This window comes from Simochromis diagramma, unplaced genomic scaffold, assembly GCF_900408965.1.
Source record: "Simochromis diagramma unplaced genomic scaffold, fSimDia1.1 OVJJ01000123.1, whole genome shotgun sequence".
Classification (NCBI taxonomy): domain Eukaryota; kingdom Metazoa; phylum Chordata; class Actinopteri; order Cichliformes; family Cichlidae; genus Simochromis; species Simochromis diagramma.
This window is the reverse complement of record NW_024386778.1, coordinates 2617193-2761371: the sequence shown is the minus strand read 5'-3', so window position 1 is coordinate 2761371 and position 144179 is coordinate 2617193. Positions and strand designations below refer to the sequence as shown.

At 41.9% G+C, this 144179-nt stretch overlaps 3 protein-coding genes and 1 long non-coding RNA gene across 5 annotated transcripts; 1 reads left to right on the top strand and 3 right to left on the bottom strand.

Moving 5' to 3' along the window:
- Positions 1-30115: 30115 nt before the first annotated feature.
- On the top strand, positions 30116-50762 carry wscd1b (WSC domain containing 1b). The gene is made up of 9 exons (XM_040011822.1): positions 30116-30414; positions 31435-32083; positions 37971-38085; positions 39177-39361; positions 44094-44215; positions 45027-45204; positions 45620-45784; positions 45891-46091; positions 47833-50762. Exons 2-9 carry the CDS (start codon positions 31690-31692, stop codon positions 48183-48185), a joined length of 1713 nt encoding a protein of 570 aa, XP_039867756.1. The 5' UTR covers positions 30116-30414; positions 31435-31689; the 3' UTR covers positions 48186-50762.
- A 25192-nt stretch (positions 50763-75954) lies between these two features.
- On the bottom strand, positions 75955-120413 carry LOC120721455. 2 transcript variants are annotated; one of them, XR_005693168.1, is made up of 3 exons: positions 119833-120413; positions 89642-89714; positions 75955-77063 (listed from the first exon to the last, which is right to left on the bottom strand). It is a non-coding gene; the product is annotated as an uncharacterized LOC120721455 (long non-coding RNA). The 2 variants fall into 2 exon arrangements; XR_005693170.1 differs by lacking the exon at positions 119833-120413 and adding an exon at positions 90302-100842.
- A 10308-nt stretch (positions 120414-130721) lies between these two features.
- LOC120721449 (uncharacterized protein K02A2.6) lies at positions 130722-131644 on the bottom strand. The gene has a single exon (XM_040011799.1). The coding sequence runs from the start codon at positions 131613-131615 to the stop codon at positions 130752-130754; it is 864 nt and encodes a 287-aa protein (XP_039867733.1). The 5' UTR covers positions 131616-131644; the 3' UTR covers positions 130722-130751.
- LOC120721441 (uncharacterized protein K02A2.6-like) lies at positions 131639-135243 on the bottom strand. The gene has a single exon (XM_040011785.1). It carries the CDS (start codon positions 134732-134734, stop codon positions 131654-131656), a length of 3081 nt encoding a protein of 1026 aa, XP_039867719.1. The 5' UTR covers positions 134735-135243; the 3' UTR covers positions 131639-131653.
- Positions 135244-144179: the final 8936 nt, after the last annotated feature.

The window sequence follows — 144179 nt, the reverse complement described above, 5'->3', positions numbered from 1 at the left end:
CACAACTGCACTACAGACCATGTTTCCATCGATTGTATTCCATAACACAGATTTCTTTCAGGGTATTGACTGTTTTAAGACCTTCACCTTGAACCATCCTCCACTGCTATCATATTGTTAGGTGCTGAGATGCTCATACCAGTTATATTTTAACTCCTTTATTTGAATCATGTAGTTGTGTAATTTATATTTTCTCCCAAACATCCATAGCAGTTAAAATAGTAAATGATATCTTTGTGAAGTAATCCATTGTTATTGAATGCATTTGTGTTTTCTTTCTTTGTGTATGAGTAGAGTAAGTAAAGCTGTCTGCTGTAATGTCTGATGGAAGGGCATCAATTGTTGACACGAAGCTTCATGACTGATATTTCATTGGAGCCATCTGGTCATTATTGTGAGTACAAGCATGTTTGACATGAGGAGACACGTGTGAGCAGCAGAGAAGAAAATGGGTCACCACTGGGAAGAAGATTTTGTTGCAGCATACACGCACAAGGACGGGGGAAAGAGCCATGGGGCATCGTCTTGTATGTAAATGCTTCTGCACTTTTAATGACTGGTTTATATACTTTGGATACTGGATTTCCCAGTAGGAATACAAGATAAGATACGGGATAATTACATTCAGACAGCTTAGTCAAACAGCTTTGCCATGGCCAGAAGTGGTTGCATAGACAATATACAGGGAGTGCAGAATTATTAGGCAAATGAGTATTTTGTCCACATCATCCTCTTCATGCATGTTGTCTTACTCCAAGCTGTATAGGCTCGAAAGCCAATTAAGCATATTAGGTGATGTGCATCTCTGTAATGAGAAGGGGTGTGGTCTAATGACATCAACACCCTATATCAGGTGTGCATAATTATTAGGCAACGTCCTTTCCTTTGGCAAAATGGGTCAAAAGAAGGACTTGACAGGCACAGAAAAGTCAAAAATAGTGAGATATCTTGCAGAGGGATGCAGCAGTCTCAAAATTGCAAAGCTTCTGAAGCGTGATCATCGAACAATCAAGCGTTTCATTCAAAATAGTCAACAGGGTCGCAAGAAGCGTGTGGAAAAACCAAGGCGCAAAATAACTGCCCATGAACTGAGAAAAGTCAAGCGTGCAGCTGCCAAGATGCCACTTGCCACCAGTTTGGCCATATTTCAGAGCTGCAACATCACTGGAGTGCCCAAAAGCACAAGGTGTGCAATACTCAGAGACATGGCCAAGGTAAGAAAGGCTGAAAGACGACCACCACTGAACAAGACACACAAGCTGAAACGTCAAGACTGGGCCAAGAAATATCTCAAGACTGATTTTTCTAAGGTTTTATGGACTGATGAAATGAGAATGAGTCTTGATGGGCCAGATGGATGGGCCCGTGGCTGGATTGGTAAAGGGCAGAGAGCTCCAGTCCGACTCAGAGGCCAGCAAGGTGGAGGTGGAGTACTGGTTTGGGCTGGTATCATCAAAGATGAGCTTGTGGGGCCTTTTCGGGTCGAGGATGGAGTCAAGCTCAACTCCCAGTCCTACTGCCAGTTTCTGGAAGACACCTTCTTCAAGCAGTGGTACAGGAAGAAGTCTGCATCCTTCAAGAAAAACATGATTTTCATGCAGGACAATGCTCCATCACACGCGTCCAAGTACTCCACAGCGTGGCTGGCAAGAAAGGGTATAAAAGAAGAAAAACTAATGACATGGCCACCTTGTTCACCTGATCTGAACCCCATTGAGAACCTGTGGTCCATCATCAAATGTGAGATTTACAAGGAGGGAAAACAGTAAACCTCTCTGAACAGTGTCTGGGAGGCTGTGGTTGCTGCTGCACGCAATGTTGATGGTGAACAGATCAAAACACTGACAGAATCCATGGATGGCAGGCTTTTGAGTGTCCTTGCAAAGAAAGGTGGCTATATTGGTCGCTGATTTGTTTTTCTTTTGTTTTTGAATGTCAGAAATGTATATTTGTGAATGTGGAGATGTTATATTGGTTTCACTGGTAAAAATAAATAATTGAAATGGGTATATATTTGTTTTTTGTTAAGTTGCCTAATAATTATGCACAGTAATAGTCACCTGCACACACAGATATCCCCCTAAAATAGCTAAAACTAAAAACAAACTAAAAACTACTTCCAAAAACATTCAGCTTTGATATTAATGAGTTTTTTGGGTTCATTGAGAACATGGTTGTTGTTCAATAATAACATTATTCCTCAAAAATACAACTTGCCTAATAATTCTGCACTCCCTGTATATGTGAACACTGCAACTACATATATGGTAACTGAGTATGTTTAGTGTTCATGATTCAACAACAAAAAAAAAGAGATTTCAGACATTTTTTGAAGATGTTCCACCTCTCATCATAGAGGCTTCTTTGGCTCTAAAACCAAAAGGTGGAGGTAGAGTGCAGGTATTTAAACCCTAGTGGAGGTTGAGGAGGAGGTGATCACTGACACACTATTAAATCATGCTTGTAATCATGGCAGTTGTGAGTCTTGAGAAGGAATCTCAAGACTGTATTGTATGTGGCAGACAGTTGGTGTCATATGCCACCACCTCTGTTCACAGTGGCCTATTTTATTCGTCTTTCACACCATCTGTCTTCTCAGTCCAAAATGTGAACACTGGCATACTTCAGGTACAGATGTACATTTGAGTCTTGTCCTGTCAAGGTGGCTCTTCTATGTTGTGCCATGCATTTATGGGGAGGCTGTTTGGTTTCTCCACTGTAGAGGTCCAACACAGTTTATGTTTTACAGGTCTGCACTGCACAGCATAAACTATGATCCTAGCTTGTCTTTGATAGAGCATGAGCAAAAGTGGAATTAATGGAATGGTTCCAAGGCAAAAACTGTTGACCACAAAGAACACAAATGATTGTCTTAAATGATTTTCCAAAATGTCCCTGAGACTTTTGGGAAAACATTTTGTGGAGTGATGGACTTTCTGGAAGGTTTGCATCCTGTGACATCCTATGTGGTGTAAAACTAACGTAGCATTTCAAGTTCAACAGTCAAACATGGTGGTGGTAGTGTGAACGTCTGGGGCTGCTTTTCTGCTTTATATTTCAGGACCTGGATGGATTACTATGATTGATGGAACCGTGGAGAATGTCTTACCATAAGTTCATTCCCTGATGCTCAAGTGCATTTCTATTATGCAGCAGTGCAATGATGCAAGTCCACCTCTAAATGGCTTAAAAACAAATAAAATGAAGATTTTGTAGGGGTCTAGAAAAAGTCTGGATTTAATCCAAGTAAGATGCTTTGATATCAGCTTAAACAAAGTCCTTCATGCTCACTGGTAGCTACAGTTATAGCTGTTTTGTATATATCCCTCTTTATTGAATATATTTCTCCTGTTTGCTATTTATTCCTGTTGTCTACTATTTATATTTTACTCTGGCACAGTTGGTGTGGAGCACCCACAACTTCGTTGTACATGTACAATAACAACGGCTATTCTATTCTATTCTATTCTATTCTATTCTATTCTATTCAATAAACCTCCTCTTTCCTCTTTCTTCGTTATCATACCATACCAGCTTTATAAAGCACTTTAACAGAAAACCAGGGTTCACACAGTGCTGTACATATACAAATAGCATAAGCAAAATAAAATAAAATAAAATAAAATTGAATTAATTCAAAAATGCAACAAAGAAAAATGGGTCAAAATTCGACAATAGCGATGTGAAAAACTTGTTATCGGAAATCTTAATTGTAGTTCTTGCTGCCAAAGGTCGGACAATCAGTTATTAGGTTAAGGGTCACAATTAGGTTTTGACACAGAGCCAGGTGGGTCTGGGTAGGTTTTTTCCCTTAATAAATGAAAACATTTGAAGTATCTGTATTTACTCTGCTGTCTTTGTCTAATATAAAAATTTGTTTCATGATGTGAAACATTTAAGTGTGACAAATATGCAGGACAAAAACCCAAAAACTATAAATAAGGAAAAACATTTTTACTGCACTCTAAATACTACAGGGGTTAAAATATTCCATTCAGGTGTGATCGGCACACTTTCAGGTCCTGGAAGACTCAGATGCACTTTATGTTTCATGCAATATTTACATATTGAGAGAAAGATTTTGAGAGTAATGGTGTCTTAGAATATCACCTTTAATATTTATATTGACGGAGTGTCATGATGCTCTTGGTTCAACGCACGCATGTCCATAAGAGATGCATGAGAGGGATCATATTTTGCTGTTGCTTTGCTCTCTGGGGGTTTCCATTCGTGCCACGATTCCTTGCAGATGATAGAAAAATGCGAGGCATGTAGAGACATGCTGATTGTGTTTGCCATTTCTAAAGCTTTAACAGCACGGCTCTTCCAGTACCTTAATCCAGTTTATCCCTCTGACGCACAAACAGTGAGCTTGCTCATAGTCAATCTCTTGATTGTTCTGTGACCTTGAACAAACAAATAATAAGAGTGCTTGGTTAGCATGAACCATTCTTTGGCAGAGCCATGTCAAAGAGATGGAGACCTGAGAGGGAAAAATAACTGCCTCATTAAAAGTAAAACCTGTAGATTAAATCAGAGAGGATGTAGAAATTAGCAGGAGCCAGAGTATCTGCGCTATCCAAAAGCAGCATGAATAGAGAAAACAAAAACAGCAGCAAATACATTTTTTCATAAGTGGCCATTTTTAACTACTTGGGAAGTCACATGGTTAATCAGTGGGCCCAACATGGGGGTAAATAATGAAGATCATCAAAAAGGGTGACATCATTCTCAGAAAAAAGTGATTCAGAAAACCCTTTAATGAAAGGAAAAAAAATAAATGGACGATATTACCCAAAATAGGGTTACCAGGGCCCCACCCTGGAGCCAGGCACATGGGACCCGGCCAGGCTTGCCCTCCTGTAGGCTCACACCTGCAGGTGATGCCACAGAAGTCAGGAACAATGTGTGTCTGACGCAGGGCTGGACTGGGACAAAAACTTAGCCCGGGCATTTTGACTAGAGACCGGCCCCCCATAAAGCCTTTGAATGAAAACAGACGCTGTTGTGACAGTGATGTACAGTCTTGCTGGTATATGTATGATTTCTATACATTTTACGTCAGATAAAAACTTTGGTTCTAATCTTCAGATAATTATTTAATAAAAGCGAGACATTTTAAATGAGAATAAGAACGTATATCTTTGTGCCCCCCTTTTCCCTGTTAATGCCCTACCTGGCCCCCTGGCAAAACTTTGCTAGATCCGCCCCTGCACAGTTACCAGCTGTAAGCCTAAAAAAGGATCCTGGTGTTATTTGTCTCTCAGAAACAGTTCATAACTTCCCTTTAACTCATTCATGTCACCTAAAAGGTAAACCTGTTTGTCCATCACCTGTTCAGCTCTGATGATTCAGTAAGGACATCTCCTGGGACCAGCAGCTTAACAGCTGTGGCTCCAGCAAACATTCCCATATGGAAAAGATATATATAAATCTTATAAAGTTTGTATCTGTCTTGTGTGAAACTTGTATTAAAAGCATACAAGAGTGAAAACACATATGAGATCCCTTGAAAAATTATATAATGAAACTTGTATGTTTTGGATACTTACTAAAACAATATATGAAAGTAATGAGAAAGTGGCCACTTTCATGAGTAAATCATATAAGTTTTTACTATTTCTTTTCCATATGGGTCAGCTGATACTTGAAATTAATATTAAATAAATTCTAACAACAGCTGATCAAGCTTAAACGTGCTGCTGTTGTTTAACACAACATCCGCTGGTTTCCTCTTTCTGGCGCAAAGTGAGCGATAAACAAACAAGAGAGAAAAGCTGATCAGTTGATCATTGATCAGTTTCATGATCATGTTCATTGAAGTAGAAACAGGAGAGAGAGGGGAAAGAATGAGCGAAGAAGAGGCAGCTGACAGCGTAAAGACAGAATAACTCCAGCTTTGTGTCTTTTTCCATTGTAGCTGAAGTACGGGACAAACTGTGTTCCTTTTCACCTCAATACGAAACGCGTAATATTTTCCCTGAATGCGGGACGATTCCGTCTTTTTACGGGACGGTTGGCAACTCTACTAACGAACCTTATGAATAAAATAAAGTTCAACATCAGTAACATCATAGCACGCACCCAGCTGTATAGAAACTCTGTCATGCTAGCTAGAGTTATTGTAACTGACTGTAAAAAGTCAGCACAACGAAAATAAACTCCACCTAAACTTGGTTTATATCTGACCCAGATAGATTGCAGGTCATAACTTCTTACCTGAAGTTCAGTTCACCTGACACTCGGACCGGCGGCCACCTCGGGTCTCTCCTCCTCCTGCCTCCCCTTTCTCTCATCCACCTGCTGGCCTCCACCACTTGCTAATGTTACTGAATCTGTGGAAGTATTTTTACACACCGGCCAGCATCTGACCAATCCACCACCTTTCATTGTTTATACCGTTACCAGAAAAAAAAAAAATCATTGGCCCATAAAAATGAAAAATCACCATCGGCCCACCGGGCAAATGCCTGGTATGCCCGATGGCCAGTCCAGCTATGGTCTGACGGAAATCAGGGGTGGAGGCCCTAGTGGTCCGATCATTAGCTGTTGAGAAGGGCTACTGTGACATGGAACATCACCACTCTGGTAGAGAAAGAGTCTAAGCTGGTGCATGAAAGTTAGATACAGTCAGACTCGGCTTAACGCACAGTGTGAGCTCTGGAACCACAGAGGGGCTGGATTCTGTTCAGTCAGGAGTTGCCGTCAGTGAGAGGAGGCGGATATTTGTGAGTATCCATGTATCCCCTCAGCTTATTGCCTGTATGTGGGGTTTTTACTGATGATGAGGGTGTTGTGAAGCAATAATGTTACCAACAGTGAGACCTGGTGGGGTATAAATGGGAGGAATAGTCTGTCTGATCTGAACCCAAGCGGTATTCTGTTATTGGACTTTTGTGCAAATCAAGTGAGCACCATGTTCAAACATAAGCGTGTAGGTCATCAGGAGATCCTAGATTGATTTTAGAATTGCATCATCAGATCAGTGGCCCTATGTTCTAAACATGTGGTGGTTAGCTGGATCAGATGGTAGGAGAGGATGCTTACAGGTCTGGTGCTGCTGACTTCAGCTAAGGATATAGACACATCTTTTGTAGAGAAAGCAGGATCCGGGGACACAGGAGACAACTCGTCCATCACTGGGGGCGAGGTTGCTGAGGTAGTTCCTTGTTGACGTGGCATCTGGGGTGGAGAATATTTGCCTTGAGTTCTGTAAAGTCCATGATGTTGCAGGTCATCTTGGTTGACATGTCATATGGAGATCTGGGGAGGTGCCTCTAGATTGGCAGACTTGGTGGCATTGCTTACTAAAAGGAATTTTATCAATGTGGAAAGGAGATCCCACTGTGGGACCATTTGAAAACGCATGGCTGGTGGAATTGTGAGTGCTAACTTGATTGGGTGGTGAAGGCCAGAGGGGGAATCCTATTGTGTTCTATGAAGTACGTAAGTATTACAATGTCAGAGTAAATGGCATAGCTGTGGATTCAAACAGATCACAGACAGCTGCTACTGATTATGACTGAGACCAGGCCCTGCAGGTCTGGCGCTCTCCACTAGTAATACAGAGTGAGAACCGCAGTAAGCCTGGGCAGGTTGCAAGTCAACTTTTCTTACAGCAAATGATAAAATAGTGATTTCATCATACATAGTGCTGTGATGCATTTTCAATCATGCAGAAAGGGTTAATAAAACAGAAGATATTATGAAGGAGTGGTGAAGTATGAAGAAAAGCTAGATAGTAATGCTTATATAGTTGTTAAATCGTGAGAAAATCAAATTCCTTTGTCATTGTCTTGTTATCATTCATAGGAAAGAAGAGTTCTTGGCACCACGAACAGTGGATAGATGGGGAACCATCTGCATGAAGAATCTGCCAATACTGGTTTATCTTCATAGAGACACATTCTGCCCACAAATAAGAATGCCAATGCAAGTTGTAGCAGAGAGGCTCAAAAGAGATGCTGGCATGGTTATGAGTGTGAGAATAAAAAGTAGTGCAAACTGTTTCAATCCTTTGCTTTATTTCTTTGTGTACTGGTGTAACACAATTTTTGTCCCTTGTGTTTTTTTTAACATAAACTTGCTTCTTTCAACCCCTGAATTAAAAAATAAATGAAATAATATTCTTTGTGGTGACATTTGAATGACCAAATGTAACCACTAGATTCTGTGATTTATTCTTTTCTTATTCAACTTTAACTCACAGAATATATTTGATAGGTGAAACATTGGTGAGGGAGATTTAAAGGCACAGCATGCCACTGTTTAGTCGCTCTTGTGAATTCAAGCTTTAGCACCCCATCTCTTGGCAGAAACCACTGTGAGGCCCTTATGAGGGAGTCGGGGCAGATGGCAACATTTCTTCCTGCCCAGCTATAACCAAGCTTGTAGAGGATAGTGCTTGCAAAACATTAAGCCAGTGAATTCAGCTGTTTCTGCATTCACCACGTGTACCTAAAATATCACAGGAAAGAAGACAGGCAGATGTTTTGGTTTTTGAAATCATGATAAGACTGCAAACTGTGTGTTTTGCTTCCTTACACTGTATATAAAACATATGGGTGTTCACTGATATAAGGCAGAGCTACACTTATAGATACAAGTTAACTTAGCTTAGCATGAGGACTGAAAACAGAGGGAAACATGTAACACTTCACAAAAGAAACTGGATCATATCAATTTTTCTCCAGTCTGTAATTATGCAGAGTATGTTTCAGCTATATTTGACAGAAAGATGCACTATTCTGATTTTGTATTAAAGACGTCAGGCTGTATTTTAATGTGCATCAGTCTTAAGTGCATCTTCTAAAAAAAAGCAATTATATGAAAAAGAGACTAGAGATAAGATTTTCCTTGTTTTCAGTGCTATATAGACCTTGGCAGGTCAATTTCTTTCAAAAGAAAAAAACAAGGTTAGGGATGGGAACAGGTAAGAATTGTGCAATTCCAATTCGTTTACCAACATCACAATTTGATTTCTTATCAATTCTCGTTGGGTTCCAATTGGCTCCGCTTTGAGAGTTACCATCACAAGCAGCATATCAAAGACTTTACATTCATGCAAAGTAATTGCATGCTGGGGGTCAAAGGTTTGTGCATTTTGTTGTGATCAGTGTTGGGGTCATTACTCAAAAATAAGTCACTATTATACATATTACACGCTTTTCTTTAAAGTAATGCAGTATGTTACTTAATTACTCCAAGGAGAAAGTAATTAATTATATTAGTAATTACATTACTTTTGTAATACTCTGTGAAACAGATGAACCCTATGGTCAGTAACACTGAACTAAACACAGTTAATTCATGATTTAACAAAGGGTGCAAATACATTTTCACCAGGTGGGGCCAGGTAAGTTTAGATAGCACTTTGACCTTAATAATTAACCTCCTAGGACCTGGCGTCCACATATGTGGACGTCACATTTTGGGTTATTTAGACTAAAATATTCAATTTTGCTCTACATGGGCCTGATATCCACTTACGAGGACATTATACTGCTACTGTTCTATCAAAATTTTAAACGAATATCCTCATATATGGCTCTTATTTTTCTAAAAAAATCAAAAAAATCTGGTAATTCTTTGTTTTTACATTCATCAGGCCCCAATATGCACAAATATCAAAGAGAACTGAAAAATGCATGTTGTGGAAGAGTTCGTTAAAAATAAATACATAAATAAATGGATAAATGAACAACATAAAAAAATAAATAAGTTCAGTAATACCCATGTGTCAAAAGCTTCGGCATTAGACTCGAAACGCTCAGTTTAAGGCCCCTTCTTTTTGCTCTTGGATATAGCTGGATATTGCTAATATTGACATCTCAGGCTTGCAGCTTTGCTTGTGAGCGCAGAAGCCTCACCAACCTGCTGTTCACATCTTCGGTTTGTGATTCAGCCAATCAGATAAAAGCTGGCTTAAAAGGAAAAGAGCTGAAACAGCTTCTTTTAAATAAAGGATGAATTGAGGGGCCACACCAAACCACCCACTATAAAGTAAATAAGAATTACTTTGACCTATGAAATATCTAGTCCAAGAATAAAAACATGTCAATAGAAAGGACCAGACTAGGTTTTATTTTAAAGACTAGGAGGGATAATATACCCCTTATGTCATACCAGTGATTTATGGTCCACTGTCCAACTTTTTATGACTTAGGAAGTAATAAATGTTTACGACATATTATAATTTTTATGAAAATCATCAAATTATGATATGTCATAACTTGGTAATAATCAATAATCACATACCCAAAAAATATGACCATGAAAATGTGTGTGTGTGTGTGTGTGTGTGTGTGTGTCTGTGTGTGTGTGTGTGTGTGTGTGTGTGTGCGCGCGTGTGCAAAATCATACATAACAGTCAGGTTTACGTATAAATGACGCTTTCCAGACTGATCATTACACTGTAACCAGTATTGTTCTGTACGAGCGCACGAGTAAGTGTTCTGTGTACCTGTACCCTATGCCCCCAGATGCATATCTAATGTTCACATTTATTTTCCCACAATTTTCCTAAAAATACCGTACTAGCATAATAGTTAGAATTCAGAAGTCAGTCATCTACAACACATGCTTCATTAACTCGAATTCTGGTGAAATTTATTATTTAATATATAACAATGATGTAAATTTAAATTTTTTTGGTTAAAAAATATTTTTAGCCCTCCAACTGTGGTACAGAGAGTTTGTGTATCAGTTATTATATGCACATTCCTCACTTTGCTACTGGCTTTGTTTTGATTCAGCATTACAGTTCTCTTGCTGGCTATACTTAATATACTGGCAAGTCAGTGGCTGATCATTCGTCAGTAGGTCAGGCAGCTGAACATGAAACTGAGACAGTCAGGACTTGAATATACTGTTTCTTTTAGTATACTTCAAAGTATTTATTCCATTAAGCTTAGATGCTTCCCGCAGTGGAAATGGCCTCACCAGCGTCCGTGAGGAATAACAAAGCTGCTTTGTATAACAAAATTTGCAGTGTAATATGAAAATCCAACTTTTCATTAATGTTTACTAGTCCTCGCAAGCTTGCTTCAAGCCCCATGTTAATGAGCTCTGGAAACAAATCTATACTGTTCAATTTATATTCATGCTGTCTGAAAGATCTGGCTGCAGTGGAAACTAGATGTATAATGTTAAAGCTTGAGCTCAACCCACACATTGATATTCACGTTGGCTGACTGTTGAGGTATAGAGAATTAGAAGAAAGAAACGTAAGGGAGAAAAAAAAACAAGTCTCACGTGAATCATTTTAAAGCAAAGACAGCGAGCTCTGATGCAGATACACGAGGAAGATGAGGGGGAAAGGTGGATGTGCAACGCTTCAGTGGGATAGAGCTTTCAGTTCAGACTTGGAGATAGGGAGCAACTATGTAGTCCTGTCAGGGGTGGAGAGGTCATTGCGCTACTGGGAACACAGGGAAAAGAGAGCCGAGGTGCTGAATTCACTATGAGGAACCGTGGAGACAGTGAGTGGGGGCTGAAATGGAAGAATTTAGTGTGGATTAAAATGAGACAGGCTGCAGCCTTCTGTATGAGTTGTAGAGGCTGGAGAAAGGTCGGCCGGGAGCTCAGCCAGGAGGGAATTGTCGTCACGCAGACGAGCAGTGGTTGCACAGTGTGTGAGTTCACACCAAGATTATTGCTATTCTGAGCAGAAGAGAGTGTGGAGCTGTCAGTGAAACGGCGGTCTTGTATGGGGATTTTAAAAAATTGTCTTGGATTGATGTGTTTGGCAGATATCCAGCTGTAGATGTTCACCAAGCAGAGGTGCAAACCTTAAGATGCGAGTTGATAGAAGAAAAGAAGAATGTTCTTATAATGCTGTCAGCTATAAACATAACATATTTCGTTTTGCCATGTTTTCTCTGTCATGTACTGTTACAGTCTTAGATCCATCCATCCATCCATCTTCTGCTTCCAGGGCCGGGTCCCAGGGGTAGCAGCCTAAGCAGAGAAGCCCAGACTTCCCTCTCCCCGGCCAGCTTCTCCAGATTGTCCGGGGGAACACCGAGGTGTTGCCAGTGCAGCTGAGAGATATAATCTCTCCAGCGTGTGCTGGATCTGCCCCAGGACTCCTACCGGTGGGACACTATGAACACCTCACCCAGGAGGCATCCTTGTCAGAAGACTGAGAGATATAATCTCTCCAGACTTCAACTGTCCAAATTCTGTACATCAAAATTATGAACAGAGAATTGACAAAGGGCAGCCCTGGCATGCTGGTTATGCAGACCAAGCTCTTGCAAATGTTGTATAGGTGTCGAATGGCTCGTAGCAACGGGCCAGGCGCTCCATACTCCTGAAGCACCTCCCACAGGACACTCTGAGGAACATGGTCGAATGCCTTCTCTAAGTCCACAAAACACATGTAGTCTGGTTGGGAAACTTCCGTGCACCCTCACATATCCTTGAGAGGGTGAAGAGCTGGTCCAGTGTTCTATGACCGGGACAAAAACCACTTTGTTCCATAACATATACCACAGACTTCTGCTGTAGCCATTGTTACTGTTGATGCTTCTGCTGTCAGTACTCATAAGCACTCAAAAAAATTGAAAATGCCATGTAAATAAGACAGCATTTAAATGTTTTGCTGGTTATTTTTAATGGCAATTTATGTAGTATCCAAACATTTTGGAAACAGGACTGTATTTCTGTTTGAGACATCTACACCAACAAGTGCATTAGCTGTGCTCAAAAGCACATGCTGTTGCAGGATTTCTCGAATCCTGACAATTAAAAGAAAGGGTGGCCTTAAGAAGCCCAAGGGTACTATTGCCTCGTTTAGACTGAACTGAGTAAGATTTGTAAGGAAGGAGTCATAGAATTGAAAAGTACAGAGCTGAAGGTGTGCTTACTAATTCCGTTTGCAATTTTATGTCACAGTGGAGTCAAGGAGAAGATGAATGCGAGTGGATTCTACAGCCCTGGGATAATGTGTGAAAACATAGACCCTGGTGAGGGCAGATTAGGAAAGTCAATCGAAAAAGATTCTTTGGAGAGCAAACATGAAAAGGGACACTTGAGGTTAATATGGTTCAAAGCAAAAACAGCCTGAGCTGAGGTCACTTCTGCAAGACATACTTCTCTTACATAGACAGCTCCAACTTGCGGATAACATTTTCTTCAGACCTGTGAACCTGATGAGGTGGAGGTCTACTGCTGAAAGCAACAGTAGGGGAGACTGGGTGGAATAGTAAGAGGGGGCAACTGTAACACACTGTATTTGTCTGTGACCTTTGCACTTTCAGTTTTTTATTGAACATTTCTGTTTTGAGCTTTGTACCTTTTTTTTTTCTTTAGAGATATTTATGGGTTGGTTTCTTCATATTTATATCCTGAGGTTTTACTTTAGTTGTAGTTATCTGGGTTATTTTCATTGTTGTATGGCTGTATTGTGTTCCTTGTTTCCTGTGTTACTGGTGTCAAGTCTGTTTCTGTGTCCCATGTTTGGTTACTTCCTGTTTTATTTTGCTAGTCTCTAGTCTTGTGTGCTTTGTTTACATTTGCTTCTCCTCTGTCTCATGAGTTTGATTTGGTTCACCCTTGTCTTGTTTTACTCAGCTGTGTTCTCGCTCCCTAATTGCCCCATGTGTGTATTTAAGCCCTCAGTTTGCCTTGGATTTTGTTGTGTCATACTCAGTGTTGGGTAAGTTACTTTAAATTAGTAACTTAGTTACATTACTAGTTACTTCTATCAAAAGGAACTCAGTTACTTCAAGTAACACGTTACTTTCAAAGTAACTAGTTACTAGGGAAAGTTATTTTGGTTTTACTCAGAATTCTCTTGTTAATGTGTTGCTTCTGTAACTGGATACCCAGCAAGATTGCCAGTCTTCTAGCTTGCTTACTTGCCACAAGTGCACTGTGCCACCTACCAATAGAAAGGAAAAAATAAAATACATATTTCCAAGAGAGAAATCCCACGCCTGCACCGTCATTGACCACCAACATGATTCTAGCCTACATCACAGTGTCACGTGCGCTTTTTACATCCAACACGAAAACTGCAGTCGTGGTGCTTTCGATTGTACTCAGAACTCGGAAATTCTGTCTTTCAAATAGGAAGATGTAGGTAACTCCAGACTGCAGATGAGCTGCATACAGGGCTGGACTGGGATAAAAATCAGCCCGGGCGTTTTGACTAGAGACCGGCCGACCATTATTGGAAAAAACAAAGCCTTTGAATGAAAACAAACGCTGTTGTGACAGTGATGTACACTGTTTTGATGGTATATATGCATCAATCTATCAATCGTTTGTTGTAAGATTCAGATAATTATTTTTTAAAAGCTAGATATTTTAAATGAGAATAGGAAAGAAAAGCACATCTTTGTGCCCCCCTTTCCCTGTTAATGCCCTACCTGCCCCCCTGGCAACACTTTGCTAGACCCGCCCCTGCATAGTTACCAGCTGTCAGCTACCTAAAAAAGGATCCTGGTGTTATTTGTCTCTCAGAAACAGTTCATAACTTCCCTTCAACTCATTCATGTCACCTAAAAGGTAAACCTGTTTCTCCATCACCTGTTCAGCTCTGATGATTCAGTAAGGACATCTCCTGGTTTCATCTTCATGTTTCTCTCTCACCACATATCCAAACTCATATCATGACCAGCAGCTTTTACGGCTGTGGCTCCAGCAAACATCAGCTGATACTAGAAAGTAATATTAAATAAATTCTAACAACAGCTGATCAAGCTTAAACGTGCTGCTGTTGTTTAACGTGACATCCGCTGGTTTCCTCTTTCTGGCGCAAAGTGAGCGATAAACAAACAAGAGAGAAAAGCCGATTAGCTGATCACTGATCAGTTTCATGACTGAAGTAGAAACAGGAGAGGGAGGGTGAGAGAATGAGAGAAGAAGAGGCAGCTGTGCAGCGTAAAGACAGAATAACTCCAGCTTTGTGTCTTTTTTCATTGTAGCTGAATTACGGGACAAACTGTGTTCCTTTTCACCTCAATACGAAACGTGTAATATTTTCTCTGAATACGAGACGATTCCATTTTTTAGGGGACGGTTGGCAACTCTACTAACGAACCTTATGAATAAAATAAAGTTCAACATCAGTAACATCATAGCACCCACCCAGCTGTATAGAAACTCCGTCATGCTAGCTAGTGCGCAGTTCATAACTTCTTACCTGAAGTTCAGTTCACCTGACACTCGGACCGGCGGCCTCCTCGGGTCTCTCCTCCTCCTGCCTCCCCTTTCCCTCATCCACCTGCTGGCCTCCACCACTTGCTAATGTTACTATCAATCTGTGGATAGCCATTTACCATATATATATATATATATATATATATATATATATATATATATATATTAGGGGTGCAACGATATTCGTATCGATATTGAACCGTTCGATACAGTGCTTTCGGTTCGGTACGCATATGTATCGAACAATACAACATTTGTAATTTATTTTATCAACTTTCCTTCTGACGATGCTGTCTGTGTTGAGCGCTCAGTGAATCTGCGTTCGACTACTCCGCCTAGGCTGCACTGTCGAGCGCAGATCCACTGAGCGCTCAACACAGACAGCATAGTCAGAAGGAAGAGCGCAGGGCAAGCTAGCAAGACAGAAGTTAAGCTCTCCTTGCAACATGGACCTCATTCAGAATTATTTTGGTTTTCATGTGACGTATGACCCTGAAGGTAAGCGAGTCATGGACTAAAGTAAAACAGTATGTTGGATGTGCCATGCAATGCTCAATTACATGGGTGGGAACTAGTGTGTTAGCGCAGTTAGCTCGTTAACGTGTTGGCCGTCTAGCCCCATGCACGGGGCGATCGGCGGTAGCTCGTTAACGGAGATTTGCCGTGTTGTGGCGTTAAGGTCATTTCAACGAGATTAACCTGAAAGCACTAGTGGGAACACAACGAATATGACTGCACATTTACGCCGACATCATCCTAGTGCAAAGACAAAAACAACAAGCATGCTACTAACTTTAGCCGAGTCATTTAGACAGCTGTTAGCACATGATTCTCCTTATGCTGCTGAGAATATAGCCCAGAAGAAGCGGATAGTATAGCTTTTATTTTGGAAAGAGACATTTCTCTGTAATAAACTCTCTTTTCCAAAGATGAGTGATTCCTCAATCAGATACAGGGCTTGCAATATCGCTAGCCCGACGTCCTGGAGCTAGCGATTTTTTCAGTCGGGCTACCAAAATCTATCTCTTCCCTGCCCGTCGGGCTATTGTAGGAAGGAAAAATATATGTCAATGCTTTTGCATTCTTTCAGAAATGTAGCTGGGTAATTATGTCATTGGCATTGGTGAGCCACTGTCAATATGTGACATATTGAAATCGCGTTTGAATTTGCGCTTGTTTTTTGCTTTCACTTTGCAATCGTGCGAACTGTGTATAGAGAGCGACAGTACTGATTGGTGAGTGATGATAATTTGTGCACCAATTCCTCTGACATCGTCTTATTAATCGTTAGCTTACTATGCAAACATGACAAGTGAAATCTCCCGCAGCAAGCTTAAACATGTGAGAGGTTGATCGCGCAGAGAATCGCTGAGCTTATGTGAGTGCGTGTGTAAAAGCAGCAGGATTTATATTTCAGTTCTGCTGAGCCAAATAAGACAGGTCAGGGTGAAGAAGTGACAGCCAAAGAAAAGCTTTGAACGGAAAAGTTATGACAAATCAGACTATAAGGCAAAAAGAAAGTGCAGCTTTATGGTTTCATGGACAAAATAATTTCTGTGGCTGCAATATGACGAGCTAAATAACCAGGGCTGCACATAAGTGGTCCGCAGGTGCGCATTCGCTGTCAAAATAAAAAACACGCACAAGGGTTAGGGTTAAATTTAAAAACTGTACTTTTGAGTTAAAATATATATTTATAATTTTAATAAATGACAAATTAAAAAGGCATGAACATTTTTTTTGTATCGAAAAAATATCGAACCGTGACACCAAAGTATCGAACCGAACCGAACCGTGAATTTTGTGTATCGTTGCACCCCTAATATATATATATATATATATATATACAGTGGGGCAAAAAAGTATTTAGTCAGCCACCGATTGTGCAAGTTCCCCCACTTAAAATGATGACAGAGGTCAGTAATTTGCACCAGAGGTACACTTCAACTGTGAGAGACAGAATGTGAAAAAAAAATCCATGAATTCACATGGTAGGATTTGTAAAGAATTTATTCGTAAATTAGGGTGGAAAATAAGTATTTGGTCACCTCAAACAAGGAAAATCTCTGGCTCTCACAGACCTGTAACGTCTTCTGTAAGAAGCTTTTCTGTCCCCCACTCGTTACCTGTATGAATGGCACCTGTTTGAACTCATCATCTGTATAAAAGACACCTGTCCACAGCCTCAACCAGTCAGACTCCAAACTCCGCCATGGCCAAGACCAAAGAGCTTTCGAAGGACACCAGGAAAAGTATTGTAGACCTGCACCAGACTGGGAAGAGTGAATCTACAATAGGCAAGCAGCTTGGTGTGAAAAAATCAACTGTGGGAGCAATCATCAGAAAATGGAAGACATACAAGACCACTGATAATCTCCCTCGATCTGGGGCCCCACCAAGATCTCATCCCGTGGGGTCAAAATGATCATGAGAACGGTGAGCAAAGATCCCAGAACCACACGGGGGGACCTGGTGAATGACCTGCAGAGAGCTGGGACCAAAGTAACAAAGGTCACCATCAGTAACACACTACAACGGCAGGGAATCAAATCCCGCAGTGCCAGACGTGTTCCGCTGCTGAAGCCAGTGCATGTCCAGGCCCGTCTGAAGTTTGCCAGAGAGCACATGGATGATACAGCAGAGGATTGGGAGAATGTCATGTGGTCAGATGAAACCAAAGTAGAACTTTTTGATATAAACTCAACTCGTCGTGTTTGGAGGAAGAAGAATACTGAGTTGTATCCCAAGAACACCATACCTACTGTGAAGCATGGGGGTGGAAACATCATCCTATGGGGCTGTTTTTCTGCCAAGGGGACAGGACGACTGATCCGTGTTAAGGACAGAATGAATGGGGCCATGTATCGTGAGATTTTGAGCCAAAACCTCCTTCCATCAGTGAGGACTTTGAAGATGAAACGAGGCTGGGTCTTCCAACATGACAATGATCCAAAACACACCGCCCGGGCAACAAAGGAGTGGCTCCGTAAGAAGCATTTGAAAGTCCTGGAGTGGCCTAGCCAGTCTCCAGACCTCAACCCCATAGAAAATCTGTGGCGGGAGTTGAAAGTCCGTGTTGCTCGGCGACAGCCCCAAAACATCACTGCTCTCGAGAAGATCTGCATGGAGGAATGGGCCAAAATACCAGCTACTGTGTGTGCAAACCTGGTAAAGACCTATAGTAAACGTTTGACCTCTGTTATTGCCAACAAAGGTTATGTTACAAAGTATTGAGTTGTATTTTTGTTATTGACCAAATACTTATTTTCCACCCTGATTTACGAATAAATTCTTTACAAATCCTACCATGTGGATTCATGGATTTTTTTTTCACATTCTGTCTCTCACAGTTGAAGTGTACCTCTGGTGCAAATTACTGACCTCTGTCATCATTTTAGGTGGGGGAACTTGCACAATCGGTGGCTGACTAAATACTTTTTTGCCCCACTGTATATATACATATATACACACACATATATATATATACATAAAAAAAAATTCCCCACTCGCCCCTGTGGGCGGTCAATTCTTCAAGCTCGCAGTATCTTAGCTGTTCCTAGGACTTCGCTCTTCTGGACAGAGATCTCCGCTGTTGTTCCCAAGATCTGCTGGAGCCACTCGCCTAGCTTGGGAGTCACCGCACCTAGTGCTCCGATTACCACGGGGACCACCGTTACCTTCACCCTCCACATTCTCTCGAGCTCTTCTCTGAGCCCTTGGTATTTCTCCAGCTTCTCGTGTTCCTTCTTCCTGATGTTGTTGTCATTCGGAACCGCTACATCGATCACTACGGCCGTCTTCTCATGTTTGTTCACCACCACTATGTCCGGTTGGTTAGCCACCACCATTTTGTCCGTCTGTATCTGGAAGTCCCACAGGATCTTAGCTCGGTCATTCTCCACCACCCTTGGGGGCATCTCCCATTTTGACCCCGGGACTTCCAGGTTATACTCGGCACAGATGTTCCTGTACACTATGCCGGCCACTTGGTTGTGGCGTTCCATGTATGCCTTGCCTGCTAGCATCTTACACCCTGCTGTTATGTGCTGGATTGTCTCTGGAGCATCTTTACACAGCCTGCACCTGGGGTCTTGCGTGGTGTGATAGACCCCAGCCTCTATGGATCTTGTGCTCAGAGCTTGTTCTTGTGCTGCCATGATTAGTGCTTCTGTGCTGTCATTCAGTCCAGCTTTGTCCAGCCACTAGTAGGATTTCTGGGTATCAGCCACCTCCTCTATCTGCCGGTGGTACATACCGTGCAGGGGCCTGTCCTTCCATGATGGTTCCTCGCCTTCCTCCTCTTTCTTGGGTTTCTGCTGCCTGAGGTATTCACTGAGCACTCGGTCAGTTGGGGCCATCTTCCCAATGTATTCTTGGATGTTCCTTGTCTCATCCTGGACTGTGGTGCTGACACTCACCAGTCCCCGGCTACCCTTCCTTCTGCTTAGCGTACAGCCTCAGGGTGCTGGACTTGGGGTGAAACCCTCCATGCATGGTCAGGAGCTTTCTTGTCTTGATGTCAGTGGCTTCTATCTCCTCCTTTGGCCAGCCTATTACCCCAGCAGGGTACCTGATCACGGGCAGGGCGTACGTGTTGATGGCCCGGATCTTGTTCTTACCGTTCAGCTGACTCCTCAGGACTTGCCTGACCCTCTGCAGGTACTTGGTGGTTGCAGCTTTCCTAGTGGCCTCTTCATGGTTCCCATTCGCCTGCGGGATCCCCAGGTACTTGTAACTGTCCTCTATGTCTGCAATGTTGCCTTCTGGTAGTTTGATCCCCTCCGTTCTGACTACCTTCCCTCTCTTTGTTACCATCCGACTACACTTCTCCAGCCCAAACGACATCCCGATGTCATTGCTGTATATCCTGGTGGTGTGGATCAGTGAATCGGTGTCTCGTTCACTCTTGGCATACAGCTTGATGTCATCCATGTACAGGAGGTGTCTGACAACTACTCCGTTCCGTAGCCAGTATCCGTAGCTAGTCTTGTCAATTATCTCACTGAGGGGGTTAAGGCCTATGCAGAACAGCAGTGGGGACAGAGCATCTCCTTGGTAGATCCCGCACTTGATGGTGACTTGTGCTATGGGCTTGAGGTTGGCCTCCAGTGTTGTCCACCACATCCCCATTGAGTTCATCTTAGCCGCTATGATGCCTGACAGGAGCTCCCATGTGGTGCTGAGGCAGGTTATTGGTCGGTAGTTGGAGGGGACCGGTTCCTTCTGGGGGCCCTTGAGGATCAGGACTGTCCGGCCTTCGGTTAGCCATTCCGGGTGTCTCTCGTCAACTAGCAGCTGGTTCATTTGTGCTGCCAGGCGCTCGTAGAGTGCAGTCAGCCTCTTCAGCCAGTAGGCGTGAACGATGTCAGGGCCTGGTGCTGTCCAACTCTTCATACTGGAGACCCTTTCTTGGATATCTGCTACTGTGATGGTTACTGGACCCTGTTCGGGGAGGTCGCTATCATCTGCCCTCAGATCCACTAGCCACTGAGCATTGCCGTTATGGGTTGCGTCCTTCTCCCATATTCTCTTCCAGTATTGTTCTGCCTCCAGCCTTGGTGGTGCTGTTCTCATATTGTTCCCCTGCCACTGAGAGTACACCTTGGCTGGTTCCGTGGAGAACAGCTGGTTTATTCTCCTGCCTTCTATCTCTCTGGTGTACCTCCTCAAGCGGCTGGCCAAGGCTGTGAGTCGTTGCTTGGCAGTTTCCAAGGCCTCAGGTATGGACAGCTTCCTGTACTTCTTAGGCACCTTCATCATGACCCCTTGTGGATTGACTTGTCTCATTGAATCCATCAGTCGAAATCCTGATTAACAAACAGATCATGTCTTAGTACTACCAACTACAAAAAGACTGTATTGTAAACACTGTAATGCTTATGGGACAGATCTTCATTGCTTCAGGTAAGTATCCAGGTGCTGTACAGATTTACTGAGGAGAGAGAATCGTGTACAAACTGGTTCAAACAGGAACATAACTGCATAACAGTGATGAGAACATGCTAGTCATTTTTGATGGAAACATTAAAATATCACATCATGGCCACACTGACACATGCTTTCCGGACCAGAAACTGGTGTTTGAATATTCAAACAATATCAGCTTACTTTGAATGTGTATGCCTCTGGATCATAGATGTCCCATCATCACTCTGCAGCCGGCATTTGGGTGACGACGCTGAATGTCCAGCACTTTTGCATCCAAGTCCTCATCTCCAATAGAAGAATACCTATCAGATTTTCTGCACATAATTTTTTTTTTTTTAGTATAACAGCAAATCTCAACAAAGTTTTCCAATTAATACTGAAAGAACCAAGGACGTGAATGTATTCTCGTTTTAGCTTTACTGAAGACACCAGAGAAAGTATGATATTTAAAATGCTGCTGTAATAGACAAAACTATCTCAATAAACTCGCTATTTAACATCAACTTTGTTATGTGTTATCAAAGAACAATCAGCTGCAAACAGCAATGAAACATTCAACTATGTACTATTTAAAGCACTAATGACCCTGCTGTCTACCAAGATGTGATAAGTAAGTAGACTGTGGAAAGCTGGTGGGTCTACTCTCTATGTAAAAGGTTCCTACAGGCTCCACTGCCCCCAGTCTTCGATAGGGATGGGTATCGAAAACCGGTTCTTGTTGAGAACCGGTTCCCACTGTTTCAATTCCTTGGAATTGTTTGCCACTTTTAAAAACGATTCCCTTATCGATTCCAGTCGCCCCGAATGACGTCATCACGTTGAGTAGCGTCTTTTACCCAGTAGGAAACACGGCGCCTGAGCAGCACAAACGCTCAAAAGTTTGGTTACACTTTATGAGAAAGGATGACAACAGGGCAACGTGCAATACTTGCAAAGTAGAGATTTCATCAAAGGGAGGAAACACTACGAACATGCAAAAGCATTTGCTCAAAAAACACGCGATTGCTTTCAACGAATGTCGTGTTTTTGATCCGCTCCGGACTAGCGAAGCTCAACCCAGCAGCAGCGGTAGCGTTTCCACGTCCTCTCCCGTTAATACTGCAGGTAACTAATCAATTAGCATTGCACATTATGTTAGCGCGATTTACCTTATTACAAAACCTGCTATTACTGTGCGTTGCATTTAGATAACCATGATGAGAGAGACAGAGTCTGGCTCAGATGCTGGCAGTTCTCGCTGCAGTCTACCGGTAGCGTCTCCTTTCAGGCCAGGATAGACGAATGTCACCGAGCAGTGTCTAAGTTTGTGGTAAAAGGCTTGCACCCATTTGCCACAGCAGATGCCCCCGATTTCACTTTGGTAAGTGAATGTGTTTAATTGTAGGCAGGGACATTACTGGATATTCTTGTGTAATTGCTACAGAATAATTTATGTTAAACTTTGTTATTGCTACAGGAGAATATTTATTTTATTATTTTACATATACATTTTTTTTCCTGGGGACCCTGTGACACCCCATTGAAGAGCCGTAGGCTGTGGATCTCTTAAGATCTGTAAGGCCATGTTACTCCTAAATTTCTATCTTGTTCAAAGAGAAGATATAAAACACAGTTCTAAGCTAATCGACTTTAGTGTTCTCCTTTTTAAAAAAAAAGAATCGATAAGAGAATCGATAAGGAATCGAATCGTTAAACAGAATCGAAAATGGAATCAGAATCGTTAAAATCTTATCAATACCCATCCCTAGTCTTCGAGTTAACACACTAACAGCTAACACTGCGTCGGCTAAACGTGTCTCAACGCCGAGATGGCGCCGATAGCTTTAGCCGTAGCTGCCCCACTTATTTAGACAGTCACAATAGAAAAAGCAAGCGATAATATTTCAATGTCAAACGTCATAATTAAGGTCAACATCTAAATAATGCTATGTACAGACTCACACAGGTGTTAAATTACAGCGTAAACTTACCTTAGACCTTCCTCCGTCATTCTCCTCCTAATTGTGCTCAGAGACACAGAAAACATATCGGCAATTACCCCGATGGTTTTCCCGGACAGCACTAAAGTCCTGAGTGCTGCAGCCGGGATTTCAAGACGTGGATGACCAACATTTGAAGACAGTTCTTCTTCAGCGTATTCCAAACGAACACGGCGCTGAATTGATCTTAAACTTTCAACAATGTTGTCATCGATGCTAAGATCTTGAAGAGCAATTATCGTCCCAAGCATTTCAGAAATATCATCTAAACGACTCAAAACAGTATCTACAGGTAAATGATCCCTCTCTATCTGACCTGCTAAAATGAGCAGAATTGATTGAAGTTCACACCAGTCCGCCATCCTCCGTGACTTTTGACCTAGCACGTTTTTGCAAGCTGTGGCAGCCGTCCACGGAGCAGGTATCCAGGAAAACTAGTCGATGGTAAACGATAAGCCAATAGGCGCAAAGGTCCAGCCCACTCACACTGATTGACAGACAAAGTCATTCTGCTGAAGAGTCGCATTATGAAATAAATAGGCCACTGGGAAAAACGGGATTTTGAAATAAAGACTGACTTTGAAAAAAGTTTCACAATATCATTGTCACATTACATATATTACATATATCACAGTTATTTATTTCATCATGTCCTATTTATTTATTTAATTTTGAACACTTTGGAGTTCCATATTAATAAGCTTATCTTTTACTAGAGATGCTAGATCAGCTATCAACAGGAACTAATGTGTCCAGATTATGGTCAACTGATCAGCCACTGATTTTTCTAAGCAACTTCAGAAAACTAACCAATCATGATGATTTAGACCATGGCAACAGCCCTCCAGCATGATGAACGGAAGAGGTGTCTTTGGATCAGTTTATACTCCTCCACACTTTTCTCACCATAACTCACATTTGTCCAACATCTATTTTTTTTTTTTGCAAACTGGAATCAGATCATCCAGAGTCTAACTACAGCTCTGGAATCAAAGGTGACACAAAGATAAGAAGCAACCCTAGGATTTTTTTTTCATTTCTCTAATTAGTCTTTCCTCATATCCTCCTCTTTCCTGCCTGATGACCTGGAAATCAATTTCTGTGCAATATCTTAAATGATTTCCTAAAATGGACCGGAGAGAGGTGTGAGGAGGCTCGCTGGAGGACAGAAAACACACAGCTGTTTTATTCCTGTATTTATTAGTTGTTTTGATTATTTACTGCAAAACCAACTGCATAATTAGACATTTCATTCAATGTAAATGTGAATATATAGTCACAAACACTGTTATGCTCACCTCATATCTAGGATCATAAAATACAGCATTAGGCTGTAACAGAAGAGGTGATAGTTTTAACAAATGTCATATGTCATTGACATGGTTTCAAAATGACAGCTTGGGAACAAGGATGCCTCATTTTGTAAAATTGTAAAATACCTGCTGCCTTGTCTACTATCTCCTCATGTCTCTTCCTCGCTTTAACCACTCGCATATGTGGGAGGATGGACTAATACATAAGGAGAGGCACTGAGGATGCATGAGCTGAGAAATCAGAAGGTAGGCTACAGCTCTCTTGTGCTGTTGCTAATGAAGCAATTCAACACACCTAAATAATCACCACACAAATTTCCCAAACATTATGGTGCCATGAGAGAAGGGGAGACTATAAGATGCTGTAATTTTCTCCCTGCTATACAAAAACATCAACAAATTGCTTTTCGTAAAATTTTACTAGTGCATTTTAACAAGACGTATTGTCTGTTTACCAAATGAAAGCTGTGAAGCACAAAGGTAAATAAACGACATAGAAAATCAAATTGTTTCTCCAAAACAATCTAGAGGGCACTGTTGATAAGTGTTAGACCTCCAGATTATGTATGAACTCATTTTACATCATCTCACACTGAGTTGAACCTTAATGGAAAAGAAGCAGATGGGCAGTGATTGTCTGAAGGGCTGAGGGAAGTCAAGAGTGGATGTGTTTCCCCCAACTAAGGTTTGAGATTTCAAAACCTTATAGCGGATGAGGAAAGATTGAGATCAGCACTGAAACATTCTGAATCACCGGGGTCAGAGGAGGATACAAGGATGGAGGAGAAAAGAACCCCCAGATGTAACGCATACATAATCCTTTGCTGTGTAAGAGCGGGGCAGAGTGCATAAAGGAGGAGATGGAGGCAAGTTTCCACAGAAATGCTGTTTAGTTTTTTTAGGGTTTTTTTTTTTTTTTTGCTGAAAATTTCCGCTGAGCCAAGCTTTTTTGCCTCTTTGTGACAGCAGCTGGGAGGCTTTTACAATTAATTTTGCAAGGTTTTCAGACAGCCAAGCTTCAGGAAGGAAATCACGACAGTGAAGGTCAAAAGAAGAACAGAGGACGGCTAATGAAGGAGGAGTGCAGTCTGTGGAGGAGTTCTACAGCCTGCAGATTCTGCTAAGGAGACGTGCTGTGAAGTAAAGCCAGATTAAAATTCTAAGTTGACACAGGAATTGGTGGCAAACTGCTGAATACAATGTCAGATGATATTTTTAATATTAATAGAAAGATGATCAAATCAAAGATGAAAAATTAAAGACTGTGGTAAAGATGAGACAGAATGTTCAATAAATGATGGCAAAGTAGTACTATAATACTTATTCATGTATTATTTACAATATATTCAATGTTTTTATCCTTTCACCAAGCAGTAGCTGAGGCTGAGGTAGAGAGGTGCCTAAAGTCCTGTTTGCATGTCTATGTGTCTTTCTATGAGCAAGATCATACATCGAGGCTGAATTTCATAAAACAAAAACGTAATAACTTAAAAACTGGGCACGAGAAACATATGGAAAAGGAACACTCATCAGAGCAAAGGCCACGACTGTTAATGACAGTGTACCTGAATGTAGCACATATGACTTAAGCTATACATATATATGAACATTAATTTTTATGCTGGTCATTAATTCTTGTAAATAAACAACCACTCAGGCACAGGAGTAACGTTCGAAAAGTGAGTTTTCTTGTACCTCAAACAGACAAAAATGATGTAAAATAATAATAATAACAATAACCTGCCCAAGGAAGAGAGAACTCAGTGGTGCAAAACCTTACCAACACGAAGGGAAAAACACCACAAGGACAAGAAAGTCGGCACAAAGAAACTCATTCCCCCATGCTGTCGCAGCAGATGGTTCAGGCCATTTCTCTGCATTTCAACCAGCTCCACCTCCTTTTATATTAATCCAGGATGGACTGATGTAGCAGACGGGTAACTCAAAAGACAGACAAAAAGTAACTGTTGCCATTTATATCCATTGATGACATAATGGTGTAAACCAAATATGTGCCACCATTATTTAGAATACAGAGAGCATAGTGAAACCATAAACCTATATGTCTGATTTATGTGCATGTAGAGGATGAATATTATTGTTATTACAGGTTTGTGATTGTAGATACACAACAATGTGATAAAAACACAAAAATGTCACTGTTCAAAGTAAAGCTGACTAATCTAAGTCACAGAGACTGAACAGAATAATGGACTGTGTTCAAATGCTGCTTGTTTATGGACCTACTGTAAAACTAAAACCATATTTTCAAAGTGGAAAACACAAGTAGAAAATCCACCATTCTGACATCGGTTTACTGATCCTAAAACTCTTCTTGCTGAATCATCTGAAATACTCAAACCCTCCATTAAAGGCAGACACTAATCCATACTAAAACCTAAATATTTACTATGCATCTGTGCACATTTTATCCTGCTTTTTAAGCTACAGCAAAGCCATTTGCATACACAAATGCTTCCCTACAAGACTCTGTTTCAAGTACCTGTAGGAAAAAACAAAGATTCCATGATTGTAAAGCAACAGCTTCAAATTAAGACTTAACACTGCTGTCTGTTTGAAAAAGAGGAATGGCAGTGTTCTAGAACAGAGAGCCAGAATTATAGGATAGAGCAGAGACTGAGGCATTGTGCTGCAGAGAGACAGCAGCAAGTGTTTCTGTCTTGTCTGAGGTGATCAATGCCTGTGAGGCAGCACAGAAAGGCAGAGATGAGGGAGATGAGGGAGATGAGCTCCGCTGTCTGGACTGCTGACTGACAGCTCCACCATCCTGTCTCTGTGATGGTCTGAGTGAAAGCGAGCTGACCTTAAGGGTTGAATAAGGTTAAATCGACTGCAATGTTGGGGACAGATGGCTCTGTGTCTCAGAAAAAGCAAGCAGGGGCTGGGAGAAGAGACGGATGAGGATACCGAAAGGGAAAAAAATAATGAAAACAAGCAGGCAGACTGCCGTGGATTTACTCTGTCCTTCCTCAACAGACTCCTGTGGATTTTTTTTTTATAAGGGGGGGGGGGGGGGGGGGGTTGCAGCTGTCCACGCAAAGAGGACGAGTTGCACAAGTCTGCAGCTCAACAGCAGCTATAACCACAGGGAGAAAGCCTGAGATCAAGCAATATTAATGTTGATTGGAATAATAACAGGAGTGCCTGGCTCGGTGGGGGAGGCACTGTCGCTCTTTATAAAGTGGATGTGCAACAAACCTCCAGCAAAGCACCTGACAACTCAGGGGAACAGCAAGCTAACGGCTTACTACAGCTTTCTCCCACTAGAGAACATACCAAGCAAACAGCACGCAGTAGTTTGAAGTCAAATCAATGAAATTTTACTTATATAACACATTTAATTTGCAGTCAGCTCAATGTGCTTTACAACCAAGTGCATACAAACTGGAGCATGAGAATTTATTTAAATGACTACAAGAACAAACACCACAAATAACAACATCCTCTACAAGACACTGATAGACCGCATGGAGATAGACTTTATCTTGGATCAGACAAATAGTCAGACTCCAGCATTTGTCTAAATCCATCTGTTACACAAAGTAGGATTAAATTTAAAAGAAAATTTAAAAAAAAAACCCAGCTGAACAAGATAGACCTGCTCTGTCAAATATTTCAGCTCCATTCAGTCCATCATAATTCTTTTGTTTTCTGGATGGGAGCAGCTATTACATTTTACTGGGAAAATTGAGGTGTGACATTACATATCTCCAAGAGACATTAAATCCCAGTGCACTGCAAAATATTCTTCATCGTGTTAGAGGCCTCATTATGCCTTGATGACAACAGTGTCTTAACAACTGGATGTTTCCAAAATATATAATACTGCTCTTTCTACAAACAACCTGTGACCCTGTGGGTGATTTGTCTTCTACAAGCTGTTATAACTCATATGTTACCAGCACTCTCATGACTGAAGTATCTGCCATTGTGTGATGGTTTGGGTGGGGCAGAGCATAGACCATATCAAAATTCCCAAATCTTTTGTGACGTGGGCAGCATGGATGCGTAGTGGTTAGCACTTTTGCCTCACTGCAACAAGGTCCTGGGTTAGAATCGAAGGTTTAAATGCACCATCAGGCTTGACCCTTTCTGTGCGGGTTTACATGATCTCTCTGGGTAATTAAGTGATTTGATGCTTTCTAAGTGACTGTAGGTGAGAATGGATTTCTCTCTCTCTGTTAGCCCTATAATAGACTCTTATCTGGCTAGGGTGTAGCTTGCCTCTCGCCCTATAATGGTTAGCGATTGCCTCCCAAATTAGAAAAGTGGAAGACAATTGACGTCTGATTTGTAAAGCGCCATTTCAAAGATTTACAGATGACCATTTGTTGCTCTCATGTTGGTCCCCATAAGCAGTCATATTTGGGTGAGACAGTGCAATGCTAAGTTATTTGCTAAAGCTAGCCAGACAGGTTTTCAAGCTGCATTCATGACCGTCTATATCAAGGGTAGGGAAACTGTCCTGCTGGTTTTAGATATGTCCTTGATCCAACACAGCTGATTTAAATCACTTGAAGGTGTCCAGATTCCTGGTAATGAACTAACCATTTTGATTCAGGTGTGTTGACCCAGGGTGAGATCTAAAACCTGCAGGACACCCTCCCTTAAGGCCTGGAGTTCCCCTGGTCTAAATGATAACAGACTGCATTGTAACTGCAATAAATATGATCTAGAACAAGCAAATCATAGAGGTACTGTAAAGCCAGCAACGCTAGCAACTACAGACACCAGCATCCACCTGTTACTTAAAGGATTTCTTAACAAACACACCTCCTTCCAGTTGAAGAAGAAGCTGATGTAGAACATAAATGATCTCGACAGAAAAACCATTTGTAAGAACACAAACATATTATGATGGAGGACAAGTACAAAAAAGTATTTATTAATTCATTTATTAGTTCATTTAGGAATTTATGTATTTATAATTCCTCTATTTATTGTCAGTTAAATGATCAAATAATGAATTGGCCTACTTTATGAATGTGTGGATAACAAAAGAAAAGGTCGTTTGTAAATGAAATTGCAGATTCATATTTTATTGCATAATTCATTAATAAATCACGAAATAGCTTTCCACTATGTGATCACTTTGACCCACCTTTACTACCTTACTCGGTAACTTCATGGGTAAGTGTGGTTGTTTTCTTTACCTTCAGTCGTGAACACAGATACCGTGACATTTAAGTACTGCTTTGCTCTGCATTGTTGGTGGCAGGAACACGGAGGCCAGGCTCTGACTGTGCTGCTGTAGTGCTAGGACGTCATCCACGCTTGACTGACGCGTGAGTCACGGCAGTTCATTAAGTGCTTCAACGAGCCTAACCTGTAGGGCCACACGCGCGGGAACCACTGCATGATTTGTGCTCTGGATCTCTGAGCAATGCTGATATTGTCAGATTCAGTCCTAGTTTGTTTATTTAGACGTGGATCTGATTATTCTGTGGCGTTTTCTGAAACGTCCTTCAAATGGTTCACGCGTGGGGTTTTATTGCCCCGCCGCCCTCTGCATTGTACCTCAATACATAGTGCACTGTGGGCATGGAGCTCAGTGTATGGAGACGGGCTTCAGCATAGCCTTTGCACGCCTTTTAAGGCCCTCCTTATGTGCAGTAAAGCCTGTGGACTGCTGGACACGACTCCCGTTTGCACGGTGGAGGAGCTGTGACGCGTCCACATCACCAATGCAAATGAGACCGACTACCCCTCCTTCTCGTCCCCATCACCTCCTCTTTCTGTATCTCTCTCTCTCTCTGACACACAAGCACATACACACGTACTGCCTGCGCTTTATATCGCCGTGCCAGCCTTTCGGGGCGACGGAAAGCAGCGCTGGCAGAGAGAAAGAGAGAAAGAGAGAGGGAGAGCGAGCTTATATAACAGCTCTGGGAAACGCCGAGGACACACTCGGTGCACAATAAAGCGAGGAAAACAGCGATCTTAACGGCTATAAACTGATAAGTGATCGCGCAGTGGAAGGATGCCGCGCCGCTCCGGTGCTGAAGGTAAGCCGCATGGTACAACATTCAATACTGTAAATGGTGGAGGCACAGTGAGGGGCTTTTAAGATGGAAGACCTCGGCTTCTTAAATAGGTGATGCGTGTTTACTCTCGCTTGTGATTCATTTGCCTTTCAACCTCCCATCCCGTTCCACTAAATCAATTCAGCCACGCGTCTTTGTTTTTCACCTCGAATACACAACCGCGAGTTATTTTACGCGTAAAAACGTGGAGTTGAACATAACTTGGGCACTTGGACATGATCGGAGACTGTTCACTGAGCAAACTGTTGCTTCTATCATAGGGAGCATCACCGCACCCCTACTTTTTTGAGGGGGGGTGGAGTGTGTCTTAGAAGGCCTGAGATGAAAAGTAGAGCTGAAGGGCATGACGGTGTGTGACGGCCACCGAGACAACGAGGCATTAATGGATCTCATCGGATGTTCACTCCACTGCTCCACTCTTCAGTCAAAGTGTCAGGCTTCAGAGAACACTGCGAACACCACAGTGTTTTTAGCCTACATATTCAGCGATCCTCAACATCTCATCTTTGCATGTTTTCCCCCACTCATCACTTATTCATCTCTCCACGGATGAGGCAAGAGTTTGTCTGCGCACACTGCTATGATAATCCCCATTTTATAAGCACCCATAATGCGCTCTCCAGACAGTTTTAATCACATGATATTTTTTTCAGTGAGATAGTTGAGATTTGGAAGCTGGGAGATAAGGTCAAGAATGCACTTTGAAACCACAAAGGTTCGGTGTCATTTTAAAATCAGGAATCGCAACTTTGGGCAGCAATATGATATAAAAACAAATGCGAACAATGGAAGCAATGGAGCAGCACCATGGGATTTGTTGCAAGACGCTGCAAGACAGAAACACAAGCCGATATGTCAACATAAGCCGTGAATCTAATTCACCAGTCGGGCTCATCTTTTCCTTTTCATTGTGCTGACATATAGAGAAATACGCTTGCATTAAATCTAGCTGCTGCTATTTTTTCTGTTTTCTCCCCCCAGCTTACACCCAAGGATCCCCTTGGAGTCACTGACCACAGCATTGGATATTAAATCTTTCTGGTGTGATACATCCATTGTTACACTGCTGATCTCAGACTCTGTGGCTCCAAAAGGACCAAGACAATGTGTGCACCTCTGCTAGATCCTACAGGTCTTGTCATTATTATGAAGTTCTAAGTAGGTTACAGATCTGCTCTCTCTCCTTACTCGCCAAATGGCCTTCCACTGAGCTGCGAGACAGTAAACGGTATAGGAATGGTGGCACCCTTCTACAAGCTGCACTGCCTCTTGAAGCGGGCTCAAATGCTGCTGCTCTGCTTGGGCATCGCCTATCTGATGGCAGGCAGCATCCTGCTTCTACAGCGCTCCAGCATCAGAGTGGCTCAGCCAAACCTGGCCAGCCTGCCCCCCCTGTGGTCCCTCTCTGCACCTCCTACTGCCCTCAGGACTGCAGGCTTGGGCATGAGGGCACGCTCCAGATGGGTTGCCATTCAGGCTGCGTCTGGAGGGGGAGCCAAGGCAGGAGGGCGACACTGGACTGCTTCCCGAAGCCTGGGGGTCCAACACTTGCATCATCGCTGGTTTCACAGTCTGCTGCCAGAGAGTCCAGAGCAAAGAGTCTCCGTCCAGAGAAGCAGCAGGCACAAAGGTAAATAACTGTGCACAGCTATGAATTTGTCTGCACATTGAGCTGACACTGTCCTGCCTCTATCACTTGTGGCTTGACAAGCTTCACTGCTGTTTTTAGTATAGCTAACTAGCCAGCAGACAAAACAAGCACTGGTCACTGCGTCGCCCTATTTAGATGTATTAGTGTGCCAGTGAAGTGTTAATGCCATTAACGTGCATCATGGCAAATGCACGATTCTTTACGTGGAAAAAGATCTTCTCCAATGACTTCTGCTGAGAATGTAGAGCTGGGATTTTAAACACTCTAACACATTTTAGATCTGCTTTTCTAAAACACCGGGACCTCTGCTTTGTCACTGACTTGCACCTGTGTGGCCTTCTCACAAACCGTAGGAAGGCCACACAGGTGACCGTGGCCAAGCTTGGACAACTCTTCTGCCATTAAATTAAAAACATATATTACAAAGTCTATGAAAACACTCTGGGGGGAAAAGTGACTAAAATACCCTATGAACATATTGAGCCGACGGATTTCCCCGTGAACAACATATCAGGAGCATATATGCATGTTTATTTTCTATTTTTGGGCTTTCTTTTTTGTTCAGATGGCCAGGGGCTGGGAAACCGCACTCTCTGCACAGGACTCACATAGTGCACTCACAACAAGCTTCATTCGACATTTATGAACAGATAATCATGACCTTAGAACATTTAGAAGAGCTTCATTATACATTTATATAACATTTTACATTTGGTTGCTTCAGATCTTGTAGATGAAAGATAGAGCTCACTGATCCTCTCGAAACCAGAAGAGTAAAAAAAAAAAAAGGCAGGCGAGCACTAAAGTAGCTTCCAGAAAATAAATTAGTAATTATGAAGCTAAAAAAACGATATAATTTCTTACTTGCACTCTCTGCTAAGGAGCCCTCACCATTACTTGAGTACTTTGAGATATCCATGGAGATTTACTCCATTGTTTAACTGTGCCTGTCAGCGCCTTTGCCATTTTGCTGAAATGATAAATACATTGGAATTACCTTCGGTGGAACATTTGTTCTTTCAGCCCATTCTTGAAAAGCATCCCGTAAAAGCTCTTAATCCTTTTTTTAAACAGACACTACATGACCATTCAGTCACTAAGTAGGGTAATACAGATGAAAAATGTTTGAGGCAAGAAAGAGATCAGTTTCAGTAACAGCCATCTGGCAAAAGGTCTTTTTTAAAAAGTATTACCCAGGACACAGAATTCAATTACCCAAGTCTATTGTGCCACAGGCCCTGTGAAAGTAGCCGGTTGAAGGGCTTAAAAAAAAGCGTATTTTTGACACCGTTTCTAAACCAAGTATATGCATTATTTCAGGATATCAGTCCAGATAATAATGAAGCAATCACTCGAATTCCACAACACGTATTTGACACTGAAATGAAAATCATTTTCATGTAAATGCAATATTTAATAAATACATTTAAATTAAATTGTCTTTATATTGCATTAAATCGTAACAAGAGTCACTTTAAGGTGCTTTATCATGTGAGGAAGAGGCCCTCGAGTAACCCAGAGAAAACCCCCACAATCAGACAACCTCCTATGAACCAGCACTTGGTGACAGTGGGAAGGAAAAAAATCCCTCTCAACAGGAAGTAACCTCCAGCACAAGCAGGCTCGTGGATGGACAGCCGTCTGCTGCAGTCACTTCCCACCATGACTAACACATTTTTAGCCTAGCTTAACATAAAAACCAGACGCTGGTGGGTCTTGTCAGCAGCTTCCAGCTGCTGTTGCTGGACTTTGAGGCAAGAAATATCTCACTGAACCTCTAGTGGACTGATTCCAAGAAGTCACTGCTTCTGATCAAAAGGCATTTCTGTAAATAGCACCCCACAAAGTCACCGTTTAGTTTTTGTGTTAAGCAAACAAACTCCACCATGATGGCAGCTTCACACACACACAGAAAGGTGAAAAATGTTAACTGGAGACCTTACTGATATTTGGCCTTCTTACCTCAAATGAGAACCAAAGTAGCACTCTCCATGCTAGCTGTTTTTACACTAAGCTAGCAGCCTACGGTCTTTACCTTCATATTTAGTGTAGCGAGATAAAACAAGCATCACTATTTTCATCTAAAGTTCTGCAAAAGGAAAATATTTCTGCATAAACCTTTAAATGTGTCGTCAAAATAATAGAAAAGCAGAAAGATGTGCTGGTTCCAGCTCCTCAAATGAGATGTGATTGCTGCTATTGTGAATGTTTGTGTACTGGACTACTTGCTGAATAAAGAAAACCTATGACAGTTAATTGACTTGGTAGCAAATGAGTTAATCAAAAGATCAAATTATAATGAAAGTAGGTACAGTCTTAGAGACAGTGTTACATCAATATCAGTTGCAGCACCATGTCTAAAATTATTTAAAAAGCACTTTCCTATTTAGTAGAATAGGCAGTGTAATGGAGAGGGGAAATGCTGCTACTTACTGTGAGTCAAGCAGTAATAAGAAGCTAAATCAGGACTATCATAAGGTGGTTCAGCCAAGGTAGGCTGCCATTAAACAGCTCTTACCCATCCAAAACAGTCTCGTTATCCAAATTTCACGGCTTAAATCTCTGGACTGAAGCCCAAAAGCTTCAGGCCAGCACACATTATCTGAATTTTAAAAATGTGATCATGAGTTACCGTCCCCTGTTTGTATTAATCACATAATGAAAACAAATACTTACAATAAAAATCCTTTAAAAGATATTTTTTTTATTTTAATAACAAATGTGAGGACAAGACAGGTGGTTAAACATATCTCTCTATGGTAGCTCATTTATTGGCTGTAATCTGCTGACATATCAGTCCCGCTCCGCTCTGGACTTCCAAAAAGGTGCAAAATCCCAAAAGGCATTTTCATGATTTTAGTCTTTATCCTATCTTTATTCAGTGGCTGCTCTCACACAGAGGGTGTAGCAGTAATAACATCACACAGCCAGATGGAGAAGTTTGCACATGTATTTTCAGTTTCATATATCCATGGATTCAGGAGCTCTACCTGTTCAAACATTTTATAATAAACGTTAGAGATGTATAATACTTTGTATCTGCTGCTGGAAACCCTACACATTGCAGGAATGAGTGACAAATGTATTTATATGTAAAGTACAAATAAGGAGAGATGTGTAGATGGAGATATGACAAAGTATTTGATTCTCTGGCAAAGTTTCACTCAGTGCTGTAAGTGATTTGTACACACAGGTGGCAGCGGTGCAGTGGTCTGTACTCGTGCTTCCGTGTCCTCCCAAAGCCCAAAGGCACACGGAAGAGTCCAAGTTGCCCCTTGGTTTCGCTGGGAGTCTGATGTGAACGTAATAGGTCTCTGCATTAACTCTGTGATGTGACTGGCAACTCTGAACTTCAGACAAAGAAGAAAAGCTATTTCCATCTGCAGTAATTTATATTTTGCACCATGGCTCTTTCCTGGAGCCTTCCATGCGGGTATGTGGAATGTTTGAGTTAGGCAGAGGAGCAGTTCAGAACAGAGCTGGCGTCAGTGACAACAGATATGACACCGAATAAGTCAGAAACAGAAACAGGAGATTAAGTCAGAAAAAGAGGAGCCGGGCAGGAGGTCGGTTACAAGGTGGGTTTGCAGATAAGGAGCTTAAATAGCATGCCCTCTATGAAATAACCATTTGGATATGTGAAAGTGTATCGGATGTGTGCTGCTACTGAAATCAGTTAATCTGCAGCTGAGCTTGACTCTGTGGCTTCCCTGAATTAATGCTGCACTTGATTTTGTCCTTGTTAAATGCTTTCTCACTACTGCAAACACTCGGTTTGGTTCAGGCGAGCAGTGGCGGCTGTATAGAGCGTGCATCATTCTGACACGCAGCTCCTCCGCATAATGTCTAGACAAGTTCAGGGCTGCAGTGTGTGTGTGAAAAAGTCTTAACAGTCTTAGCTGTGTTGTGTTTTTCAGCATCCGACACCCCGTTGAGATGATCCTCCTCTCATCCTGTCTCAGGTCAGCCTGTAATGCATCGAAACCCTCTTTGTTGTCCTTTTTTTATGACGCTGCTCACACTTGTGAGGGTTTTAGTATGTAGATCCAGCAGCGAGGCTATGAACCCCCTTCAGCGGACTTTAATGGTCACACACAGTTGCTACCCGTGGCAGCAGCACATGTCCTCATTCTTGGCCATCCTGTCATTAGCCTCCTCCATCCAATCCTGCGGGGAAGAATCAGCTCCAGCTCAGCCATCTGTCTTGGTGTTTAAGAAAGCAGCACAGTGGCAAGCCAAAAGTGCAGTCGTTTCTATCATGTCTGGGAATTCAGGCTGATTCCCTCCATTAACCCTGAGCTGCTATTGCCCGGGGCCTCTTTCTCACTTTGATTAAAACAATGACCTGCACCGCCGGGTGGCTGAGAGGCATAGGGGGGCATCACCTTGGGTGATGCCATTTGAGTTTCTTCTTTGGTGGTCCCAGCCTTTCAGTACTTTGAGGCAGCAGCTACCGTTGTACTCCTGCATTTGTTTCTTGGGCGCCAGCGGCTGGTGACTCAGCCTGACTCCAGCACAACAGGCTGGACGAGCTTCAGAAGACATTGCAGACTGATTGAATCACAAATTCGATACGGTGATGCTTAGCCTGCCAGAGATTTCACAGCCCATTGCGTGTTTCTGTCTTGTCTGCTCACCTTGCTGCACATTCCATCAGTCCCCGTCACATGCACCTCCAACACTTATTAAATCCTCTCTTTGACCAGTTGGCATCGGCCTATTTCGCCGCTGGTAGTAAAGTGAAAACAGAAAGCCAAGCCCTTCGTGTCCTTAAAACCTATAAACATCGATACACGTAAATTCATGTTAGGGATTGCAAAATAAACCTAAAAGCCAAGTATGTGCACGCACTCCATCCACCAAAAACTCAGTTCCTAAAGGACTAACAACATCTAGCATGTGGCCTCAAAACATAATAGTGTCAGACTCGAGGAGGAAGATGGAAATTAAATCTGCACACAAAGAAATGCATCAGCTCCCTCGCTGAAAATGAAATTTATAAAGAAAACTTTAATGTGTCAGCTGAGCAGAGTTTGATGTTGCAATGTGGCAAAGACAGGGATTACATCAAAGACTGAATCTGGGTTACATCTTATATGGTGCCTTAATCTTGTCAGCACATCATAATAGTCTGCCGTAGCCTATTATGCGTTACATCCTTCTTTCTGCACGGGTGATTTTTATTCTAGTGGAAGTAAATAGGTTCACAGTAATGCAGAACTACCAATCATCTACATTGCTGGATAAATCAAGCCTTGCCATGTTATAATTTAGTTGGATGTTATGGCTCACGATACATGCTGCTGTGCATAATAACCGTGAGTAAGTGATGACGCAAAGGCTGTTTTGGTTCTGCCAGTCTTGGAGAATGTGTCCGGAGCCAAACCGAAGATGCCATATCAAGTTGCAGAGGAGTGTGTCAACATGTGTGTGTGTGCAACATGGACCAAACACAAACATGGACATACACAATTTGTCTCATTTCTGTTTGATTTAAAAAAAAACAAATGTGTTCTAAGTTTGCGAGGCACTACGTAGGACATTATTTAGTTTGTCAGTGGTGCTAATGGTGATTATTTTTATACCTTATGAGTCTGTCACTCAGTTTAATTTGGCCAATAAAGGATGATAGGCGAAAACTAAGGGAAAATTCCAAGGTCAAATCAAAGAAAAAAGAAATGCGTTGCTGGAAATCTGTCCGATTCTTGAATGACAAGTACCCGATTCCTTTTTTATTATTAGATTTGACCATAAATGTGTACTTTTCATTCAGCTGCCTTGGTTTTGTGATTGCGCACGCTGAGTGCCACCACAGGACTTTTCTGCCTGAATGAATTTTAATTTCACATTTCTTTTCTTCATATAGGAACCTACATCGGATGCTTCCTTCACAACGCCAGCGATCGAGCCCTGGGAGGGACCATGCTTTACGACCTGCGCAAAATGACCAGTTCTTTGTGTCAAGACACCTGCTCGGAAAGGTAATGCGTTCACAGCGGGCTCCTGTGAAGGGACCACAGAAAGCTCGCTGTGTGAGTAAATGCTTTGGATCTCAGTCTCCTCCATGAATGCCTCCTGTGTTTTGAGCTATAGCGGAGAGCCAGGTGGCTGGATGACAGTAAAAGATGAGGGGGTGAGGAGTGAGAGAGGGGAGAATGAAGAGCAGGCCAGGACAGAAGGCTCGATCTGTTGCAGAAAAAGGAAGAAGGGAGGTGTTTGTGTGTGTGTTATAGAACGCTTAATGAGCTGAGTCCAGCAGTCGGTGAATAAATCAGTGGTTAGATATGTGCTTTTCCTGTGGACGTGCTGTGGTGTGAAAGTCTCTGACTGGGTCAGTGTGAGCCGAGTAATCAGCGCTGCCACATCCTCAACAAACCTGTTATTAAACATGTAGAGACAGGTGGAATTTTTCAAACACAACTCAAAGAATGACCTGCTTGAATTATTCCTTTTTATATGTTAGCAGCCAGGAAGCAGTGCATCCCCAGTGAAACGGGAACAGCCGAGGACAGATGGATGCTGCCAGGCGGATAGCTGGCGCTTCCATCTCAAATGCAAACCCGCCCTCTGCCTGTCCACATGGAAGGCAGTCTCGTTACCTGAGCGAGCCAATTACCGCAATGAGCAAAAGTAAAAAGTCAAGGCAATTTATGAGCAAGCTTCAAAGGACATACATGAAAAGGTCAGTTTTGATGAGGTCTCTGTCTTTCCCAAGGAGCCTGGATAAAGGAAGAGGAAAGGGGGATGAGTCACAAGAGCCTTGATATGTAAAGTACAGATCAGAGGTGACTGCACTGCAGCCAGAAGAAGGCATTACACAGTCAGGAGAGTGCAGAATGAAAAGCACTGATGGCTATTGTGGGGAAACTGTATGTGTAAGCCCAGAAACTTTGAGTTAAATGATAAGTTTGAAATGTTATCGAAAGTCCTGTGGGAAAGCATAGCCAGAGGGCAATAGCTTCAGGTTATGGATTGCCATTGGCTAGGGCAATAACTATCAGTGTGTGTGTGTGTGTGTGTGTGTGTGTGTGTGTGTGTGTGTGTGTGTGTGTGTGTGTGTGTGTGTGTGCAGTGGTTACCAGTTTGCAGGTCTGGAGTACGGAGCCGAGTGCCACTGCGGGAATCGGATTAGCAGCCCTCGGGCTCCGGAAGAGGATTGTAGTCTGGTGTGTCGGGGTGAGAGGGGGTCTCCCTGTGGCGGCGTGGGCCGTCTCTCCATATACAAGGTGGAGGAGCAGCTGCCAGGTCACAGAAAATGTGAGTCGACTTCCCTCAGGGAAGACACGGCACCGTTTACTATTTATACCCTACACGGGCTCCGCAGATGAGTGAAGAAATGACTGAAGTTAAATTCTCAAAACACGACAACACAGAAAAGTTAAAGCTATGCACTCCCCACACCACCATCTATAACGCTGCCACATGCCGCTGTGCAACCAAAGCCTTATACATACAGCACATTTGATTCAGGTGTGTCGGAACAAGGATGTGTCTAAAAGCTTCAGGACAGTAGCTCTCGAGGACTGGAGTTGGACACCCCTGCTCTAGAGATGTTGTCAAGTTAGTCAGCGTGTCACTTCCACGGTGCATTATTCATATTTTGTTGGTCAGTGAGGATGCGTTGTCGATGCGACGAGAGAGAATTGTTTTGGAGACACAACCAGAGAAGCATCTTTCACATTCATCATCTTTTGTCTGGAACCACCCAACATTACTCATATTTTGAAGGTTTTATCGTCATTTACTTCCTCTAAATGTGTCTACATATACTTAACCATAACTTTGCTTTGTCTAACCCAGTGTTGGCCAATTACTTGAATAAAGTACTTAGTTACTAATTGCTGATTACATCTCCAAGAAAATAATCCCATTACTTTACTGATTATTTATTTTCAAAAGTAATTAGTTACTTTATTACTTAGATACTTTTTAAAAACATGATACACAACCTGAATAAGTAATAAAGCATTAGGCCTTTCAACCCAAATCGATCTTTTTCTGCATAATCCATCATATAAAATTGAATCAAATGGAAAAGTCACTTTTAAAAAATTGTTTTATTAGTTTTAAACTTTTATGCATCAAGCAAAAATTAAATTATATCCAACAGTCTCTGATTGTTGCATATAACATTTAAACCTATTTTCTGCATTTTCCAAGATATACAATAAAATAATGTTTTGTGGCTACACTCACTCTTTTTCTGCTGTGTTTTACACAGCAGAAAATAAATAAAATCAAAGATTCAGCAGCACTAAGTCCTGTCGCTCTTGAATCTATTTTCAGTTGTTTAGCAGGAGTGGGGCCTGTGGAGGTTTGCCCGGAGGGGAATTGGAATTTCACATTCCCGTGGTGGCGTGCTGGGTGCTTGATCAGATTTGAAGTTAAATTTTTCGCTGTTCCTGCCACGGACGTCGCACGCTCGTACGCCATTGTCATGAGACACTTTCACAAACAAAATCATGGTTTAGTAACGCAGTAATGCAGCGTGCTTACTAGAAAGTAACAGTAATCTATTACTTTATTCCAATAGTAATCACTTACTTTACTCATTACTTGAAAAAAGTGGTCGCATTACAAGTAATGCGTTACTGCCCATCTCTGGTCTAACCTAACCAAAAAATGAAAGCGTCTGATATGAACCAAAGAATCAGATAACTTTTGGGATTCACAGCTAGGAGCAAAGAAGAAAGTTAAGTGAATTACAATGAAAAGCACAGCAGGATAGGATAAGGATTTGTCTTAGTGCATAGTGTTACAGAAGGAAAGGGGAAGGTGTGTGAAACGGTGGGGGCTTTATTCAAGAAGGATTATCATAAAAAGGTATTTATCAGCCCGCACATCAACACACACACACACACACACACACACACACACACACACACACACACACACACACACACACACACACACACACACAGCTTGAGCTGATTTGCATAAATGAACCGATGCCACTTGTGACTAAAATGATGCATTGTGTTAGGTTTACACCTAATGCAAACTAAATTAAGTAATAAATGGAGCAACAGCGAGCACATATTTAAACCATGAATAAATAATGAGCAAACATTTAATATGCTACTAACAAAAAAAAAATGCACTGAACTCCTTCCGTAAGAAAATGTAAGCATGTAATAGTGTTTACTCTCCACTCTAAAAGTCCTTGTCTGAGTCATCTCAGACTGTGTGAAAGACTGGCTGAGATGTGTCATCATTTCTTTGGCTGATGTTTAAATTGACAAATCCTTCCATCGCCGTTCCTGCGGTCATCATATTTGTCTGATGCACACCTAGAAAGCGGGCTGCATTGCTGCGACAGCCATCTGCGAGCTGTCATCTGTTGATGCTCAGACATGCATGAGTGACAAATCCTGTTGGTTCTGGTATTGTTGTAGTATTTGTAATGCAAAATAATAAGAAAAATATAACACAGCAACATCCTGTTCTTTGTTGTTTTTCATGCCATTGCTTCCTCTGGGAAGATGGTCTTGACAAAATTGTGTTACTGTGTAACTGGCAACTGTGCTTTGTTGTTATTCCACTCCTTTGCTTCTTTGCAGTATTATGCCAAGTGTAGCTTTAAATTTGACTGGTGATATTTTTTTGGAGTCAAGTCCAGTTCTTGGGTTTGTCACCCCCAAACATGTCTCTTTTCATTATGGAGAAATAGCAAAAGTTTTGATCTGACCATAATAGCTTATCTCTGTGATCATCTGCAAATTTCAGTTTGAAGAAGCAAGGATTTCTTTCCTGGTCGACACCGTCTTAGACCATGGCAATGTGAATCTTGCTTCACTGTAGACAGTGACGCTGGTGTTCCAGCGGTTTTCAGTTCATGACAGGTTTGAGTGTTGGTGGTTACTGAATGCACCCATTCGATTTCCTCTCATATGCCCACATAGCAAAATTGGAAAGGCCCAGATCTGGCCCACACAATGTGCTTGCACATGGTCCACATACCGCAAAGAATGACGGCCCTTTGTTGGCCCAGATCTGGTTTGCCAGAGGTGGCCCACACATTGGTCAGCACAAGGCCAGTTGCAGACACACTGGTGGTCCTGTGCTGGCCCAGAACAGTTTCAGATCTGGCCCCAGATGTCAGCCTAATGTGTACTTGAATCAGCCCATATGATAACAACATGTGCCAGAACATAATAGTGCAAAAGTAACATGACAGTGAATCTTATATAGCGCTTTCCTACTCAAAGTGCTCTATACAACATGCCACATTCACCCAATCACGCACTTTCTCTAAACTGAGTGCTTCCTAACTGCATTCATACATATTCACACTCTTGACATGTAGACTGGAAGAGCCAGGGATCAAACCACTAATCTTCCGATCAGTAGGTGACCTGCTCGACCTCCTGAGCTACAGCTACCTGGTGATGAACATGAGTAAACCCTCACTAGGTTTTGGATAAAATGCACACTCACAAGCCTGTCAAACCTGCATTTGAAACCATACCATAGCAGTATAGTATTGCAACATGGCATTTGGGTCTTCTAACTAAAATAGGAAAATAGGAACATAAATAGTGCCATCAGACCTGGCCCACATCTGGTTGACATACACCCTGCCATGACACCAGTCAGTCAGAAGAGCCAGCTTGATGCCGGATCTGGGGAAGACCTGCTTTCTATGAGCCTGGGCCACATAAACCAAACCATGGGCCTGGCCCATATCTGGATGACATACCACTTACCATGCCAGAAGTCAGCCAGCAGTGCCGGCTTGAGACCAGATCCGGGCCAGACCTGTCTGCTATGTGGGTGAGGCTGAGAGTTTAGGTCTACTTCCATATCCTGGCAAATTGGTGACACATCTATATAACTTGTACATAAAATTGTTTGAACTGATGATCTTGGAATGTGCAGTTATTTAGAAATGGTTGTAAGAGACCATGCTACTCATGCTGATCTACAGCTCCCCTTCTTGCTGTTATCGCTGTGAGTCTTGGTCAGTCCAGTCACGTCTGTCAAATTAAATCATTTTTGTGCTGGCAAAGAGAAACTACCAGTATAGTCTACCATGATTGCTAGCAAAGAGTTAATTACATTGGTCTTGTTAAAAGTTAAAAATCAGCATAGAACTTTTAGCACCACTTATTAAAATATTTAAGAGTATATATCTACGTACTTCAGCCTGTATGTGTACTTTTGAGTCTGTGTGCATTAGGGAAAATCCAAAATAAATGTAAACTTATTTTTATAGTCATTAAAGACGTATCCTTTATTCCACCCTGAAAAACAAACAGTTCAAAGACATCATTAAAAGCTCCAAATTACCATGACATTCATGCCCATGATGAGTGTACATAAACCTCTGACTGTATATTATTTGACATTTATATTTAAGTAAATACTTAAAGTTGTATTATCTTAGCAGGATGTTGCACAAAGTTAACGTTCCACTTTTAAAATGTCAAGCTTTTAACCTATGTTGCTGTTCTGGATGGTCCTTAATGCTTCATTTTAAAAACCTTTTTGACAGCTCATTACTCTTCTTTGTTTTATGACTAAACTCTTGACTGAACTAAACTAATTGTGTATTAGCCCCACAATGACCACGACAAATCCAGCTATAATGATTATCCATAACTTTTTCTTATAAAAACTGTTTTCACTTGTGTAAAGATTTGCACCCTCTTCCTGTTGCAGTCAAGGGCGAATCTATTATATAAGCAGCTGATGATCATAAACAATATTAATATTCATGACTGGAAGCTTCGGCGTCTCTGGAGATTTGCAGCTGACTTGTGAATGTATTACACTGTGTACCAGAATTCAGCCAAGTATGGAAAGATAATTATCGCAGAAACCCTTTGCATGTACATTTCTTTGAAAATCTGACATTTGCTACTTGTTTGTATAGAAATAAATGCTCCCCAATGTTGACCAAAGCAAGGCAAACCCTTCAAATGTGTTTTGCAGTCACTAGCAGAGCGCTATTCCTTATCATCCCCGTGTGCGTTTTTCCTCCTTGCAGTCAGAAATGTGCACTACCGGGGTTGCTTCAAGTTGCTGAAAAGCATCATCGGCACCTTCCCCGTCTACTCCTTTCAGCCGAACCTAACCACGCAGTCCTGCATCGAGACGTGCACTGATAAGGTTTGAATTTCTCCTCTGCAAATTACAGCAATGATGATCAATTTATTGCACACTCTACTTGTGGTTCTCCACTCAGGGAGCTGTCTTCTCTCCCTGGAGAACACATGTAGGAGCACAGAGCTCTCTGGATTTTTGCTGAATATTTTAGGTTTAATGTGTCTGTAATGAGATGTAGATACTCTGCATCCTGCACTGAGATCTTACTCTGTGCAGCTGTGTCTCCTCCAAAAAAACAGAAATATGGATGGTAGAAATATTGGCAGTGACTGCAATATGATTAATTCTCACCGTGCGGTGTGTGTTTATGCATGCATATCAGTTCCAAAAAAGTTTCACTCCAGTGTCCTCGTGTTGTGACATTGAGCATTCTAACCTCCTGCTACCTGGCAGAGTGAGGAAAAATAAGAGAGTTGGGATGTTCTGCAGATTCAGCTGAGTAAATGGTAAATGGACTGGTTCTTATATAGCACTTTTCTACTCTGTCTGAGCACTCAAAGCGCTTTACACAACGAATTCATTCACCCAATCACACAAGCACTTCTTCTAAGCTCTTAAATGCTCTATCTAACATTCACACTCCGATGGATGCATCGGAGAGCAACATCGGGTTAGTTTCTTGCCCAAGGATATTTGGATTGCAGCCTGGGCTTGAACCACTGACCTTCTGGTTAGTGGCTGACCTGCTCTGCCACCTGTCAGGTGGCATCTGAGCTGAGATGACAGATTAGCTAGATTAGAAGTCTTTGGAGAGAAAAATTGGTGTGATGAGTCATATGACAACCTGAAGAACATTTGTGCTTTTGGTTTGTAGGAGCTCCCACTGGCTGTGTTCAAGAAACCCCACTGTTTCTGTACATGGACGTCATCTCTTTTCAGTCTCAACCAGCAGTCGGACAACCAGCAGTGTGTGGGGAACCACACCATCGCCTCTGCACTCACGGCGTCCACAGAGCCTGACCACTACCAAGTTTACCATACCCCTGTGCTTGGTGAGATATTTGTTACACAATGCAAAAATGTGTTAGTCATCTGCACGTGTTTTTATTTGTAAATGTATTATTTTGAGCCCATCCCACTGTGCCGTGTCAGTCATTTTTTGCTGATCATGCAGTGTAGCTAAAGTTCCAGTCTTGCATTAATTCTAAGTCCCAACTGAGAGACTTTCTGTGACCACTGTGTTGTTTTCTTGGGGTCAGATGCTTAGTAAAAATGAAAACAGTCTTCATCCCAAATTTTAGCTCTGATCTGTGACTTGCAATCCTACTGCAATTTGTGCCACGTAAAGAAAAAACTCCATTTCAGGCTCTCTGCTACAATACTTACTATATATTCTCATGCATATTCTGATATATTCTGATATTCTGCTGATATACAACAGCTGAAACAAAAAAACTGTGCTTCCAGACTCCAGGTGCAAAGAGAGGATGTTTCTGCCTCAAAGATCCAGTTCCCTTGTGGCTCTCTCTAGTTTTCCCGGGGCAGGCAACACCTGGGTACGACACCTGATCGAGCTTGTGACCGGCTACTACACTGGCAGCTTCTATTTCGATGGCACGCTGTACAACAGAGGTGGGGAGAGCACAGTCCGTGTCCTGAAATGAGAGTTTAAGTGGGTGCTTGATGAAATATTGCCCTACAGCTGACTGTTATCTATTCATTTATTCATTGGTACCAGGTTTCAAAGGCGAGAAGGACTACTGGAAGAGTGGCCGCAGCATTTGCGTAAAGACCCATGAAAGTGGGCAGAAAGAAATTGAGATGTTTGACTCTGCCATCCTGCTGATTCGCAACCCTTACCGCTCCTTAATGGCTGAATTCAACCGCAAGTGCGCCGGACACTTAGGACACGCCACAGATGCCCAGTGGAAGAGTAAAGGTGATGTAGTCCAATAGAATGAAGTGGTTTATGGCTCAGCTGAAGGTTGCTATAGTTACTGCTGCATAATGTCCTGCTGTTGATGATACAACAAGAGTAGACAAGAGATGAATGTCGTGAAGCACCTTTATATTTACAGGCCAGCACTCAAGACTCACTCCTGAGCACCAGACAGCCACCCTTTAAGAAAAGTCAAACTTTGTCTAAACTTTGTTCAAAAGTTGTCTTTTTACTTTGTTCCACTAAACAATTATCTGTTGAGTAAAGTCTAAAAAATGGAATGTAGCATTCAGGCATAGCAGACATCAGATCACACCCTTCATTGTGTCTCGTTTGTGGCTTTTTGGGCAAGTCTCTGCATGGTCATATTGTTCCCACATACTTGGGCGGTATAGCGAGATTTATGGTCGAGCATAGGTGATGGGTTCACTGTCCACTCCAGCCAGGAGACCGCTTTCCAAGCAGAAGCAATGGGAATCTTGAAGGGCTGGATAGGAGTGGTTGAAACCGTAAACGTGTACGCAGACGGACCTTTGCGGGATCGTAAATCTTGTTATTGGTGCCGCTGCGGTTAGGGTCGTCATTTCACAGGAAGAAGGTTCTTGGTTGGTTGTAGCTTTATGCTTTTCACTTTTTTTTCTAACAGATCTCAACATCGTCTCTTTAATATCTCTCCTCACAGGTTTTAATTCAACTTTTTTACAAGTCGCTTGAACTGAAATGAGTTTACGGGGACTACATTCACCTATTTAATAGTTTTTATTTGCTCTGAGTTTTTAAATGCCTTCTCTCCATACCGTGGGGTTAAAGAAGACAACATTCATGTTGCTCACAGCACTGAAAATATTTGATTTTCAAAAGACAGTGAAAAAGCAGTTTCTTGGTCCCACTGAAAGCTGTTGACAGAGTGTTCTGAGGATAATGCAGAATACAGATGAGTGTGGACTGAAAGCTACTGCTGTGGCATCATGCTGCTAAACCATCACCATGCTGCACTACTTCTTGACAGTTGTTTTCTTTGTTTCTTACAAAATGTAACTACAATGTCTCATGTATAGTTTAAGAACGTAATGAATGTTATAGAAAAAAAGTTAAAATATCTCATTTCAGTCACAGTCCCAAGCTTAAAAACACCTCGATGCGCTCATCAACCCTTGTATGTGGCTATTGGCTGCTCTTACACAAAAAATGCAAACAAAATAAAACACCAGTTCCACAACCAGTTAGTTAGAGATCCAACAACGAGCCAGCCTGTCTATACCACAGGCATATACACACACATGCTGCATTGTCTCCTCTCTGCCTGCTTCCTGGCTGACATTCCAGTTTCTCTTTTTTTTCACACGATGATGAATGATGTTTATCATCTGATTGCAGTGCATGAAATCATTTGATTTATAGTCTTCACCTTGGGAGTAACTATGTTGAAGTTGTACTGCCGTTTGATATCCACACAGTGGAGCTCTCCACAGTTTTTACGCATATGTTTTTCCATAGTTTGTGTCATAACCAGTTGAGTCGCGTCTTCCACATTCACACAGATAAACATTCACTCAGATGATCATTTTGGACACGTACATTTTTTTTACTTAGTTCTGCAATCAGTTCCTTCAACACTGACACAGACACAAAAATGAAAATTCTCAGGACCATGCAGTATATTGATAAAATCCAACGTCTATGTGTGATTCCTGATCAAATTAGCTATAAATAATCCAACTGTACCCTCTTTCACTTGCAGAATGGCCAGAGTTTGTCTCCAGCTATGCCCCCTGGTGGGCATCTCATGCTGTGAGCTGGCTGAAGTTTGGCCGTCGCCTCCTGGTGGTGCATTATGAGGAGCTGCAGCGAGATCTCCTCCCCCAGCTCCGGCTCATCACAGCCTTTCTAAACGTCACTATGACAGAGGAGAGGTTTCTGTGTGCAGAGAGCAACCAAGACGGGCATTTCAAACGCTCAGGGGCTCAGCGGCCCTCTTTTGACCCATTCACTCCTGACATGAGACAGATGATTGACTCCCACATTCATGCTGTTGACCAGGCGCTGCAGAGCAGGAACTTTAGCGGACTTCCACAAGATTACCTCCCCAGATGATAATGTGAAAAGGTCATGAGGTAGTTCTTTAAATGACTGGTACAGCAGAGGTGTGTGAGAGGAAATGTTTCCACCGAGTGCTACGTGGGGAGCAGACACACGCTGGCCAATGTAAGCGGCCCACCTGACTCTTTAATAAGCCAGTCACACTGTGAATGCCCGTAGAATCAGAGAAACTCTTTAGAGGTCACTGGAGAAACATTTCAGTTCATTGTGAAATTCTACAGAGAACAGGTATGAAAGCGTCAAGGCCAGGACTGCCTCTATGCAAGCAGCAAATATGATGATTACTCAGAAAGGATTTGTTAGGCAGTAGATCTGGATGTATCTGTATGTCCTTCAGAGCTGCTGCATGCTGTTATATGGACATGAACTCAGAAATATGGTGATGACAATGAAAACTTCTCCAAACTGTATGAAATGTTTCTATTAGCATTTTATTTCATTAAATGCGTTTACTTTGAGCTGGGTGCAGTTGCGTACACTGGCATCACTTGAAACGTGTCTCACTTTATTGTTACCAGGTGAGGACAGGTGTGTCTCCATTTCCAAGGTGACATTGGGAGGGTTTGTGTATCTGCTGTTCAGCTTGTCACAAAGAAAGCAAACACGTGTGTGCGCTGTAGATCTCTTAGCAAAGGACTCGCATATTGCTCAAGTGCAGATGTTTTCCAATCGTTCCTGGAATAACCTGGGAGAACAGTGCCACCTGGTGGTTGAATGTGCACCTATCAGTACTACGAACACTGGTGCAAATTCCTTTCTCTGCATTCACCATTACATTTTTATTTTTTATTTGAGTCACGTTCTTGTATCTGATATTAATATGAAATATACCAAGGAGACATAAATTGAATGAATTTCACCATAGACTGCTCAGAAACTGTAGCACAATCAGCACCTCTCTGACAATGCTAAAAAAAACCACCTCTGAAAATGAAAGATTCATGCAGGGCTGCTGTCACTGTGTTCATTCACTGCAACAGAGATGCAAACAACTGATTCCAGCAACGAGCTAAATGTTTGCCTCCTCTATCAGCCACATGTGAATGTAAGCTTTTACTCCAAAATCCAGTCCCTGCTTCTATGAGCTCATTGTGGACTACTAACCACTTAGAACTTTGTTTTTGTAACATTTCACTGCTGACAATATCTACAATCTGGACCTCTTCTTTGTCTGCTAACACTAGATAACCTCACCAACACCTGTCTGATACAGTACGTCAGAACATACAGGTGAGTACAAAGAGAAGATTTGAGACAGTAGAAAGCTTCTAAAATCAGGCACAGAAAAAAGAGACAGAATACAAGAAGGTGGACATGCTGCTGCTAACGAGGTGGTTTTACAGGGGAGATTCTCCAGACAACACAAAGCACAGCCTCACACCAACATCACATTACAATAGAAACTTTGTGTGTTGTGCAATAATTCACACACATACTCATGAAAAAGAAGTCCGTCCAGTGTTCGGATTAGGATGGTATAGACAGAAAGAAACTATGCTCTTTCAGGTGGATACATGCATATATATCCATCTTCTATGAAACAACTAAGTCTCCTTTAGCCACCGTGTGGCTTAAACATCAGCTAGTGTCTGAGATCAGTCTGCTGCAAGTTGTTTTAGAAATTCCGTCCACGTGCTACATCTCTCTCAAACCCTCCAACAGTGTGATGGGTTTCAAATCTGCATTGTGACTAAACCAGCCAATGACTCTGCCTTCTTTCTGAACCAGTGTTTTTGTCCCGTTGAACCGTCTACTTCTAGTCCATCTTGGATAGCTTTTACCAGCCTGTTTTTCAAAGGATGTAGGGTTCATAGATGAATAACCAACTGCTGAGTCTCCAAGGCAGCAAAGCAAACCCAAACAAGAACATGTCTGTGCTTCAAAATTACTCTCCAGAATAGTTCCCCTTCATTTGTGCCAAACAAGACTGCTTTTATTGTGGTCAAACAAATTTCTCTTTCATGTCCAGACTGCATTACTTCAAAAGGCCAGGTCTTTACCTCCATGTTCACAAAGTGTTGTTCAGCTCCACTGTTCCTGTTGGACAGCAAAGACGTTTTCTGGAACACCACTCATGCATTTATGATCGCGGACACATGCATTCTGATATTAACAGTTACCTGATGGGGATCCTGGAGTCTTCTTTTCACATTAAACAGTAGACTAGTTAGGCTGAATTTCACACAAATTGGCAGTCATTTACAATCCACTTGTAGGTGATTGTCTTTACGGTGGGATTATTCATTTTAAATCATTTGCAGCTCTTTTTCGTATCCTTTGCCAGATGAACAGACAGGTTGAAGAGCTCTTCAGTCCTCGGCATGATGACACCAGACACTTCAAAATCAAAGAGGACATCACTGCCAGAGGTTTGAATATGTCACATTTCTAACTCAAAGAAAGCTGTACACACTGGAAACTAATCTAAAAGTCACTATTTAAATAATATGGATGATTTAAAAAATCATGTAAAGTTGTTGAATACTGTGTGCCATGTGTTAGTGTACCATCTTCACTGATTTGTTTCAAAGAGGATCAAATGTTTATTTATTAAAATACAAAAAAAGTGAACAATCCATTCAAAATTTCATTTAGTGTTGTTAATTTTTTACATCATCTAGTGTTAATACGTATTTATTAGTAACAGTCAATGACATCTTAATCAATAATATTCAGTGACTGGCAAATAGTTGGCTTATAAAATAACTTTTCAGTAATTATCCAAATGATGTTCTGTATATGATACTTGGGACAGCTCGGTGACACAGTGCCATGCTGTCTTGAAGCAAGAACGTCCTGGGTTCATCATACAACATTCAGCATCATTAAAAAAGTCCTGGGAGTCTGTGGAGTTTGCATGTTCTCCCCCTTGTATGTGTGGGTTCTGTCCAGGTAGTCCGCCTACTCCAACTTCCTTTAGCTGAAAACATTGGAAGAGCCGTTTTGCCGGCCATCCAAAGGTCCAGCACCTTCAGCAGCTACAGCCTCCACTTCACAATCACCGCAGCACATGTCCAGCTAAATCACTGCACATGCTGGTAGGCAAGAAGTGAAGCAGCTCATGGTGGTGAGAAGTGACCGTCAAGGGAGAGCAGACACAACCTGACCACCACCGGCACACTTTAGCGCCGGAGCTTTTCGTAAAGCTTTTATTTTGGTATTTCTGTTGACCCGTACAATAAATTTGCACGTTAGCTAAATATTTAGTTTCCTGTAACATTTAACATTTAGATTTAAATATTATATTTAGATTTAACATTTAATATGGTGTTTTAAATATAAAAAGTTACAAACATTTTAGTAAATGTTATGAAAAATGACTCGAAAAAACATGTTTTTATAAGGTTTTGAGCTAAATGTGGAAAAATGTTGCCGTTGATTTCAGCGTGTTTCTGTTTACAAACGGTGCCCCATAGCTGTCTCACCCCTGTAGAGGCTGGGATAGGTGTGTGAATTTGATAAGTGGAAGAGAATGGATGGATGGCTAACACTAGCATTTGCCTGCATGCATGACATTCGAAAAGTTTCAACGATTCATTGGTCAAAAACTGACAAGATTCTTCAAGGTCAGTTCACTGACCTGAAGGTCAATGTGATAGTAATGCTATATGGAGCTATTAAAAGCTGTTTCTTACTGTCATTGTATTGACAACATATAGAAAATGATTTATGAGGATTTTAAATATCAAATTACTTTGGACTTTTGACCTCTTTTTCAATTCAATTCAATTCAGTTTTATTTATATAGCGCTAAATCACAACAACAGTCGCCTCAAGGCGCTTTATATTGCACAGTGGATCATACAATAATAGATACAGAGAAAAACCCAACAATCATATGGCCCCCTATGAGCAGCACTTTGGCGACAGTGGGAAGGAAAAACTCCCTTTTAACAGGAAGAAACCTCCGACAGAACCAGGCTCAGGGAGGGGCGGGGCCATCTGCTGTGATTGGTTGGGGTGAGAGAAGGAAGACAGGATAAAGACATGCTGTGGAAGAGAGACAGAGATTAATAACAGATATGATTCAATGCAGAGAGGTCTATTAACACATAGTGAGTGAGAAAGGTGACTGGAAAGGAAAAACTCAATGCATCATGGGAATCCCCGGCAGCCTACGTCTATTGCAGCATAACTAAGGGAGGATTCAGGGTCACCTGGTCCAGCCCTAACTATATGCTTTAGCAAAAAGAAAGGTTTTAAGCCTAATCTTAAAAGTAGAGATAGTGTCTGTCTCCTGAATCCAAAGAAGGAAGAAGGAAGCTTTCAAAATCAAACTCAGGTCATATTCTGTCATATTATAATTTGCATCCAAATATCATGCCACATTTGACCTCTGACCTCACTTTAACATTTTACATCACATTTCTTTCAAGATGACCCCAAAACATGTCCTATCTTTAAAGAAAGGGTTGTCAAGAAAAAGAGAATGAACTGCCAAGTTAGTCATGCTACGCTTTTTATTGCCCCACAAACTTCCGACATTACATCTAAAAAGAACAGATGAAACAAAAATGAAACAAAATTAATATATAAAAAAATTTAATAATTGTCCCTTAAAAGTAAACACTACCCAGCGAGTGAGCTGCTGTGGCGGAGGTCTGAGCTCTTTGAGTGCTTCTTGTTTCTGAAGTACACGGACATATTTCGAATCCTGAAATCCCACCATGTTGTTTCCTACCTTGGTGTTAGCATCACTGCTTATACACTATTTTTTGCCGAAATAATATTTGTGAAGTTATTTGATAAATATTTGAGATCCAGTTGCACGCAGACGTTAAATAAAGACTGTTTCTGGTGGGGAACCAAATCAGCTGCTAAAGCTGAAGTAGTTCACCGGTGGTGAGTTGACAAGCCTCATCATGTTGATTGTCTGTAACAGTTGTGTTACTCCCAGAGGACTGAATGAGTTTGAAAGTTAGCTCAATTAGCGAAGCAATGCCATAAGGCCTCACAGTCAGCTGTCTGTCATAAACACTGCATGGACTGACAGCTAGACTGGGTTATATTAAGACATGCAGCAACATCTGCTTAAACAGTATGAGATGTCAGAAGTAGTTCCTTTATTGGCTTTTTCTCCTACTGATTTGCAGACATAAAAATCATTAAAAGTGCAAAAAAAGAGAAGATTTATTTCACTGAAAGCAGAAAATTCCACAGGAAGAAGAAACTGAAGATGCAGCCAGACTGCAGATGCTGTTGCACTCAGTCCGGTCACACAGACACGACCAGGCTTGTTACTTGACCAGCACAGACAGTGGGACGAGACAGTCCTGACAGCTCATGAGGGATCTCAAAGGACATGCAATGTCACTGTCAGTAAGGCTTCAGTGTAGTCACAAAGTACGGCGAGGAAAGAAGAGTTTCTGTGACAATAAAAAGAGTTAATGCATAAAACCCCAAATACTGAAGCCACAAAAGCCTTGTAGTCAACACGGGAAGCAGTGCCCTTTCTACTTCTACATGTGGCACAGCATTCAGCAATAGTAACTATTATATCCTTAAATATATTATACTTTCAAATGACACTTTACACACAGTATTTCAACTCTATATTTTGTACAAGAAGCTGATCCTGATATCAGTTATAGCTCATATGTAGGTGTGCTGTGGTATCTGCACCAAGACGTTAGAAACAGATCCTTTAAGTCCTTTAAGTTGCAAGGCGGGGTCTCCATGGACCAAACTTGTTTGTCCAGCACATCACACAGATGCTCAATTGGACTGAGATCTTTGGAATTTGGAGGCCAAGTCAACACCTCAAACTCACTGTTACCAAACCATTCCTGAGCCATTTTTGCTTTGTAGGGGAGAAAATTATCCTGCTGAAAGAGGCCACAGTTATCAGGGAGGTGACTGATGGTCTGATTAAAGTGGTCTTCCACTTGGATCAGTTTTCAGTTAAATTTGGAAACTACATCACATCATGCTTATTTAACAGGATGACGACGTGTGTTTAGGATCTATGGCTACGTTCACTCTGCAGGCGAAAGCACATCAAATCCGACTTTTTTTGACCCTATGCGACCCATATCCGATCATGGTATGACAGTATGAACGGCACAAATCCGATATTTTCAAATCCGATCTGGGTCACTTTCGTGTGTGGTCCTGAATCCGAAACATATCTGACGTTTTAGAACGCAACTGCTGTTTGAACGGTCATGTCGCATTAAATCTGTCTTTTACATCACTGACACGACAGACGCCAATTATCAGCGCCGGAGAAGCGCCCGATAAGACATCGCGAACGCTTCCTGGCCATCCAGTGTAGATGTCAGTGAAACTGTTGGGAAGACAATGTTGGAGAAACATGAACATTTTATTTGTACTGTATAATCTGCAGCTATCCTTTGAAGCACCGCTCCTCTAAAACAGCAATAAGGATAATTATTAATTCAATTCAATTCAATTCAATTTTATTTATATAGCGCCAAATCACAACAAAAGTCGCCTCAAGGCGCTTCATAGATACAGAAAAAACCCCAACAATCATATGACCCCCTATGAGCAAGCACTTTGGCGACAGTGGGAAGGAAAAACTCCCTTTTAACAGGAAGAAACCTCTGGCAGAACCAGGCTCAGGGAGGGGCGGGGCCATCTGCTGCGACCGGTTGGGGTGAGAGAAGGAAGACAGGATAAAGACATGCTGTGGAAGAGAGACAGAGGTTAATAACAGATATGATTCAATGCAGAGAGGTCTGTTAATACATAGTGAGTGAGAAAGGTGACTGGAAAGGAAAAACTCAATGCATCATGGGAATCCCCCGGCAGTTTTAAGCCTAATCTTAAAAGTAGAGATAGTGTCTGTCTCCTGAATCCAAACTGGAAGCTGGTTCCACAGAAGAGGGGCCTGAAAACTGAAGGCTCTGCCTCCCATTCTACTTTTAAATACTCTAGGAACAACAAGTAGGCCTGCAGAGTGAGAGCGAAGTGCTCTAATAGGGTGATATGGTACTACAAGGTCATTGAGATAAGATGGGGCCTGATTATTTAAGACCTTGTATGTGAGGAGCAGGATTTTGAATTCAATTCTGGATTTAACAGGAAGCCAAAACAGGAGAAATCTGCTCTCTCTTTCTAGGCCCTGTCAGGACTCTTGCTGCAGCATTTTGGATTAACTGAAGGCTTTTCAGTGAGTTTTTTGGACATCCTGATAATAATGAATTACAGTCGTCCAGCCTGGAAGTAATAAATGCATGAACTAGTTTTTCAGCGTCACTCTGAGACAGGATATTTCTAACTTTAGAGATGTTGCGCAAATGGAAGAAAGCAGTCTTACATATTTGTTTAATATGTGCGTTGAAGGACATGTCCTGGTCAAAAATGACTCCAAGGTTCCTCACAGCGTTACTGGAGGCCAAGGTAATGCCATCCAGAGTAAGAATCTGGTTAGATACCATATTTCTAAGATTTTCAGGGCCGAGTACAATAACCTCAGTTTTATCTGGATTAAGAAGCAGAAAGTTAGCGGCCATCCAGGTCTTTATGTCTTTAAGACATTCCTGCAGTTTAACTAATTGGTGTGTGTTATCTGGCTTCATGGACAGAGAGCTGGGTGTCATCTACATAGCAGTGAAAATGTATGCTATGTCTTCTAATGATGCTGCCTAAGGGAAGCATGTATAATGTAAACAGAATTGGTCCTAGCACTGAACCCTGTGGAACTCCATAATTAACCTCAGTGTGTGAAGAGGACTCTCCATTTACATGCACAAACTGGAGTCTATTAGATAGATATGATACAAACCACTGCAGTGCAGTACCTGTAATACCTACAGCATGTTCTAATCGCTCTAATAGGATATTATGGTCGACAGTATCGAACGCTGCACTGAGGTCTAGCAGGACAAGCACAGAGATGAGTCCACTGTCAGAGGCCATAAGAAGATCATTTGTAACCTTCACTAAAGCTGTTTCTGTGCTGTGATGAGCTCTGAAACCTGACTGAAACTCTTCAAATAAACCTCTGCAGATGATCTGTTAGCTGTTTGACAACTACTCTTTCAAGGATTTTTGATATGAAAGGAAGGTTGGAGATTGGCCTATAATTAGCTAAGACTGCTGGGTCTAGAGATGCTTTTTGAGTAAAGGTTTAACTACAGCCAGCTTGAAGGCCTGTGGTACATAGCCGATCATTAGAGATAGGTTGATCATATTTAAGATCGAAGCATTAATTAATGGCAGGACTTCTTTGAGCAGTTTTGTAGGAATGGGGTCTAAAAGACAGGTTGATGGTTTGGAGGAAGTAATTATTGAAGTTAACTCAGAAAGATCAATTGGAGAAAAAGAGTCTAACTTAACATCAATGGTACTAAGAGTAGCTGTAGATAATATTACATCTGTGGGATGATTATTGGTAATTTTTTCTCTAATGATAAAAAATTTATTTGTGAAGAAGTTCATGAAGTCATTACTAGTTAAGGTTAAAGGGATTGTTGGCTCAAAAGAGCTCTGACTGTTTGTCAACCTGGCTACAGTGCTGAAGAGAAACCTGGGGTTGTTCTTATTTTCTTCAACCAGTGATGAATAGTAGGATGTTCTGGCTTTGCGGAGGGCTTTCTTATAAAGCAGCAAACTATTTCTCCAGGCTAAATGATGATCCTCTAAATTTGTGACACGCCATTTCCTCTCCAGATTACAAGTCATCTGCTTTAGGCTACGTGTTTGAGAATTATACCACGGAGTCAGGTACTTCTGATTAGAGACCTTAGTTTTCACAGGAGCTACAGTATCCAGAGTCGTACGTAGTGAGGAGGTGAAATTATTAACAAGATGATCGACCTCTGTTGGAGTAGCATTCAGATAGCTGCTCTGCTCTATGTTGGTACAGGGCATTGGAGATGATAACAGTGGGTGGATTATATTCTTAAACTTAGTTACAGCGCTTTCAGAAAGACATCTACTGTGATAAAGTCTACTCTCCACTGCTGTGTAATCAATTATTGTAAATGTAAATGTTATCAGGAAATGATCAGACAGGAGAGGGTTTTCAGGAAACCCTGTTAAATGTTCAGTTTCTATGCCATATGTTAAAACAAGATCTAGAGTGTGATTAAAGTGGTGGGTGGGTTCTTAGGCCATATGTAAATAACAAAATAACTTTATAACTTAAAGCAAAATTGTGAAACGTAAAGTCCGAAGTCTTTATATTAAGGGCCACCAGTCAAACAATACTGTTCGGTCTGGGTCTAAATAGAGCGCGTTGTGTGTGACGTCTTCTTTTGCGCATGCGGGCCGCTTTGAGGGTTCACACTAGAGCGCGTTTGCTGTCACATTTTATTTGTAGTGTGAACGAGCAGACAAAAAAATCGGATTTGATCAAAAAATCAGAATTGAGCATTAAGACCTGCAGTGTGAACGTAGCCTAAGAGAGTGTGATGGCAGATGTTGCTGAGGTGTGTCTGCCGTGTTGAAAATACAACGTCAAATACTTTGAACCATTTTTTTTACCTGGCTGCTTTAAACAGACATACTAAAGGAGATAATAAAGAACATACTAAGTGCTTAATGATTTGTTTTTCTCTCTGCCACCCAGACACTTCATTCAGTTAGCTAGTTGACTGCAACCTATGTCTCTGTGTGTTCAGTAATTAATAATTGTTATGAGTAATTAACAATGCGATCACTCTGTCGTGTACATCTCTCACCTTGGCGGCACAAATACATAGTGTATGAAGCTGCAGGTCTTCAATAAGCTGGAAGCACAAATACATCTTCAGATCCATGAATGTTTTCTCAAAGAAGGATTAGGCTCACTGGTGCGTGTCATTAATAATGAAATGTGAAAAAAGCTGATGTCAAGATTAAAAGTGTGTGTCATGTTTTTGTCACATAAGACTGGATTTGAGGCTGCTTTTTATTTCACATGAGATCCATTCGGGTAGATTGTTGGAGGGTGTGACTGAAATCAAAGGCCTGCTCCTCATGCTGGAAGCGCGACAGCTGGCAAATCTGGATACACATATCAATCACTCCAGGAGGCAGACTGTCATAACTAGCACAGCACAGCACGTTTAGGTCCATAAAGCTCATTAAAAAATCTCCATAATTTTTCCAAATACTGTTTATTTTGCTGCTTCATTAAATCAACAGTATTACTGGATTACAGTTGTGATTTCCACTTTGTCATTTGTTTTCTTGCCTGTGTTTGTCTCGAAACCCTAAAGAAAAACTTAGATCAGCCAACTGATCTGGCAGCACAGGCCAAAGGCTCCCTGACACCCATTAGCTCAGCCTCAGTTGTTCCAGAGGACAGTTTGAAATGTGTCTGCTTGTACTGATGTTCAAAACATAATATTGTCTGTAAGTCATCCTGCCCCCTAACGCCTAATTGGATGGACCCACATTGAATACACTCTTTTATTTTGCTGACTTGTTAATTCACTCCGTTCAGCTCACTCTACAGTGACAAAAAAAATTGACTTAATGAGAAACAGAGAATCAGTAAAAGCACGAGTGTGAACAGCTGCTCTGAGAAGTTTGTTTGGACTGTTATCAGTTGGAGATGAGAATTCCAGTTGAAGTTAATAAAGGAAAACTAAATTAGATAAATCAGAGGAACTGGTTTAATAATCAAAACAAATAATTAACAAGAAAATAACAAGAAAATAAAACTAGATTTTAAATAGCAGCTTATTTCTAGGCTAGCGTTGGATTGGATGATCGTAAAAGGGGTTCCCAACCAAAAAGTGACAGTGCTTGTTGACCTAAACACATATAACATTTCACTCGCTGGGCCCACGTCCTCATTTTAGGTTTGACAGTGTTTTAGTAGGTAAAGGTGAACGCTTGGACATGAATTGAGCTGCGCTTTGGAGAAGGCCTCGAAGGGGACTGGCGACGGCTCCCGGGCCTGGCAGATCCCCGTGTACTAAATAGAAGTGAAGAAGTTAAGGAATTGAAAACAAGGAGGGAGGGTGGGGCACATAAAGGAGAATGAACAGCTTGCAGAACTGGGGGAACCTAGATAGATGACAACCGGAAGGAGCGTGTTCGGTGGTCCTGCCCCTGAAATTCTGAAACATATTCTCCTATAAAAAACATTGTTGTTACAACGGCACCTGTCAAGTGAACACCCAGTTCTTGAAGCTGATTTGCTGGAAGAGGAAAAAGACAGCGACAGAACGACCCTGGCTCAGAGCATCATCAAAACAACAGGTGTTCTGGACCGGCCCCTTTATATGGTGGTTTGCATCTAAACCATACTAAGGAAGAAGCACCGAGATGGTGACAGCATCGTGTGCATCCACACGAGTGAGGTTTGTTGATCCGATGCATCATTAACCTTCACATGAGTATAAGATTTGAAAAAGGTATATCTCATAGTGATGAATCCACAGAGAACCTGCAGCTGATGATCAGAGATTTCTGGAACTGGTAAGCAGTTCCGGCCCATCTGGTCGACCCCAAAGATCGACCTGACAATGAAGATTCGTCTGCTCAACTCCATCGTTATACCCATGCTGGTAAGACATAGAAAACATCAGTGAAAATCGCCAAAAGACTCAACATGACTCAACAGCGACGGCTAAGAGGGATCCTGCGGGTCTCTTACCGAGACCATGTCACTGCCACACGTCCCCTCCATGACAATGTGCCTGAGTGGCGTACGTGCTTTGGAGGTCACATTCTACACCAACTCCTGCATCGACTGCCCAAGATTGCCATCATGTGGAACTCACCCCACGGAAAATGCAAACCTGAACAACATGATGAGGACTTTTATCGATGATGAATGCGCTTTTGGTCAGCTGCAGCTGCTTCAGCGCCGAACGGTGCAGGAGGACTTAAGTCTAAGTCTAAGTAAGCAGATTGATAACAACAGCTCAGTATTTTTTGCTGTGTTGGTTATTGCACTGCTTTCAGACAAACACGAGCTCTGCTGCTGTTTCACTAGATTCCAGCTAAGTTGGTGGCACCTATATTTAAAGTCACTGACTGATTTGTTAACCCTAATTACATAAACATTAGAAGATTAAAAATGGATGCATCTGTATTATTGCATCACATCAACATGACTCATTACTAATTAAGTACTATACATGTTTGTTGTCCTGTTACACTTCCGTGTAACTCCTGATGTTTTCATGATTCATCTTTCCAGCATTAGCATTTGAGTGTTTGTAATTGGTGATGTGGACAGCTGGGTAATTGCATGTCATTCACCCGAGGAAGAGATGACAGCCGGATGCCCTATGTGCAGAAGACAAGTGAACTGGGGCAGTGTGATGCCGTGGACATGCGGCTGGGTTCTGGCACTGAAGTAAAAGTTATTTTCACACAGGCTACTTTCTCTGTTGCAGACCATGTACACCACTTCATGGCAGCAGTATTCCCTGCAGGAAGCGGCCTCTTTTAGCAGAATATTGCACCGTGTTACACTGCAAAGTGTGCAGCTTACACAACCTGAACTTCCCAAAACTCTAGATGCCTTATCTCACAGACACTTTGAGAGATTTTGTGGAGTTCATGTCTCGAAGAGTATCCAAAATAAATAAACTCTGTGCAATTTTGCATTATTACATTACTTCTAATTAGAAGGTAATGACTCCAAAACTGTGAATGTTACACTGCATAAACGCCTTTTTTAGGGAAACCACATTTTGTGCATAGTCCAGCAGCGTGACTCTGCAATAGTGTAGTACACTTTTTGTAACATAACGTGCAATTTAGCTCAGTGGGTGAGGAGGTGACTATTACTGCATGGCCAAAATGCAGCACCACAGGTTCAAGTCTGATACACAGCCTTTTTCTGTGTATCTTTCCTCTTTCTCCCTACTGTTGAGTTTGTCTTGTCGGGTCAACTATCCAATAAAAACAAAAACAAAAACACCCAAATAATAATAATAAAAAAACTAACTTGGAGATGTCAGGCAGAGGAAGAATAGCATACAGAGGATTTGTGTGACAGAAGAGGGTGAGATGGTGGTAGGTGATCTGCTGTGGCGACCCCCAATGGGAGCATCCTGAAGCTGCAGTAAAACTACAGCAGTTCCCCAGGCATAGACAAGACCTGCTAACTTGTCTACCTCATTCACGTGGTCACAAAATTATTATTATTGAAAGTCATGAATATGACTTTATTTATAAGCTTTTCACAGACCTCACCCATTATTTTTTGACTTGACATTTGAAGTCTTAGTCAGTTTTTGTCATCGTCTGACAGCCCTCGCTGCCTGTCGTATATATATATATATATATCTTATTCTAGCCAGAATATATATATGTGTGTATATATATGTGTGTATATATATATACACACATATATATATATACACATATATATATATATACACATATATATGTGTATATATATATATGTGTGTGTGTGTGTATATATATTGAACTGTTGCACCTTTACCGCACTGTAAATAAATCCACTGTCTTCTCCAAAAGGAGTCCTGCATACGAGTCCTGTTTCTGCTGCTATCTTGGAAATTTGGAGCCAGAATAAGATGATCAAGTAACACTGACACACCTATTTAGCATCCATCAACTATAAGGATGCAATGACATTTTAGAGACTTTAATATAGTGTACAAAGACTACTGTGATGCACAAAGGCCATTGATTTTTGGTGTTGGGTTTTGTAAATGAGTCTGGTCATGCATAATCAGAGTCATGGAGAGTATTTGTGATTTATTATTGTTGACAGCATGTTGAGAATACCAATATCTTTGTGTATAAACCACATTTTTACAGACAAATCTAGAGGTCTGCTTTGAAAAACACTGATGCGCCTTGTTCAGTCTGATCTCTCTATCCTCCTTTCAGAAACGAGCTACACCAGCTCCGTGGAGGAATGCACTTTTCAGAGAATCAGTATTAATGGACTCCTTTGCATTTTCTCTCTTGACTGCCTGATGCTCAGAAAAACTTGAAACCTGATGTAGAATATTTGAAGGCCAAGAGCAGTGCCAAGTTTTAGGACAAACATCCAGAGGCTGCTGAGAGATAATGGCCTGTTGTTTGTTGCCTTGTTTGCTGCCATATTCCCCAGCATCCGACCTCCCTCTTTATTGTTTTTGTTTTTTTTATGCGGGGGATAAAGCAGCAGGAGCTACGGGATGCACAAACCACAAAAGTAAATAAATAATAAAATCTTCAGATTCTCTCGGCGTAACTTCAAGTATAATCTTCCGGCTAGACTTGTAACACAACGCTTTATGATAATGTCTGAATCGTCACTCTGATGTCCCAGTTTACTCTGGTAAAAAAAAAAGGAAAAAAAGCCAGAGAAGACACAAGCCCTTCTGCCTGAGTGCCCTTTTACTCTTAATTCCCGTCAGCACTCCACCAGCATGAGTAAAAGGTTAGGATGACCTGCATTAGAGAAGAGGTACGCCTGCATTACCAACGAAAAACCTTACATACAGACAAAAACAAGGTCAGTAGAAATTTAAGAGGTGCCACTTTAACTAAGTTTCAGGCATAAATCATGGTTAATGTGTTAATTGCAGCATAGCATTATTCATCCTCACATTCCAACTTCCTGACTTCAAAGTGACCTCTCTCCTGCAGCACTTTCTGAAAGGTTCTAAACAAATTTCTGCTCCATGCAGACACCACAGATGGTGCTAGGAACATTTGGCTTCTTACCTCAGAAGGTAAATGATTAATTATTCATCTTAACAATGATGGCAGTGATGTAGTGTTCAAAGTTCAACAACCTGGCACTTACTCTAGTTGCTGCCCCAGTGCTGTAACTATCTGGGAGAAGAAATGGGTTCTTTGTTGAGTTTTGAATTTAAAAAGTAGTCATTCCACGTTGTTGTAATGTGTAGTCCTACTTCACACGTAACAAAAACAAATACTGTATATACAAAGTAGGGCTGGGTATCGTCACTGATTTCTAGAATCGATTCGATTCCGATTCACGAGGTCCCGAATCGATTCGATCCAGGATTCGATTCAATTCGATTTGATTCAATTCGATTTGAATCTGGGAAATTTTGCCTCAGACAGTCAGAAATATTATAATTCAGATCAGTACATTTACATATTTTTGTATCTATAAAAAGGAAGCTGACACTTTCCAGACTTTATCAAAGGTGTGAGCATCACAGCAGATGCCTTTGTGTCAAAGCAGCTGAAGATAAAACACAGAAAAACATGAAGGTGATTTTCCTGGCCTGGATTTTATAAAAATATTCTGCAGTACATCAAAAACAAAAGACAACCATTAATCAGCTTATGAACATCACCTCTGACGTTACAGCGGTTTTATTAGAGACATGGCTAAGCGTTTTGCATTTTGCATAATTTTAAAAAGTTTACATTTGTTCAGAAGCCTATTGAACGGCAGAAATTAGGTTTTCTTTTCAGAAGTAAGTAAAAGAAAAAAAAACAGCGGCCGACAGCCTGTAAACAATGGTAGACTTGTGCGTAACAAGCAAGCGAATAATGCAGAAAACAGATTTTTAGACGGGAAACTGTTGTTGAAGTACAGAGAGAGAGAGAGCTGTGCATGAAGTGTGATTTTATCGTGGTGGAAGCAAAACAGCAAAAGTCAGAGTGAATTCATGACGATGTTTGTGTGAAGCTTAGTTTGGATCTTCTTTTGCTGCTGGTTCGGTCAATATTGTTTGGAGAGAGATCAAACTAACAGCTTTAGAATCAGTGCAAAAAGGGCGTAAACACAAAGCGCGGACCCGCCGAAACTTCAGAATCAGCGAGCTGTCGGCTTTCAGCCCCGACCGTGTCCGTGCCGTCGGGTGAGAAAGGCGACATCTCACTGATTCTGATCCGCTGGCGGGTCCGCGCTTTGTGTTTACGTCTTTGTGCAGAATCCGTGTACCTGCTCTCATTTACTGTTTTAGCTGTTTGGTGGTTGTTGAAATTTGGTGAGGTTTAACCTGGCGTAAATAAATTTATATTAAACAATCAATTCAGGATTTTAATGAATCGATATCACGTTATCCAAGCCAGAATCGATTTTAATCGATTAATCGATTATCAAAACCCACCCCTAATACAAAGGTATCCTCTTAAAAATTAGCTTGTTTTAGCTAAGCTAAGTTTTAGCTTACCTTAGCAATGCAGCTGCACTTTAGGGAAATGCCCCCAAAAAAAGAATGCTAAGATGGTGCTCTTCACATATCATCACAATAGCTTAGTGTGTTAGCGTGCTATCCATCCATCCATCCGCTTATCCTTTTCAGGGTCGCAGGGGGCGCTGGCGCCTATCCCAGCTGTCATAGGGCGGGAGGCAGGGTACACCATGGACAGGTCGCCAGTCTGTCGCAGGGACAACACACAGGGACAGACAGACACTCACACCTAGTGACAATTTGGATTATCCAATTAACCTATCCCCACAAGCTGCATGTCTTTGGGAGGAAGCCGGAGTACCCGGAGGGAACCCACGCAACCACGGGGAGAACATGCAAACTCCACACAGAAAGACCCCGGCCTGATGTTGGAATTGAACTCAGGACCTTCTTGCTGTGCAGCAACAGTGCTAACCACTGTGCCACCGCGCTGCCTGTGTTAGCGTGCTAAATATTCCTAAATGAAGGTGTTAGCATGCTAACTATCTGAGTGGAAAACAGGCCCACATATCTGTTTATTAATGTAGCTGTCTAACAAAATACTACACTAAAACACTTACCAAAAATTTTAAATGCAAACTTGTATGGTCTGTACTTCACAGAAAGCAACATTATTCATGACACAGTTCCATTAATAATTCAATTCAGTTTTAATTACAAAGTGTTGAATCACAACAACAGTTGCCTCAATGCGCTTTGTGTTGTAAGGTAAAGATAGAAAAACAAAGCATACAAAGACAATAAATAATAAAATAATAATCCAGTAATTGCATAAAGTAGCTATAAAAAATATTTATTTATTTATTTATTTATTTATTTATTTATTTATTATTTAAAAAATAAATCTGTGGATGGATAGATGGTAAAATCATTCACCGTCATTTCCAGAGCTAATGTTACACAAAATGCTTAACAGTTACCAGGTGACGTTGATGACATGCATGCACAGTGTGAAACATGGACGTAGCATCCAGACTGGAAAAATCGAAACTAATGTCGAGGCACCTAAAAAGCTGCAATCTGCGAGAAACCCACTACAAAAAGACACGGAGTCCTGGGTTTAAAGCTGATACTTGACTGCTAACCACATGATGTTAAGTTGTCCACCATTTTGTAAGTGTTAAAATGTAAGATCAGGTAAAGCGTTCAAAATTGTGCCTTTTGAAAGATGTTGGGTGCAGCACTGAGACACAACTTTTACTTCTCTCTTTGCATGGCACAGCTCAGCCAGCAGTGAGGGAGTGTTTACAGACAAACACGAGTTGGTCTACAGGCAACTGGTGCAAACTGCTCGTAACCAAAGCAAACGCTGGGAGGTTTTTGTGCAGCAGCAGTCAGGGAACACATATATTTCCCTAGCAACCGGTGGTTGTGTCTCATCCAATAAGGTGTACAACTCTAAAGCAGTGTGTGGATGATGTCACATGAACAGAAGTCAATAGAGAAACAGCTGTCTGACCTGATCGCTCTAAACACATTCATGGACTCACTCACTCTAGAAAATAGACAAAATGGGTTCATAAATCTAAGTCGTGTTTAAAAATGGAGGATTATCTGTGCTATGAAACTGTATGCTTATTGGCTAATGAATTATCAATGACGAGTAGGTGATTTCACACTCACACCCAGCTTTTTTTTTTTTTTACAACCAAACAAACAGTGATGTTGCAGTAGATCCATTCATCTTTTATACTATTTATGACATCGGCCCCAAACCTTTTTAGCGCCACGGACTGGTTTATGTCTGACAATATTTTCACAGACCTGCCTTTAAGGTGTCACTGATAAATACAACAAAATAAAACCAGTACCGGTACCAAGAAAAAGAAGATTTATTCATAACACACAGGAAAAGACCCGGGGAAACCGAGTTAACGATATTTTCCTCTATAAACTTTAGCTGACTTTTACAGTGGCCTATTTTGTTAATGGCATGAGTTCTATCAAAAATTTTCTCCCCTTTAGCATTTGGCATTTTCCCAACAATATAATGTACTGCCATAATCTACACCCAGTCAACAACACAAAATTTTCTTAAAGCAAACATCAGCAACCCAAAATCAGCAGCCAAAGGATTAAGTCTGCAAAGCATCCCCTTTCTCTCCCCAACAGAGTCAATTGTTTGCCCCCCTTTATTCGTGCTAACCCTCATTCACTCATTCACACGCATTCACTCAAAAGAAAAACAATTGTCTATTATTTTTGGTCTGGATTGACACGCGGCAATCCTTCTAGACCGGAACTCCAGGTTCCCACAGGTGGCCTTCTCCTCAGCCAGTTGTAATCTGGAAATTTTTCCCGAAAATTTTTTCAGCGCTGTTAATTCAATCTTGCAGTCCTGCCTACAAAAAATGAGAAAAAAGAGAGCTGATTATTAGCTCATCAAAACAGGTTTTCTCTAAGTGCACTGTTACAATTTTAAAGGGCCCAATTCTAGACATGTCCATGTTTACTAAAACGGCCTCTTTTTAAAATAAGAAAACAACCCAAACCTCACTGACACAATAAACCCATCACTCAAACAACAACCCCAAAGATCTACCTTAGGAGGTAGAGCCATCAGAAGGTTGGTTATCAAAAGTATCCTCGAGTAAGATAGAGTTGCTCAGAGTTGTTCCCAATGTGCTCATCTGTGTGTGAATGTTATATAGAGAGCACTCTGAGTGCTCGCAGAGTGGAAAGGCGGTCAAGTAAGAACCAGTCCATTTACCATGCTAAAATGTGTTTATGTGAGAAACTCATAGATGGCTTCTTTTCTTTTTTGGCTAATCCTACTATTATTACAGTCAAACAATGCATTTCTTTGACAAGGGACTCCAAGCGCTGTCTGACTCACTTTACAGTTGAGTCCTTAGTGAGAAATGAGAGAGGTGACAGGAACACCAAAGAAGCATTACCTAAACTCTTAAATGACGGGTTTACTGCATCATGTTGGGGACAGAGGGAAAATCAGCAGGACACCATGACAGGAAATGTTGGGCTTATTGTTGAATTCACTGGGATTCATCTTCTGAAATATTTCAGTTTCCATTATCTGTCAACACATTATTCTCATTCAGGCTTGCTGCAGATATCAGATGCACAGTTTAACTTTCAGTGTATCTTCTGTGGAGTGATTCGGGGTGTGATCCAACTTTGAACAACTGTTCACTTTACTTCTTTGAGTAAATACTCAGTAATCTGCAAAGTGACGGCTCACTTCATTTTCTCCTGCTGTGCTGATTGAGCGCTGATTCCCAGACAGTCCCAGCACTCCCTGCTCTCGCAAACACATCAGTGATGAGACGCAAAGTTAATGATATACATCTTTATAAGAGTATACACACAACATCAGACTGAAGAAGAGGGCGAGCTCGTTGGGAGGGTGTTTGCATAAAGAGGCATACTGAACCCAGCTGCAGTGACAAACAAACCCATTGCAGTCGGTCACGATTTAAAAAGGTGCATTACCGTCACCTGCTGGTAGATCACTGTGAGGAAGAGCAATGACAGGCTAACAGCGTGGCAGCAAGAAGAGCTTGTTCTTCTTCTGAACTTGTAAACACAGCGGTTCTGCACATTAACTTAATTTACATCTTTAAGCTTTTTGTGGTCGCTCAATTCTTCCCACAGCTGGGAACAATCCCAGCATGCTTGTTTACTCTCTGACACATTTAAAGCTAAAATGTGTTGCATGTCTTTTGTATGAACATCATAAAAGGAGCTGCAACAGCACCGCGAGTTGAATTAAGGAGGAGCACAGCGGGTTGACAAAACGTCTTTTGTCAACTTCTAAGTTAGAAGAGACCGGTCTAAAAGAGCCGAGTCTGCCTGGGCTGACAAGCTACAATGACAAGCTGAAGCCCAGTGATGACTTTCCCCCATACCTTACCTTCTTCAAAGAACCAAAGAGAACCAAAAATTCCTTCCGAACATCCAATAAAAGAAAATTAAGAAAAGTCCAACCAAAACACAGCGGGGGCCTGTGCTATTCAAGATATCCTCATATTTATCTGGGTTAGCTTACCTTTATGTTTCATCCATCAGTGGTGAACCAGGGAAGGTTCGCCACAGCTCTAAGTTTCCTTGTGGCTCCCAGTGTGGTTTACTGGAGTCTCAACGTCTTAGAAATGGTTTGTAACCCTTGATCAATGCAAGAGAGATACATGCATAGTCATAGCTTGCTGTCTTCCCCATGGATGAGGTTAGTTCGGGAAACAATGGCACCTGGACTGATGTACGATATGGTCTGTCTTATTTTGGAAAAACCTCCAAATTGAATGAAAGCATGACTGAGGACCTGTTATTTTAGGAGCTTGGAAGAGCATTCTGTGCTCCCATTTGTCAGTTGTCATATGAGGCCAGTCTCCGATATCTGGCATGTCCTCTATCGGCCGTTTTTTCAGAACATACTCTGGCTGCTGGTGTGGGATGTAGACAGGTTTAACTGATGGCAGACCTCTCATTTGCATAGCACGAACAAAATGCAGAAATAAACTGGACTGAGGACATAAACAGAGAGAAAAAGGAAAAAATAAATAAAACAATAACTAAATAAAGACAGAAAACTGAGATATTAGAGGGATTATATCATCAGTTCTTGTCCTGTCTTTGTGAGTGAATGTGGCGTTTTTAAGGTTACAGTAGTGTTGCTGGGTTTGATAAGATAAGATAAGATAAGATAAGATAAGATAAGATAAGATAAGATAAGACTTTATTGATCCCACAACGGGGAAATTTTTGCTCAGGTACAGATATCGGAAGGAAATACAAAAATACAAATAAGTACAATCAGTGAAAAAAGTAAGATAATACACTAAATACAATGGTAGCACACACAGTATGTGATTATGGTTGGAAATATGGAAGACATAAACTGCATAGCTTGACATAACTATTGTACCACTACTATTCCTATTTATAGACATGTACACACACACATGTACACACTAAATATACATATACATACATATATACCTGCACATGTCCATACACATGGAAGGTCCATTATGCATGAAGTGGTGACCGTGGATGTTCACAGTGTCCAGTGACTTATGACATCGTGAATGAGGAGTTATAGAGTCTAACTGCTGTTGGGATGAATGATCTGTGAAAGCGCTCCTTCCTGCAGCGAGGGTGTTTCAGTCTCTGACTAAAGGAGCTGCTCAGCCCACTCACATACTCATGCAGTGGGTGATGTGGGTTGTTCATGATGGATGTCAGCTTTACTAACATCCTCCTCTCACCAACCACCTCCACAGACTCCAGGGGACGTCCCAGCACAGAGCTAGACCTCGGCACCAGTTTGTCATTATATTGAGCCTGTCATTATAACTCCTTATTACATAAATAAATCTTCTTCCTTTAAACTAGAGCATCTCTAGTTTGGTCATGTTAAATACTACTACAACTGTAATACTGTTATTATTACAGTTTCTGCCTTGAAAAGTGTGCCACAAGATGGTGCCAGAGCTCTCTGCAGACAGCAATGCAGGTCTATCACTCAATCAGCTGGCAGTGCAATGTTCACAACACTCAGGCCTGAGCGATAACACCACTGACTCTGTGTTATGATACCGATGACCGCTATTTGAAGCTGAGGAACATCCGATATGGAAATTTAGCATGCCTGACAACTGAAATGCCTCCTGCGAGGTTTACAGACTATACATGTGTTCAGTGAGTACAGAGGTCTGCAGTGTGAGGAGCTGTCAGTCACATTCTCTGCCAGAGAAGACGTGATCATCTTCACACTGAATCTCGATGATAAAGCGCCTCCTTAACACACCGAGAACACAGCAGCTCTGTGTTATCTGTTCCAGCCGCTAATTCTGACACAAGTCTGTCCTCTCATTCAGTCGTTCACATCAGACGGAGCCGCAGTGCTGTACCCTCCGTCTCTGCACTGATGGATGAGCGTCTGACAGGCTGTAGTCTGAGAAGCAGCAGCAGCAACGCTGCGTGCAGGCACCAGTGAGCCTGTGAGGGACAGAAACATCTGTATATTCGAGCTTTCGACTCCTGCGGCGTGCTGCTCGGTGCGCGTGGCAGGACAGGAGGAGGTACACGCTCGCCTGGCTGCGTGGCGAGCCGTGGCCACCATCATTGTTGTGTGAGACTGTGAAATAAAGATGAATCAATACACTGCAGAGATACACTGTCTATAGAACATGCACATATAAGGATGTGACACACATGTGGACATATACATGTGTATGTGTGTCTTTAGTGCAGGAGTCTGTAGGAGTTTGCTGGCCTAAAACAAATGTTGTGATTTTATTCTCTTCTTGGTTGTTGCGGTCGTGGTTTTCACATCATTTTCAATCACAGGTCATTTTCCATCTTAGTAAAGCTGCCTTTTATAGAGTGAAGCAGGAAAGAAAAGAATGGAAAAAATGAATGGATCAAATGGATTAAAATCAATTTTGTCGATTTATTTAAAAAAACAAAAATGGCCTCTATGAGGTGTCCCGTTCCTCCCTGGAGGTGCCTGAGTGCCAAACTGTATACATAGGCAAGGCAAGGCAAGGCAAGTTTATTTGTATAGCACAATTCAACAACAAGGTGATTCAAAGTGCTTTACAGAGACATTAGAAACAAGAACAAATAAAAAGCATGATTTAAAATTGATTAAAACAAGCAAATAAACTAACTAACTAATTAACAAACAAACAAACAAACAAACAAACAAAACAGTATATAAAATCAAAACAGATAAAATCAGAACAGTAGATAAAATCAGTAGTTAAATGTAACATACATGAATAAAAGATTGCTTACTGCAGCACAGGAGAGGCAGGCCACTGTTACGAACATCAAAGTGGAACAGTTGTTGCGCTTTGTGACATTTTGTAGAGTTTACCGTTTGAAGGATGCTATTTATTCTGAATGTTATATGCGCTGATTTCAATATGCAGAAGTGAAAATCTCACTTTGCTGGACTTTTTCAGGTCTGGCTCTGACCTGGTGATGGGACGCAGAAAGCCTTCATTTCCACACGTGTCTGCTCCACAGAGCCCAGGGTGGCTCATTTCGGTTTCTGAACTCAGGAGTGCCACTCAAGCAGAAACTGCCTAAGGCTTTAGGAATGAAATGAAATACAAAATGAGATGCTATAATGTTGTTTTATAGTGTTCTTTATATCACAGTGTGAAAAAAGGCTTGTTCAGTAGAACCAAATTAAAAAATAAATAATAATAATAATAAAAGTAATTTATTTTTATTTATGTATTTGTATTATACCTGCTAGCAGCTTTGTGAGGCTGTGTGCTGACAGTGTTCAGCAGGTATAATAATGTTGGCAGACATTTGTTTGCATCTGATGTGTGTCATTAGACTTCTTTTCTCCATTTTTGCTTTATTCTTCTAATGCACTGTATTTTAGGTGAGACAATATTTCTTACTCTTTAATATCTATTTGATACGGAAAGATATATCTACTGTATATATAGCATTTATGTTCAGTGTTGTTTAGCCTGTGGAATAAATGACACTAGATAACAAAAGCAGTGCTGTTTAAGAGCTGTTAGCTGCTCCGCCAGAGATACAATATCACTCAGTGCCTTCATTTTAAATAAAACTGTTTGAGGCCCAAAGAGGTCAGTGTAGCTGATATTCCATATGAAAGCAGGAAGCTCCATGTCTGAAAAAATAAATAGAAATCTGAGAAGTAGAACTTTGTTTTTCTCCCTGCCTCATTAATCATCCTAATCACCACACAACCCCTCTGATTTACCCCGTGATCCGGAAATGGCACTAAACTACCTGTAAACATGGCTGCAGCGGCGATGTGCCCCTCACACACTGACACAACAGTAGCTACTAACAGTCTGCTATGTGTCTCATGTGAAAGTCTCAGGTTTTCATGATGCTGGTGCTCTGAAAGTTCATGAACATGGATAACTTCAAAATCTTAGCAGCTGTGTGTTTTTTAAGCTAATTCACTGAGTATAATAAATGTCAACCATTTGCTTGCACCACAGGAAAACTCAGGGATCACTAAAGTTAGTATGAGTTATACTCCGGGGAAGCTGTGGGGAGGCACGCTGAAAGCACTGCTGCAAAAGTGGCACAAAGAAAGATCTGAAACTGTGTCTTCCAGTGATTGTGGCAATAATTATATTATTTACAGGAGTTTTGTAATCCCGCTCCTTAAGGGGGAAATAACTGTGTAAATGAAAATAATAATAAAAATAAATAAAAAGAGTCTGAGCAGTCACTTTGGAAACAATACACAAAAACTAAAACCATAAAAAAACTCCAAAACAAACTTTTTCAGAAGAAAATGTTGTGTTGTTTACTCTGCTGCATTTATTTGATCGCCTGACTTCTTTTTTAATTTTAATTTTTGCTTGTTAGAAACTGTGCCTCATTTTAATTTATCCATCAGTGTGTTTTACACGAGTAAAGCTAAAAGATGGTAATTTAGGTTCGTTTTCATGTAAAGGAAATTCCACCTTTTCAATTGTGATCATTGGATGTCCTTTCAATCATAATATTAGATTTTTTTATAAAATATCGTAAATTATTGTTTGTTTGTTTGTTTGTGCACTGTGTATCTTCTGTGGAAATGAGCCGCCTGAATTGCTGCATCATCGCTTGATATTACTCAGTCCTCCTACCACTATAAAGTGGGTGGATTCATCATCTGAGCATAGACGCTCATGAATATAGTTTTGCAAACGAAGAGTTTGTGTGTTTTCGACCTCATTAGCAACATCTGAGAATTTTTTAACCCCTCAGTTTGAGTGTGAGAATCCCCGAGGCCACTTCCACAGACACAGTCAGCAGATAGTGATCGCATGCACAAGCATGTTTGTGTGACTCATCATCACAAATCAAAGTTGCGTTTGCGCTGAGCGGGCCTCGGATTCCCAGGCTCAGCTTTTCCGACCCGTGACCCGATCAGCATCGTGCACATGCAGAGGAGTGCTGCGCACGAAGCGACGTCAACTTCACCCGTGACTGAGGAGATGGCGGGTCGGAATAAAGGCTGCTGTGAGGCTGCAGTGACGCGGCGATTGCAGCTGTGTGTAAAGTAAGCTCCTTCACATGTGCGCTTGATTAGGGAGTTCATGTTTTACAGCGAGCCAAACATAGAAATGTAAACCACAAATGACAAATCCAGAAAGCTCAATGCGCTCGTGTTTTTGTCTCTTTTCATGTCAGGAAAAAAAGCAGAGAGAGAGAGACAGAGGTCATGCAGTTCTTTGGGTTTATTTTAGGTGGATGTATCACTTCGCTCCCCCCACTTACCATATTTCATAGTTGCTGACACTCGGGAGGCGCAATCGACATGTATGACTGAAACTCATTTCCCATGAAGCATTTATGACCCCAAAGCACGAAGCTCTGATTTACTACTTAACCCTTAAGACCTGAATGCAGCATCAATGCCGAGAAGGGAATCTTTTTACCTGTGCTGGTTTTCATGGTTTATTAATAAAGAACCAGAGATTTATTTTACCCTAAAATTCGACTTAATAAGTGAATCATTAACAAAATAATATTGTTTTTCCAAGATGATGTTATGGCTTTTTTGTTAAGTGCATTTATGTGTGTGCTGTTTCACACACTCAAAAGATGTTAAAATGATTAAAAAAAAAAAAAAAAAAACCATCAGCAAATGAATCTAAAATGATCAATAAATGTGTTTCAAACCTTGGAGGGCCACTTACCGTGCCAGATCTCTTCCTGAGCTTCCAGCTGCAGCTGCTGGCTTTCATCAGCCAGTAGAGTTTGTCCAGAGTATAAATGAGCACTTCATTACTACATGAAGTACAAACTGGTAAATGTCACTGAACACATATATTAGTGTTTTTCTTTAACATCACTCACTATCTGTATGAGTTACATCTGCCTGCAAACGCACTGAGCAAGTTCTGAAACATAAGAATGCAGGAGAGGGCGGCTCCTCTGTGTACCCTGCAGTACCTGCCTAACACGCTCTGCCTCCCACCCAACATGTGCGGTCTTTGTTCGGTACCGAACACGTTTGATCCCGACGCTGCGTTCCACTGATTTGTTAACAGTGATCAAAGATCTAAAGCAGGCCTCGTCCTCGCGTCTTTGATCATAAATTCATCAATTCAAGCTCTTTACAGCACGTTCCCATATCAGCCCTGATGTGGGACAAGATTAAACTCTCTGTTACACTGCTTACCATCTTCTGTCTTCATGGAAAATATTACATTTATTTGGCACCATCGACTCTTCACTCAGCTTTATTTCTTTTAATGAAAATTTAAAAAAAGACTTCTTTTTAGTTCCTACTGAAATTCTGAATTCCTACTGCGAAATCCTGCAGTGCAATTTCAGAGAGTAAGCAACAATAGTGTTGCTTACAAAGAAAACAATTTCATTGGAAATTCTAGGAGCTGGGATGTGATTATGTCTGCAGAAAAATAACTAAATAAGCTCTGTGTGTAATTTTAGCATTAAGTTCTAGTGAAACTCGTGAAATTAATACATGAACTCTTAAAAAAATCGAATTAGACATTTGACACACTGGATACTAAACGATGCACTTATGTAACAAAAAAAGGCTTTACTAACTAACATTCTTTCACGTTTCTATTGTGTGTTTAACTCAAAGCACGTTTGATCAGTCATCATATGTTCATCAGACCTGGAATCTATTAAACATTTGCGCGTCTTAACTCGGCTCTGAATGCTTGGTTTTCCTTAAAGTGCTGAAACTTTAAAACCAAAGTCGGCACGAGTGGAAAAAAGACTAACGTTCACGCACTTCCTTCATGTTAATGAGTCCTGATTTAATCTCGGTGCCAGTGTTTAACTCCCAGGACCAGGGAGGAGATGCAGAAACACTTAGAGAGTGCTGGCGTGTGTAACAAAAGCCATAGAATATCTGACAACAGCTTTATAACAAAATTAGTCATGGCTAAGCAGAAAGCATGTAATCCAGTTAGAACAGCTTTTGCCACGAGCTCTTTTATTTTGAAAATGCACTTCACAAATTAAATCACTGCGCTGTCATCAAGTATCTGTCAGTAATGCGAGCTCCTCATCAGATACACCTTTAGAGCTGGTCCGTGCGCCGCGCTCAGCCGTACCTCTGCAGGCCCGGAGCGCTTCGGAAAGACGAGTTCAAGCGGAACGTTTCTGCTCGGAGTTACGGCTGCAGGATGATGGGAGCCGATGTGACTCGCAGCCAACGGTGGCCTGGGCCGAGCTCCGTGCTTTGTTCCCAGATCGAGGGGTTAATGGCTTTCCGTACTGGGCGGTGAGGGAGGAGAGGCGCAGCTTTTTTCAGGCATTCTCTGTCGGAAAATTAGGATGCAGCCTCTGTTGTCATAGCCAGGGAGCTGTCTGCCACTTTCCCAGCAGCCCTTGGGCCTGTGACAGGGAGATGGATGATATCTGCAGCCTGGCCGCACTGCTCCCCAAACACACACACACACAGTTTGTCTCTGTTTCACACACACACAAACACCTATGCATGCACACACACACTCTCTTTCTTGCACTTTTTTCCTTCCTTATTCTCATATTGTTGGCTTCTCTGACACGCACGTACAGAGTGCGACTGTTTGTGTAGTACGCCCCTCTATTTGCTGCCTTTGGCAACAAAACCAATATCCTACATATCACGGGGAATCAAAATCGCACAAGTGAAAACAATGAAACTGTTTTGAGGGAAACTGCAGGATTCCTCCGCTGTTTGCTTACATGGAGTAAAAATATTATATTTCGAAATAACCAAACACACGCAGCATAATCAACAGAGGTGTTTATTAAAATCAGCAGAAAGAGCAGACGCTCCAACATCTACATTTAATGCTCGTGAATTCATGAATTGTTCAAACTGTGTACAGAGAAGTGCGGGATATTTCATTAACGAGGAAAATTGCGTGGATGTGCTTTGCAAACGATGACTTAACTTGCACGGCTCAGCTCACAGCAGTAGACGCTTTAATTAAAGAAGCTGGATTTGGATTACAGCAGTGTATACAAGTCCATGCCCCATCCCACCACCTTCGTCTTCTCCTTTCCTCCACGCCGTTCCGTTCTCATTGTCCTTACCTGCTATCCCACTCTCCACCGTGCTGCTGATGTTCCTGCAGTTGGGATGGAATCCAGTGGCCATGTCACCTGAGCGACAGCCGGTGCATACTAATGAGGAGCCGAGGGGGCGCGGGGCTCGAGTCTGCTCTTCTCAAACTGGCAGGATTAAAAAAAAAAAAGACAGGGGAAAAAAAAGTCTCCTTCACCACTTCACTTTAAATCCCCCCCTTCCCCCTTTTCTCCACACCTTTCTTCCTCCTCTTCCCTCTCATCACTTTGGAATAACAGAGAGAATGGGAGCTGTAAGAGGCAGACGAGGGTAGAAAAACAAGGAGAGGAGAAGGGACAAACAAGGCGCTGCAAGCAGAGGACAGAAGTGAGGGAAATGGTGACATGGGAGAGGGACGGGTGGAGAGGAAAGGAGAATGAAAGCCGGTAGGGAGCAGGGAGTAAAGGGAAACATCCATCACTGTTTTAAGTGACTGCAGTGGGACGGAGCTGAGTAAAAGGTCGTCTGGTCTCTTCCTGAGCAGAGTGGGCACCTGGGCAGAGCTGAGCGCCTTCCAAATGACTCCGGGCTAATTATCTCGCGCAGGCCGTCTGTTACGGCGGTCTGACACTTTTACTGACTCACTCGTCTACTGCAAGCAAAACAAGGCAGTCACACAACTAAACTCTCATCTGCTGCTGTCTGCTGGCATAATGGATCAGACTGAATAAGACTAGAAAAGTAAGGATTTTGTTGATGGTGTTGCAGATGCAAGTGGTATCTGTCTTACCTTAAAGCATGGAGAATGGCAGACAATTGCCGGGGCTCCTAGACGAGGAGAGATAATGATAGCAATTTAGCATAAATGTAGGAACACAGAAACTCCACCAACCTTCTTTTACACAAGAGAATCTGTGAAACGTTAAGCCTTTTGTAGTGAAAGATACAAATCCATCCATGCAAACTCTGAAGAAACACAGTTTTATTATCTAAGGATCCACCTGCTCAGGGGATCAGTGGATACACTTGAGGACACACGAGGAATTCCGAGTCATGGCCTGTTTCAGCATGAACAGAAAGCACGCTGAACATGTGTCTGCTGGAGCTACAGGCGTAGGCTTAACTGAATCTTTAGCTACAAAAGCAACGACGTGGCTACAGAAGCAGGAGTTCCAGTAAGTGTAAACTCAAACTGGACATCAGTGCCAAAGTTACCACAGCCCAAATGTCTGGCAGCCAAGGGGTTAAAAACATTTAGCCTGCGGTGACAATGCCGGCTAGCTATAGGTCACATTCAAGTCCCAGCCACTGGACAGCCAGCCGGCAAGACAGAGCGTAATTATCCCAGCCAGTTACAGTTCAATAACTCCATCAAGCCGCTAGCCAGATACCAGGTTTCCCTGGCAACGCCTCCAAAGTGAATCGCAGATCAGAGAGAGAGAGAGAGAGAATGGCGAGAAAACACGGGACCCGAGCAGGGAGCAGGGCCAGGAGACACCCTCGAATACTGTGGACCTGCGCACAGCACAAACACTCGCAACAAACCAGGTCTGCGAGCATTCCAGTTGGCTAAGCCGAGACCTCTGCTCTGCCAGGCCGTCAGTCTGCTCCCTCGGAGCTTTGTTGTTTGCTTTTTAATCATCGGCCCCACTTTTCCACAATCCTGCTCCGTGCCCACGGGCCCGCCGCGAAAATCCTCGAGTCTCAGCACAGATCGCTTGTCCTTTCAACAGACAGCCGCACCTCCCACAGCACTTACTGTAATCTGTAATAGTTAATGGAGTTTATCTCCCGTCGCCCTGAGAATAATAAAGAAACTTTTGTGCTTTCCATGCATGAGGATAATTACATTACAAGTGGCACTATGATTTATACCCCTTGATTGAATTAAAAACAAAATTGAATAGGCTGTGTACAAAAATGTGTGTATTTCTCCATTATTTGTGTGTGTCGCTTTGTCGCTAACGCACTTCTACGTGTGTGCGTTTAGGTGACTGTCTGGCCTCCTGCCGCAGTGTCTGGAAACTCAGACACTCCCCCCCCTCCATTCTGTACTGCCCCACTATCAGGCATACCTGATACCCCCCACCCCCAAACACACACACCTACACACTGACCACCACCACCTGCGCCTCCTCCCCACCCTGCTGCGATAAGAGATCCTCCAACAGGAAAGCCTGACAATCGAAAACAACCAAAAATCAAAAACAAGCCATCTAATTCACAAAATCCACCTGATTTCCATGTCGCTCCAGCCCAAATCCTAACGTGCCGAATAAATGTTAATCTGGCCTTATTGCTTTTAAAGCTGAGCGACGCGGCGGCGGAGTGTGTTACATGACCACCTCTGAACAATGGAGCGTAATCTCTCACACACACTCGGGCCATCAGCTGGAGCCTTTAGTTTATCTCCACCTATTCAAGGTCTGGATCAATGTTTCCTGCAGGAGCTTGAAGACTTGGCGAGAACAGAAACCTCATACCGACAGCTGTTTGTTTAACACGAGTGCAGATAAAAGCGCATCGCAACATATTAATATACGAGATCTGCTGATACGTGCAGCAATTTCAATTATTTCGCTTTAATCAGTCCAAACATAATATTTAACATCCTGTGTCTAAACCGGCACCAGGAAAAGTCTTTTGATTGGCTCGGCATAAACACGGTGCATAAACATTTTGTTTTTTTTAAAACAGAAACAGAAAAGAAAAGCTAATATTGCCCCTCGCTGTTAGATAGTGCAACCTTGACAGACACTTTCAGATCTACTATAACTGCAACCTGATTAAGAGTTCATTAAAAAAAGTTTTAACAATTTGAATCAGCTCTTATTTTAAATTAACCCATTTTTTAAAGTCACATTTTATACACTTCAATAATAAGTAATAACAAAACTGACACTGACAAAATAAAAGACTTTTAATGAGGAACATATTAATCCTAAAGTGTCAATGTTTTCCCTCAGCACAATGCCTACAGGCTTGGATCTGTTCACTTTCAATAAAATCACGACTTTTACAGCGTTAAAGCTTTAGCAGCATTTTCCTGAACGACACTTCCTGCCTTCGTTGCTACGTCCGATGCAGTGTGTGATGTGTGATGGCAGAATCGAGATCAATTTAGCGGTAGCTCATTGAGAACTAGTTTGACTTTGAACAAAGTTTGTATTCCCCATTGAGCGCAGTTACAAACCAGCTGGGAGCTGATTTTTACGGGGTGATATTTATTGGATCCTTGGCGGATTGCTCTGAGCGTGCTGCTTTGTTACTGTTGGAGGGGGGTGGGGGGGTGGTTGTTTCATCAGTGGGCTCGGGTGCTGCCAGACTTTGCTGCGTGTCAGACAGACCCTAATAAAACTGTCTGGCTGTTTTGTGGGCACCAGCTCCGCTCTGCCTGTGCTGCGTCTGACTGCTCAGCACTTGTCGCACTGTGCCTGGCTGTTTGGTATTCATGGGGCATGGCGCTCCTTCAGCTGTTGCTGGGGGCTCTGTGGCATAGGCACAGACTATTAGTTGGCATCGGCATTGTTCGCTATGAAACCAAATAGGGAGACGAGAAAAAAAAAACATAATTAGGGAGAGAGAAAGACTGGAGACTGGGAGAGAGATGGAGAGGAGGGCATTAGAGAGAAAATCAATTGTTTTGAACTGTATTCCTAATACGAGTAATTTAGCAGAAATTAGGTTTTCAGAAAAGCATGCCGTCTTGGGAAAAACTGAAAGTTTAAAAACCAGGTCAAGCTGTAATTGTAAATGAATTCACACCTTTCTCTGGCACAAAAGGAAAAGAACCGATTTTTTTTATTTTTTTATGCAGACCTAATTTATTGTAATTGCACTTCTATAGTCATGTTTATAAGAGACGGGCCCAGTGTTTTCATTTTCTATTCAGCATTCAATCTTGTCCTTTTCTCTTTAAGAGCCTGTCTTAATGAATTACGATGTCTGTCTGCGCTGAGCTACGCCTCCCGTTTAAATATTGATTGAGATCATTAACCAATTTGGTCGTTTCATCTCACCACAATCGCAGATTTCAACAGAAATATTCAGATGAAGAGAGCAACTCGATTTCTGTTGACCCGATTCCACATTTTCAAAGCGTGGCCATAGGTTTTTATTTCACATACTGCATGTTATCTTTCTTTATTTCCCCTGATTTGAACAATCGGGACCTTTCAAAATCAATTAAATATAGAAAGATATAAAGTCATTAGAGTATTTTTTGTTTAAGTATCTGGTTTATGTGCATACTTCTAACTAAAAATAAAAAAAGGTAGAAGTGAATTATAATTAGAAGAATTATTTTGAGGCTAATGTAGAAAATTTATATTCTAACCGTAAAATATTTGAAGACTTTCTGACATCTGGCTGAGAAATGTATCAATTTATGAAGCAGATAAGTGAAATTATCAACTATGAAAAATGTAAAGAAAAAAATGTTTTTGAACTTGTGTGTTTTAGCTCTCCAGTGCTCACAGCAGCAGCAGATGTGGCATTAGTCCTTTTGCTCCTATAGCGTCTAGACTTATCAATTTCAGAGTGACTGCTCTGGTAATGGAGGATCAGATATATTGGCTGTGTGGAGGTGGTGACAGGGGTTAATCAACATGAGCCTGGGGTGTGGTGGTTTGGACTGGTTGGTGTCCTGTCATTTCTAATCAGATCATGTGTTACTAGAATTGTATTCAAACACAGATGTTGACACAAAGAGAGATTACGGTGCCGGTTGACAGCCCAGTGCAGAATCGATGGGTATTTTTCGCTTTAATGGCGGCGGTACTGGCGCCATTACGAAAGGCGTCCTTCATGATTTTGGGGGGAAAAACAAACAAAAAAAATTCAAACAAGCGCAGCCCTGCAGATGCAGTCGCATCAGTGCTGCAGTTTTCCTTAACGGGTTCGTACACGATGTCACGGAGGAGCCAACAGAACACAAACCCTTCACATATGTGCTTTTTTTTTTACTGCGCTAAGCTATTTCCTTTCTGTGTGTTAGCCATTCTCTGCACCGTCCCATCCATACATGCATTTTTAAAAGAAAATCAGCCGCTGATTCTTTCCGATTCCATGTGAAACATTCGGCAGAAAGTCGATTGTGCCGTCCGCCCGCGTCCCAAGAGCCTAACCCGTGATTTTTCATCAAGAGAGCTCACAAGTTAGGGTCTCAGGGAGCAGGTGAAGTACGACAGAGTCTACAGAGGAGCCGCAGTCAGCTGCAGGGCACTGACACCTTTCTTTCTCTCTTACTCACTCACACACAAATGCACACACACACTCACACACACACACTGTCTCTTCGTCAACCAGTGCCACTTAAACGTACCAAATTTCTATTAAAAGGCACCGAAAGCTACAAAGTGTCTATAGTTTAAATATAGTTGAAACTATAGGCACAGGCTGCAATTAAAAAACAAAGTAGCTCTGCACAGATATATGCTCCAGCGTTCCTCCGTTCTTCCACTGCGGACAACTTTTTTTTTCTCGACGGCTTGGTTTGATTCCTGTGCACACAAAGACCTGCAAAGGTAGACAGATTTTCAGGCATATGTTTAAATACACTAAAAAACAACAAAGCAGCAGACAGCAGCAGTGGCAGCAGTAGGCTGCAGAGATGACAAAGAAAGACAAAGCAGGGATTTCGCCGGAGACGGCCAGACCTAAATGATCTTCGTGGCAGTGCCCAGACAGAAGCAGAAGCAGAGGCTCAGACAAACAGACAAGCCTGCACTGCCTGCTCTGTGCTAACTAGCCTTTGTGCTGAGGAAGGAAAAGCCCCCTAGCCAAGCAGCTGGGCTCGCCTTTGTCCTAAAGAGCATCAGCTGATCATCAGTCTAAATTTCTCGCTTCCAGGGTGGCGGGACCAGGACCTGGCTGGCAGACTCTGCTCGACTGATGGATGCAGAGAGCCACCAGCAGCAGCCTCACCCTCTGGCTTTCCATCACAGCAGCCCCTACGGATAGGTACGGTTAGACACTGAATCCAAAAAAATAAAAAACGCACGGCACTTTGAGCTGCTCAGCATTACACAGAATGCGGGTAAATTTCCAGAAAAATCATCTTTTCACAAAAGCAGTACGAACGAGAGAAGGGCGGGTTCGTCTTCAGCACAGGTACCGAAACTTGCCTCCCTTCCCATATTTCACTTTCCACTGCTGACTGCAATACCCTCGACACCAGACTCTACCACCTACCAGCCCAACTCTGCCGCCACAGCAGCAAGCTTGGCGATAAGTTATCAGTGTCAAAAGGCACGGCGCTTCAGCGAGACAATTAACTGGAAAGCAGCTCCAGCCCGGCCGGAGCCAAACAGTCACAATCCAGACCTTAGCTGCACTTAAAAATGCCAAACTGCAGTAAATGCTAAAGCAATACTGAAAACATTCCCATATCGTTTTCACCGGTCGTGTACCCAAACACACCAGTGAATGCCCCCCCCACCACTCCCCCCGCCCCCCCTCCTCCCAATCATCCCACAACTCCTCCTCCTCAGACCAGGAGAAGAAAAAAAAAGCAGCCGGATAGATGTCTCTGACTGTCTCCTTCTCTCTGGGGAACGCCAGGCAAAGTGGAGGCTTCCGGAAATGAATGCGCCGCGCCACCCGACGCGTTGCCTCGCATGCTCACTCTTCTGTCTGCCACCGACTACGCCTTTTGTTATCCGCCTCTGAGCTGAGGATGATGAAGAACAGAAAGAGGGGGGAAAAAAAGGGCAGTGGCAGAAGAAAGGAGGGGGAGACGGTGGGGGGCGGCGCGGGTGCCGGTAAAGGCTGAGGTGTCCGCGGGAAGCTGCAGCCAGACGCAGGTCAGTGAGGTGGGACGTCTCCGCCACCCCACCCCTCACCCTCACCCCCACCCACTACTCCCCAGCACACAGCATCCCTCCTTTCCAATTGCATTGTCAGCTCCATCTCAGCATCTCAACCCCCACCCCTCCACAGCACCAGTACCACCACCAGAACTACTCATTCTCCTCCTACCTGCTCATGACGATGGGACATCAGCCATGTCGTGACACTGTTATCTACACCCTCTACTTTTATTTTCCTTCCCTCTCTTCTTCTCTCTCGTACCCATCGCAGGTCCGACGCGACACGCTGCCGTTGCCAAACAAACAACGGGATATAAAAAAATTAAAACGAGAAGCCCCAAAACATTTGCTCCCTCTAGCTGCCGCTGCCGCCGGAACCCGCTACTTTGCTTTAACTCATCCCCCTCCCCCATCTGACCCTTGCACCCCAAGCCCTACCTTCTATTACTATCTCCACCCCACCCCCTCCCACCACCCATCCCCTCCCATCACTCCAGGTCTGTACCTGTCTGCTTGTCTGTTTCTCCCTGTCTGCAGCTGCTTGCCCAAAGTGAGATACTGCAGCAGGAGTCTGCAGCGACAGCCCTCGCTCTTTCTCTCCCCCTCTCTCTCTCTCTCTCACACACACACACCCTCCATCCAGCCTTTGCTGGTGAACACGTTCCTCCCTGTGCTGATCAATTTCTTCTCTTTTTCAGCAGCACACACACACACACACGTGCACACACACTGCAGTGGACTGGTTGGCCGTGGTGGAGGATGCACTGTAGCTATCCCACTGTCTTGTAGCATCGGTGCAGCTGGTACAGTCACATCCAAACACATGCACAGCAGAGGTAGCCACTGACACAAAATTACCATCTCAGACAGAGAGCACACAAATGGCATTGCACACACACAACATAGGCAGCAACAAACTAACAAGACCCCCACACCCCAAAAACCAGACAGAGAACAGTGAGACAGAGTGACACTCCAGCTGCTTTGCTTAGCTCTCTCTCTCTCTCTCACACACACACACACACACACACACACACACACACACACACACACACACACACACACACACACACACACACACACACACACAGCAATGTGGTCAGCACAAGCACGAACACAAACTGTCACTGTCACAATATTGTGACCGAGGCTTGACAGCAGCGAGCAGCAGCATAAGGCACACGGCTGTTTGAGTCAGACACAAAAGCAAATATCTGGTCCAAGAATTTTCTCATCGTTCTTGTCAAGTGTTACATTTTCAGATCATGTTTTTTGGATCCTGCACGATCACACGCAAAATACAAAAACGTGTCACTGTGCCGCCCGGCACTACATCTATGTCTATGTGGAAATATACATAATGGAGCTCAGCAAGCATAATTTCGAGTCAGACTGATTAACTCGAAGGGTCACAAAAACATCAAACCTACTTTCAGCGTTTGCCAGAATTCTTCACTGTTCGTAGCCAAAGCAGCATTTGGTCATTTTAATGTTTAAAAACCTCAACAATAGAAAGAAATGTGACATACATTTGTCTTTATGTAATTAAGATATTTTGTTTGAGATACCGAGGGACAAACCCGTAGAGAGTACATTTTAAAAATATGACATTTTACTCATTCTCATTCAGCCCGAACCAGATCTGCCCTCGACAGCTTGCGCTAATCTCAAACCTTAATCACCTTCAACACCGTGGATAGATTAGGGTTACGACCCTGTGTCACAAAGAGGGGCCAGAGAAAGAGAGAGAGAGGTCTGCAAATGTTATCATTGATTGATTATGCCCTTTAATTCAAATGGAAAGCATCAGCTTCCCAACTCTGCTGCAGTGCAGGAAAAAGGCTCTCACAGCAAATGTCACTTCATCAAAGATGTCAAATTCGTCTGTACCTTTCCGTCCTGCAGAAACGCACAGAAACACGGCGAGCTAAGCGCCGAAGAGGTGCACAAGTAAATCCTGCTGCCAATGTCAAAATCGTGGCCAGGATGAAGTCTATGGGGGATGGTTGGTCCTCGTGGATCTGCTCGGCGATGGTGGCGGTGACGCAGAGACGGGGCGGGGGGGATTTTGTTGTATGCTACAGCCAGTGGGGCCAGCAGGCGGCCATATAGGTGATCAATCAGCTCCATTACAGCAGTGTCACTGCCGAGTCTGGAGTTATCCTGCCCATCACCCCTCCACACTACACGCAAACATCGCCTGTTTCTAGTCTAGACTGGAAAATAGAATCCCGCAGCGTGATGAAACTAGTCCATGAGAGTAAACACGGTGAAAAAACAGATGCGTTTGAGTTTCTGCTGTGTATCAGTGACATATTCTCAGATTCAGAATCAGGGCATGCGCATGTATAATACTAGGATGGGATTCACCTCCAATCAGAGGATGCATAAAGTTGTTTTGACAGAGATGAAGCAGATTCTGATACACTTGCTTTGAATTGCATCAAGACACAGCTTTTCAAAGCAACCAAAAATAGGATCGGCTCCATTGTGATTGGTAAGTAGCTCGCACAATGAGCCCAAAGACATTATGCAGCAGACACTCGCAATGACACTGTTCATGTTTCTACACTCAGCTCAGAATATCTCCATGCAGCCTGGAGATGCATATCTGTGCTGGCAGATGCCAGGCGAGCATTAGACAGGTATCCCACTGATGGAGTTATCTCAGTCAGCTGAAGCAGCACAGACTGGGACCATGGAGCAGCACAAGTAGGAGGAGGGAAAGAGAAGAGTGAAGGAGAAAGATGGAGGCTGGAAGGGGAGGAGAGCGGGCGGCGGGGAATATGTGATGCACAGCACCTCGCCAGCCAGCCAGCCAGCCAGCGGGACATTAATGACGATCATGTCTTGTCACACTGCTGTCGGCCAGTCAGCAGATCTTGCCCTTGTCCCTGCCCTTCTCCAATCAATTGCATCGATCTGTCCCAGGGGTCAAGGGGCAAGAGCGTATCAATAGGGGGAGAGCGGCTGATGCAGCAGGCAGAGAGGGGCGCACTCCAGACAGATCGATGACACCCCACCCCCATGTGTCTGCGTGTGTGTCTGCGTGTGTTTGGGGGGCGGGTGAAAGTAGTTATGATTATTCATTTGCCATTAACCCGAATGCATTAAGGGAATATGTTTCCTTGGGAAGAAATGGTGCTCGAGGCTGCTCATTTTTATAGGGAAGTGAGATTTTATGAGTTGGGGAGCTAGAGTAGCGTTCTGGCCAGAACCGACAGCGTTCTGGTCTCAGACGATTTGTTACCAAGGTTTCCACCCATTGGTGACGTCAAAAGCAAGAAGCCAATCTCTGCTCTCAGAGAGATTACAGATGTAAGCAGCAGTTGGCTGATTTTCCAGTGTTTTGTGCCTGAGTGTCACTGTCTGCAATACAACTAAACGGCTCACAGAACTTTGAGTATCACAAAGTGTATTAGCCTCGTGTGATGGGTCTCTTGCTTTGAATATACAGTTTCTCTGACATCGAAACAAAAATGCAGGACAATCTGCAATCTGATCACAATGTAAACACTGCATCCACTCCACAGGCGGTAACATAAATTCACTTTAGGGACTGTTTATTTTTGTTTTGAGCTCAGTGAGATTTATCTTCATATGGAGCTTTAAAGAGCAGCAGCATTTGCTAGCGTTTAGCTGAACACATGCAACAGGAAACAACTATAAACTGGCCAAAGAAGAAGAAAAATCATCCAAAATGAATTATTATTGTAGGTTTCAGCAACTTTCCTTATTGCTGGTCTAATACACGCACTCTTTAGGTTTCTGGCTGCCTTCACTGATGAAATGTAGAGCAAATGTGATGCTCCATGATTGGCTGTCTGCGCAGTGCTGCCAGCTCTTCCTGCTGTACATCATTTGGACTGCAGCACACCAAATTCAATCAAGGCAATCTTTATTTTATTAATTCTTAAAGTCATCTGAAGAACCTTGAAGTTCCTTGCCAGCGTACTTCTCAAAGGGGCTGTTATAGCAGTGGGGACAGAAAAAAATAAATAAATCAGCGACCTAAACCGGCCCTATCTAATCCCATAATTTATTTGTTTAACCATCCCATAAATGAAGGCCCAGCTGGAACCAATGACCAGCTGGACAGAAGAGTGCTGAGGCAGCATGATTCTCAGCAGCAACGCTTTCCTCGACACATCTGGAGGAACGACTGAGGTTCAGAGGTGAGGAAAGATGAGAAAATCGCAGCTCTTGAAATAAACACTAGTGAGGCACATCTTGATTCTGCATACTCTGTTAAATTTGTAAGAGCTAAAGACGAAGGAAACTAAGTTTGCATTTGTGATTAAATAAAGAAGCTACATTTGGTGCTGCCTGAACTAACTCTTCATTCCAAGCTGACTGGCATGAGATCCCCTCTGCGTTCCTCAGCACACTGTCCACTTTTCAACACTTCTTCTGACTCTTCTTCCTGTGAGTGGGTCAGAACAGCAGCAGCAGCAGCAGCAATGTGAAACCCGGTGGTGTGTAGCTGAATAAGGAGGCGTGATCTTCCTGACAGTGGGATTACAAAATGGAAGATAAAAGGCCTTCTTTGGTTTCCAGGGATTTACCAGGATCATATTCCCACACAGAAACCTGTTTGATGACAGTGACTCTACCGGCCATGCGATGCTGACAAGGATCGCTGGATTTCAACGGTGTTAGTTTCCCTCGAGATTTAATTACTGATGATCTAAAAATAGCCAATTAATTCCATTCAATAGCTGCACTGATAGGAAACAGGTAAGGGGTTTTCCACAACTGTTCACACTGGAAAAGCAGGCTAACTTTGCAGACAACCCTTCAGCCAAAGAAATTCTTCAACATCTTAACATCAAATATTTCAGAGTGGAACAGCATATCTGGCTAAGCGTGAGCGCAATTCAATGGAAACTCTGAGCATCAAACAATGAAAAAGATACAAGCTCGTTGGATAAATGACAAAGGTTGCAGAAGGGCAGCCTGCTCAGCTTCAGCTCCAAACATTGTAAAATCTGTGTCATCAATAAAAAAAACACTATCACAATGATGAAGAACTACAGCAGAATTTACAACAAAGCTCCAGCTCGAGCAGGCAGCTTGCTTACATCAAACCGTCCTGAAGAGTAACAATCTCAAGCTGATCTGCCAGGCCGTTTTTCTCTTGTGTGGTGCTTTGGAGTCATTTTACAAGCTGTGGCTGAATGCCAGACACAGATGTAGTCTGACGCAGTCAGTCAGTGGACAAGTCCACAGTAAACAAAGACTCTAGTGTCGCTGAGGCAAGCTTCAACCTGAAACTGGACCTCATATCACAAATGCACATAGTATGGAACTGTGGACAATGTATCACAAGACTTGGCAACAACCTATAAACATCCAACTGCAATAATAGAGTGGGGCTGCGTTTGGTAGACAGTTTTAGGAAGTGTTAGGTGTGTCAATTAGACCTAACCTGAGTCAGCTGTGCAAAATGTGTGTGCAAATGGCAATCACAGAGCATCTGCTAAATATAACAAGTCTGATTATTATATTTTATACTTTGTGTTTACAGCGAACCCTCTGTGTATCATAATATTTGGCACGCAGCACACATTAGAAAGACGCCACAGCCGTGTTGAATAAAAAGGCCGACGTGTAATACTAGGCCGCAAAGATGAAGCGGCGGTTTGAAACACGAGGCCATCACCGTGTGAAATAGGTTCCACCACGCAATTACACCTCAGCGAGTAGAAAGCACTTCAAAATAAGACAATATGGCATATTTTTATATTTTAGCACCCTGTTTAACTCATACTGAATTTCACAACTGTTTATAACTGGAGCAACTCCTAACATCTTTTATCAGGATTGAATATGTTAGAACTTAAAAGGCAGATGAAGAAAAGCAGTAAGCCTGAGTACAATGTGTTCTAACTAGAACTCTAGCAGGGCCATAGTGAGCTGGCAGGCCCGCCATGAAACAAAAACATCATGTGAGCCAGAGTTACATTATTCTAAAGATCAGCATCACTTTAGAGGTGCTGCATGTTCAAACTGCAAACTGATGTCATACGTGTACTCCAAGGAAAGCTAGAAGGTTGTACAGTTAACTCCCAGGGTGTAATTCTAAACCATACAACCTACTACCTCAACCCGGATGCACACATTTTCAACTAGGGTTCCTCTCATCTATGTACTGAATAAAGTCATCCTCAAGCCAAACTGTGTCTCATCACTATCACCACATTTCAGGTTTACGCTTGGAGAAAGATTGATTATTAATATATGGAGCAGTTTAAAACCTAAATTATTAAAGAAAAAAAAAGGTTCAAGCACGACGATCGCACCACAATGACAAAGACCCACAGAGGCGAGCTTGTGCTGTCAGATTCGCCACAAGATCGGATCTACGGGTTTGTGCCAAATGGTTATGGCCAAAGTAGCAAAATAATTCAATAAAGGACTAATACTGTCTCGCAGCTATAGCAACACAGGTGTAAAAAAGCAGGACGCGTGTGCTGAACACTGGCGTTCATGCAGATCACGGCAGTGCCAGTGAATACACCGCAGCTAGCAGCAAGACATTCGCCCCACACGATCAAAGTTCATCAAACAGATGGTGACAGCATTGTGGTAACTTACCCATCGTGGCTGCATCTTGCTCTGAGGATGGGTCGCTGGGCCAGTGGGTTCTCTAGGGTGGCCATTTATTTTTCTAAAAACAGGAAAAGAGAATTGCTTTTAAATACCACACAATGCTTTGCATCTGCCAGGACCTGCAGCTTAATGCTACGATTCACTTTTAACAATGACTCTTATCGTTGTGAGAAAAGAAAAAAAAAGGTTCACAGTTACATGTCAGTAACTGTTCTGACAACATCACATCCACACGGGAAAGAAGAAAAACACAAACACAAATGTGTGTATATCGGTAAGTTTCTGTGCCTCAGTTTGGGAGTGTCATATGTCTCTGCAGTTCCCAGCTACAAAATTAAATCCATAATAATAACAACAATCTGCTGTGGACTTGTATCCCAAACTAGCCCACAGAATTGCCAGAGCGGTCCTCCTCCTGGCCAACAGCAATGTGGCTGTGGTGAGAGCTTAGCTCAACTTAGTCAAGACCGCGGATAGCAGAGAGCAGAGAGCAGAGCCTGAGAGGGATGCCAGTGTAATCAAGCATGCCACGGTCAGCTACCATTAACTGTGCCAGTGCCACAGAGCCACAAACAACAGAATATTCCTACGGCCGCAGTGCGACAAAGGAAAACCTGGGATAAGAGAACAGAAAATGCCACTTACCTACGTCTCTACTATTCTGTCAGACTTTATGTTTCTATCTTTCTGTATCCACACTTTCTACTTGGGTGTGAGCTATGCGCAGTGGGTGCTAGGACCATTGGTTTATTACTTTGCTAAATGGAGGAATGATGAAAAGACCGAGGCACACTTCTAAACTGAGCTCACTGAAATCACGGCTTCAGTTCAGCGATGTGCTGTCCGCCATTTTCTCCGAAACAAAGTAGAAGAGAAAAAAATTGTATAAAAATGATTTGCTGGCATCATTATTCAAAGTTTTCCCCTTTTCTCCCTCCGTGTGTGAGTCTCTCTCTCCCTCTGCCTCGCCTGGCACCATCACAAAACCTTGGCTGGAAAGATCACATGATTTCCTACCAGAAAGCCACAGCATTCCCAGTTAGTATTCTGCTGACACTGTAAAGACATCTTTTGTCTAAATCAAAGCGTGGCCTGCCCCCTCCCAAAATCTCGCACCTTCTGGGAGGGGGTGGGGGGGTTAGGAAGTGTAAAGGGCGGTGTTAGAAGCCATAGCAACCTCTACCTGGCAGGCTGCCCAACACACGAGCACTGCGGGCTAATATGGAGTGGAGCAGGAATGCTTATCGCCTTCCAAAGTCAACTCCATGGGCGTGCTGGTTGCTTAAGATTTCAGTGCTGATGCCAGATTTTTCGTTTTTCTTGACAAAGTAAATAAAATCGTCTAGATACATGACAAACTGACGACACGCTCACACTGCACCTCCTGATTGAAATAAAGTTCACATGCTGCTGTTTTAAAACGCTATTCATCAAAATCATGTGAGCTCTTTCAGTAAACACAAACACTGGATCAAATTCGTCGCACATCAAATAAAACACTTTATGTGGCTTTGCTGGAAAGTATTAAAAAACATAAAAAAGGACACTCGGTAGTATAAGGAATCTTCTGCAAACTTCTGCAATGTTCTTTTTTGAAGCAGACGAGACGAGCTCTGTCTTACACGCTGGGATATAGTGTATCAATCGCTCATGCATCATCAGCAGCGTGTTTTCCTGTGCCGCACGCTTCTGCAGTTTAGCCAGAAAAGTAGCCAAGCACAGTCAGGTGGTTTGTTACCGTAACACAAGCATATGTCATAGACCTGTGACTCACTAAAGAGAAAGGTATCTGCCAGAGACCACACTACAGTTCTGTGCTGAGAGCATCTCACACGCCGGCCTCCTCACTCAGCTTAACGCCAGACTGTTGAGCATCTGCCTTACTTGCTCAGCTCTGACTTCAAGGAAACGATCAGTGTAGCAATGACTCCCGACCTCTGTATTTTCAATCACCGTGTTACTTTAATTTAACACAAAATGTGGAGAAATACTTCACATTTTGCACATAATCTAAAACCTTCGTTTCCACAGTGTAGCAGTCATTCAAAGAAAAGTTCACCAGTATGGATGGATAAGACAGTAAGATGCAGCGGCAACATATAAAATATTTCTGTGCATATCTTAGCCTTTATTTAAATTATATGATGCTCATTTTCATAGTGGATTAGGACATCGTTTGAAGTTATAACTGTAGACCTGCTGCAAGAAAGGACAATTTCAAACTGGCATTAAAATAAAGAAGAAAAACAGAATCAAATTTAGAGAAGACAGCGTGATAAGAACACAGGTGGAGGAGAGGCACAAAACATTTGCAGATGCATGCAAATAAAAACACAAAACAAGAAATGATCTGTTTTTTAATGTTACCCATTTCATATTCTCGTGACAAATGAGACCAAGTCAGAAACACCACACTGACACGACGGTACAGAATAAACGTTGAGCAAACACTTCGATCAGGCTCCAACCGATAGATCAACATCAAAGATGCCGGTGTAATGGGATTGTAATGCCAGTAAGCAGTCTGTTCTGAGCTGAAGATTAATGTGTGTTTCCCCCCATTATTTGTCATCAAGAGCAGCCTGTAGCAAACAACTCACCTTCACTTGATTAAATCCCTGGAAACAGAAAGAAGAAGGACAGCAGCGTGCTACACCTGTTGTCTAACTTGTGCAACGCTATCATCAGAATCTAATGTGGTTACATTTATTAAATCGTGTGCAGTCAACACCTCGCTGGTGCAAAACAAGCACACAAACGTCGACACTTCTCTGTCGACAATTCAGACCGTTCACTTAGATCTGACGGTGCTATTTACTGATAGGAAAAGGCGGCATCCTAATGTTCTTCTTGGAGAAACTGCTGTGTGCCGTTTTCATCTTTCTCCATAATTAGGTCATCTTTATTAACCACCACACAACATCCATTTCAAAATGTCACAACTCTCTCACACATACTATGTTGTGGAAAGGGAAAAATAAGTGCAAATACATACTTTGCACTGGTCTGCATACCTACGAGACAGCTAGCTCTGCGATGTAGAAGAAAATGGCCATGCGGCCACCTGAGCGCCTCATCTGATACGTCAGCCACGCTCAGCCAAAACATTCCCCCAATGAGGGGGTCAGTTCATGTCCTGAAAGGCAGAAGGCCAGGGTCAAAGTTCAAATGAGAACCAGAGGGTTGGGGGTTTGAAGGACTTCCCTTGGGTATGGAACGTACCATTATCAACCAGACAGGGGTGGAAAAAATCAACACTGTCATCGACAATGCAATAAAGTCAGCGGGGGAGGAAACGACATGATTTACATGTGCGAGGATATAAGAAAGGCTGAGAAAAGCTAGTGTTTGTTTTTATCGAATGTCCTGTTATACACTGATGGGAACCCTGTTATACTGTGAAGGCAACATACATCTGTGTAGGTACACAAACACTATATCAGTGGTTATGACGACCAAACCAGCCTCCACCTGAGACATCCTTTTGTGAAGGAAAAAATAAGTATTACATCTTTATAAGCCTGAAAATGTAAAAGCTGTGTTAAGCAGCTATTCATTTAGAAACCTGGCATTTTCAAAGTGTATAAAACACTATACGTTTTGTTATCTTTACCAAAACTTTGCATACTGGCAGCCAAAACTAAGCAGGAAGATAATTTGTGCTACTTTATTCTCTGCAGGCACACCAGAGACAGGGGGTTATTTTTGGCTCAAAGCTCTTATCTCCATTAATTTAATGTTGCCTCAAGCCGTGACAGAAAAACAGTCAACAGGTTAATCCAGACAGAGTTTGTGCAGTTCGCATTAATGAAACGTACCCATCCAGCCACTTCATTGTGTCTGAGTATGAGACTTGATCTTGCCAAGGACAAGAACCCAATAAAAAGCCCAAATATTGAAATCTAACATTGTGCATGGAATATTTTTGGATAGCTCTGTTTGCTGAGTGTTTTAGTATACTGGGAAAACACCCTGCACACTATTACTGGCAAAGAAAGCGAACAGAGTCGAGGCAGTACACAGGATTTACTTTTTCTCTGTTTCCCCTGTAGAGAGGCCTCATCTTACTGTGCCCTGCTCTGGCGCCTCTTTCTCAGCGTTCAGCTACAAGGACTGACAAAGGAATAAGATGACTTAAAAAAAGCCAATTAGCTGATATGAACAAGTGAATTGAAAGCAACATGGTCAGGCGTGTGAAACCTGCTACTGCTGCTACGACACAGGCAAACACATGTATGTGTAAGGAGCAATAAGAAATTCAGCTTAATTAGGCAGAAAAGCCAAAAGAAAGAGTCGAGCACATGCGTCTGAGCATTGGGGCTTAACATAGCAGTTGCTCACAAACATGGGCTAACCTGTTTGGGATTACAGAAATACTGCCGTGTTACTATTAACTTAGGGTAATGTTGCTTTAAAAGCTAACGCAGCTTTTCTGTGCAGCCAGCCACGGCAATGACTTTGCCCGACCCACCTGTCTGTTGATCCTACTGCCTAGCACCAGACTAAACACTGAGATTTTCAAAATGGCTTATTGGCTGCAACTGACTAACAGGCAGCCAATCAGTGCGCAAGGAGGCATGGATGGAGGACAAGAATCAGTCAGTGAGAGCAGAGGAGAGAGGAAGAGGCTGTGCAGAGACAACCGAACCTCGTACAAACTCAAGAGGGGAAAAGAACGCAAAGGCAGAAGAAAAGCTCGACACATAAACAGTAAATTCAAAGTTACTCTGTGACAGAGATATGAGTGGGTGTTTTTTTTTTTTTTTGCTGCAGTATCAAATGTTGATGCAGAACAATAATAAAGTAAAAGGGCATTTGTTTTCTGAATGGCACTGAATTGATTACCTGGCTTCAGACAAGGCTGCTATCAGACCCTGCGTTTACCATCGCTAACAGGGATCAATAGCTAATGAATTCCAAACGGCCAAGTTTCAGAAGCATAAACGTATCCTACACGACTGCATAAAGTAACCTCTACGGATCAATGAATATGACATCACGCGCAGCCGGAGGAATGCATCTTTTTAATCGACCTGAGCGTTCTCAAATTAATTCAAACGACAATTAAAATGGATCGGACTGCGTGGCACCTTCGTCCTGGAATCTCACAGAAGGTTTTTATTGTGCGTTTGGCTCCCCTCACGGCCCGCCCCCGTGCTTTAATTACCGCTGTCTCCTATCAGGCTGCTCAGATGGTAAAAACAATAGAGACACGAAAGGCTCAGGTTACCATTTACATACTGATGGAAAGAGCACTAAGCAAACGTGTTGTCATTCAAAGAAATACACTAATGTTTGAACCCTAATGGTCTAATCACTGATGAGCTGGTGAACATTTATGTGATTTGTCACAGATGTTGATGTCTATTAAAAATCCGGTTCAAAAAATCCAATCAGTTTTTAAAATATAGCCACCTTTTAAAATATGATTCACACAGTGTGAACAGCTTTAAAATGATTAACTTGTACTTCAGTACATTCTCTGATCATTACAGGCTTTTCAGAACATTTTAACATCGCGTCATTCATGTTGTCGTTCACTAGAAAGACGCTGTGTGCTATGATCTATGTGCTCAACATTAAAAAGCAAAGGAACATTTATATGTAGGTGCATTACTGCTACTAAGGGAAATTATCAGGCACAACATCAGTGCAGGTGAGCTATAACTGAAGGGACTCGTAAACAAAATATCCAAAACACTTCACCCTGAAGGAGACACAAAGGGCGACGCTGCTATTGTTTATTAGTTTAAGTTTGAGGTTGGTACATCTCTTACAGAAACCGTTCAGTCCTGTGTTGTAGTTATAGATGCTTCTTTGTGCCACATAATATCATAGAGACAGGTGTGCAAATTTCACAGAACCTCAGAACATTATATGGCACAAATAATTTTGCGCAGGCTTTCTCTAGAGGTGCAGACCGTAATCGACTACTTTAAGGATGACTTCTCATTTAGGAGGCAGAGAAAGCAGTTATCATAATGATACCTTTTCTCTGTGTGTCCTCACCAAATGCTTTCTCCAAGATAATCCCCCTGCACAGCCGCTCATTATCAAAGCAATCGTCTGACAATGGGAAGGAGAACACTGGAAATTACGGGAATTAGTATAGGACTATGGAAAAATGATTGCTGATTCAAGACCTTAATTAGGCCCTTGCAAAACAATCAGACACAATTAGGAGGTACCAGTCAATAAGCTGAAAACTCAAAAGCAAGAGGAGAGGAATTAATATCTGATGATTTTTAAATGGCTATTGGAGCTCAGATGACTTTCGCTCACAGTCGGGTACCAGACAGTTGGAAGCCTTCACGGCTCTTATTGTGGCAAATAAAGCCGGGGACTAGCAGGTAAATCAGCAGGTGAATCAGCCCTGCCTTCCAAAGAAAATGACCATTAAGGGGTAATCGAGCAACATCTGAGTGGGTCCGGAAACATGTCGGGAATCTAAAGATGCCCACGGTGCACCTTAAGAGCAGCAAGGTCAAACAGTAGCTTGAAACCGTTACGCTCCAGAAATCCTACGAGAAACAGCCGCGTCCGTTTCTCTGGGTGAATAATTTCAAATGAGCAAACATTACAAGTTTCGGATTGTCATATCCCCTCTCATAATTAACAACGCTCAAGCAGTTAATTACTTCTTGTCAAATAGAAAATAATGCCCAAAATATTATTATATCACCATATTTCTCATGACAATCCACCACAACAGCAAACGTTTGAGCCTTTGGTTTAAACCAAATTGAGTTTTCAAGATATGTCTGCATAGCGATGCTTGTGCAGTGCAGAACGTGAATACTAAAGTTAGTTAAAATACCTTGAGCCGACAAACAGAACCTCTCCAGATAGTTTGCTAACAATGAAATGTGGGTTACTGACCTAAACTGCTTCATAATCTCACAAAGAAAGTGAAAATCGATGTTTTGAACGAGTGAAACATGGCCGTGCATTTGAAAGACGAGAATTAAATACACATTTTAGCCTGAATCACTGCCTGAAAACAAAAAGATCTTTTACCAGTGAAAAACCACATCTCTGCAGGCTCTAATCAAAGAAAATAAAGCTGCCACAATTTATCTTTTTTAACAGAATGCAGTTGCTCATTCAGACAGAAAAGGCTATGATATTAGAAAAAAGTCAGACTGTAACTGGCCAAATATAACACGCAAAAGATGTACCGCAAACATCAGTGGAACTGACATCTGTAACGCTGTATTATGAACTGGATTTATTCTGCTTGGCCTCTATGATCTCCAGCACACAACCAGATCCTTACAGCACACGTTGCCCTACAATAGACTGCATGATGCTTCCATATATGTGTGCTAGATCAGGGCTTACAGCATGAAATCACATGCAGCTGGTCAAGACAATAAAGACAGGCATCTGTCCAAAGTTCATGTCCATCCACTGGGAATCAAAGCATTTGTCTTTAATTATCATTTTTCATTGACAACTTGGACAAAAGCGTGAGGTGTGCTGACACAGCCTGGAGGTGTGTGTGTGTGTGTGTGTGTGTGTGTGTGTGTGTGTGTGTGTGTGTGTGTGTGTGTGTGTGTGTGAGAGAGAGTTGGTGGAGGAAATTCTGCCGAGACCAGCTGAAAACACGTGGCTCCTCTCACCCCAGAGCCATGTCGACTTACAGGGTGCATGTCAGTCATCTGTGATTGCAGAGCAGAGCAAACGGGATGGGACAGCATGAGGATTATAAGGCAGCCTGGTGTTTCCACTGGGGTCTCCCCTGCTGGGTTACATGGTCCCAGCTCCCTTTGTCTGCTGTTAACCCGTTAAATCCCGCGGAAGAGCCCATTCACAAATGTGTCACACACCCCGGGGGTGCATTTTGTGCGGAATAATGATCTTAAAGGGGTTATACGGCATTGTCACTGATTCCAACTTACCCGTTAACCCCCCCACAGCACACATGCATACTTCCATTTGTTTCCTGGCGTGTTTGTGGTTTTAATTATTGTCAACTCTTAAGCTCTTAACACCACCTTCAAACAACATTCCTTAAGAGGATGTTCCACTGTAGTCAATCATGAGCAACAGTTACTGGTGAAACACAGCCGCTCTCTACAAACGCACCCACAGCGGGATTTTGACCACTGCATTTTCTGAGCACACTGATACCCTTTAAACTCGTTCTTTTCTATTCGAAACTAGAGTGCAATATTTTAACAATACAGACACAGCAGCCCTCTCCTGCCGTTGTGCCGAGCATACTTTGCAGCTAACTGTGTTTGCGTTATATGTTGCGGGTTCACTGAGAGAAAGTGTAATTACACTGTAGTAATGCCCTCCATGATTAATGATGTGGGCCTCTGAAACCAAACCATCAGGCCAATGGCAAATTACCACTATAAAAATAAACCATGATGTGAACAGGTCAGCCAGGCCGGAGCACAAAATGTCTCTTAGTGTGTATTTATATATAGGGTATGAGCGAATAGGGAACGAGCTCTAGTAACCCAATTAGTGTTGGTCCAGTGTCAGAGCCCAGCTCTATCAATGCTCCGCGGCTCTGCAGTCACACAGAAAAATGTATTTTCTTGAACTTTTTGAATTTAGATGAGACATTTTTGAGAGGCAGAGATGAGCTCGCACGTATGCAATTAGAGGGAGAAAAAAACAGCTGGAACATCACTTCTTGTTGAATGAAGTGCTTAGCTGGACCGATTGGGTCGAGAGCTTGAAAAAGAAAAAAAGGGAGAGAAAGAAACAACCATTTCTTTTTAATTGCTGTCGACGCTGTCACATCATCGCTGCTCCGCTAGGGCACGTCTTCCAAATGAATATGGAATATACAACCGGATGACCTAATCCTTATGGTGCAAACCCCTTTCCAGAAATAACCCAACTTTGGCTAAATCTCAAGAGCACATGCACCTATAGTCCCAAAGGCTCTCTGTAGTCAAGTTCACATTTCTTGTCTAACACTGACTACGCTGCTCAGCACATAAACACATCTGATTAGTCCTCCACAGCCTCCTCCACTACCCAACAACTCCTCCCTTCCCACTTCTCAGATGGAGATCACTTGACTCTTGCCTAAATTGAACTCTTATGCACTCTACTTTTTTGTAGTTTAACTGAAATGGAGTATTTCATTGAGAGCAAAGCACTTGGACTAACACCAACCAAGGATTCTTGTGGTTATCAGTTGACATTTGGAAATGACTCAACTGGTGTCATAAATACAACAATATGGCAAATATTTACCATGTGCAAAGACACTTGTCAAATTAATTTTCTATATCTATTGAAGTCCCTGCCACAAGTAAAACCACTACCAATAAAAACTGTGGGAGAAAGAAAAAAATCATCCTGCTGGTAATCACAAAGCCTAAGGACACCATCTTTTTGCGTTTTGCTCCTTTGCCGAAAGCTGCAATCGGATCACGGAAGTGAATCCTTGAGCGGTGAATAAAGAGCTACCTGTCCGGACATCACGCTACACCCATCATTATCTCAGCTGTGGCAGTGATTTTTGTTTTCGATGATTCATTCGTGAGGTCTGAAATGGAGTTTCACACCTGTCAGCACATCCTTAAGTGGCTTCTGTATAAATTCCAGCATCCACACATTAAATGAAATGAACAAAACACAACCTTTCAGTGCAGATAATCCATCTAAGTTTATTGCACATTCAAACACATAATTAATGAGCCATTAAGTGCACAGACGTGGGCCTTTTTTTTCTTTTTAAGAGTATTAAATTGAAGTGTGCATGCATCTTAGCATCAATCAGATGGAAGGCTGACAAACAGCCCCATTCTTTTTTAATAACAATAAATCAAAGCCTGCACATGGCTGTCTCTCTGAGACAGAGATGATCAAAAGCAGAGGGTGAGATGGCCAAACATCATGTCTAATGTCTCAACAAACTGAGGATCAACTGTTTCCAATTAGGATTACAAAGACATATGAAAAAAAAACTGAACCCATCCACCCTGCTCTCCTTTGCACACATACAAAGAAAAATAACAATATACAAAGCATGTTTGTTGTGTTTAAAAGCTCTAAATTTAAACACTGAATCAGTTTCTGCGGGTCTCAGTTTGTCCCTTTTTTCCACTCCTAAACAAGATGTGAGTCAAATGCTCGCAATCGTACAAAGCTCCGTGCACCGTGCTCTGTGTTAGTTTTAATTTCTCATTTCTTTCACTGCCGTTTAATCCAGTCACATCAGCTCCCCGAGCAGGTGAAGTCAGCCAAAGACTTTCCCACGGTCTGAGAGCAAATCCAACGCCCCGAGCCCTTCCTGAGGGCCGGCCATCTGTTCATTCTGTTTGGAGTGTTTTAAGGGGTAAAGCGTCAGCTGCATGACCAAATTCAACGTTCCAACACACCCCGCCTTCGTGAAGAAAAGCCCAAAGCATCCATTCAACTCAGCACACACGCACGTGTGCACACGAGCACACAGACACGCACACACAGCTTGTGCCCAAACACAAACAAATCAACAAATAAACAGACAGATGTGACTCCTCACATTTGACTGGTTTGCAATCCAAAACCGTCACACACACGTTGTGCTAAAGTAACAAATATGCACATTTCACTAGAGCTGATTTGAATTTGAAATCACTGGCAAAAAAAAAAAAAAAGAAAGGAAAAAAAAAGAAATAAATGAAAACGTCTTTCCTGGGGAAGAAATTAAAAAAAGGTTATTTTGTTTCCATTTTTCTGCTGCTTTGGGAGAATCCTCATTAAGATATCGGACCATATAAACCTTGACCTTTGCTCCCTCTGAGGATAAATCATTTGTGCCACGAACTTGTACCAAACCACATCATTTCACCACCAAAGCCGCTAAAAACACACATCGGGCGCATTTGTGAAAATCACTGCAGCTCGCGGGAAAAAAACAAACACCTTACTTTGAATTAGGATTTCAATCATGTGACGCATTTCTTTCTTTTCCAAGCACATGCTGCCACCCCCATCCCAAAGGCCCCCCCCCACACACTCTTTTTGCACCCCTCAAACAGACGTGCTATCATTTTATTTCCACACTGAAAGAGCGACTCTGCCGCTGGTGGATGTGGTCCTCGCCCCGGCCTGACGCATTTTTAAAATGCGTGACATTGCCTCTGTGGGAGCATGAGAACGGAGCTTCCTCAATTGTAGGGTCCCCATACCCGGCCTGTAACCATGGAAGCAGATGCCTGCCCTCCCGGCCCTCCTTACCTCCTGTCGATCGCGAGCTGTGAGCTGCTTCGGCAGTGAAAAGAGGCTGTGCCTGCCTTTCTCCTCGCTCTGACCGAACTTGCCCCACTCCTCAAAAGGAGCCATTGAACAGGTCACTGGTCTAGACTTGTTTGCACGGTCCAGAGAGCAGCCTTGATGTAACCCTTGCTCTCCCCTCTCTCTCTTTCTCTCTCTGTTTGCCACACCAGCCGCCCAGCGACTGCAGACTGTGGAGGGGCGGCAGGGAGAGGTGGGTGGGTGGGGGGGGGACACTGGAGACGTGGATTTGAAAAGGAGCCTGTCCGATTTTGCCATTGTGCCTTTTCATTCATCGATCGAATGAATATCGAACCTTCTGTCCCCGCGTGTGTGAAACGGATAGCTTAGCCAGCATTTTTTTCCCCTCTCTTCTCAGGTTTGTGTTGTGGGCCCAGAGCTGTGATTCCTTTTCTTAATACTTGTAAGAATATCTATCTATCCTTATAATTATATATATATATATATATATATTTTTTTTTTGCAAAGAAAATGTCATCTTTAACAGTTGTTGCCAAGTTTATTCCTGATGTGGTCTGGTATTTTGCTAAAGTGATGAATGCAGAAAAGAGCTGAGTTGCTTTCTTCACCCCTCACTGATCACTGGATGATCCAACATGCTTGATTTCTATAGTATTCTCTAGTATTATATTTATATTAGCGTCCTACGATTACAAATGAATTTTTAGTTATTAATTAATTAAACTTCTGCAAAAAAAAACTTTGTCTAAAAATAAAAAAAAACAAAAAGGAAAATTGGTTGAATCGAAAAAATCTGCAACTAAAATTTATAAATAGACATAAAGCACATAAATATTAATTGTTTAATGCAATTGCAACATTTGTAAAACAAATATAAACTATTTACATGAATGACTCCAGTCATATGTAAAGGAACAAAACAACTATAGAAAATAGAAAATTGAAAAAATATGAACTGCTCAGTTATATTCTGAGGAATTAGCTGTACGTACAAAATAAATAAATTAAGTAACACATACATTACTGCATTACTTGGCTCATTATTAGACCCAATGACAATATGATTTCAAGTCAAAACCACTCGACCTGTCAAGTCCTGGTAATTAATTAAATACAATCATTATGTGAAGGCAGCTAAAAACGATGTGCTTTTATTAACGTCAAGTGTGTGTGTGTGTGTGTGTGTGTGTGTGTGTGTGTGTTTACATATTGAACTGCTGCAGTAAATGGTTATGGATGAGCATATGTGCACTTGACTGGGCCAAAGAGAGAAGGCAGTGAGAGGCTTGATGACAGTAAAAGGTGGCACGATCAATGTCAACATATCAGCATTGTACAGTCATATAAGGTGATTGTTGTGATTCATAAAGAAAAACTCATTTTGTTATTTCACATATGGGTTTATGGTTTTATTTGATTATTTTTTATTTTGAAAGTAGAAAAGTAATTGTTAGATTTTTTTATCTCATGTACTTATTTTACAATAATTTATTTTTGATTTAACATTATTAATAAGTGGTTTGAATTGTATTTAATTGTGTTAACATCTTTTTTAAAATATTTTAAATGTTTAAAAACAATACTTAAAAACAGTTAATGCTAAAAGAATTTTTCTAACTGCATTTAATTGGATAAAACATGTTACAAAAATTAAGTGCAGAAATGTACCACTTCGCATTGAATTTAAAAAGCAAAAGGTTCAGAGAGGAGCAGTTATAGACTACACGCTCCATGTGACAAGTTGCTATGTAGGGGCCAATCAAAGGGGGCGATGGGGGGAACAAAACAGGGCAGAAAATGAGCAAATTCAAAGGCAGGGGAAGCAAAGCAAAAGAAGCAGTGAAGTAAGGACGCAAAGGCATTGTGTTCGCACAACAATTGAGGCTGATCCCACAGCGACTACCGGGCCTTCCTCCAAAAATACCGCTGCTGCCAGAGCCCACATCCTAACAGCACAGAACCAGAGCAGCTGGAGGTCTCGCCCTGCTTGAAGAAAAATCTGCTTTCATGTGAAATTAAATGTTATAATTAAACAGACAAAAAAAAGCAGTTTGCCAGCTGATTGCAAACAGTGCATCTCCTCTGTAGTCTGGGTTTCTATGATTAAAACTCAGTTCCAGTTTATGTTGTGACAAAAAATTAAACTAACAAGAATAACTCTTAAAATGTTGATTGAAACAAATAATAGCTGCTAACTGCGTGATAAACATCTCACTACAGATACAATGTTATAATTTCAAAATTATTAAATTGCTTTAAAAAATTATAATTTATTTTCAATCTTATTTAGGAAACATTTTAAAAAATTACAAAAGAGTAAAATATGCAACATAAATTCATTTTCATTTAATTGTTTTTTACATTAAACATAATCTGAAAGGGAAGATAAACTAGATAAATAACATGAGACAAGGCCTGAAAATAAAAAGGACATTATTCATCCTGGATATGAAACAAAAAAAAAAGGCTGCATGTAGAAAACAGAGCTGACTGATGTTAGCAGGAACAATGGCAGAGATGGGACCATGGGGTGGAGGGGAGGGGATTCTTCACTGAACCTTTATACGACACAGTGACGGGGACAAGTCGGCCAAATCTGCCACAAAGACAAGCTCAACATTCCCGTCTCGTGTTACGCACTAACACGATCCAATCTTTAAAAAGACACAACAGAATTATGAAACAATGTGAAAATAAATACGTCAGGGAAGCCTTTTATATATTTTTCCTTCAAGTTAAAATATTTTTTGAATTCTTTAAATCAATTATTTCTGGAATGTATGTCAAAATACCCCATGATGAAATAAAAACAGAAAAACATTTTTTATTCCTTTTGATCAAGTGTGTGTGTGTGTGTGTGTGTGTGTGTGTGTGTGTGTGTGTGTGTGTGTGTGTGTGTTTCTTCTCTATCATCTGAAATCCAAAAGCAAATCATTTTTCCACTGTTCATACTAGAACAACTGGCAGTAAATGAGACAATAAATAAATGCGTCTGATTTCTCTGCACCACACATTTACCAGCACACACTCAACCAAACAGCAGCTTTGGCAGATGTTTCCTGGAACACACAGGTAAACCAGCAACCCACCATCACCATCGTCCTGCCTGGAATCGGTGGCAGCTGAATGCCAGAGTGCTGCTCCACCACGTCTGCTCTCACAGCTCATGATGAGGCAGCAGAGCTAACCAAACAACCAAAAACCCCTCGATCGCTGAGTGACCCTGTCAGATATTCCTGTAAGAGATTGTGACTGCAGCTTACATATCTAAAAAAAACTACCATTCACTTTAATGTCAGCTGTGCACAGGAGAACAGAAGCAATGAGGATTACCACTGTCATAAATTAAAGGTGGACTGAGGGAAATATCATATTATCTTGTGTGCTAGCTAATGCTATTCTTTTAGGGTTGTCAAGGGGAGAAACGTGACCAATTCCTAGTCACTAAAATATCAGGTGATGGCAAAAACTTTAATAATTAACTTACAGAGAAACAAACAATAACACAAAGATTACACTGGATTCTATATAAACTGTAATAATATAACTTTAGAGAACAGTTACCACCCCAAATCTAGATTCTATCCAAAAGAAAGTGCAAACTCTGAACCGACTTCAGATGTGTTGTCCCTTCTCAGGGCCACAAAGTCTCCCTCCCTCAGGTCAAGCCCATAGGCTGCTACACAAAGCAGAGGGCATCATAATCTCCTCACCCCCCTGCAGTCAGTCCTGCTCAAAACCTACAAGACTAAGCAGATCCACAACATTTTCACTCTGTCATCTATCTCACATTGTTTCACTACATTTTCACTGTGGGAGGGAAAAACAAACAAACTCACATTTCTTTTGTTTTTTAATGAATCAATCACTTTATTAATTGGGTGATTAAGTTAAAAATGTGCAGCAATTCGCTGGGCATGTCTGTAGGTCCCAGCTATGATCATCGTATATGAAAGGCAGCTGCTGCATTTGTCACAGAGAGGCTGGGTCTAACCTCCACTGTCACCAAAGTCAAACACTAAGCTTTCCAAGGTGCTTTAGAAGGTGGACTGGAACAAAGGGCCCCTCACCACAACCACTACCCAAAGCACTATTTAATTAGGTGTGCAGCAACAAATCCTCCCTATTCAGTGGCTGGACACTTGTGGTATTGGAGTGTAGTGTATCGGTGGTGAAAGCCCCATAACACTAGAGGAGTGTCCCCTCCCTCACAAAGACACACACTAATTCACTAATGCCTGTGTGTTAACAAGCCCATCGTCTGCTCCTCTAACTCTTTGTCTCTGAATGGGTGCTAATGGAGAGACAAAACAGCACGCACACACACTGAGGCCCTCCTTCAACACATTGCTCTTTTAACAGACAGAGGCTGGACCTTGGTGTTAAAGCGGACATGCCATGCTTCAGCAGGCAAAATATTTAACTCTGCCTAAATTTAACCATAAACTCGGAAAACAGAACAAAACAGCCACCAGGGAGAAAGCGAAGATAATCTAGCAGATGAAATGCACAGCAGCAGAACAAATACTTTCATGAAGGACATGTAATAGCAAAAAAAGTTTAATTTCAGGTTAAATATTAAGCACAAAAATTTTTTAAATAAATGTTATTAATTTATCTTAAAGTAGGTGCTGAATACTTGTGAAAAAATCTTTTAATATCCTAATAAAACCGAGTAAGAACAATGAATCGGTTCTTTCTACTTTATCTACTTGATTTTATTTTTTAAAATGTCTATGTTATTGAAATAAGCCTAATTGCAGTTATCATATTTTAAAAACATTATTTTAAAAAAGAGAGAGACGATGCATTACTAAATGAATTAAAACTCTACAGCCACGCTTTCAGGGACTGTCTAGTTTGATAAAGGACAAAGTAACTCAGACCAGGGTTGAATATGGGTGGTGGGCTCTAATTCTTGAGCACAAAACCAGCATATCCACCGAGACAAATCTTGTTTGATGGATTCCTGCTGCTAGATCCAACTGCAATAGTTCGGTCTGGGAGGCCCATTGTACCAGACGTGCCCGGGAAGGAAACACACTCAAAATTTATTAGAAACGGGACTCCTCACATACAATATTAATTCACAGACAGCGTAGAAAAAGCATATTACCTTAATCCAACCGATGCCTGTGCATTTTCTCAGGGTTACAGTATTACATAACACAAAACCACAAAAACCTTAAAGCTAAAATTTTCTTTTCTTTTTTAATGTGAAATATTTTATATTTCACATGGAAAATTATATTTGTGTTTTAACTGCAGCAACTCTAACTCTGCATTTATGTAAACAGACATCTATTTGTCCTGTTTAATTGTAAGATGTAGGGAAATATTGTAATAAAATATTTTAAGCATCTTTCATTGGCCCAAAACTAAATGGAAGCATAAAGTCAAACTTCCTTAATAATGCTAAAGGAGGCCCATCATCATGACATCCGTTTTGCTGGGAAAAAGAGGGTGAGTGAGGATTTAATAAAAAAGAAAAAAAAGGATTTGCGAGAAAGGAAGAAAAAAAAAGACGAGCGTATTGCGACACTAACGTCTCCCTGGGATCTGGCGTGGCTGTCTGTATATGTGCAAAACAGAGACAGTGACAGAGAATGAGACAGCGTTCTGTCTTCCTAAGTGCTCGAGTGTAACTAATTGTATGAGTACAATTATGAGCATCTGCTTTTTCATCTTTGGTGGAAGCGCGTGTGTGTGGACGAACACGTGTGCGTCGCAGCTGAAAATGTGCTCGGCTCTGCGGTCTTAGAGCAGAGGCTGGGCAGTGCCTTTAAGGCAGCGCTGGGTCAGTCCAAACACACTGGCAGCTATTCATGGCCCAATCAAATTGATGTGAGATTCTGTCCCTCATCTGCCCCTTATTTCCATATGAATGCAGAATATGCTAAAGCAAAAAAAAAGAAAAGAAAAGAGAAATCTACAAGATCCTTGTCCCATGGAGCCACTGCAGGGAAAACAGATTTGCAGGGAGAACTCTACATGCTCCTTTTCTGCAGATAACAGGAATCGTGGCATCATAAGCACTTTTAGACAGAACAATAAAAAAGAAAAAACTCCTTTCACACACGCATAAATGCTCTCCTCACACACATTTCAACGAAGCCAAGGTCAATGCTGCAGTCTGTCCTAGCAGCTTATGAATCAAAAACACACACATATTCAGAGATGGTCTATCGTGAATGGACACAAACACGTACACAGGCATAAGAACAGATCCACGGAGGCTCCATCCCAGCCCCTCTGTGTTAAAGGCTTCAGCCAGACAAAGGGTTTGTCGTCAAAGACAAACAGCGGGAAGCATGGAAACGGCAATGAACGTGATGTAGAGACGGACGCCTCGGCACGAAGCCACGTTTGACAAACGGCAGTGGCTTAAAAAGAAAAAGAGGAAAAAATGTGCAGATGTGCATACCCTGGATGTCCCGTGTTCCCTCTCTGCTACCTGGCAGGCACAGGTAAAGGCAGCTGTGTGAAGAGAACGCCATCACGTGTTTGTACGTATGTTTCAGACAGACGTCGGTCTCCTAACACACACCAGACAATGTCACACACTCCTATTGTTCCACTCCACCGCTTGGCCCGAGACAAACCCCAGTCCTGTCTAGCTGTTTAAAGGTGGGCTCAAGCTCAAAGCGAGGAGGCCATCTATTACCAGGAGGGATGAGGGGAGGGGAGTCAGAGACCCCCAAATAGAAGGTGGGGTGGGGTGTGTGTGTGTGGGAGTGGGGGTGTTTCAGTTGGCAAGGTTCTTAACTGCAGATGAGCACAGGAGCTCAAAACCTGCCACCTCATTCTGACGAGCAGACGATGGAGTGCCGCATGCAGCAGTCGGTCTGAAAAAGCTGTTTTTGCCTGAAATAATCCAAAAATATAGAAAATCTGAACTTTCTCTGGGAGTTGGCTGCTGAGTCAGGGAATGAAGATGAAGCGAACAGACTAAACCAGAAATTTAACATCATCAGAATAAATGTCACAAAGCCTTTCAGACACATTTCTTGAGGTAAAATGCCTAATAGTGCAGAAAATTAAAGTAATCCTCACAACATTTAGGGCAATTTAGAAGATATTACAGGGTTTGTCCAGGCTCAGAAATGGGCCTTTGGGGCGCGAGTACAAATATACTAACAAACATATATAACTGGGGCAATGAGCTGTGTTGGCTCACTTATTTATAAGGCAATGCATTTCCTGTTATTTCTGGATATATAAAACAAAAATATATTTGTTAAGTAAATAAAAATACGCACACAAAAAAATACTAGTACTTTAACTCTGGTTTTCCTTTGCAGGAAGGCCGTGGTTTTTCTTTTTTCTTTTTCTAAAACAAAAATACAACCATTTATATGACAGAATAATAAACACCTAACATGTGCAGTATATTTGGGTTTATTTTTTAATTTAACTACAATTCCAATTGAAAAGATTTGATTTTATCTTTATGTTGTCATTTTTTATTTCAAGCATTAATGCAGCAAAAGTGCTATTTTTAAAGAAGATGTTTCTGTCTAATCATATTTTTGTAAGTTTAGGGAAAATATTTACGTAAATGTGAAAGAAAAGAAGGTTTGCCCACGCTGCTGTTTTGGAGTTGGCTCATTGTTCTGGCAATGTGAAAACGCTCAGCTCTATGATGTTTCAAGCAAACATGGCAAGGTTTAGAAAATAGGCTTTGTTTATGCGTGACATTACAGCAGTGATTTCTTTTCCATGTGCACATCAGTCTGGTCTGGTTACCATCAGCCCAGCATCAGCCACCTGTGCTCAGGCTCTCCTGTATTTACGTTGTGATAATCACAAAGCGGGATCTCGACCAGATTGTGTGTTTTATCTACAAAGAGTGCCTCCTCGCTCTGGGTCGCAAAGCGTCACAGGACACTCGAACAGATTAAAAACACGGACTGTTGGTACAAGATTTCGAATCATCGTGTCAAAGCAGAATCAGAGGAAAAAGCAGAAACCAGAGTTTTTGGAGCAGGCAGGAACTTTCTGGCAGCGTCCCACAGGGCTGTTCTGCTCTCGACTAAGTCATAGTGTGCGACTCTCTCCAGCAGCACGCCGGGCTCTGCCAGCTACACAAACAGTGAGAGAGAGCATGACATCACCCCTCTATCATCCACAAGATACACTCAAGGCTCACAGTTCAGCAGGTTCAAATGCTCGATGCAGATGGAAGCAAAGAGATCCTTCATATTATAGCCTGCCTTTTTAAAAGTCACCCTCTGCCTCCCCACTGTAAGGTCTGGCCTGCTTGATGGGTCCATTATACTTGCCAGTAACAGTAACATTGCTGCTGCAGCGCCGTACCATTTATACCAGCTCTGAGGGCACGAGTACTCACTGCAGTGTTCACCTGAACGATAAGCGTTTCCACTCAGACAAAGCTCCACATTATAGGAAGAGAAGAAGTCAAAGCCTCATCGTTTCAAACTGTGGCATCATCATCTGCCTCTGTATGGTCTGTGAATCTCTGAGCTTCATTAAACCAGCAGCAAAAACTGACACAACCGTACACTCGTGTGTTCACTCTGGTGGTGTTGGCAGGTTAAGAGGTTCACGGCCGGCCGAAACGACAACAAAGTGTGGCTTGCGACGGCAAAGGTGATGTCACTTTTGGCATGCTGCACCATTCCCAAGGGTGAGAACGGCAGGTACAGCGGACCCGAACACACAATGGAAGTCATTAGAAAGGGGCTACGTTACACTTTAGTTTGAAGCGATTCCTGTGCCCGTCTCTGCTTTCCCCTGCTAAAAGTCACTAAACTCTTGACGCACACCAGTTTGATCGTTTTAAATCAACGCTGGCAGTGCATCTAAAGGGAATCTCTCTGGGCCATAAGATTCAGCAAGTACTTGGAAGGTGTTACCTACTCTGTGGGCCCACTGCAGCAAGCACGAGCAACCTCAGCACCAATAAACACAGACACAAATCTTCCTTCCCCCCTGGGCAGCTCAGGCTAGAGCCATCAATTCCCACACGTGGTCACCACGTCTCCATTCAAACACATTTCATTAGACTCGCATCGCACTCTGCAGCAGGTAGCATGTGGCAATGATTTCAGACTTTGTCTGCTTTTAATAAACTGACCCCGAATGATGACTCGAACCAGTGTAGTGTTTGTTTTTGTAATGGTTGACTCTTAAAACGGGCTGCCATTATCACAATGTAAAACTGTCATGACCCTACAGTACATTTTTGTAATTTACCTGTAACATGTAAAACATCAGCTTCTCACAAGGAAAGTACGAGCTCGTCTAAGAAGATGGAAGAGGATTAAAAAAAAGAAAAAGAAAGTCGTCCACCGTGTGGCCCACAATCTATTCATTGCTCCTGTTTAATGTCTTTTGGATGCATAATCCTTTCAGTTTCAATTGCAAATTTAACAGTCCCCAAGGCCCAAGCACCAGACTGGTCAATACAAAACCAGACAACTAATTACCGAGCACACCGTGCTCTCCTCTATCCCCTCCTCCTTTCTTCCTCCATTTTTCTCTCCCCAGTTTCTCTCCCTCTCTGTCCAGCAGCTGTGGGGTTCATGTACACAAGAGCAGCAGTCAGGCAGTATTAGGTTTCCACTTCCCAGATCTCCCTTAAAAGCCTGTCCCATAATGGTCCTTCAGCCACACAAACACGCATAAGGTTTCAAAAAACAAAAAAAAGGAGAAGAAGCGCAATAAGTGAATATGGAGACATTTAGTTGAGCTTTTTGGCAAAAAGATTTCTGCTTTTCTTTTCTAGCTTTTCCCTCCATCAATTTTCTTCTGTGATTTTTCAGTGAAATCTTTTAAAATTTGTTAACGACACGTTAATTGCTTTGATCGCACTGTTTCCTTATGGTTGAACACCCCAATAGTAAATTAAATGTTTAGTGACAAACAAAGACATAAATGTTCATAATGTCCAGCAGTTAAGCAGTAGCTTTAACAGCGTGTAATTACCACGTAATTGACACTCTGTTTCCAAGCAATAAATTAGAGTGGAACGTGACAAGCTGCTTAGCTCATAAAAAATACTAAAAGCTGACCTACGTCTCAGCTCTAAAGTGGTTAGCAAATATGGGAGTGTCTAAATAAATTAGTGATGTTAAAAAATCATTTGGTGGTTATTTTAATGATAAATGATTTAAGTAAATTATTAATTCAAGCTAAATATACAGTATAGCCCAAATCTCTGAACAGCAGATTAGACAACAACTATAAAAAGTCATACTAGAAAGGTAAAACCTAATGTTGTACTATATCCAAAGAAAACACAATTACAAAAACCTAGATGATAATTTGACACAATGAAACTGAAACACAATTTTGTTATTCTATATAAAAAAGATAACTGATGCCAATTTTTATTAGAGGTGTAGCATGATTATAGATTGGCTCGCCTTAAAGCACACGTGTATGGTGCAGAAACACTCAGCTGACCATATGACATACGGTGCTTGTGCTGTTTTTAGTGCAGATGAGAAAGAAGTTATCCTCTGCTTCCCATGAGTAAATACCCCGACTGTGACAATGATAACACGGTCATGATAGCACTCTCAGCGCTAACCCAGCCTCATGTTGTGCTGTGTTGTGACTGCTGTCCTTTGCTTTACGGCCTTCCTCTTTAAACAGACCCACTCTCGAGGCTTTGATCATGACCCGAACGCACACCAGCAGCTCAGCGCTGCCCCTAATTTGCTGATGGGTTTAAAAAGTCCCTCAGTTAAGATCACTTCCCTTAGATAATGGGAAGAGCTGCCCCCCCTGTGACCTAAGCGGAGTGTCCTTTGTCTCACTCCTAATGTTTGCCTTAGCCCATTGTGTCTGCATTATCCAACACCTCCACCCCTCCTTGTACCACAGCTTTGACGCGACAACCCTGCTGCACCACAAAGAGGAAACGCTAAATGTATGGAAACCATTTCCCAGGGAGCCCCCTGAGCTCTATATGGACTCCCCTCCCCCAACAACCCCCCCACAGCACTTATATGCGTGCCCGCCATAGAGAGCGCGGTGGTTAAAGAAGCCAAGCTGTTTAAAATAGTGCAGAGTCGAGGGGCTGGAAACACTAGACCTGACATATGCGCACACGCACATAAACACACGCAGACACACGTACGATGCCACAAAGAAGTCCCGCGACCCTTTGTCTGCACAGAAGAACGAACTCCTGTTGGCTCAAAGACAAGCAGACAAATTGCCAATGATCCTTTGACCCAGGAAATGGGCAACTGTCCAGAATAAAATTGCTGAAACACTAAATAAGATAATAAATATGTAAATTGGATTAGTGAAAGTACAAAGATGAGCACTTTTTCAAATAAGGTGTTCAAATAGCAAAACTGCAGAAGCAGTCTGGTGTGAGCACCTCACAGTAAGCACTGGGATGCTGTTTAATCAGCGTCCTAGACGCGGTCACTCCAACAACCGCCTTCTGGTATACAGTAGAAACACAATGTTTGACTTGTGCTCTTTTATTTCCCTCCTTACATTTGTGCAGCAAAGGACAGAAAATATCAAATGGGCAAAAACAAATGAAGAAAAAAAAACATCGTATCAATAACTAAAACCTTTTAATGGCAGGTATAAAGTGAGCTGGAGGTGAAAGGAATGTAAAATAATCTTGCATCTTTATATCCGTCTTTCTTTTGTTCTTCCTTTCTGCTAAGTAGCACAAAGGACAGCTGGGTAAGAAATGGATCACCGGTAAAGAGACACAGCCTCCATCACAGACATGACATCACCCCCTTTATAAACAACCCATTGGGGGCCATTTGTGCCAGAATCCAATGCTGCATGTGTGCTCATGTGTATGTGTGTATCTACTCTTGCTTTGCTTTTTAGATAATATTTTTTTCACATCACTTTAAGTTCAAAGACCGACATGTTGTTCTACTTTTCTTCTTCATGTGGTAATAATAGGTTGAACTGAAAACTGTAGCCATGGGTATTAATTTATCACAGCGAACAATCCCAAACACTAAACATCTGTGTTATTTTCCATTGGCAATGCTCAAGACTTGGCTCAGGTCATTAATAATTCAATAATGAGTGACTTATGACGCATATCATCTGTCATCATTATTGTAGTGTTGAATGACACTTAGCATCCTCCTGCACTTCGTGCTATTTGTCAAAGTAAGTCATGCTAATCGCCCATAAAGTCATGACTTTCTTTTACCATATAAGTAAAGAGTAAACAACCCCTATGACTTTCCTCAAATACTAAAAAAATATCCAATGACAAATTATTGCACTTAAAAATGAAATCTCTGTCCTAAGAATACGTCCTAACATGTGAACTAACAGTTTAATGGTGCATCGTCCTCGTGGAGGGCTACATGTGCATTGTGTACTAAAGGAGAGGGAGTGTCAACTCTGTAAAACAAACAGACTTGTCAAACTGGCATGCATAAATAAGTAAACCTGCATCTCAGAGTTTGGGCACATGCTAAAGGACGGGAGAGTTTTACTACATCCAGCAGGTGACCTTTTTAAGAAACATAATGTGATGTTTGTAACATTAGCCAATCAGAGACGCAGATTCCCACCTTGGACAGAAACTATGGCGCTAATAGAATAGAACAGAATGCAATAGAATCCGTTCATTTATCATTGTATGGGTGTACTAACAGTTGCACGCTCAAAAGCTTCTGCTGGTGCATGAAAGAGTTTGCCAGTCATTTCAAAAGTTTGGCTTTAACGGTGGTCCCACCCCAGTTTGCAATTGTGCTCATATGGATGATCGTGTTTTTTGGACAGTGTTATTGGGATGAGGCACGAGCCACCAGCTCGATTAAGAAACTGAAGATGTCTTTCTGTGGAAGTCACGATTGCACCAATCATATCAGTAAACACTGAGACGATTTGCTGGTAGTGTTTTGCCATCTTTACAGTCTGGCCAGTAGACCACATGGTCCTCTCTGCTGGGACTCACAGGTGGAATATTTGGATCCCCGACCCAAAAAACTGGATCATGTATCAATAAAGGCATCCTAACCTGTTCTTTGCTTATTACGTGAGTAACAGTTAGATGGAAAGCTAAAGTAGAATGGTAAAATCTAGAGCAGGGCGATATGACCAAAAATATTTATCATGGTATACATTTGAAAATTTGCAATAACGATATAACTGACGATATAATTGACACTAGACAAAATACTTTACAACTCCACAACTTTATTAGTGCAAAAAAAAAGAAAACATCAATGTATTTTCACTTAAACAAGCAGCTGTTTTTTATCTGCATTAAAGTTATATAAAAATGTAACAGTGCAAATTCCTTGCTGACAGTTTAACCAAAAGGCATTTCCAGTGCAAATTGGCCGACATATCCTCAGCATAACCATGTATAATATCCACACAACTTAAAAAGAGGTTATACACACACAATACGGTAACATTATGTTGAAGCGCAGTACGTATCACTCCGCGAGGCTCCGCCTACGATAGCCGTAACGCTCCCACAATCCATCGAGCGGTGCGGCTTCGTAGCTCAGCAAAGTCGTACTGAAACATTTGACAGATTTTCGAGCGCCATGTACATAAAAAAATAAAACATAATAAAAAAAAACACAACCAGAATTCCTACATGAGGCACAGGGGATTATAAGGGGCACTGTCGACTTTCAGAAAAATCAAAGGATTGATTTTAAGTGCGGCGTATTTTCCAAAAAACACGGTAATAACGACGGCCCGCTAGCACGCTCTACCAAAAATAGTGCTTTGTTGTGTATCTGACGGACGAAAGCTAAACCAGTTCCACCACTGAAGCTGCAGCATTTTTACAAACCAGTTCTGGTTCATCAGTTTCATTCAACGATTTGCTTTCTCCCTCCTCTTTCTCTGTCGCCGCCATGCTTTTTCCGCCATGTGCGTATGAAAACAAAGGCACTGCGCATGCGAGTTTTACCCAAATTCTATCGTGATATTTCATTTTCTTATCATTGCCCAACATTATACTGGTATTACCGTGAACGGTATGATATGGCCCAGCCCTAGCAAAATCTCTTTGAAACGCTGCAGTAGTTTGGAGCCATTTCATGCTCCTTTTTTTCTATGTTTGAAAAAGTTTTTTATTTAACTGCAAACTTTGGTCAAGACAGTTGACACAACCGAACAGGCTTCTCTCTCTCTCATTAACTTTCAGGGAGAGACAGCAATTACGAACAGAAGCTAGAAGGTCTTTGGTTCATTTTAACACTTGCAGGGAAGATTTTATTCCACTTAAAATAACAGAAAGTGTTGTCGTCAACTCAGTTAATATTAGTTCACTTCACCATGGAATGGATGGCAACCTGTCAAGGGTGTACCCCGCCACTCAGCCAGTGACAGCTGGAATAGGCCCCAACCCTCCTGTGCCCCTGAACTGGATAAGTGGTTAAGAAAATAAATGAATGGATGGATGTCAGCTCCACGCCCGATGTGTGTGTGTGTGTGTGTGAGAGAGAGAGTGTGAGAAACAAAAAAGGAAAATAGTATAACTATAAGAGACTCTCACTTTGAGCTGAAATGTGATAAGTGCAATGATTTTTATGTTGTAATTACTTTTTAATTATTCCTGTTTTCACTTACTAATTTACTAGCAAATACAAATCCAGTAAGTTTTTATTCTTGGATATAAATTGTGACATATCAGATGATAAAGTTATAAAAGCAATAATTTAGAATAATTCAGAGTCTCAAAATGAAGAAAACTACTATTAAATGCTTGCATCAGGAAATTGCCTAAGCCCAGATATCAGTATCATAACAGAAACGCTGGATTGGGCCTATTTTTGCAGTCGAATCAAGGCCAGTGTCACTAAGGTCTGCATTCAATTTGTATGTTGCTTTTATTTTGAAAGTTCTGATCAGAAGTGCTGTTTTGGGGGACTCCTTTGTTGCTCGCTGCTATTCTTCATCCGCCATACTTTCTCTGGTTTAAAATAAACTCTAATTAATGATCCAAGGAGTCATAACCAATCATGCTTTCGTCTACATCACACAGAGAAGGGAATGTCATTTAATGACGCAAACTTTATGACTTTAAAGCAGATATGCCAAGTTAAGATTGTTCACAATACATGATCGTCACATTGCTCAGGCCTAAGAAGCAGCTGTAAAGCTCCTCTCTTCTCAGCCTTCGGGGATACGAACTCCTGCTCTATGAACAGCTGCATTGTTGGAGGAGTTATTTTGATCATATTTCTTCCTGGAACAGCATGAATTAACTGTACGCCACACTGTGTGCCTACATTAGTCAGCAAAATTCAACTAGAAACTGTCTCCTAGTTAGCCATTCTCAAAAACAAACAAACAAAGCAATGACGACTAAAAACTTCTTACTGTCCACACTTGCAACAGCACGAGCCTCCCTGAATTCAGCCTGGTGATATCCAGGCTTTGTTACAACAATTCATGTGTCAGAGGTAAAAACTGGAGCAGCCTGCTTGGTAAACGGAGACAAACAGGGCTTCCACTCACTGGTTTTACATGCACTCTAGTAATTTGATCATAACCCGAGTAAGACAATACTCACATTATTGGGACTGTCATACAAACATCTTAACAAAATTATCTTACTTGCATTAAGGCCGTAATCGGAGTAAGCAAAACTCGATTTACAGAAGTAATCGATTTTTAGATGAGCCTGACCACGTATAGAGCATATAGCACGGTATGTATACAGCTGCCACACGAGTCATAGAGTGAAGCACATGCAAGGTGGTGTGTTTGGAAAGAGAAGGAGCCAGGTGAGCAGCAGCGAGCAATAAAACACGGTTTTCAGGCAACATCACATAGATGATTACCAGCACACAGGTTCGCACAGGTTGCATTATGATGAGGTACAAACATATTTATCTGAAACATAAGGGAGACGTGGCATAGCTGAGATGAAGTCAGTGGGAAAATGCACAACAGCAAACAGGGTGGAAGACGTGGGTGGAAGGGCTTGTTTAAAGCTTTTAAACCCTTATAAGTAAGTGTTTGATCTAAGGATTCAACGAATGCGGTTCTTAATGAAAGTTCATTTAGATAAATGCCCTCTGACAATTCAAGGTGGATGCTGAGTGGAAAGACTTAAATTTTAGAAAGATTTTAGTATTTCATTTTTATTTCCTGTTTGTCTCTCATCTTATGGATTTTAACAAACAAACAACTTAGGAACGTCGCAGACAATTACCTTAAAACCCTTGAAAATCATAGTAAATAGTACAGTGTGGCACTAACAGGCTCTGAGAATGACTCAAACACTACTTGGCAGGAATACTCAAATGTAAATCATGCAACTTCTCTCCTGGTTGAGTGGCAGAAAAGGAAACCACCTCCTATTTCCTGAACCAGTCGGATCCCGCCTGCGTTCTGGGTTTCTGTTTTCATCCTGAATGACACCTCTGTCAGTCACATGACAGTGGAAGCCTAACAGCTAATAAATCACTGCTCCTAACTGAGCTTTTCCTTTTCACTGCCTGCGCACAAGAACCAGGCTAATTTATAACTAGAACAGGCTTGCAGGAGAGACTAAAATTGGCCCGGGGAGGTCAGGGAGGTTATCTGACGACATGTCGTTACTTGGCTTAAAAAACAGCAGTGGAGATTGCCAGCAGACATACTACTGGAAAACATACACAAATGCATCCCAGAGAGGAGTAGAGAGGGTTTCCGATTAGACGATGAACTGCACCGTACCAACTGATTAATAGTCATAGAAGACAACTGCAGTCTTCTTCACTAGCACTGAATTCTGGGAGCTGAGAAACTCAAGTAAAGTTTTTTGTCATTTCTCACAAATCAGATTTTTACTTTATTATTTAATAAGTGCATTTTATAATTTGTAAAAAAAGAAAAAAAGTCATTTTAATCCAAAAATTCTGCCATTACCTCCTAAAAAGGGTCAAAAAATATTTCTGAGCTCAGCTGGAATTTTTACATTATTTTAATATTTGTTCAAGCTAACACTGGGAGAGAAAAGCAAAAGCTGCAAGTGTGTAAAGAGCCATTCACCAAGGAGAAACCGATCCACAGCATCATCCTCAGTGCTGAGCAGTCACTTTAAGTTTCTATTTACTCTCATATTACGCTGCTGAAGCTGGAAATCCAACTTTCTGACAGACTTTTTTTCCAAGAAGATGTGCAGTTCTGTGCTCCTTCACAACACTGTGACCCACATAATCAAAATAAAGAACCAGACCCTGCAGCACAGCTCGTGTGCATGCATAAAGGAGCTGTGGTAGCAGCTAGGCTTCATCCTGCATACTATAAATTCAACTGTGTTCAGAGAATGCATAAATAAATTAAAAGAGGCACATCTGAGGCTTTTAAAACGTGGCTCTAAAAACTACCTTTCACAGGAGAAATAAGCCCATTACAGCCAGTCGAGACACTCAATTCCCACGTTACTGAGATGTCTAATGAACAAAGGGAACGAGGGAGGCACAGAGTGAGGCGGTCAGAGAAACGGGTTCTGATTTCCTCAAAGAGTGAGGTCAAAAACCCCAAACTGCCAGTGAACCATCAAGGTGAGACACATAAATCACGGCTCTAAAGTTCAGTAGCTTCCTAAAATGAGTTTCTTGCTCAACTCAGCTAATTTCTCAAGACTCTCACAAACCACAGCTTTCTGTGTGCAAATGAGTGAAAAGGCTTACTTTATTAAACTGACACTTTACATAGTTTGTCAGACCCTTAAAGAATATTTGCACATCAAAAAAAATTAAAGTAAAATAAAATGTGAATTTTAAATGATGCTAGTGATACATTTCATGTAACTGATGATTTACATTCAGGAAACAAGAAGCTTTTTTTTAACTGCACCAACATTTGTGAGTTTAAATGAGCTACAACATTACTTAAAATAATTAGGTAACAATATTCTTTCTAAATTACAATTCAGAGGATTTTTTAATTCAAACTAAATCTTAAGTCCTATCATATATTATTATCAACTAATTATTGAGCAATAATATATCTCAAATATATAAATAATGTTAATTATTATAAATGTTGGTCCAGTGCTTCTCACATATGTGAAATGTGAGGTCCCCCTAACATTTCACACAATGGAGTTATTCGGGGAGCTCGCAGTAAAGTATTACTTTCACTGTAACCTGCATTATTTATTCCTTCAACAGCACTACAACAAAAAATCTGAATTCCTCAAGCGCTTCATCAAAGGCCGATGAAATGTGGATCGAAGCTTAGCCCACCGTATCCACTGCAAACTTGGGAACTTCTCTTTCTCTCTCTCTATGATTTTGTATCAAAACATTTGCTCATTGTCTCATTTCTTTTCTCTTGTTCATCACTTCGTTCCTGTAAAAGCAGTGACGGTGTAAAATACACGAGACATGAACAGTTTTGTCGGTTGGTGAGGCTGACGGTGTCTCAAATACTGTGCGGTGTCTCACAACTGCACTCCACCCCATTTAAAAAACAAATTAAAAAATTCCAAACTCATAAAAAAGTGAAGCTACTGAGCAGCTGATAAATTGAATTAGCTAAAATAAATGGCCTCCACAGCAAGCGTCCTTGGAGTCGAGCACGGGTCCCTGGCTACAAACGGACACATGTTTCACAGAGGCGTAACTAAATGACTAGTAAAGTTTTCACAACCATTGTTCTGTCCGAGCCGTTCTCTTTGACCTCTTCAAAATCCCTTCCCCCAGTCAACTGCCCCCACCCTATCACTCCACCTCGTCCCCCCTCCCACCAAATAAAATAAAAAAATGTTTTAAAAATCATTAAAAATCATTGGTACACAAATTCAAAGATCTAGCCTCTCCTGTCACCAAATTAATTTAAGACTGACAAGAAATATAAGGAAAATCAGGCTTATTTTGTTAATACTTGGGAACGGAGTTTAAAGTCCGACTAAAGAAGTTAAAGCAGGCAACAAATGAATCAATAGAGCCATGAAGAGTGCTCCTGAGATTTCAGGCAGATGGATTCTTCTTAGGGACAGAACTTGTAAAAAGTGCTAAGAGGAAAGCACTTACCACACAGATCCTGACGTCCGAGCCCAAGAACGAAAGCTTCCTATCTTGTCTATCTCCAATCCACTTCCATTTTTCTGAGTTACTATATTGCAACCCCCACCCCACAGAGAGCCGGATAGCAGAGAGTGCGACAGAGAGAGGGAGAGAGTCAAACACACACACACACACACACACACACTGGGGTGGGTCGGTGGGGGGGCTTAGTCCTGGTGTGGAGATGGAGGGGACCATTGCAGCTGTGCACTTCGTCAGTATCTCCTCAAATCCAATCCTCTGCTCCATGTGTGTCTGCAGCACCGCGGAAAAAGGCAACGGAAACAAAGTGATCCTCTTACACACAGCCCAGAGAGAGAGAGAGAGAGAGGGAGAGAGACGAACAAGGCGAGGAGCAAGAAAGAGTGCGAGAAACATACGCGGGGAAGGGTAGGGAAAGAAAACAAGTGAGCTCGTTTGAAGGCCGAGGAAGCTCGAGTATAAGCAGGTTCAAGTTTTCAGCGTTTTCTTTTACTTTGCCACAGAATGCCGGCCGAGTGGGAGGGAACAAGTGAGAGCTTCTAGGAAGGCAAGGAAATAGTGCATAATACCTTCCAGCTTCCTTCAACCCCCCCTTCTCCCTCCCTCCCTCTCTCCCTCCCTCTGTCGCTTTTCTCTCCCTCTCTATCAGTCTTTCTTTCAGTCTCTCAGTCCAGTAATAACCCTGTCTGTGGCAACCCCCCTCCACTGGGTGCAGGAATGCAAAGCAAGAGTTTCAAGAGGCCCAGTTAGACAACCTCAGAGTCACTGCACCTTGACCCACAGGTCAGACGCAGGGCGTGTATATATATATACATATATATATATACATACGTGTGTGTGTGTGTGTGTGTGTGTGTGTGTGTGTGTGTGTGTGTGTGTGTGTGTGTGTGTGTGTGTGTATGCGTGTGCACACGTTAAAGGGGTGTGGAGCTTTTAGTTGTGTCTGTGTGTACCTAAATCTGTGGGGCAGCTTTACCTCACCAGATCATATAACCATACCTGGACAGCCACTTGACAGAGATAATACTGGTGGACACTTACACCACTGCCGCAATCAGGGTAACACTTACTGCTGCTACATGGCAACAATGACTGCCTTCACTCAGCAAGATTAATTGTATTAAATTGTTCTGGACCTTTCCAAATGACCAAATAACTCAAATTAAAACATCCACTCGTGGTGCTCTGCTGAATTAATCTGAAGAAGCTGCTGTTTCTGGACAGCCCACAGTGTTGGAGTGAAGCACATTCAATCACACAGGTTTACAAAGGAGTGTCAATTTGGGAATTTATTTACACGTGTATGTCATAATTTCATCATTTGCTGTTTAAAGTCCACTCCAAATGGCAAATATCACAAACAACACACACATGCAAAATGAAAAAAGAAAAACATTAATGGGATCCCTCTTTCTTTTTTTGTAGCAATTCAAAGATGACATGAGACACGGCTGGAGCTGAAGTTAGCTTTTGTTTTTTTACTTTCAGATTACTGGCAGTTAAACAGACACACACACACTCTCTGGAGTGGACTTGGTTTTGCTTGGACAGTGTGCTGAAACAAGCGTTTAAATCCCGCCAATCAGGCAGGTTTGCATCATTTGAATGAGACAAGCTGGTACAGTCCTCCAGTCGGTGCCCAGTATTGTGGCTGTCCTGCATGTTTAAAACCTATTCTTCTAATTCATTCAAGTGTTCCTATTAATACGGGTCCATCCTGCCCCCTCCCAGTCTATTTGCCAATCCCTCAAACGAACACAGTTCCCATAGCTTATGAACAAAAAACACTGCATCGGGGCATACAGACAGTTTACCATTGTTTGTTTAAATCATTAATGCAAATATTATAGATTTACTTTTGTTTTGAAGACTTCCATCTCCGTATGGACACCTTTTATCAATAAAAAGTACTAAAAGTCTCCATGAGCTGTTTGCAATACAGCTGTTATAATGGATAGTTAACAAGGAAAGTTGTGAAAAGCCTCTCACATACACTCAAACACATCAGTGATGGAACAGCAAAACGCTAAAAAAAAAAAAGGATCGTATCACTTACCAGTTGACATTTCATATTTGTGCATCAGTCTCCATCAGCAGAATAGCACTGACTGGGTGATGAAAGGCATACTTTACTTTATGCATCCACTTATAAGACCCATCTGTGCTCATATCACAAAGTAAGGTTTAATGAGGTTACAGGACCCCACATAAAAGGAGACGGCTTGCTCAATTGGACACTTGAATGCTTACATAAAACCCAGGTTCCATATATTTGCATTTCTGAAGAAGCTTGCATAACCATGATTTTGTTTTCAGATGCAAATGATTTGGTACAATATATATATATATTTGTCAAGGTGCAGTGACTCTTTATATATATATATATATATATATATATATATATATATAAAGATAGATAGATAGATAGATAGATAGATAGATAGATAGATAGATAGATAGATAGATAGATAGATATACACATATATAACCCTAAAAAGATTTTAGCTTTGCTGCTAAGAGAAAAATCACCAGGTAGAACAGGAAGACACATGTCACCCTGTCACCCTGTAAAACACTCACTGCCTTCACTAAGTGCAGGCCAGTTGTGCTAATGTGCAGTCGCTTCACAAAGAGGCAGAAAAAATCCTGTTAGCGTGTGTGATGATAAATATTTAGAGATCGTGAAAATAAACAGATATTATCGCACTATATTTGAGTCCATTTTAGTCCTCTCGGGGCAACAATGAAAGCAGAAGAAGGATTTTAAAAGATTTCTGTTAAAGCAAGGAAAGCTGCTTATTAGTAAATGGTTCACAACTGAGACTTTGTGAGAGGGAGACGCAGCCCCTAAAAAAAACATTTTTAAATTCTAAATTTTTCTTATTTGGAGAAAAAAAAGTTTTCATAAACTGTCTCTATGTGCATTAGGGCTGCCACGATTAGTCGACTATTAAAATAATGGTTTGTGGCAGCCCTAATGTGCATGCAGTTTTAATGTCTTGGTTACCACTGAAATCAAAGTACATTTAGGCAATATTCCAAATACACACTGGCTGGAAGCCTTCCAATATGGCTGACAAGTGAGCTAACTATTAAGGACCTAATACAGGTTTAGTAAACCAAGAATATTTTCTTGTGAAACTTTGTAAATTTTAAATTTATTTTTAATCATCATAATAAATATTGACACTTTATTCATGATAATTATTTCTGGATCTTTACCCTACAATATGAAGCACCTTGAGGGTGATGTTGTTGTGATTTGGCACTATATGATGACCAAGCTAATTAACTCCTATCATCAGTGTTAGACCACAGTCATTTTTAAAACTGTGAGCACAAGGCAGAACAATAAAAAAAATGTGTTATTTATCACCATCTTCTGAGTAAAATGTAAAATACATTGTTACAGGTTACTGAATTTCTATGAAAAATGATATAAAATAATTTCTGCTTAATGCCTTTTCATGTGTTTTTGACCAGTGGTGACTGTCTGGAAGATTCTGGTCTTTTGTCCAATTTGGTGGAACCACTTTGGGTTGTCTCTTGGACCTCATCCTGCCTTGACTTTCACTGCTTTCTCTGCATAATTTCATTCACAACATCAGTAGTATTGTTCTGCTGACAGAATCATCATTCACCTAGAAACCAAACTGACAGCCGTGAGTCACGAACACTGAATGAATATCAAACAGAGCAAAGCTAGCCATCCTTTACACAGTAAAAGGCTTTGGATTGTGCCATGTTACCTACAGATATAAACTTCTTTGAAAATTATTTGTTGCCCCACAATTTTTCTTAATGGAAATTTAGAGCTGGAAACAGCTCTAAATGCTAACCACAATAAAGAAAGAATTAGGATAATTTGAACACAAACTTAAGGTAAGTCGTGTTTGACATAAGGATGAAAGTACTAAAATTCCTATATGTGCCAAATAAAAGGATATTTAATATACTTGCCAGTAAATAATATGATTGGACGTTGGTTTAAATAGGTGACCATGGCTCAGGAGGTAGAGTAGATCATCTACTAATTGGAAGGTTGATGGTTTGATCCCTAGCTGCTCCAATCTGCATGCCAAAGTATCCTTATGCAAGATACTGAACGTGTGAAAGCACTTGTGTGATGCTACCAATGTTACCAATGTCCAGTTTCTTCATCCATCCATTTTCTTCTGCTTATCCAATTCACAGTTGCACGGGGATCAGAGCCTATTCCAGCAGTCACTGGGGTCAGTTTCTTCATATTGGAGTTAAAAATGAAAATAAAACAATTTTCTGCTGCTTTTGAATTTTCAGCCTCTTACTAAGTGCTAGTCGCTCTTCTCTCTGCTAGTCCTTTTCAACAGCATGTAGAGCAGGACATTAATACATAGCCTACAGTTAAACCTTATTGTCCTATGGCGAGTCTGCCTAAACTGGATTAGCTTCAGCTCTGTCACAAAAAAATAAATAAATAATAATATAGTAGCATTTTAGAATAATAGTAAAAACGCTGGGCCAAGTTTGAAGTTGTATAGAGCTGCATTGGGATTTTTGTTCTCCTTCTCCGTTCTTATTCTTCTTTTCACTCTGGAGGTAGCTCAGATATATCTCTAGCCTGCTGCTGCCCTCCACAGGTAACGAACAGCCACACAATTCAGTCAGTGTTTCAACTGCATGAGAAAAAGCAATAAATAGTCCCAATACTGTTCACATGCATGTGCTTCTGGAGGAATTTAAATTCATACAGCTCATAAAGCACGTGGGCTGGATAGATATTTACAAAAATATAAGATATGCTATTATAATTCAGATCCAACCTTACTGGGACTTAGTGAAGCTAAACTGTGTGCTTAACATTTTTATTCTCTCATTATCATTTTATGTAGAGCATGCTGAATTTCCTGCGCTAACATGGGCAGGAAACATCTGACAGCATCTGTTTGTTTGATCCTTAACGTGTGACGCAATCACTGTTAAGATTTCACGGCAGCTTGGAGGTGTTCAAACCTCTCACAGCCCTCCTCTGCTGTATGGGAAAACTGAGTGTTTAAATACTACACGCAGAGCGAGTCCTGATCCATAAACAGTCAAAGGAATGTGTGGAGCAGTCTACACAGTCTGTCCCTTTGTTTCTCACAAACACACATTAGCAATATCTTAAAGTTTCTCTGTCCTTTTACTGAGCCAATCCAGGGTTGAAAGGGGGAAATATCCAAATGCCAATAAAAATGAAAAACTTACTTGTTTACATGAACGATGAGCTCAGCACCACAATACAGCAGAGATGCATCACTGTGCTCTCCATGCTGTGAAAACAACGACATTTAGTGAGGGCAGATTAGAGGATGTCATGTGTGGTATCTTAGTACAGTGCCTCAATTCACTTTATTCGGTATTCAGCTTTTAAAGTATCTCACACATTCAAACAGTGTGCGGAAAGCCGTGGGCTACAATCATTTATATATTATTCTTTCTATTTTTGTGGCTCTTGAAAATGACCGAGGACACCTGAGTTATACACAATAATGTTTGGTGTTCCGGCCTAAAAGAAAGTATGGTGTCAGGGAATTCATATTTCAAATCATTCACTAAAATCCCAAACATTTAAGGGAATGTGTGCCTGAATAAGTAAAAACACTGGAAGAAAAGATATCAAAAAACTCAAATGAAAAATATTTTGCATTTTTCCGGAACTTCTCAACCCTGTCTCTCAGTAAATTAAAGAAGCCAAAATCTTCAACAGCCTTAACAAAGATGATTAGAACAAAACAGAAAGTCAAGACAAATTTCCTTTGTTTGATTAGACCAGAATGTATCTTTGACAAATTCAAGTCAAAAATAGCAGCAAATAGAAGGAAAGAAAAGTTATCTGATGAAAATGTATTTATTTAAAAAGATATTTTACTGCTAACAGCAGCTGGTTGAACTCACCCTGTAGTTTCCTCTGTTGTTTTCCTCCAAATGAGGGAGAGGAAGGATCCAAGGCTTTCTTGGCTGATGCAGCATTTTTCCTGGCAGCTTTGATGCTGCTTTTCATTGTAGAAATGTATGGCCTTTGCTCTACACACCAATATCAACCTTTCAAATTAATTCTACCTATAAAATAAAAGTTTATCGTTAAGCAAACCATAGCTAATGCATCCGGTAAACTAGCTAAGTTTTAAGCTAAGCTAATTAACGCAACAATTAATAAAATTGTAATTTTGATGTAAATTTAGACTTTAATTAGCATCCAAAGAACAAATAAGATACATAATAAGATGTTAAGAGTCTTTCAGAGATGCAGGGAAACACTGAAAAAAGACGTGAAAAGTGCAGATGGTTAGCTGCAGCTAACAGGTACATACATCAACCTGACAGTCACAGCAGGCAGAGCAGAGGGCCTGGTGCAAAGGTGCTGTATGTAACTGTGAGAGAGCCCAGGTAATGGGATAGACAGTTTGATGGATAACTGTACTATCTATGATAACTACTAAGAATCAAAATAAATATGTATCCTGTAAACCTGGAGGTTCTTATTCTGCAGTTTTGTCATTCTGAGTCATCCCTCCTGTCTACCAAGTTATTTTTTCACAAATAAATGTGCTATATTTTCTCTCTCTCTCTTGTTCTTTTCTGTGGTTCAGACATGTGTGAGTCACTACATTTGTGCTTGGCTATAATTTTCCATTAGTGCAAGAAATCACATGTACACTGTCCATGTGAAAATATTTGCCAGTCTTTTTAAATTCAAACTTCAGATGTAACACAAAGGGTTTAAGTCGGACTCAGAGTCCTTGACTAAGTCAAATTCCATTCAGTGGCTCTGGCTGGACTTATGCCCGTGAGGCGTGGGGCCCCTGGAGGTGTTCTGTGGGGTCTGACTGAGGGAGATTGGTAGAGGATGCTTTGGGGCTTTTGCAGAAGTAGAGTTTTAAGTGCTGAGGATAAATTTGGCAGCACATTTATAGGTTCTTGAAAATTTAGGCTATTTTTTGTTACATTATCTACAATTACACAGGCTATGCAGTAATTTTTTTTTACTTTAGTGACCTCTGTGGTTTTACATCAACCTCAAAAAATAACCACTTGCTAGTACCTGATTTTTAAAAAGGATAATAATATTAGACACTATAAAAAGGTTCAAATCAATAAAAAATACAATTTTTACAATCTTCATATATAACCTATGATACAGTAGTGTGCGCAGTACACATTTAAATGTGCTATGAAAGTAACTGTTAGCAGTTCCGATAATGTGTGGAATACTATTAATGATGTGTTATAAATATTTACAACAGGAATGCATTTAAAGCTCACAGGTACGTACATGGGCTCCACTCCAGCAGTCACATTGCGGCCTGTGAAAGAGGTGTGAATAAAACATAACTACGCCTACTAATAACCTTTTTGTCAGACCTTAGTGAAGCAAACGGAAACTTTTTTTCATTTAAACACATATGCACGTAATGTCAGATTAGTGGTGGGGATAATTTGTCGTGCTGAGAGTTGCAGGCTCTTCCCAGGATTGGACATGTTTGGCGAGGTGTGAGTGTGTCTTGGAGGCCAGGTCAACGCCTTGAGCTCATTGTCATCTGTCTGTAGACATGTTTTGATCAGAAACCATAGCAGCCACACAGAGATGGTCGAAAAAATCCTCCCCCTCACCCCAACAGTTGACAGCAGATGGCTGCCCCTCCCTGAAACTGGTTCTGCTGTTAAAAGGGAGTTTTTTCTTCCCACTGTTGCCTAAGTGCTGGCTCAAAAAGGGTCATATGATTATTGGGGTTTCTCTGTATTATTGTAGGGTCTTTACATTACAATATAGAGTGCCTTGAGGCAAGTGTTGCTATGATTTGGCACTATATAAATAAAACTAAAAAACCAAATAAGGTTTTTGCATGTCCTGATACACAATGCCAAAGGTAGTCTGATTACAAATGTTAGTCAGTTAGTAATGTTCTTGAAACTGCACTTGTGTCAGGCCACAGTAGCTGTGCAGCCATGGGTCCTGCTGAAATGGGGGTATAGCCTGTTACTGGATCTGATTTTGGATCACCAAATTCGAAGTGAAGTTGGAGAGTCCCGGTTATTCTTTTCTCACTAGCTGAATTCTTTTTCATAACTTCAGGTTTTCTTCAGCTTGGCCTGATGCATGTTGCAATAATTCACCGGTGTGAAGAAAAAGAGGAATAAAAAAGAACAGACTGTTGAGCTGTTTAAAAGCCTTTTATTTCTGCCTCCATACCTACAGAGTGCCCTGGGTAGTATATCCAGACTCCTTCAGAGCAGGATTAGGTATTTGTATATATCCAGAATAGCCTAAAAACCTTCCATAAAAAAGTGCCTGCACTCAAACACTCAAACTCCCTTCGCTTTGCAGAATGGTCCAACAATCTGTTTTCTGCTTATACACATAAGCCATCATAAAAAAATATCGATTTTGTCTTAATTATAAGCTTCTTGCAGACTTGTAATTATAAATGGCCCGGTCATTTAGGTAGTTCCCAAACGTAGTGAAAATCAGTGTGTTTAAAAGCTACTATAATTAATACATGTTGGCTTGGCAGCTATCGTACCCACCATCAGTCATGCAGACAAGTTTTTCATAGCTGCTGCCAATATCAAGTTCCCTGTCATATGCATTAGTCAAACTGTTGATATAAAGAAAGGTTCTTTAAGGACAGCCTCATAAATACCTTTAACATTGCTTATTCTCTCCTCCTGCCAAACAGCCAGAGGGTTCAAAATAAAACTAGATATGCTAAGTGAGCTGGCAGGAAGACAATGCTCTTAGTGAGCTCCTCGGTGATCTGGGCCATGAGCTGGTGGGGGGAGGGGGACAAATTAAAGAAGAACACCGTGGACCGAAAGGGCTTAAGGTAATGATTTATGGTCCCGGGATCCAGCAAATGTTTCGTCATGTATTAATAGCATCTTCATTTTTTCCCCTTTTAATCGACTGGAAGCCAAGACGCTCTTTTTGCTGATTGTGACTTTGCCTAAATGGGAAGCTGAATGTTAAACATCTGGAGTACTCACTGCGGCCTCTTCACTGTGCATTTGTGACTTCATTTCTTAGCAGCTGCTTCTAAAAAGGAAAAGGATTCACTGCCACTTTAGCCTTACCTCATAGACACCAATTAAAAACTTAGTGCAGGAGATTAACCGGAAAAACTAATGTGCTTTACTGCAGTGACTAAGAAGTGGCAAATTACAGTCATGAAAAAACATGTAACAGCTGCCACTATTGAACGCTGATGTGCATTTATTTAAGTAACTACAGTCATAGTTTGTACACATTATTCTTGAACACATTTTATTCATGCCAGGCCTGTTTTACCTTACTGTTGGTTAGCAATGTGTCAAAACTACGGTGTCATTTTAAGTACAACGACACAAAATTAAGCAACGACAAAAAGAAAAACACAAAAACATCTCAGGAAATACAACATTAAATAAAACACACACGCAACATTTAACAAAAGAACAACGCTACCAAAAAGACGATATATATTAGCAAGATATTATATCTTGTTAATAATTTTACCTCCTCACTACGTACGACTCTGGATACTGTAGCTCCTGTGAAAACTAAGGCCTCAAATCAGAAGTGGTATAATTCTCAAACACGTAGCCTAAAGCAGATGACTCGTAAGCTGGAGAGGAAATGGATGTCACAAATTTAGAGGATCATCATTTAGCCTGGAGAAATAGTTTCTCTTCAGCACTGTAGCCAGGCTGACAAACAGCCAGAGCTCTGTTGAGCCAACCATCCCTTTAACGTTAACTAGTAATGACTTCATGAACTTCTTCACAAATAAAATTTTAATCATTAGAGAAAAAATTACCAATAATATTATAATATTATTATAATAATATTATCTACAGCTGCTTTCAGTACCACTGATATTCATTTAGACTCTTTTTCTCCAATTGATCTTTCTGAGTTAACTTCAATAATTACTTCCTCCAAACCATCAACGTGTCTTTTAGACCCCATTCCTACAAAACTGCTCAAAGAAGTCCTGCCATTAATTAATTCTTCAATCTTAAATATGATCAACCTATCTCTAATAATCGGCTATGTACCACAGGCCTTCAAGCTGGCTGTAGTTAAACCTGTACTTAAAATCTCTAGACCCAGCTGTCTTAGCTAATTATAGGCCAAACTCCAACCTTCCTTTCATATCAAAAATCCTTGAAAGAGTAGTTGTCAAACAGCTAACAGACTCCAATTTGTACATGTAAATGGAGAGTCCTCTTCACACGCTGAGGTTAATTATGGAGTTCCACAGGGTTCAGTGCTAGGACCAATTCTGTTTACATTATACACGCTTCCCTTAGGCAGCATCATTAGAAGACTCTATCTGTCCATGAAGCCAGATAACACACACCAATTAGTTAAACTGCAGGAATGTCTTAAAGACATAAAGACCTGGATGGCCGCTAACTTTCTGCTTCTTAATTCAGATAAAACTGAGGTTATTGTACTCGGCCCTGAAAATCTTAGAAATATTGTTATATCTTCACTCCTAGTTACTAGTATAACAATGATACTTGGACCACGACGTAACTTGAGGTATTTATTATAACGGCATAACTTAACATGGAGCTAGCCCAAGCGACAGCCTAAAGCTTTTATCCCATAATGCATCTGGGCATGACCGCTACGGGTCCTGTTATAACCCAAAATACACAACATCTCCTCCCCTCTTACAAAGGATGTACTACGAAATAAACAGGTGATCTACTCACAAACTTCAGTCTTCACTGGTACATGACAGTAATAGACTCACAAACATTTCACCTCTTATTAACTGTAAGGTTACAACACCAACTCTTCTAATTGCTATCTTGGGGAGTGAGGGTGGACTACCTCAACCTCCCCCATGACCCATGGGGATTATTCTGCCCCGTTCATTTGGGTCAGGTGCCATCTAATAACTCAGACGAACAGGAGGCCGCCGCTCTCTGTCGGGGTATCGGCGGTCTGTGGTAACGTCAGTCTGTGTGCTCTCTTGTGGAGCCTTTGTTCCTGACACCGAAGATGTCTCAGTCTCTCTTACAGTCTCATTTACAGGTGGAACCACTGTTCCTGATGTGGTGGAGTTCTCTACTTGTGTGTGTGAAGGGGCTGCCGAGTCGATGAGTGCATTTCCAAGATCTCCGCAAGACCCTTCTGCAGACACTGGTGCGGACCGGAGTAGCTGATCCACGTGTCTTCTCCACACTCCATCGGCCACCTGAACTGTATATGAAACTGGACCAGTTTGAGCAATGACAGTTGCAGGAACCCACTTGTGTACTCCTCGGTAGTTCCTGGCCTGCACTGACTCGCCGGTGCTGAAGACTCTGTCCTTGACCTTTTGACCCCTGTACATGATTTGTTTCTCTTGTTGTTTTTGTAGAGTGTCCTTCACAGTTGAGGGTTTCAAAAGATCAAAGGTAGTGCGCAGATCTCTTTTGAACATTGCGTTGGCAGGAGATGTCCTTGTGGTAGCATGTGGACTATTCCGGTAGTTAAGCAGAAACTTGTGCAGTCTCTGATGCAGTGTTCCTTGGCCTTGTGATGTTTTCAGTGCATGTTTCATTGTCTGAACAAACCTTTCTGCAAGACCATTCGTTGCAGGATGGTATGGAGCTGACGTAATGTGCTGCACTCCATTAGCCTGTAGGAAAGCCTCCATTTCCTGTGAAACCAGTTGAGGTCCATTGTCAGAGACTATCTGAGTAGGAGATCCAAACCTACTGAACATTTCTCCTAGAGCTTCTATGGTCTTTTCAGTGGTGGCTGATTTCATGATGGTCACTTCAGGCCATTTACTGTGTGCATCAACAGCTACAAGAAACATTTTGTCCTCGTATGGACCTGCAAAGTCAATGTGTACCCGATGCCATGGCTCCTGTGGGAACTCCCAGGGAGGAGAGGAGCAAGTGGTGGGTTGTTCCGGACCATCTGACACGAAGAGCAGTTTTTAGCAATCTCCTCAATCTGTTTGTCCATATTTGGCCACCAAAAATAGCTTCTCGCTATTTCCTTCATTCTCACTATTCCACTATGTCCTGCATGCAGTTGCTTCAACAGTTTTGGTCGCAATGACATGGGAATGATGACTCTCCTCCCCCACAGCAAACATCCCGCCTGAACAGAAAGCTCCGCCCGCTTTCCCAGGAAAGCCTTCAGGTCTACACCCTTACTTGCAGGCAGACCCTTAATGATCCAGTCCAGCACTGCTGCCAACACAGGGTCATTTCTGGACGCCTTTTTCACCTGCACAGCCGAAACAGGTGCTGTCTCTACCTCCCTGAAGTAGAGGATCTCAACTGTGTCAGAGACGGGTTTTTTAACAGGAAGGGGTAACCTGGACAACCCATCTGCATTGCAATGAGACTCCGATTTGCGATACTTGATGTCATAAGAATGTCCTGACAATATCAACGCCCACCTCTGGAGACGTGAAGCAGCAAGAGATGGAATCCCTGTATAGGGTCCCAGGATGGTTGTGAGAGGCCTATGGTCAGTAAACAGTGTAAACTTCCTACCGTACAGGTACTGGTGGAATTTCCGAACACCGAATACAATGCTCAGCGCCTCTCGTTCCAGCTGAGCATAGTTGGACTCTGCTATGTTTAATGTCCTTGATGCGAATGCAATTGGCCTTTCTTCGCCATTTGGGAGAATGTGGGAAATCACTGCCCCCACCCCATAGGGAGAAGCATCACAAGCAAGCTGAATTGGGAACTTGGGATTGAAGTGGGTTAGCACCTCAGATGCAGTCAGTGAATCCTTTGCCTTTTGAAAGGCCTCTTGGCAGCTTGCTGTCCACTCCCATGCTTCTTCCTTGCGTAGCAGGTTGTGCAGTGGTTTCAGGAGTGATGCCAAGTTGGGTATGAACCGTCCGTAGTAGTTCAACAGCCCTAAGAAAGACTTTAACTGACTGACATTTCGTGGTGGGGGTGCATCCACGATTGCTGTGATCTTCGAAGGTGCAGTGTGAAGTCCATTTGCATCAATCACGTGCCCTAGATATTCCACAGATGACTGGAAAAAGTCACATTTCTCCTTACGGACTCTCAATCCGTATTCCTTCAGCCTCTGAAGGGTCGCATCCAAGTTGCGCAGATGCTCTTCATCATCTGCTCCTGTACACAGGATATCATCCAGATAGCATTGCACACCAGGTAATCCGCTCAGGATTTGATCAATCACTCGTTGAAACAATGCTGGAGCTGATGTGATGCCAAAAGGCAACCTGCAAAATCTGAAAAGTCCCTTATGTGTGTTAATAGTCAACATGTCACGTGACTGCTCTTCAACGTGCATTTGCAGGTAAGCTTGGTTGAGATCTATTTTGCTGAACTTTTGTCCTCCACTCAGACCAGCAAATAAGTCATCAATCAGCGGAAGGGGATACTGCTCTGCTGTTAATACAGGATTCACGGATACCTTGAAGTCTCCGCAGATCCGGATTCTGCCGTCCTTTTTAGGAACTGGAACGATGGGCGTGGCCCACTCGCTGGTCGTAACCGGCTCCAGAACACCATTCTTGACCAATGCGTCTAAATTAGACTCCACCTTGGGCCGAATGGCGTACGGCACAGGTCTAGCCTTCATAAAGACTGGCTTGGAGTCAGGCTTGAGATGCAGCTTCACTGTAATTTTTTTCATGCTGCCCAGTTCCTCACGAAAAACCTCCTGGTGTTTTCCCAGTATGGCCTGTAGCTGAGAGGAACCATGCGACAGCTTTCTCACTCCTTGCCAGTTGAGTCTGATTGTTTTGAGCCACACACGTCCCATTATAGCAGGGCAGTTCTTCTGCATAACATACACAGGCAGCTTAGCAGTTTGGCCATTGTATTGAACAGTCACCTCTGCCATTCCTTTCATAGGCACTCGATGTCCAGTATATCCTTTAAATACTGTGTCGGAGGGTTTGAGTGGAAGGTGCTTCAGACATGTCCTATAGACATTATATGACACTAGTGATGCTTTTGACCCAGTGTCAATCTGCATTTTTACAACATGTCCCTCCAGTTTGGGCTTGACCCAAAAGCCGTCTGAGGTTTCATCCACCTTCAGTATTCGCACAGTATTTATTGCAGACAACACTTCTTCATCTGAGGAGTCATTTGCTCTATCCTCATGAAGCTTAACTGTGTGAACATGTCTTTCTTTTTTGAATCTTGCAGTGCCTCTTTTATTTCCAGGCTTTGAGCCCTTATCCTTGCACCTTTTGTTCCTGCATGCCCGTGCTACATGACCTTTTTTTCCACAGTTGTTGCAATCCATTTCTTTGCACCAGCAATCACTAGCAAGGTGTCCTAACTTGCCACAGCGGAAGCATGGTCCCTGTGCATTTGCTTTACCATTGTCTAGTTTGTGTACTCTGTCTGTAGCATGTAGCGCATGGGCTTCTTTTGATGCCATTTCCATGGTCACACTGATATTAATTGCCTTCTCAAGAGTCAAGTCACTTTCCGTGAGCAATTTCTTCTGTGCAGCTTCATTTCTTAAACCACACACGAGTCTGTCTCTTAATGTGTCATTTAAAACATCTTTAAACTCACAGTGTTCAGCTAATTTGCGTAACGATGCAACGAACATTGTGACAGACTCACCCTCTTCTTGGTTTCGCTTGTGAAACCTGAACCGTTCAGCAATCACGAGGGGCTTGGGCGAGAAGTGTTTGGTCAGTGTGTCCACGATCTCTGTGAAACTTTTATTGCCTGGCTTTGCTGGCTGTAGCAGGCTCCTTAGCAGGGTAAAAGTCTTTGGGCCTATCACACTCAAAAAAATGGGCACCAGTTTAGCATCCTGTATGTCGTTAGCCGCAACGAAATATCCAAAACGCTCCGTATATGAGCTCCATTGCTCCGTGCTTTCGTCGAAGGGACCGATAGGGCCAGTAACTCCAGCCATTACTCGGCTCCTGGTTGAATGGCACTCTTCCCCTCACAACTGTTCCTTTTCGTAACGTCTCTTTTAACCGTTTATGTTTTGGTTAGCGTCACTTACGGAGTCTGCCTTCGTCGTCCTGTCCGCTGTACATTCCTCCCTGTTTCGCTGAGAAAAAAAAGCGGCATCCACCTTCGCACACCGGGTGTGTCGTCCTCCCTCCGGCGCCGTCTAACACCAAGTCAGCACGAGGCAGCAGCAGGGGAAAAAAAGTGTAAAACTCCAAAGCGGACTGCAGCGTCGGTCCAGACGTCCTCGTCGCCACTTTTGTTATATCTTCACTCCGGGTTACTAGTATAACAATGATACTCGGACCACGACGTAACTTGAGGTATTTATTATAACGGCATAACTTAACATGGAGCTAGCCCGAGCGACAGCCTAAAGCTTTTATCCCATAATGCATCTGGGCATGACCGCTACGGGTCCTGTTATAACCCAAAATACACAACAAATATGGTATCTAAGCAGATTCTTACTCTGGATGGCATTACCTTGGCCTCCAGTAACACTGTGAGGAACATCATTTTTGACCTGGACATGTCCTTCAACGCGACCGTGGCTCAGGGGGTTGGGAAGCTCATCTATAACCGGAAGGTCGCTGGTTCAATCCCCGGGCTCTCTGTCCTGGTCGTTGTGTCCTTGGGCAAGACACTTTACTCTACTTGCCTACTGGTGTTGGCCAGAGGGGCTGATGGTGCGATATGGCAGCCTCGCTTCTGTCAGTCTGCCCCAGGGCAGCTGTGGCTACAACCGTAGCTTACCTCCAGCAGTGTGTGAATGAATAGTGGCATTGTAAAGCGCTTTGGGTGCCTTGAAAAGTGCTATATAAATCCAGTCCATTATCATTATATTAAACAAATATGTAAGACTGCTTTCTTCCATTTGCGCAACATCTCTAAAGTTAGAAATATCCTGTCTCAGAGTGATGCTAAAAAACTAGTTCATGCATTTATTACTTCCAGGCTGGACTACTGTAATTCATTATTATCAGGATGTCCAAAAAACTCACTGAAAAGCCTTCAGCTGATCCAAAATGCTGCAGCAAGAGTCCTGACAGGGACTAGAAAGAGAGCAGATTTCTCCTGTTTTGGCTTCCCTTCATTGGCTTCCTGTTAAATCCAGAATTGAATTCAAAATCCTGCTCCTCACATACAAGGTCTTAAATAATCAGGCCCCATCTTATCTTAATGACCTTGTAGTACCATATCGCCCTATTAGAGCGCTTCGCTCTCGCTCTGCAGGCCTACTTGTTGTTCCTAGAGTATTTAAAAGTAGAATGGGAGGCAGAGCCTTCAGTTTTCAGGCCCCTCTTCTGTGGAACCAGCTTCCAGTTTGGATTCGGGAGACAGACACTATCTCTATCCCTCCCTGAGCCTGGTTCTGCTGGAGGTTTCTTCCTGTTAAAAGGGAGTTTTTCCTTCCCACTGTCACCAAAGTGCTTGGTCATAGGAGGTCATATGATTGTTGGGTTTTTCTTTGTATGTATTATTGTACAATCTACTGTGCAATATAAAGCACCTTGAGGCGACTGCTGTTGTGATTTGGCGCTGTGTAAATAAAACTGAATTGAATTGAACTGAATAAAAAAAAACTATTGCAATTTTTGTATTTATTTGCAGGGTGTTTTTACAAGTTTGAAAAGTAAAGTTTTGTTGTTGTTTTTCAGAACATTCACGATTGTTGTTTTTGTAATGTTGTGTTTGCGCTCGTTGTGATTAGCATAAAGATTTGCAGCTTTGCAGCAGCCCGTACAAATGTCTGTGACACAGCTGTTGGTCAAGTTCCCAGAGGTAGTCGTTTCTGGAGATTTATTGTCTCATTACCCTCTCTGTCTTCTGTTGGTTTTCTGGTTCCTTTGCATTTTCAGTTACTTCTTGTCTTATTTTGAAAAGCTGTGCATCTCCAGTGGAGCTTTGTTGTGTTTGTTTTCACCTATGTGTCGCCTGTTTGCTCTCTCGTTGTCTGTGTTTCATGAGCCTCTTCTTGGACACCTGTTTCCTTGTAACTGCAGGTTGGACTTTGTGTTTAACTGGTTATTGGATCAGCCATTAAAGGCTCACTTTTTGTTTATTTAACCTGCCTCTGTTATCCTACACTTGGGTCCTCTCTCCTGTGAACCCTGACCCTGATTTTAAATACATCTTTTGTGGCTTCTTCAGCGCTAAACCAGCATGAACACAAGTAGCCTTCAATTCTTCGTGCCAATGTGTAGTTAGAGAACACGTGAAGAGTCAGGAGAGGTGAGATGGCTCCCTTCTTTCTGAGTGGACACGTGAAAGTCAAGGTAGAATATTAAACAAAACAGAGGTGAAAAATGATGGAGAGCGTGTCCACTTTTGAGGTGAAAGTTCAATCCAATCGAATAAAAAATTTGAGGAAAAGGGCAAACAGACCGCAGACCGCCACCTTTACAGTGAGATGCTTATTTCCTAGGCAACAGAGCCGAGAGCAACAACATAACCAGTCCCACAAGAAAAGATTTACGCTCAACATCACTCATTACCACGAGATGTTGATAAGCGTTGCCCACACTGACGGCCCACAGAAGCACATCTCAGCAGACTGACAGAGGCTGCTGGGCTCTCAGTAATGAGGGAGCCAGACAGCCGCCTCACCTCCTATTTGTCGACTGATGGAAGTCTTGTTTGGCCCAGCTGCGTCTCCATGGAAGTGGCACCTTGAGGGGCTGCTCCCCGCCCCACCTCATCCCTCACCCTCCCACCAAGTTTCTCATCACATCCTGGTGAGAGGCTGGAGCTGCTGTGAAACACCAGCCCCTTGGCACAGAGCCCAGATGGCATTTTTTCCCCTGCACGACTTTTATCTGACCATAAAGCACAACCCAACAAGGGCAGAACCCTCAGAAAAGCACCATTAAATGCTAAGTGAACAGAGAGCAATTTAAAATCCCCCCTCTTCTTCTTCTTCCTTTTTTTCAGCCTCCCTTTCTTTACCATAAGCTATTCTCAAACCTGACTATAAAGAAGGCGGCTGTTAATTGATATTCAGTTTGGGGGATTAAAGACCTACGTGGACAAAGCTGTTAAATATGTGCTCAGAATGGCGATGTGAAGAATGCTCTCTGATGCTTTCTATTCATGTGACGGCTGCAAATTGCCTGCAGTGTGATCTTGGAACAGCTTTTCCTGAATCAGCCCTACAGCAGCAGAAGGCTGAGCCCCTGCGCTCCACATTTATTTATTTATTTATTTTTGCACATTTCTACAGTTAAAACTCTTTGACAATGCCGACTCAGCTGGAAGACGAGTCTCACAGTTGGTGAGGGAAGCTTGTGTAACATATACGAGCTGTTTAAACCCTAAACTGTCTATCAGCTTCCAGGGGTTCACTCACTGTCACTGCAGTAGCACGACGGGGTGGGAGTGTGTGAGTTCCTGCATGTTTAGCGTGGGAAGCAAAAAACTGTTGGTTGCAGCTCATTTAGTCTAACCTGCATACATTTAACAACACGCTGAACAACGACAAAAGTAGGTAACATCAAAGGTGAGGATAAACCGACGCTGAAACTCTAATGGGCAAATGAGACTTGTACGAAATGACTAAATGAAGATATACGCTCTGCGTGCACACAAAGGCTCTCGAGACATGCACCTGCTGCTTCCCACGCAAAAAAAAGTTGGCAAACAAAGTTGAGAGCAGATGTAGGGATGTTCTGACCCATACTGGAGAAACTGGTGATGGTGGTGTTGAAGAAGTGAACTTCATAACACATCTGTAGGTCAGGTGGTAGAGCAGGTCAGCTACTGATTGGAAGGTTGGTGGTTCGATCCATGGCTCCCCTAGTCTGCATGCCAAATATCCTTGGGTAAGATACTAACCCCCAGTTGCTCTCTGATGTAGCCATCTGAGTGTGAATGTTTGTTAAACAGCACTAAAGAAAAAGAAGAAAGTGCTTGTAAGGGTGTGATTGGGTGAGTGAGGCATGTTGTATAGAGCACTTTGGGAGAGTAGAAAAGCACTAAATAAGAATCAGTCTATTTTACCATCTCGCAGCTTCTTTTCAACCATTTATTCAGTAATTCTCCTAAAGTGAGGCCATCATTTTTACTACCACCAGATAGACTTTGTGGCTCCGTGATGTAGTGGTAAACATTTGCCTTATATGTGAAAAATAGCGGTTTGATTCAAGGAGACACAAACTTAGCCTCAGGAGGTCATAAGCTAGTCTACTCCTAGTGCTGATCCCAAGCCTGGATAAACAGCAGGGCTGTGTCAGGAAGGACAGGAAGGTCATGTCTCTGCCAAGTCAAATATGCACTTTGGCAACCCCCTGGAAAATGAGGGAGCAGCCCAAGTTACCTTTTCCTAATAATACTCAAACATCTAGAAAGCAGAACGAGAGATAAAAGGATTCTTTTCATATCTTTAGTAGAACTACAAGTATTATTAGGGGTTTGGGTTCTGTTATCAGTTATCCTATTCCTACACTCTTACAAACTGCCAGTTGTTACTCCCATGTCCTACTGTATGTACACCATATTGACAAATTACTCACCCATCCATCATCATTGAATTTCAATCACTTGCACGGCCACAGGAGTATGAAATCAAACACCTCGGCATCTACAAACATTTGGGAAAGAATGGCTCGCCCTCAGAAGTACTGCGATAGGATGTCACCTGCAGTTCAGCTGTGAAATTTCTTCACTACTAAATATTCTACAGTAGGCTGTTGGTGGTACAAAGTGGAAGTGATTGGGAATGACAGCAACTCAGCCACGAAGTGGTAAAATCACAGCGTGAGGTCAGCAGATGCTGAGGTCTGCAGAGTCGATCGCTACAGAGATCCAAACTTCATGTGGCCTTCCGATTAGCTCAACAACAGTGTGTAGAGCAGTTGCACCCAAGCCTTCCATCACCAGGCACAATGCAAATGTCACAACTGGACTCTAGAGAAGTGGAGATGAATTCTCCAAAGTGACAAATCACGCTCCTCTTTCTGATGGAAGAGTTCGGCTTTGTTGTTAAACCCTTTGGATTAAGAATCAGAGTCACTAAAGTTCATGTGCATATGAAAGTAGATGAACAAATACTTTTGACAATGTAGTGTACATTTGAAGTATCATTAAGAACCAGCAAGTATTTTAAAGTACTGAAGATTACACACTAAATTCAGAAGAATTACATAGAATTCTATATTAAATATCTACCCGGTTCCCACCCAGTCTCATATGTTGTGATTTTGTTTGTAAGACACTGACAGTTTACAGTACATGGACAAAAATGTGAAGAGCATAATGTCTAACCTGGTATTTACGTGACATGTTGATAAAGAAGGCAGATCCATAGATAGATGAACGATAGATGTTAGTTACATTTGTTACAACCACTGGCTTTATTTTTATTCTTAGACTTGAGTGCCTTTGTGTAATAGATTACTATCGTTTACAATCAAAATCACTTTATTTTCTTTCCTCTTCCTTTGTATCAGCTTTGTTTTGAACCGTGTGTTTCATTTCAGATGCATCAGAGTGCCCAGCCTTCTTTGACTCACTGGGTGGGGCGCTGGAGAGTGCTTCATCTGGAGACTCCAATGCAACACTGGAGGGGTGTGATTGGGAGGAACAGCCTGATCTAAACCCAAATGGTGTTTTATTGTTGGTCTTCATCATGCACCGGGCGTGGGATGCTTCTGGGATGGTGCTGAACTCAACTGAGGATATGGTCAGGCAGTGGAAAGAAGACTTTGAGGATCTCCTCAATCCCACTGACACACCTGTAGTGGGAGCAGAGTCAGTGGACGATGAGGAAGACTCACACATTGTGGCTGAGTAATGCTTCCTAAAGCTAAAGGCCCTGTAGGGCTGTCCTGGCTGACATGTCTGCAACATTGTGTGGAGGTCTGCGGCGGTGCCTCTAAATGGGTAACTAGAAGGGGATCACACTCCGCAGCCTCCCCAGGAAGATCCGTGCCAGGGTGCTGGACAGGAGAATCCGTCCATCAGTAAAACACGGCATTTGGTTATTTCCACGCTTTAGGCAGTCACTGCAATTATTTAGATTCATAATTGAGTTTGTTTGTTGAATTATTGAGTCTTTACAACAAATGACATTATTATTTTTGTCAAACCACTAGAACTAAAAGATCTCGATGGCCTCCTTTCACTCCATTGTGAGGCAAAATCACAAAAATCGTGTCCTTGTCCAAATACTTATGGTCCTGACTGCATAATTAGACAGACTTGGCAGAGGTGCATGCATATTGTTTCAGCTGTTTTCCCTATTAACAACTGCAGGTCATGAATTGGGTCTGTGGGGGCTTAAATTTGGATGCAGTTGGAAAACCAGTTGAAACCACTAATTAAGCCTGTCCATCAGTATCATGGGCCACATAAACTGCCACTGTTTCTACTCTATAATCAAAGCAGAGCTTGGCTTCATGCCCCACTTTAAGTCAATAGAAATAATGAGCAAAATTAGGGGATGCCTCTGCCAATAATGATAATTAATGCCCCATAAACATTTGCAACCCAACAAGGTCTACTTAGACAGGTCAATCAAAAGGCCAACTCAAAGGTGGTTACACACAAACCGCACATGCACAGTGATGCAGATGAGAGCCCCTGCCTGCTGTTTCTGCAAGGGTGAAATAAGGATAACACACGCAGCAGAGAGAGAGAGAGAGAGACACTCATATTGCTTCTCAGGTCCTATGACAGAGGTTAAAGTATTCAAAAACAGGGGTGGATTATTGATTTTTACATAGAAATGAAACACTGTGGGATGAGATGAGGATCAGATGTGATGAAGAGCACAGACAAGGTGGCCTTGTCTGAAAATTTCAGAGCAGAGGAATTAAAAGATGGTAGTTTATTTGACAGACTGGTTTGAGCATGTTAATGTATTTCCATGTTGTCTAATATTGATTTAAAAGGTTTGTAAAAAAAGAGATTCTTTATTTGGGTTTGTGTGACAAACAGGCCTCAGTCTGAGCAGCAACGTTACGGAAACCTGGTCTTACTATAATATATTAAAGTGCATAAGGGGAAAAAACCCTGATCAGATTATTCACTTTATACTAAAGAACAATCAAACTCATGTAAATAGTGTGAGCTTCTATTTATTGCCTAAGAGGGCTCATTTTTATTTGGGAATCTTTCACTTTTTCTCTAAGTAGTGCACTGTGTGTGATACAGTGGAAACAAGTCATCTCAAGTTATTTTGCAGAATTACTTTTCTTGCCCAGCAGTTTCCCTGTCCACATGTGGCTTAATCTTTCCTTACACTCAAAGTGTGCATACCTCATTCCCTTTTGGTTACAAAAACCATCTTCTTTACAGTTTTCTCTTCTACTAATATTAACAGTTTCGATGCTATAAGAGAAACGACACTGGCTAGCACATCGGTGCCAGAATGATACTGGCTGCATGATGCATTGAGTTTTTCCTTTCCAGTGACTTTTCTCACTCAACGTGTTAATAGACCTCTCTGCATTGAATCACACTTGTTATTAACCTCTGTCTCTCTTCCACAGCATGTCTTTATCCTGTCTTCCTTCTCTCACCCCAACCAATCACAGCAGATGGCCCCGCCCCTCCCTGAGCCTGGTTCTGCCGGAGGTTTCTTCCTGTTAAAAGGGAGTTTTTCCTTCCCACTGTCACCAAAGTGCTTGCGCATAGGGGGTCATATGATTGTTGGGTTTTTCTCTGTATGTATTATTGTAGGGTCCAACTTACAATATAAAGCGCCTTGATGCAGCTGTTGTTGTGATTTGATGCTGTATAAATAAAATTGAATTTTGAACTCATACCGGTGAGCAGACATTAAAGCTGAGTGTTGAAAAGCATCATTGATCGTCAGCAGGACTTGGAAATAGAACCGTGAGTGCAAAGACAACAAACTGTTCAGACTCTCATATTTATGTTGTGGTCCTCTGGAATGACCCAAACCCCAGACTGGACACTCAATTAGTGAAATAAGTATTGATCCCCTACATTCTGACACACACAGATAGGCTGTGTGCATATGTGGTACACAGATTGCAATCAATCCATCAGTTACTCAAGATGCTTATGATCTCGTTTTGTGTATAAAGCACACCTGACAATAGAATTTCTTCCATTCTGACTCCTCCACCACCATGTGCAAAACCAAAGAGGTGTTAAAGGAAAGATTTTAGACCTGCACAACACCATCAGCAATTGTATATATCAGTCGCCTTCAGTCTGGAGCTCCATCAAAGATCTTGCCTGAAGGTTAAGGATGATCATGGAGGACAAAACTACACAGGAGGAGCCTGTGATTCCCCTGCTCAGGAAGGCACATGTACAGGCCTGTCTTAAGTTTGCCTGTGAATATGTAAGTGATTGAGAAGGCTTGAAAGGTTGAAAGATTATGGTTTGGGGCTGTTTCTCTGCTAAGTGTACAGGAGGACTTCACCGCATTGAGAAGCCAGTGGGCATTGCTGTGCACCATCAAATCTTTGATAAGAAACTTTTCCCCTGAACATAGAAGATGAATCATGGGTGGGTTTTCCAGCATGACAGTAACCCAAAACGTACCACCAAGGCAACAGTGGTCAACTGGAAGATGTGAATTTCCCCAGTGAGGGACAATAAAGGATATTTCTATTAAAAAAGATGCACATTTAGGTCATGGAGTAGTTGAGCCAGTATGCAGACCTCAAACCTACAGAAAATCTGTAGAGGGAGCTGAAACTTCAAATTGCCAAGCAGCAGCCATGAAACCTAAAGGATTTAGAGAGTTCCTGTATAGACGAGTGGACAAAATCCCCCCTGAGATGTGTGCAAACCTGGTGATGAACTACAAGAAACATCTTACTGCTGTGCTTGCCACCAAGGGTTTCACCGCCAAGTATTAAGTTTGTATGTTTTGCTTGGGGAAAAAATACTTTTTTAACTTAATGGCATCCAGTAAATGTATATCTTTTATGCTTTGTGTTTTGCTTCTTTCCTTTAAAATAAAACTACCATAAAAATGATAGACTGTTCATTTCCTTGGGAGTGAGCACGGGTACTTAAAAGGTTCTAAACACTTCAAAGACTGTCATTCATAAGCAGTGAATGTTCTTATTTAATATTTTAAACTTTTGACAAAGATTAAGTCAGCGTGCCTGTCAATAACGCCCATGTGCCAAAAGATCAGGCGACAAACTGCCCTAAATGCTCATCATTTTCTACCCTCGAGTTGAGCCAATACCAGCTTGGCACTGGTTTCCTGATATGGTCATTTCCAACACGAGAAGGTGGAGCTTTAAAATACTGCCCCCAGTCTGTGGAAGCTAGAAAAGGGGCAGTCAAACCGAATCAGGTGGGCTTCTGTGACGGAGGAGGTTTAATTTCCAGTTCACCCTCTGAAACAAGCGGTTTTAGCTCTGTGGAGGCTGCATAAAGGTCAGTGTTTTATATACGTGCTTGTGTGTGTA

Bases quoted from the DNA above. Each gene is read 5' to 3' on its own strand.
- wscd1b (XM_040011822.1), top strand. From the start codon at position 31,690: ATGGTGGCACCCTTCTACAAGCTGCACTGCCTCTTGAAGCGGGCTCAA. The intron at 32,084-37,970 runs GTAAATAACTGT...TTCTTCATATAG, and splicing joins GAGAAGCAGCAGGCACAAAG to GAACCTACATCGGATGCTTC. The intron at 38,086-39,176 runs GTAATGCGTTCA...GTGTGTGTGCAG, and splicing joins CAAGACACCTGCTCGGAAAG to TGGTTACCAGTTTGCAGGTC.
- LOC120721449 (XM_040011799.1), bottom strand. From the start codon at position 131,615: ATGAAATCAGCCACCACTGAAAAGACCATAGAAGCTCTAGGAGAAATG.
- LOC120721441 (XM_040011785.1), bottom strand. From the start codon at position 134,734: ATGGCTGGAGTTACTGGCCCTATCGGTCCCTTCGACGAAAGCACGGAG.